Source organism: Amblyomma maculatum, chromosome 1 (assembly GCF_055883805.1).
Source record: "Amblyomma maculatum isolate TAMU_Amacu chromosome 1, ASM5588380v1, whole genome shotgun sequence".
NCBI classification, from domain to species: domain Eukaryota; kingdom Metazoa; phylum Arthropoda; class Arachnida; order Ixodida; family Ixodidae; genus Amblyomma; species Amblyomma maculatum.
The window spans coordinates 178,122,205-178,252,748 of record NC_139344.1 but is presented as its reverse complement, the minus strand read 5'-3'; the positions used below and the strand labels follow the sequence as shown (position 1 = coordinate 178,252,748).

The 130,544-nt window shown below is 48.1% G+C and overlaps 1 protein-coding gene across 2 annotated transcripts; it reads right to left on the bottom strand.

Annotated features, from left to right (window-relative positions):
* Positions 1–28,228: 28,228 nt before the first annotated feature.
* On the bottom strand, positions 28,229–74,866 carry LOC146204984 (uncharacterized). Of its 2 annotated transcripts, none has more exons than XM_084589658.1 (8): positions 74,563–74,866; positions 73,566–73,761; positions 73,280–73,470; positions 72,732–72,852; positions 54,122–54,270; positions 53,920–54,054; positions 45,931–46,125; positions 28,229–29,793 (listed from the first exon to the last, which is right to left on the bottom strand). In XM_084589658.1, exons 2-8 carry the CDS (start codon positions 73,741–73,743, stop codon positions 29,353–29,355), a joined length of 1,410 nt encoding a protein of 469 aa, XP_084445784.1. In that variant the 5' UTR covers positions 73,744–73,761; positions 74,563–74,866; the 3' UTR covers positions 28,229–29,352. The 2 variants fall into 2 exon arrangements, with proteins under 2 accessions (XP_084445784.1, XP_084445783.1); XM_084589657.1 differs by lacking the exon at positions 74,563–74,866 and adding an exon at positions 74,078–74,468.
* Positions 74,867–130,544: the final 55,678 nt, after the last annotated feature.

The following is a 130,544-nucleotide window of genomic DNA, read 5'->3' as shown; positions in this document are numbered from 1 at the left end:
GGGCATCTCCTTAGCGACCGGAACAGCTATCCCCACTCACTCTAAGGATGTCTGGGAGTGTGCGCCCGTTAATGGCGCATCGTTAATAATATCCTCTAATTATTAACGGGTGACAATTATTCTGGCGTCCGCGACAGAACGTTTGGTGCACTCAAGCTCAGAGGACGGAGAACGAGTTCGAAGAGTTTACGAAGAGGTCGTAAACTGTGTAGCAGCAGAGCGATAGCGAGAGGTTGTGCCGCGCGGAAGCGTTTAGGCGAGGTTCGCTCAGCAGACCTTAGGCTACACCCAAACGGTTCGCGCTTCAGATATGAATCTGAAAGAGCTGATTGAGGCTGGCACCCAGCTGGGGTTGTCCGGTGCCGAACTGCGCAAATGGGTTAGCCAGAGAGAAAAAGAGGAAAAAGAGAGGGAAAAAGAAGAAAGAGAGAGGGAAGAAAAAGAACGAGAGAGGGCTCGAAAGGAAGCCGAGGAGGAACGAGAGAGGGCTCGAAAGGAAGCTGAGAAAGAACGAGAGAGGGCTCGAAAGGAAACCGAAAAGGAAGAGATGACTCAGGAAATTAAGTCAGGCATGCATAGGCCGTCATTGATGCAGGTAGCCCAAGCGTTTTTCCTACTTATGGGGGCATTACTTGGAATATTCCACCTTCCGCGGAAGGAATACCGGCGCCTAGGAAAGAGCACTACTACAGTGATTCTTTTTGTTGGTCTGTGCCATAGCCTCCTTTATACACTCTGTGCCTGTCAATTCCGCGCTCCGCGGCCGTCGCCGCCGCTCCTCCTCCGTTGACAAGTTACGCCGCTGGCTGCCGAGAGATGGCGACAGCGACGTAGGGTCACCTTCGCCAGGCGAGTGCCGGGTGCGCCGTGTTGCAAAGCGGTCCGGATAGCCACGCGCTGCCGCTGTCTCGCTGTTTCGTGGACTTTTCTGCTGTGTGCAAGGTCATGCTTCTACTTTTCTTTGCCTTCGGATGCTGCAGGAATACAGCATTGCACCAACTGGTAAGTGCCAGCTTTGCTTTGTTCTTCCGGAGATCGCTGCGTAGTATTCAGCTGCTTTGAGGCTTGTAAAAAATAGTGACAGCACCAATGTGTTTATTAAGCGTCAATACTGCAATAGTAATATTAGATGCGCACCTGTGCTTTCTGGACTGCAATGCTAATTGCTTCCGTGCCTAGCTCGTCTGCGTAGTGTGTCAGATGCGCTCTTGCGAAGTTTTTTTTTTTGCAGTATACGCTAATTACGAACTTTTGTGATAAAATAGAAACACAAGATTTACCTATTGTGAAGATGACTACTCTAAAGTGAGTTAAACCAAATCTAGCAAAGCCTATATTAGTTTCCCTTCTCGCACTCAACCGCATTAAGGCCTGTGAGAAATAATGACAGCACCAGAAGTTTGTTTATTACGCTTAAGTAAGGTAATAATAATATTAAATGTGGACGTGTATTTTCTGGACTGCGATGCGAACTTCCTCCCTGGTTAGCTCGTCTGTCTGGTATGTTACATGTGCTCCAGCGCAGTATTTTTTGTTTCGCTAACTGCGCAATTCTGTGAAAAAATAAAAACACGAGCTTTGCCTATTGTGACGATTATTTTGGAGTGATCGAAACAGAAAGATGCAACGCGTATATTTGTATTTCCTTGTTTTTCTAGTTAAAAAAAAAACGTTTGTACGACGCACTGAATCATTGAAAGTAACAGCTGATACCAAAATTGTTCTCCTTAGAGATCTCATTGGCATACTGCGATGCAGTTGTTCCAATCATCAGTAAATCAAGCTGACTTCTGAAGTGATATCAGTGACAGCAGTCACAGTGAACTTTTTTCCCTACTTGTAGCAGCTATTCATCACACCACTTCTACATTGTACTCTTCAAGCACAATTGCTGCTGTGAAATGTGTAAATAAATGCTGGTGCGTTTCTTCTTAAATTTTGTTTTATTGCAGCGTAGATTAGCATCGTAATTTTTCTATTACCATTGGTGCTAGCGGAGCAGTCATGCAGTGTTTCGAGCCATGCGCAATTTCTTGAAACTGCCTGACATAAAATGTCATATAGCGTCGGTGTTATTGCCTAACAAGTATCATGACCACTTGTTATGCTTAGTGGATGTCGGCCTTACAAAAATATGCTCAATATGCACTACTCATGCTTAGGAACAGTTATCCTGCTAGCGAATAACAGCGCTCCCGCCCCGCGCCGACATTCGTACCCGTGCGACCCGAGCGCCTCGACCCCTACGTCAGCGGCGCCCTCATCGAGGAGACCACGCAACTTTACTCGACGGCGCTGCTCTATTGTTCGCGCGGCGCGTTGACAGGCACAGAGTATAAAGGAGGCTATGTCTGTGAGCGTTGGCACAGGTTCCCGTGTATACGTCGGTGCTGCTGGTTGTAGGGGCACTTATCGGCACACATTGGTTGTGTGATTTACAAGGGGACTATAAGCCATGTCTCAGGGAATTTTCAGTAGCCCGATCTGGGAACATTGAAGCACCTCAAATGCGAGAGCCTAGAGCGAAAGCAGAATCCCTGGCGGACAGAAGCGTGTCACGCACTGATCGCGGGTTGGAATTACGATCGGAAATTTAAGTTTGTGCTCTTCGCATTTGAAAAGCTGTGTTGTTGATTCTTATGTGTATCTGACGACAGTGTGGTGCTATGTTTGTGAACATCATGGCATTGATGTATGAATCTTGTAATGTGTTATTGCAGTTTGTGAAATTTGTGCAATGTGTGTGATGTGGACATTTGCCCCATATACTTGTGAGCGCATGCATGTGCGCGCGATGTTCGTGGTTGTTGTGAATATTGTGGGACAATATTCTTTAAGGGAGGGGCAGTGTCACGAAATCGGCGCACATTTTCATCAAGCCGGTACGGCGCGAGGCCCACGTGGGGTCGCGTGGAAAGCATGGAGAGAAAAGCCTCCTTCCCCGCGCGGGAGAGGGCGTAGCTTTGTACGCGTTGCCGTCACCCTATTTCCCATTGCCCGGGGAGGACGGTGGTTCATCGGCCTGGAATGTGCCAGACCTTTCGAGAACTTTCTATGGGACCTAACCAATGACGACACGCGGATCGATGGGAGGAGAAGAGAGCGCTATAACCAGCGAAGCTAAGTGTGTGTGGTGGTGGTGGTGGTGACTATGGTTTATTTTTGGGGAGGGGGTACTGGTCACGTCTTATGTTAGCCATCTTTGTGGCATCACTCTTGGTGACCAGGGGGAAGGGGAAGTTGGGATTAGGGGAAGGTTGGGGAGGGGAAGGTTGCTGGCGCCGCCTATGTCGCCGCCATTTCCGCACGAAGCACTATGGGCCCATGCAGGCCTACAGAACAGAGCTGAGGCCAGACTCCTCCAGAAAAATCAGGAGGAGCCGGTGAGCAGAAAGTTGGTTCCGAGCTGGGAAGAGCAATTGCCCTTCCGTATCAGCAGGGAGACCAAGATTCCGATAGCCATTCAGAAGTTTCTGGCGATGGCCAGCGGAGGCTGGACACACGAGGAGCAAGTGTCCCAGTGTGCCAGTATTGCCGCAAGAGGGACAGGCTGGGCTGGGAGCTCGGCCACAGGCATACATGCGGGACGGAGTCCACGTGCAGCCTATTCGAAGTCGTAGGAGGAGGGATTTGTCCTTCCGTGAAAGTTTGTCAGAGAGCCGTTGGAGATGCTCACCAGCGGCAATACGACGGTCAGGATGGAAAGACCTTATCGACCTTCTCAAGAGGGGTCTTGAAAAGTCAAAAGGTGTGACAGCCTCAGTGAATGGGGCGCCGTTGTCGTGCGCCGCTTTGGCCAAGGCATCCGCCTCTTCATTGCTCTGGACTCCAGTATGTCCTGGAACCCAATGTAGGGCCAGTTGATACCCCGAGTCCTGAAGGGCTAGGAGACGGGCTCGGAGAATGTTCACCGAGAGGTTGGTGCCGTGGTAGATAGTCAGGAGCTGCAGAGCAGATCTGGAGTCGCACAGAACATTCACAGGTCCAGGAGGGACACTGGAAGCGATGAACTGTGCGGCTAGGTGTAGACCGGCCAGCTCAGCAGCTGTTGAACTGGCAGGGAATGACAGGCGGCAGGACCTAGACTGGTCTAGCTGCGGTGCTGTCATGGCAGCAGCTGCTTGGAAGGTAGCGGGTCGAACCGAGCCATCCGTAAAGAGGAGTGTAGATTCTCTACACTCCTCAAGGAGGGCTGCAGTTGTCTGCTGGAAGGCAGCTACAGGGGTGTGACGCTTGGTGTGACCATCCGTATCCAAAAAGACAGGAATTGGGGGTCGATTGGGTGGAGGGGGTAGGACTGAGAAACCTGGGACAGGACCGATGATTTCTCTGTACACTGTATACAGCTTACCCATACGAGAATGGGATTTGCTGTGCAGCCGTGCTAGGAGTGAGGCACCATCTGGAGCATGGCTGAGACGATCAATGTGAGTCAGTCCCCTCTGGGCGAGGAGAATATCCAGAGGGTAGATACCAGCTTCCGCAAGGGTAGCGGGAATCTGTGAGGATTGAGGGACTCCGAGGAATCTTCTAATCCAACGCCTTCGAATCGTGTCGAGACGAATGACTCGAGTCGACCGCAGGGAGACGAAGGGAAGGGCATATAGGATGACCGAAGTCGCCGCTGCCTCGAAGAGCTTGATTGCCCAAGTGGAGGAGCAACCATTGCCATTTGCAAGGAGACGCTGGACTGCTCTTCCCACACGATCAAGATGGGGAATGAGGGCTTTGTCAGCTGGGATCCAGGTGAGACGGTCGTCAATTGTGAGACCTAGGTATTTCACCTGGCGTTTCCATGGAAGAGGGGTTCCTTCGATATGCAAAGTTGCAAGACGGCGGGAACTCCGTGCTCCTCTGGGATGGTAGACGAGGGCCTCAGACTTAGTAGCCGAGAGGGTCAATCCCTTAGATGATAGGAAGTACTGGACGCCGTCCAGTGCCTGTTGCATAGCCTTCCTAGCGGAGACAATACGTCTCTTTGGAGCTCGGATCCAGAGGGCTATGTCATCTGCATAGATGGAGCAGGAAACTTTGTGGATTCTGATCTGCTGAACGAACTTTGGCAGGCCAGCTAGGACGAGGTTGAACAGCCAAGGACTGAGGACTGATCCTTGGGGAACCCCAGATGTGACAGGACGAGGAGAGCTAAGTGTTTGCCCAACTCGAACTTGGAAGGTGCGATTGGAGAGGAATGCCGAGACAAAGCCACGCAGTTTCCCAGTCACTCCAAGGGCATCCAGAGCCTGCTCAGTGATGGTATGGGGCAGGTTGTCAAAAGCGGACTGGACATCCAGAAGGACCAGGAAGACAACATCGGCCGCATATTTGGCTTCCTCAAGGGTGGAGACCACATCTGCTATAGAGTCTGCAGTACAGCGGTGCTTCCGAAATCCTGTCTGCATCTCTGGAAGGAAGTTGGTTGCTCTGGCGATCCATGTGAGTCGTTCCAGGGCAATGAACTCCATGGTCTTGCAGGCAGCAGATGTGAGAGATACAGGACGGTAGGAGGATAGTTGTTTAGCCGGCTTACGGGGCTTAAGGATGGGAACAACGATGGCATTTCTCCAGTTGTCCGGTACTATGCTGCTGTCCCATGTGTCGTTGAAGACTGCGAGGAGGCGCTTCTTCTCCGGGGCATCCAGATTACGGAGCATCTGGAGTGTAAGTCCATCAGCGCCAGGAGCTGATTTCTTCTTCGAGCGGTTGAGGGCACGTTGAAGCTCATGAGGGGCAATGGGTTCATTGCAGAGGGCAGAGATGGTCTGTGCCAAAGCTGCTGGTGGTGAAGGGGTAGCCCGAAGGGGCGAAGGGGGATTCGCCACTGGAAGTCCAGCGGATGGGGGGGGGCGTGGCTGACTTGGAAAGGAAGTCGGCAAGTTGCTCTGCCAAGTCTTGAAAGGAAATGCCTCTTGCGATGGCTGCTCCCAGGACAGGTTGTCGATTGGAGGCAACCTGCAAAAGGGATTTGAGGATGCGCCAGGCAGCAGAGGACTGTCTGGCTGACTGTATGGACTGGCAAATGCTGGCCCAGCTTTCCCGGGAACGACGATTGGCCTGCCGACGGCAGCAAGCATCGATCCTGCGGAAGGCCTTCCAATGTTCGGGATGGTGGGTGCGCTCGGCCACTCGCTCAGCCCTTCGTATGGAGGCCCTAAGTCCGAGTAGACGTAGGTCCGGGACTGGTGCATGTAGTGGTACTGCGCAGGTGATTGTGGAGTTCTTGGCGCAGCGTCCAAGAAAATCCAGGAAGTCACCTGCAAGTGGGATGTCTTTCACTCGTTCTCTGAACTCGGCCCATTTGGTAATGGGGTAGAGCTTTTCCCTCCTCCTACCCCTCATAGAGGGGTTAAGGAAGATGGGAAAATGATCCGAGCCCAAAGAGTCAGGAGCTCTGGCCCACGAATAGTGGCAGGCATCAGAGATGAGAGCCAGGTCGATGAAAGAAGATCGTCCTGGCCGAATGAAGGTTGGGGAGGTAGGCTGTAGGAAACGAAGGCCAGCCGCGTTGATGGCGTCCAAGAGCTTTTTGCCTCGGGTGGTGCTGGACTGGTTGCCCCATGCCCTGTGGTGGGAGTTGAAATCCCCGCAGATAAGGACATCCTTACCTAGACGGGAATGAAGGGCAATGAGGCAGGAGGGGTCCCAAGGAACTCCTGGAGGGACATATACTGAAGCAACTGTAGTGTCCGTGTCACCCATACGGACGCGCACGGCACAGATCTCCAGTTGTCCTAGGTCAGGTTGGGCAACATCCATCAGTGTGTGGGGTATGTCACTCCTCACATAGATGGCTGTGCGGGGCCTGTGTTGTGGATGCGAAGGATCCAGGCAGGGGGCATCATTGCAGTCCTGGTTGGAGCAGCATGAGCGGCCAGAGTACCCGGTGAATCCTGGTAGTCGGAGGTTCTCCGCTGGGACTCGGGTCTCCTGTAAAGCAAAGACATCAAACTCCAGAGATTTCTGGAGGATTAGATCTTTGAGATCCGCGTGTCGTACTCGCAGGGAGTTGGTATTCCACTGCAAGACACGCGGTCTCCTGGGAACAGGGTTGCGTCTGTTCCTACGTCTGGCCATGATGGCGAGTGGTAGGGCTCCCAGTAATGAGAGCAGCAGCTTCTCCCAATCGGCGAGCGCCAGAGTTGGGTGGGAGCTGGGTCATGAGCGCTTGGACAGCAAGTCGTAGCGCTTCGGTTACCGAAGTGAATGTGGCTTGGATATCCACCGCCACAGGTTGCTGAGGGGGCTCCCTAGCTGGTACACTGGGGTGCTTGGGACTCCGTGACTGGAGGGCCTTTGAGTAGGATTCGAACTGGGTAGACCCAGACCCAGTGGGCTGAAGAGGGCGGAGCTCGTTGAGCACTTGCCGCCGATCTTCAGGTGTTGTTGTCTTGCGGAGAGCCGTGGTTAGCTGCTGTTGGTGTCGCCACTTGGGACACGAGGGATCAGCAGCCCGGTGCCGACCTCCGCAATGAAAACACTTGGGAGTGCTAGAAGTGCACTTCCGAGTGTGGTGTGATCCGCCGCAGATGGAGCAGCGATCAGGCCTGGTGCAAGCGGCGGAGACATGATTAAAGGCTCCGCAGCGGGTGCACTGGAGGGGACGAGCTTTCAGTGGTCGAACAGCAAACTTCATCCCATTGATGTAGACATGGTCAGGTGGAGGGGCAGCGAAGCGGACGGAGACAGGGTGGCCTCGACGACGGACGCCGAGTATCTCAACATCAGCCTCAATGCCCTCGGCAATGTCCTGTTCCCGGACCTCGCGATCGACGCCGAAGATATTGCCCACATGGAAGTCCATGCGGGAAGCCTCGAACGAGCGAACGGGAATATCGAGGAGGGACTTGAGGGTCAGGAGGTGATCGCGGGCTTCTTGCGATGACACATCAGCAGCCACGATGTTTCGTTTCCGGTTGAGCCGGACTAAGTGTGTGTTCGCGCTAGCTTTGACGCGTGCTAACAAACAGACGCGGCGCGCCCTATTTAAAGAGACCGCGCCGCTTGTTGAGTCAGTCAGCCAGTCAGTACGTCAGTGGTTGCGGCGTGTTCGCCAGCGGTTCGGCTGGACTCCCGGGGATCACCCGCTGCTGGCAAGCCCACGGACCTGCAAGGGAGCGGCGCTCGTCTCGTATGGCGGCCACATCGTGGCTCTTGAGGCGTCGGACTGCAACAGTGCCCGGTGAACAATTTGGTGTTTGTTTATGTAACTATCTCGTGTTTGATCTGTTGGCTCTGTGTTATTAATCATTCTGCAGTTGCATGCTTACCGTTTGTATTCTGTGAACATCTCGTCTGTGTATTCCGAGTGATCTTGTGTATTCGTTTTGTATCGTCTCTTGCTGTACATAAATTGTGTTTTGTTTGTTACTTCTGACTCCGATCCTTACTCTGGTTTGAACCGGCGACAGCTGGGCACCAAACGGCCACCCCCTTCTGTCACTACTAGGTAGCTGAATTCCGGCTGAGCTTGCCACGCAGGTCGAGGGCATCTCCTTAGCGACCGGAACAGCTATCCCCACTCACTCTAAGGGTGGCTGGGAGTGTGCGCCCGTTAAGGGTGCATCGTTAATAATATCCTCTAACTATTAACGGGTGACAACGGGCGCATTTGTGCCTTTGGGATAGTCGCTTTCTTTTTCGCGATAGCTTCAGCTTGCTCCATTCTTTCTCGCGCCTTCCTTTCCGCTTTTTTCTGCGGCAGCACTGGAATACTAGCCTTCTGCTTTCGTTTGGCGCCATCCCTGACAAGCTAGCGGTAACCGGAGCTAGTAGGGCATGGGTGTCGTCGAAGTGTGGCGCCGCGTATGCATCGCGGCCAGCAGCGCATGACTCACTTTCAGTCAAGTTCGAACAACCGCTCATGCCAGCCCCCAAGCCAGGCATTTCCTCTGGCGGCTCGCCATTCACGTTACCCGGGTCCTCAGATGAGCCGCATTGCTTAGCGCTAACTTGCGCACGATCAAGCTCCTTCGACCGCTGGGGCGCTTCGAATTGCGTGAGGGCCATGTGTGCCACGTCCGCGTTCGCACTGGGGTTGCTTTCGCGAATACAACCTAGCGTGGTATCGGGGCACGAACGATTCTGACTCTGCTCTGGTCGTTCGCTGTCGCATTCGCAAGTCTCGCTCTCTACAGCGTACGCGCACTCCTCGTCGGTCTGCCCTGGCTGATCACAACTCGCGGTCTGCGAAGTTTCCCTGATCGGCACTTCGTTTTTCTGCGTGCCCTGCTCTACGACACAACTAATTTCGCAAACCAAAATTTTCTCATCTCCTAGCTCTTTTCCATCTCCGTCGCGCTCTACACAAGCTTCTGCTTTTAACTCGAGAGGCGGTTCAGTTACTACCAGTTCCCCACACTCATTTGTGTGTGTTGCACCAGATGTTGCACCTCAGTCAGGCCTGGCTCGTTTCACCGACCACGGTCACGGCTTGGTCGTCCTCGTCCCTCCGCGGTTCACCAGTTGTTGGACAACGGTATCGCCTGGCTCGTCCCTCCGACCACGGTTACGGCTTGGTCGTCGTTGTTCCACCGTTGCCTACCAGTTATTACCCTTGAGGCTCGCGTGCTCACCCCACCGCTGACGCCAGTTGTTAGGTTTGGGTCGCGCGCCTGGGTATCGCACCGCTGTCAGCAGTTATTACATGCGGCTCGCGGCCCCTCGGTAGCGTTGGCCTGGCGGCTCGGCGGACGGCATCAACGGACCCAGCAAAGACGAGGCGTCTTCTAACGAAACAACCTTTACTACAACATCATGAAGAAACGGGCAGAGAAGCTGACCCGGAGAGAATACAGACACTCTCACACAGCTGGTGTCTAGCGTCGTGTCAACGGCGCGTCAAAGTAGTCACTGTCTCAGCGGAGTCTGCCGCTGCTTTCTATAGGCTTGCCAGTTCACAGGGAAAGGGAGAGCCCTCACGGGAAAGAGAGCCCAACAAGTTTGGACAAGACGGGATGACTCAGTCGCAGGTGGCCCGACCGCATCTCCTCCACCTCCTGCAGACGGGCGAGGGCGACGCACTCTCCCTCGAGCTCCGGGCTTGGCCGGCGTTTGCACACGCACGCACGCACACACATTTGGCGCGTCGCAAAATCACGTCGAGACTTGCCCGCGGGAGGAAGCGTTGGGCGGCCGATGGACGGGGCCGAAATGGCCGATCCGCTCGCTGTTCTGCCTGTTTCTATGCGGTGGCCGCGTCAGCTGACACACTTCTCGGTGGCGAAAAGTAACAATATGCCGATTATATTACTGTCTGGACTGAGGCAGCAGATTACGTAGACAAATATTCTATGCAGACTGAACTTCAGGCGGCCCTTCTTTGTCTTGAAGATACACTAACCAAAATTGGCCTCGAACTCGCTCCACATAAAACAGAATTGATTAGTATCGACGGAAAACATAAAACCAACCACAGTATGCAGATCCATCTTCACATCGGAGGCAACACCATCACCTCCTTAAATGGGCAAATCCGCAACCTTGGCCTGCCCATCTCAAGCTGCAACAGTCCCCAGAAATGGGTTCATCATCTACAACGCCTTTAGCCAGCACTGCTACACACTATTCGTCGCCTGTCCAACCGGCATGGCATGTGCGCGGCAACATGCCTGCCGTGCGATGGCCCGAGCAGCGGCGGTCGGAAAAATCCTCTATGGCACACCCGTCCTCCAACTGTCGAAGACTGACTTCGCTAAGGTCGAACGCCTTCATCGCGCAACACTACGCACTATTACCGGTCTACCTAAGCACACTCCTATAGCTGAACTTGAGCGTTTGGCCGCTCTTCCACCACTCGCTATCATCGTTTCCAAGTCACAGACGCGTCATCGAATACGTCTAGAGAACACTGTCCAAGGGCGTCGCCTGCTGGCCTGGGATTAACAGCGTAACGACAAAACACCAGCCCTATATGCATCTTTTCCCCCTTTGGAGATGCCAGTAGTCATACGCCTCCATCGCCGACCTATAAACCGCAATTTTCATTCCCCGTGAGCTCCTCGCTGCCCATCACCGACAAGAGCGAATCCCTGATACGACTGACATATACACCGACGCTTCGATTACAAGCGAATTTGCATCTATGGGCTGGGTATGCGATGACAACCCTTTCCTTTTAGGCGCTCATGCCTGCCACCTACCTCAAGGTACCCCTCTTCATGCTGAGCTCCTCGCGATTTGGGGAGCCTTTTCAGGAGTGCCTTGCACCGGAACTGGTTCCATACGTATTCTTACTGATTCCTATGAAGCTTACAAGGAAATCGCTACTCCGAGTTCACAAGATGCAACTGCTACGGCCATACAGCGCCTCTTTAAACGCCACGAACTCGCGACCAGAATTGTCGTTATTCAGTGGACCTCAGGTCACTCGAACGAATCAGGGGGCAATGCGGCGGCACACGCCGTGGCTGCCTTGGCAGGTGGGATGTCCACATTTACTTCCCCATCCCCCTTGCTTCATCCTTACTCGACCTTGGGTGGGCAACACACTCCTTCTCTTGCCCTCATGCACTATACTCGGACCAGTCTTTGTAGCCTCAGTCAGCATCGCATGCAGGTGTCCACGCCCTCATGCACTATACACGGACCAGTCTTCGTAGCCTCAGTCAGCATCGCATGCAGGTGTCCACACCGGATCCACCTTTTACGCGAAAAACCCACCTCACCCGAAGTTAGAAGTCTTTTTGAATAAGCTTATCGCCCATGCGGCTTACACGCCACGTATTATGGCCCGCTGGCATCAGTATACAGAGGAAATGATTACGTGCCCCCACTGTACGACTCTAACGCGCGGCGGCATATCTCATCTACTTTGGGATTGCCCTGGGTTTTATACTGGACGCTCCGAGATCAAACCCTACCGCCTGAACCACCGTTCCCTTCTAGAAACTGATGCTAACACATAGATGATATTTGCCAAATATGGCTCCCTTAGTGGTCTGGTTAGACCAATATGATTTGAGTGACGACCTAAACAATGAAGATTCTGTCTACTCCCCTTTACCCCCATCCGTGGCCAGCCTTCCCATTCAATAAAGGACATTCAATCAATCAACCTCTACTCGCCTGTTCTGCGCGTCTAGCTTCTTCTGCAGATCGTCGCGTGCAAGATTCCTCCTTCCTATATATCCTGTCCATCTCCGCCTCGTTTTCAGAGAGAGGCGATGACTGATGTTAGGTATCTATAAGGCCGCAGTGGGTCATTGTCTAATATTTCGGCGCACGCGCCGCAGAAAGCGGCGATGGAAATTTATACAAGCTTCGAGAACGCGATGCGACCGAATACGCAATCTCGGGCACCGCGCTGCGCCTCCTCGCCCTCGTTGTCTTGGGCTGAGTCACGCGTGCATTCCCCCGCACGGGCCCGGCCCTCCTCCTCACTTCGTGCGGGAGGGCCGCGCGTGCTGACCATGTTCGAGTAAATTCGAGACCTCTCCAGAGGGCCGAGGGGGGGAGGGGGGAACATAGCTGTGGCAGCGCTAAGCTGTTTTCCGCTCCTCCTCCGTGCCTAGAAGCTTCTGCGCTGGCTGTTTAAGAGCGCGCCGCGCAGCCATCGAGGGTTCTGGTTCTTATGCCGGGCTAGTCGCAGCGTAGCAGGCAGGCCCCGACTGTGAAGTCGTAAAAAGAGCGACGCGCTCAGTTTGCAGTTAGTCTTTCGCCCAGTCACTTTTGTAAAGTGTGTCGTCTCACTGCCTCGTGTAAATTAGTTTTCTGTATCTTGTGCTTGTGTCATATAAAGTTACTTTTCGTTTTGTTACTGCAAGTTCGTCGTCCTACGTCTCATTGAGCACATGTGTGTGATCTGCACGTCGCCTGACGAATCGAGGAGCACCTTGGAGAGGTACGGAAGATTTGAAGAACGTAAAAAACCTGACGTTTACTGGCGCAGTCGACAGTACGATTCGGCAACTGCAGCACTCCGCAAGCCCAACCCGTTACTCGTATTCCGAGTGATCTTGTGTATTCGTTTTGTATCGTCTCTTGCTGTACATAAATTGTGTTTTGTTTGTTACTTCTGACTCCGATCCTTACTCTGGTTTGAACCGGCGACAGCTGGGCACCAAACGGCCACCCCCTTCTGTCACTACTAGGTAGCTGAATTCCGGCTGAGCTTGCCACGCAGGTCGAGGGCATCTCCTTAGCGACCGGAACAGCTATCCCCACTCACTCTAAGGGTGGCTGGGAGTGTGCGCCCGTTAAGGGTGCATCGTTAATAATATCCTCTAACTATTAACGGGTGACAACGGGCGCATTTGTGCCTTTGGGATAGTCGCTTTCTTTTTCGCGATAGCTTCAGCTTGCTCCATTCTTTCTCGCGCCTTCCTTTCCGCTTTTTTCTGCGGCAGCACTGGAATACTAGCCTTCTGCTTTCGTTTGGCGCCATCCCTGACAAGCTAGCGGTAACCGGAGCTAGTAGGGCATGGGTGTCGTCGAAGTGTGGCGCCGCGTATGCATCGCGGCCAGCAGCGCATGACTCACTTTCAGTCAAGTTCGAACAACCGCTCATGCCAGCCCCCAAGCCAGGCATTTCCTCTGGCGGCTCGCCATTCACGTTACCCGGGTCCTCAGATGAGCCGCATTGCTTAGCGCTAACTTGCGCACGATCAAGCTCCTTCGACCGCTGGGGCGCTTCGAATTGCGTGAGGGCCATGTGTGCCACGTCCGCGTTCGCACTGGGGTTGCTTTCGCGAATACAACCTAGCGTGGTATCGGGGCACGAACGATTCTGACTCTGCTCTGGTCGTTCGCTGTCGCATTCGCAAGTCTCGCTCTCTACAGCGTACGCGCACTCCTCGTCGGTCTGCCCTGGCTGATCACAACTCGCGGTCTGCGAAGTTTCCCTGATCGGCACTTCGTTTTTCTGCGTGCCCTGCTCTACGACACAACTAATTTCGCAAACCAAAATTTTCTCATCTCCTAGCTCTTTTCCATCTCCGTCGCGCTCTACACAAGCTTCTGCTTTTAACTCGAGAGGCGGTTCAGTTACTACCAGTTCCCCACACTCATTTGTGTGTGTTGCACCAGATGTTGCACCTCAGTCAGGCCTGGCTCGTTTCACCGACCACGGTCACGGCTTGGTCGTCCTCGTCCCTCCGCGGTTCACCAGTTGTTGGACAACGGTATCGCCTGGCTCGTCCCTCCGACCACGGTTACGGCTTGGTCGTCGTTGTTCCACCGTTGCCTACCAGTTATTACCCTTGAGGCTCGCGTGCTCACCCCACCGCTGACGCCAGTTGTTAGGTTTGGGTCGCGCGCCTGGGTATCGCACCGCTGTCAGCAGTTATTACATGCGGCTCGCGGCCCCTCGGTAGCGTTGGCCTGGCGGCTCGGCGGACGGCATCAACGGACCCAGCAAAGACGAGGCGTCTTCTAACGAAACAACCTTTACTACAACATCATGAAGAAACGGGCAGAGAAGCTGACCCGGAGAGAATACAGACACTCTCACACAGCTGGTGTCTAGCGTCGTGTCAACGGCGCGTCAAAGTAGTCACTGTCTCAGCGGAGTCTGCCGCTGCTTTTTATAGGCTTGCCAGTTCACAGGGAAAGGGAGAGCCCTCACGGGAAAGAGAGCCCAACAAGTTTGGACAAGACGGGATGACTCAGTCGCAGGTGGCCCGACCGCATCTCCTCCACCTCCTGCAGACGGGCGAGGGCGACGCACTCTCCCTCGAGCTCCGGGCTTGGCCGGCGTTTGCACACGCACGCACGCACACACATTTGGCGCGTCGCAAAATCACGTCGAGACTTGCCCGCGGGAGGAAGCGTTGGGCGGCCGATGGACGGGGCCGAAATGGCCGATCCGCTCGCTGTTCTGCCTGTTTCTATGCGGTGGCCGCGTCAGCTGACACACTTCTCGGTGGCGAAAAGTAACAATATGCCGATTATATTACTGTCTTGACTGAGGCAGCAGATTACGTAGACAAATATTCTATGCAGACTGAACTTCAGGCGGCCCTTCTTTGTCTTGAAGATACACTAACCAAAATTGGCCTCGAACTCGCTCCACATAAAACAGAATTGATTAGTATCGACGGAAAACATAAAACCAACCACAGTATGCAGATCCATCTTCACATCGGAGGCAACACCATCACCTCCTTAAATGGGCAAATCCGCAACCTTGGCCTGCCCATCTCAAGCTGCAACAGTCCCCAGAAATGGGTTCATCATCTACAACGCCTTTAGCCAGCACTGCTACACACTATTCGTCGCCTGTCCAACCGGCATGGCATGTGCGCGGCAACATGCCTGCCGTGCGATGGCCCGAGCAGCGGCGGTCGGAAAAATCCTCTATGGCACACCCGTCCTCCAACTGTCGAAGACTGACTTCGCTAAGGTCGAACGCCTTCATCGCGCAACACTACGCACTATTACCGGTCTACCTAAGCACACTCCTATAGCTGAACTTGAGCGTTTGGCCGCTCTTCCACCACTCGCTATCATCGTTTCCAAGTCACAGACGCGTCATCGAATACGTCTAGAGAACACTGTCCAAGGGCGTCGCCTGCTGGCCTGGGATTAACAGCGTAACGACAAAACACCAGCCCTATATGCATCTTTTCCCCCTTTGGAGATGCCAGTAGTCATACGCCTCCATCGCCGACCTATAAACCGCAATTTTCATTCCCCGTGAGCTCCTCGCTGCCCATCACCGACAAGAGCGAATCCCTGATACGACTGACATATACACCGACGCTTCGATTACAAGCGAATTTGCATCTATGGGCTGGGTATGCGATGACAACCCTTTCCTTTTAGGCGCTCATGCCTGCCACCTACCTCAAGGTACCCCTCTTCATGCTGAGCTCCTCGCGATTTGGGGAGCCTTTTCAGGAGTGCCTTGCACCGGAACTGGTTCCATACGTATTCTTACTGATTCCTATGAAGCTTACAAGGAAATCGCTACTCCGAGTTCACAAGATGCAACTGCTACGGCCATACAGCGCCTCTTTAAACGCCACGAACTCGCGACCAGAATTGTTATTCAGTGGACCTCAGGTCACTCGAACGAATCAGGGGGCAATGCGGCGGCACACGCCGTGGCTGCCTTGGCAGGTGGGATGTCCACATTTACTTCCCCATCCCCCTTGCTTCATCCTTACTCGACCTTGGGCGGGCAACACACTCCTTCTCTTGCCCTCATGCACTATACTCGGACCAGTCTTTGTAGCCTCAGTCAGCATCGCATGCAGGTGTCCACGCCCTCATGCACTATACACGGACCAGTCTTCGTAGCCTCAGTCAGCATCGCATGCAGGTGTCCACACCGGATCCACCTTCTACGCGAAAAACCCACCTCACCCGAAGTTAGAAGTCTTTTTGAATAAGCTTATCGCCCATGCGGCTTACACGCCACGTATTATGGCCCGCTGGCATCAGTATACAGAGGAAATGATTACGTGCCCCCACTGTACGACTCTAACGCGCGGCGGCATATCTCTTCTACTTTGGGATTGCCCTGGGTTTTATACTGGACGCTCCGAGATCAAACCCTACCGCCTGAACCACCGTTCCCTTCTAGAAACTGATGCTAACACATAGATGATATTTGCCAAATATGGCTCCCTTAGTGGTCTGGTTAGACCAATATGATTTGAGTGACGACCTAAACAATGAAGATTCTGTCTACTCCCCTTTACCCCCATCCGTGGCCAGCCTTCCCATTCAATAAAGGACATTCAATCAATCAACCTCTACTCGCCTGTTCTGCGCGTCTAGCTTCTTCTGCAGATCGTCGCGTGCAAGATTCCTCCTTCCTATATATCCTGTCCATCTCCGCCTCGTTTTCAGAGAGAGGCGATGACTGATGTTAGGTATCTATAAGGCCGCAGTGGGCCATTGTCTAATATTTCGGCGCACGCGCCGCAGAAAGCGGCGATGGAAATTTCTACAAGCTTCGAGAACGCGATGCGACCGAATACGCAATCTCGGGCACCGCGCTGCGCCTCCTCGCCCTCGTTGTCTTGGGCTGAGTCACGCGTGCATTCCCCCGCACGGGCCCGGCCCTCCTCCTCACTTCGTGCGGGAGGGCCGCGCGTGCTGACCATGTTCGAGTAAATTCGAGACCTCTCCAGAGGGCCGAGGGGGGGAGGGGGGAACATAGCTGTGGCAGCGCTAAGCTGTTTTCCGCTCCTCCTCCGTGCCTAGAAGCTTCTGCGCTGGCTGTTTAAGAGCGCGCCGCGCAGCCATCGAGGGTTCTGGTTCTTATGCCGGGCTAGTCGCAGCGTAGCAGGCAGGCCCCGACTGTGAAGTCGTAAAAAAAGCGATGCGCTCAGTTTGCAGTTAGTCTTTCGCCCAGTCACTTTTGTAAAGTGTGTCGTCTCACTGCCTCGTGTAAATTAGTTTTCTGTATCTTGTGTTTGTGTCATATAAAGTTAATTTTCGTTTTGTTACTGCAAGTTCGTCGTCCTACGTCTCATTGAGCACATGTGTGTGATCTGCACGTCGCCTGACGAATCGAGGAGCACCTTGGAGAGGTACGGAAGATTTGAAGAACGTAAAAAACCTGACGTTTACTGGCGCAGTCGACAGTACGATTCGGCAACTGCAGCACTCCGCAAGCCCAACCCGTTACTCGAGCCGTCGCAAAGTCATCGGCGCTCACCGAAGTCTGCCGGACGCTCAAGGTGGAAGAGGATCGCCACGTGCAAGGACCTAGGGACCCCAAGAGGTGACGGGCAGAGGCAGCGGCGAGAGGAAGTGCCCACCGGCGAGGAGCGACGCGGCAAAGAAGGAGCAACCGTTGCTGAGGTGCTGAGATCTCCCGGTCGTTAGGGGTAGGAACTTCATCGACGCGTGCAAGGACCCGGGGACTCCCAGCGGTGACGCTCACAGGCAGCGACGATCGGAAGTGCCCCACAGTGAGGAGCGAAGCGGCGAGGAAGGCGCAACCGTTGCTCAGGTGAGCGGGATTACTTGCGTCCGTTGGTGTGCATGGCTCGGGCATTAGGAGCGGGAGGTGCGCGGTGTCGACGTGTAGTTAGTTCGTTTAGTAAACATGAACACCAGAAAGTCAGTGTTTTCCGGATGGACCAGTGTGTCCGTTAGAGTCGCCGTTGCCTCACTGAGACGGAAGGATTGCGTAGCAAAGACGAAACGTAAGGACCTAGTGAAGCGTCGAGAGACAGAGGCGAAAAGAGAGACTGAATTAGAAATAAGAAGAATGGAGCTAGAAGCGAAGTAGGAAATTAGAAAGATCGAGGTAGAATTGAGAAAGCACGAACTAGAAACTCAAAAAGCGATAGCTGAAGCTCGAAAGGTACAAGCAGAGGTCCAGTTATTAGAAATAAGACAAATACCCCTCGGACGCCAAATCGAAACAGGTATTCAAGCAGAAGAAACTAAAAAGAATCCTTCGAAAGAGCGGCTCCGAACAGCGCTTGCAGAGCTTGCAGACGGTATGTCAGGTAACGCTGCAGCTACAGCGTCGGACACTACCGCGAGTATAGATCCGGCGGAGACGACCTTCGGCGAGGAGAACAATTCAGTCGGCATGAACGGCACGTCGCCGGCTAAGGAAGTAAACAACGCCAAAACAACTGCGGAAGCCGTAGCGATAGAAGTGCCCGCATGCGCTCAGATTACCGAAGGCGTCAGCGTTCAGCCAGGTGCACGGGAAGACGCGCGGCAGCAGGAGACCGAACTCAAACTCGCTGTAGACGAGGTATTCGAAGAGCATAAAGCTGCTACGTGTTTACAAACTGACCCTGACGCGTCAAATGCAGCAAATGCGGGTGAAACAGCGACACTGGGCGCGAGCGCTTACCAAGAACAGGGCGCCACAGTTGATTCAGCGACAGCGGTCGCGAGCGATGCGATCGGCGAGATCAGCGATCATGCGTTGACCGCAACAGATGCTGCTTGTAGGACAGAAGTCTCAGCAGCTGTTGCGAATACTAAAGTCAGCACCACAATAAGCACGGAATTAGCCACCGCTCACAACTGTGAACCAAAGACACTCCACGACGCAGCGAACGCCCTGCGCGAGGTTGAGCTTGCAGGGGGTAGCATAAGCAAAACTCCAAGAGAGTCACAGGATACGTCCCACTCCCCAGGTTCTAGAGAGAAGGGCGAAAAGAAACCGCCACCCAATTCTGAGCCATATTGCGCCGGCGGGCGTGAGCGGTCCCGCTTGCCTCTGTAAAGTTTGTGTGCTTGCGCGCTGAATGCGACGAGCGAAGTGGATCAAGAACACTTTCTGGACTCGACCGGTGACGCGTGCAGAACTTCAGGTAGTGAGACCTGCTGCGAAAGTGTTGCACGCTTTGCAGTGACTGTATACAAGAAAAGTGCTTGTGAACTTTGTGTATCAAGAACTGCGACCTATCGCGAATGTCATTCGTGCCACCCAAGAACTGTGAGCGGAAGGTGTGCATGTAGACTGTGTTATAGCGGAAGGAAAGTCGCGGCCTTTTGTATATGTTCGGTTTGGCTGGGCAAAAAAGCCCAGCAATCCTCTTATGGTGGGGCGTGTAAGGCCGCAGTGGCCCATTCTCTAATATTTCGGCGCGCGCGCTGCAGGAAGCGGTGATGGAAATTTCTACAAGCTTCGAGAACGCGACGCGACCGATTACGCAATCTCGGGCACCGCGCTGCGCCTCCTCGCCCTCGTTGTCTTGGGCTGAGTCACGCGTGCATTCCCCCGCACGGACGCGGCCCTCCTCCTCACTTCGCGCGTGCTGACCATGTTCGAGTAAATTCGAGACCTCTCCAGAGGGCCGAGGGGGGGGGGGGGGGGGCATAGCTTTGGCAGCGCTAAGCTGTTTTCCGCTTCTCCTCCGTGCCTAGAAGCTTCTGCGCTGGCTATTTAAGAGCGCGCCGCGCAGCCATCTACGGTTCTGGTTCTTGTGCCGGGCTAGTCGTCGACGAAGACATCGTAGCAGGCAGGCCCCGACTGTGAAGTCGTAAAAAGAGCGATGCGCTCAGTGTGCAGTTAAGGCTGGTTCACACTGGCGACTCGCGGAGGTCGCGGGGCTCGATTCGTCACGGAGGGGGCGACCAGCAACACGCGCTGATCGACAAGGAGTGTTCACACCGGCGTGCGACTCGCTTCACGACAACCCTGCCTCCGAACGAGATTTGAACGAAGAGCCGATTTTCGCGCCTTTACGGCCTCTGCTACCGCGCTCGGAGTAGATCGATTCGGACTCATTTCATGTATGATTATATGAAATTATCAGCGAGGAAGAAGATCTTATTGTTATGCCCATGTTTATGGCTGTTGCGACAGCCAGAGCGCTATAGTTCTACGAAGTCGGAAGCGGCGGTGGTGTGTGCGATGTTGTTTGCGGTCCCGCGAAATAGCAAGTCACGAAATCGCCTAATGCCTGAGCGTCGAGCACATGACCAAGGACACGAATACAAACGTGAATTAGTACGCTTCACGCTCGCAGTGCTCCTAACTGCGGGCGCAGTAAGTCAATCGCGCACACGCGCGCATGCACTCTTGAATTTTCCCGCTTTGGAAGGAGGCAGAAGCGCTGCGGATTGGCTCAATAGTTTTGCGACTTCAAGTCGCGTCGCAAGAAATTGGTCAGTGAGCGACTCCCTCAAACTGCCTCAAACGGGTCGCTGGCGACTCATTCGGGTCGCCCCCTCCGTAACTAATCGTCCCCTCCGTGACGAATCGTGTCGCACGACCTCCGCGAGTCGCCAGTGTGAACCAGCCTTTAGTCTTTCGCCCAGTCTCTTTTGTAAAGTGTGTCGTCTCACTGCCTCGTGTAAACAAGTTTTCTGTATCTTGTGTTTGTGTCATATAAAGTTAATTTTCGTTTTGTTGCTGCAAGTTCGTCGTCCTACGTCTCACTGAGCGTGTGTGTGTGATCTGCACGTCGCCTGCCGAATCGAGGAGCACTATGGAGAGGTGCGGAAGATTCGAAGAAAACAAGAAGAACCTGATCTTTACTGTATCGTTCGCTCCTCAATTTTCCCTGAGCTTGCTGGTTAATTTTCCTGAATTTTGATACGAGGCGCCATGCTTTTTCTGTGATTTATCATACCTCCGTTTTGAAGCCGCATTTCGCAGTTGAATTCATACTGCCGGCTGGCGCTTCAGGCGTCACTGCACGTCAAAATACTTGGGTTATCCGACTGGAGTTTACTCGCGGATGTAGCCCCCCCCCCCCCCCTTCCCCCATTTTTGGCCCGCTTCTCTCCTCTACGTTAGTGATATTATATTCACTGGGTGCCCGCTTATACGGGTCACCCAGGCAACGAAGCAGCTCACTCTTTTGCTCGAGGATACGTCATCCGCACAGGGACTGCCACCACCTGGGGAGACGCTCGCAAGCGCATGGTATCGTATCACGAAATCTCTCTCCATTACCATGATCAACGAGCGATCTACCCTTCTCCTCATAAATCTCTGACAACAGGTGACGTGGCGCCAGTTTTAGTCCCGTACATTCACATCCCCTGCTTTCTTAGCTTTGATCCATCTGTTCTCGCCACAGTGCACCCTATGTGGGGCACCTAAAGCTGATTTTGAACATATTGCCACCTGGTATTTCCGAGATTCTTAGGTGACCTGGGATAAAAAGACGCTGAAGTCGGCTCGCGCGCTCTGTGCGGAACTCTGGCTGCTGGTACAGCTTCGCCCTGTTTTTTAGGCACGTCTAGCCCTATTGTCCGTGACAATATTATGATTAAATGCTCGGAATTCCACCCTCCAGCCATTTGGCAACTCTCCGGAGGCTGAGGTGTCCAGCTCTGACCCGGCCATTCAAAAGCGGCTGGCGGATTGGGCTTTGGGAGTCGCTGGGAAGCACCAGCTTCCGGCCACACGTAGCCAAGAGCCGACCCGTCATTAGGATGTAATCACTTAAGGCTCCCAACATTGCATACATTTTTTCACCACCATATCATCTTCATTCAGAAACGTGTGAAGTTATTCTTAATGCATGCTGATAAGTATATTTATTCCATCTGCTTCGACTCGCCCAATTAGTAAAATCAAATTTTTTATGCAGGTTTATTCACTGGTCAAAAGAAAACAGACTAAAAGTTGATGCTAACAAAACAAAAGCTATTCATTTTCTGAGCTAGAGGCACGCGACTTCCCACAAATTTTGTCTTAACCTTTAACTGTACTCATATTGGAATCAACAGCTTTCAAGTCTTGGGAGTTTATATTTCCAAAAAGCTTCAGTAGGATGATCCTGTGTATTTTATTCTTTAAGAAGTTAGCCATACTGTGGGATCGTTAATCGAAATGTTGTTTCCATCCTCAGTAAAATCATTACTTTATAAAGCATTGCTCGATTCCCGCATCAAGTACTGTTATTAAGTGTGGGACACAACAATCAAGTCGATACTCAACAAGATATTATTATGGCAGAAGGCCATGCGTGTTATTGAAAATACATGATACACAAAGCATACCGAAGCGGTGGCCTTGTAGAAGAGCATCCGTCTCGCATTCGGGAGGTATCGGTTCGATCCGCGGTGTCGCCGGGTGCCCACCGGTTTCCAATGAGTACAAGATTTCCCCTAGCCTGGAGCTCGGCTTTTCTGGATTGAAATGCGAGGGAAAAGTAGTCATGTACTAAAAACGCTGTTAAAAAAAAAGGGGGGCCGCGTAACCAGCTTCTGTCGCACGAGGCGGACCTTCTCGTTCCGCCATCATAGAGGAGGGCTCCGCAAACATCAAGTGTACCACTGCCAAAGCTACAGCTCTTGTTTGCGCTCTCTGCATCCGCGATGAAAAATAATGCCTGCTCTTGACGAGAGGAAATAATAGTTACTTTGTCTGCAAGCTTAATACATCTTACATTTGCCATCAACTTCATAAAGAGCACCTGTTTTTTAGAATTCGGTGAATTTGTATGTTTCTTATGTCGTTTTTCGTTCATGTCGCGTTTTCGCTGCCCCGCAACCTTGCCAGCTGTGCCACTAGATGGCGCTGGCTGTGCCCTCCGCACTTCGCAACTGTTTTTGAGAAAATGGTTCTTCGGTGCGCATTTTTTCTATAAGATCCGCACTGCGAAGATGTCTAGGCATGCGAAGCAAGTTATTGCAAACGTGTATGCTCGGAATAGAGCCCGTTTCCGTAGGAACCACTCGGCCACAAAATGAGCGCGTAGTGATACGCCTCCTTTTTTTTTTCTTGCGGACTACTTGCGTAGCTTTCGCTGTGTTGCACCTGACGTATGAAACGGAGCATAGAGTTCTTTAAAGTTCACTGACATCGCATAGCACATGGACACCTTGCTTTTCGCCTCCATCGAAAAGCGGCCGCCGCGGCCGGGATTTGATCCCGCATTCAAAGACGAAGAGGTAAGATATGGTCCCTGCGTCCAAGCACTTTAAGACGCAGGGTTGTTCGGCGAGAGATCCACTCCTGCCAGCCGCCGAATTCTTGTCCGCTTCCACGCTGGACAAGCCCACAAGTGCACGGTGAATATATGCCTCAGTATTCTGGGAGCTGCAGACAGACACTCTGGGCGTGCATATGAGTATCGAAAACGAGGCACGTTCGAGTGATAGCGGGAGTGAGGGCAATGCCGCGCCTTGTGTTGACCCGGATCCTCCAAAGCGCAATCTACGCGGGTAAGACCGCGTGGGAGGGTTTTTTTTTTCTTTCTTTTTTTTTGTCGATATTTATTGCCTCAGGGCATCAGTAGGATATGAGATGAAGGATGAATGAATGATTAAATGAATGGAAAAAGGTTGGCTGATTTTATGAAGTCCAGAAGTGAGCGATGATGAGGTCCCTGCGTCCAGGTGACGTATGAGGCAGGATTGGTTGCTGAAAGGCCAGCTATGCTCAGGTGCCGAATCCGTGTTGGTTTGAGTGCTGGGCAGTCCCACAGCAAGTGGTGGATGTCGGCCTCAACATCTTCGTTTTTACAGATCGGGCATCCTTGGCGAGGATATAAGTGTTGAAAGTGTGACCACGTCCTAGTGACAGCTGGTGTAAGGGCAACACCGACCCGGATCCTCCTAAGCGCAACCTCCTCTGCACGGATGAGACCGCGGGGAAGGGATATCGCACACATGAAGGGACGTACCACGTGTGGGGCGCCGCAGGTGTTCCTTGCTTGTGAGGAGGGTGGCATCGGTAGCATTATCCGTACTGAAGAACCGTACGTGCCATTGATGCGGGCAAAGTCGGAAGGCGCACAGGTAGCACGGAGGCATAAGTAATGTTACATTTTCGTTTCAGCCGAACATTATTTTTATGTGATGTCCTCTCTTGCTACAGTTTCAGCAATGTTACATAAAAATGTTAATGTTTCTAGACAACCTAATTCTAATACGAATGCAACATAAATGTAGCATTCTCGAAAATTATAAAGCAACCTTGCACAAGCATGCAGGCCCACCCCTTGTAATGGTACACAGCTTGCACGTTTTGCAAAGACCACAAAAGAGCACTTCTACACTCACCTCTAAACAAATAGCATTAAGTCAAGCTTTTACACCCATCGCCATGGAATGTCCCATGAGTGACAGTGGCGACTGAATAATAAGCAAAGCTTCCTAAGTAAATAATAAGGCTATACAAGTACTTTGTGGCAGGCATCAACTGAAATATTTAATTGGAAAAAAAGTGTTATTTAAAAAACATGTTTCATGGAAGAAACGTTTAAAAAGTGCTGTGACTCAGTGCTTGAAATATATTTGGTACGTTGTTTTATAGTTGTGGATGAAACATTACTTTAGCGTGTAGAAGATATTCAAACATTTCTTTGCAACATTAAAACAATGTTCTAAATACAACTTCGACATTATATAACATTACAGTAACCATTAATTAGTAATGAAAAATTGAACTTTACACTATAGCACCATTATATATATTGTTGGATAGCTTATATCGAGTACGAGTCATACTCAATATAAGCTATCCGATATATGATGGTGCTATAGCATAAAATTCAATTTTCATTACTAATTAATGGTAATAAGACCTGTAATCATTTCATTGCAATTATACTTGACAAGCTATCCAGTGATGACATGGTGCTGTTGCTTAAAGCTAAATTTAATCACTAATAATGGTAATTATTTGAATCCTAAAATTAATGAACGATAGTAAAGAGCATATAACTTGCGGAGCAAGGTTACAACAGGCTAACAAGGGGTCTCCATTTTTCCTTTACGACTGCACTACACTAATTGCAAGTCTTAGTTAATAACCATTAATAATTGTGATTAACAACTGAACTGAACAATATATGATTTGACATAGATTAAATCTATGTCAAATCATATATCGTTGAAAAGGACTCGACGAGTAAATCCGAAATCAAACACTATACCACGCAATGTAGATCCATGTAAATGTTAGTCTAATTCAGTTTAGCGAACACAACAGAAGTGAAACAGCAATGTTTAATGCTTATGCATCTACAGCATATAAGGGGAGTTCAGTGCTCCTGGTAATTTTTGTGCCTAGCACGACTAGCCGCAGTCACAGATTTTGCTCATGTCTGTCCGAAGCCGCTCACTCTCTCTTTTTGTGAACTTGAAGTGGAGAAGGTGGCGACGCGCACGTCGCGCGGCTCTGCATCGAGGAGGCGGAGCGGTCACAAAGCTGCAGCAGAAGCCGCTCTCTCCCTCTCTCCGTGAACTTGAAGAGGAGGAAGGGAAAGTGGCGACACCTGCATCATGCGACTTAACACTGAGAGGGTGGTGCGGCCGCATAGATGCACCCAGTGAGAGAGTAAGACTGTGAGAGAGGGGCGTGTCTGTTGCGGGCGTAGCGGCCGTCACTGGGCAGCGTTGCACAAATGTGCGTTACTCCAGAGTAAGCAGTGGTGTGTCGCTCGCGCGTCAACTTCGACATCTCTCTCCTCGCATCAGTCACTCCTCAGCCTTCACGGACAGCAGACGCGCGGTGCTCCTTGGATCTCGGCACCAAGCCGCTTGCCGTGCTGTGAAGCAGCTTCTGCTCACCTCCGCGCCTTAACTGGCGCTCGCCTTCAAGCGCGTTTCCCCCTCTTGTCTCTTTCTCTCCCCCTATGATCCCACCCCAGACCTTTCGGCAGCAGAGCAGTGCATTGCAAAAGGGTACATTGTTCCTGTTTTCGTTCATTTCTAAAAATGGTGTAAGGAAAGCTGAGGACGCAGCTGCGCCGCGCGTTTGCTCCGCGTCGCAGTGGATAAAGCCGGACCATCTGGCACTGCGGCGCAGGTTTGCCATGCTGAAGTACAACAGTTACAAAGGCAGCGGGATCGTGAGTCTACTGATTCTGATATTGCAGCTAAACGGTGCATCTAGCACAAAGTATCAGGAAACGTGCAGAGCGTGCTCATCTGCTCAAGACACTGAGCGTCATCGTGAAACAGATGGCAAAGCAGAGGAACAAACGTGCGGTAGAAACTCTAGGACAACGGGCTGCGCGACTGCAAGCGATGTGAAGGTACAGCAGGCATAAGCAGTGCCACGCACCTACTTCACATTTGATTAACTATGCAAATCAGTCGTAATTTTTTCCCCCTTTTATATACAGTCCCTACTAGTGCTATTTTTAATTCTAGAATTATTTTAATCTATCATTCCATATAATACCTTAAAGACTATGCTTTTTAACATTGAGATCACTGTATTGGATCTTGTCAAAACGTTGTGGGTTGAATCCTCTTATTCTATGCATGATGTTCCATAGCTCTGATCCTTGGTGCCATGCAGTAGTCAGCTGTTTTGGCTTTAGTAGCGGCACCGTCCAGGCTGAAGGAGTTCCATTTGCTCCAGCTCCATGCGGCGAGCCTCGCCATGGGAAACAAGTGTTCGAAATGTCCCACCGGTGCATTCTTAAACTCGGAAAGATGTTTCCGTAAACCTCCACTTAGTCCAGCCTGTCAAGAGCAAGCGGCCGATGTCATCCGTGCCGTCGTCGCCGCCGCAACTCAGGTGACCTAGCCCCTGAATTTGGAGAGCACAGCACTCCCAGGGCATTAGAAGAGCCCCATTCTACATTGCAGACGTATGGAAATATCTGCCTATGACTCCTGAATCTTCGTCAATTAGAGTAAATGAATGCTTAGAATGCAAAGCAGAGCAACCTTCATGTCAAATGAACTTTGTGAATTGTGTCACTATAGGCAGCGCCATGTCTATCCAAGAAGCACAGAACACACGGCGAAATGACTGTAGTAATCTACTGAATGCCATTACATTTGAATAGCCATTTTACATACCTAGGATACTAAACTCAAACCCAGGAAAACTGCGTGCTCATTGTTAAAAGGATCGAGAAATATATACATGTTCACCCAGCACATGAAAGAAATATATAGTGCGTGTCTTGTGCCAATAGCTGTTTAGAACTGCTTGCACTGTTTTGCACGGTGACAATTTTATATCGTCATTTGTGCTGCGACCCAAAATCTGGGCTTGATTTTGACATCAAAAACTGTCCATCTGGATAAACTTCACTGTAGTTTGCACTTTGTCAGCCTCCCTTGAAGGCATTCTTGAAGGAAAGAAAAAATGCTATTTTGAAAGTTTAATTACATAATGCCACGTAGGACGAATTCGAGAAAAGTGCAGTGGATCTATTGATGGATGCTGCTCAGCATTGTCAATGGCATCGTTTTTAGCAGCCTTATTGAAAAGCAGCTGCTTAAACAAGGTCTTCAGGTGGACAATAACCCATCGATAGAAAAGGATTTTACATGGTCATATGAAACACTTTGTCAGCCTCCCTTGAAGGCATTCTTAAAGGAAAGAAAAGATGCTATTTTGAAAGTTTAATTACATAATGCCACGTAGGACGAATTCGAGAAAAGTGCAGTGGATCTCATTGATGGATGCTGCTCACCATTGTCAATGGCGTCGTTTTTAGCAGCCTTATTGAAAAGCAGCTGCCTAAACAAGGTCTTCAGGTGGACAATAACCCATCGATAGAAAAGGATTTTACATGGTCATATGAAACAACGTAAAGGGGGACTCTACACACAAAAATAAAATAAGGAAAGGGGTTCAGACAGCACATTTTCAAAGATTTGTGGGCTGTTAGAAATGAAAAGCAGGCCATCTGTCCCACATTCTGCCAGGTGCCACATTGCTACTTCTAATTTTGCCCATCTTCTGTCTCCCTCCATTGTTTCATCTGAGGGGTACTCCTAGTAGCTTGATTTAAAGAGCTACTGTAGAGAAATGTCGAGTTTTAGGTGCCCTTGAAACAGTTCCTCGAAAATCAGGAGTATTCAAGGTTTTCAAGAATAAGTGCGAACCCTGATCCCAGCTGCAGGAATAAGATAAGTGAATTAGCATGGAGACTCACGTTATATTGTAAAAATGACAGCGAAGTGCAAAAACTTTATTTAATGAAAAATTGGCATGTACATTACAAACTCCAAGAGGCATGGACTGAGGAGCGTGGCTCTGTCTACATACAGTACGTTGATGACTTCCATGGCTCAAAAATGCTCTTTCCAAAACCGAATGTGCGATGATTTGTGCGCTGAGAATTTCATTCCACAGTAAATAATTCATTCATTTCCAGTCCTAATGGCTCTGCCATTTGCAGGCTAAAAGAACTCTCATGAGATCATCATGAAGCACATGAGTAGAAATTTCAACAAAATATTGCGTGTAAACCAAGCACAGATTAGGCTTCCAAGTGTCCTGTCTTCTGACAGCATGTCTGAAGATGCAAGAGAAAAATTTCCGAGAAGGCAGCACTGAATTAGCAATAATAATTTTAGTAGCTAGCCTAATTACATCGGTCTACCAGAACATGCTAAAGTGATGCTTCACTGCAGAAATAGTGAAGTGTCTTTTTACATGCATAGCTCATCTGGTGGGAGAGAATAGTACCGAAATATGCACCTCCCTTCCACCTTTTTTTAAGGTTCAATAACAATTGTGTAATACTACAAAACACCGCAATGTGAAATCAAATTCTTACATCACAAAGAGCAAAAAGCTCAGCATAAGGATCAGAACATCAAATTTTGTTCAAAAGAATAAGCTCATTCCCAATTTTCTAAACACCCCAGAGATGGTGCATGTAGTGCTTTTTTAGTCGAAGCTGCATTCTAGAAAAACAAAGTGTGCGCTTGTTAAAGAAACAATAGAGAAAGGTGAGGCACTTATGCAGGAACGCTGCTGATAGAAGTCAAAATTTCCACAAAAATTGGCAGTGGAAGGCAACTTGTAGAGATTGATTGCTTAGGCAAACAAAGCAGATTATTAAGATAGTTTACTTTTTCTGTTGGAATTGGGATACCTCGGCCAGAATTTTGCTTTTCAGTCAATATCAACTGCTAGTTCAGTGCTGTCTCACCCAACTTTCTCTAGCATCAGTATTTTAAGCAGTACCATTAGAAGAAGGAACATTAACAAGTCTAACTGACCCGTATTACATCTGCAGGCAATGAAAGCTATAAATGGCTTGTAAATCAAGATGAACATTCTTCCACGGCTTCCTGGTCATCCTTACTGTCGGATGTTACAGTAGGCAACTGATACTGAAGATCTGTGCAAGCAACTACAGTGCTCCCATGTTGTGCAGTGGACATAAGGTCCTGGGACACGTCACTAGTGTCCGCTAGAGTCAGGACGAGGTTTTGGCTGCTAACTGCTTGTTGAACACTTCGGCCAGGCTGAGGCTGAACAAACGCTTGCTGGCCAGAAATCACCAGTGGCATCCCTGGTCCAAGTTTCTGCAGCAGGTTCTTCACAGGAGAACATACAACTGGTGGGCTGTTGTTTGCAGCCAGGGACAAAGGAATTCCAAGAGTACCATTGCTATTGAGGACCATGGTTACCAACTGGTTGTTTTCTTGCTGCAGCACTGCTGTGTTACTGCCTTCCACTGTTGTCAAAATTGTGGTGCCATTCTAAAAGAGAAAAGAGAACATATTTAAATAATTTAGCTATCAAGCAAACATGTTTACTCATGTATGAAATCACTGTCAAGAGGCAATTATGTGGCGCGTCCGATTGGCATTAAATCGAGTACAAACCACCTTTTATAACGCACAAACAGTAATTCTGCCACATTCAATATGATGAAAACTGTTGGTCACTCTTTCGTGCAAGCGCAAGCCACTCAAAGTACAAGCAATCTTCAAGCAAGTACTGTATTTACTCGCATAATGATCGCACCCCTGAATTTTGGGGTCAAAATTCCATTTTTTAAGTTCCCCGCGTAATGATCGCGCCCTGAACTTGCCTCCATTGCCAATTTTGTTTTCATGTCCCGTACTGTTATGTCAGCAGCCGCCTGTTGCTTGATCTGCAGTCATCCTGCAGCGAATGCATTCCGAATTCCCATGATTCCTTGATTAATGGAACACTGCAGCACTTTTTGCAAAAACTGGGCTTTCAGCAGAAAGCCATAGTATTTCATGCTGCGAACTCGAATTTCAGATTAAAATTAGGCAAAAGAAAGCAGAAATAGCCTTTTTTCAGCAGAAATACGCAGCCCGCACGACGGGGCTCACTGCGGGTCGCGCCGCCGCACGTGATTGGCCAAGACGTCGCGTGACGACATTCTGAGGACCGGGGAAGCTGCCGATGCGGCTCCTTCGCTGCGCTGTGTTGATCGCAGCTTTCTGCGGCTTTGTGAATGTCATTATGGCGTGCCATTTCCACACGAATGACCATCGGGATTTTTACCGCATGTATCCGTACCAGATACGCCCACAAACGATGCAGCACTTCCTTTGTGGGAAGCCTAGATTTGGCATGAAAACTTGCTTTGGTTACAGTGAGGCATTTTGAAAAGTAGTCTGTCATTATTAGCAGGAACTACACGGCCCTCAGCGAAACCTTGGCCCGCATATTCCTGGAAAGGAAGGGCAGCGAACAATGCTCTAGCCGACTACCTCCGTCTCAGGCCTCTGGGTCTCGGGCCCCGCCGGAAAGGTAATTGTTGTGAAAAATGAACCCAAAGCTTGGTGTATCAAATCCTGCTTTAAATGCCAGTTGTGGTACCTTGGGGAAACGAAGAATTTTAAAGAAAGGGTGAAGCAGGACACAGCTGCCACCAGACAAATGAACAATAGCGAATCACGGTTGCGGAGCTCTGCAATGCATACAAGGCATTGACGGGGCCATTGTACTGGAGACCAAGTCATATGCGCGCAGAATGCGGCTTGAGTCATACGACATTTAGCAGATGCTGAAAGCCTTTCCTTTTTATCGTACTGCCAATATACCTGTTTAGTGAATTGACGGCCGACGTATGTTGAAAGCCAAGCAACAGTTCCCCCGTACCCATACCTTCATGAGAAAACAGTGTTCCCAAATGTGTTTTCTTACAAGGGCTTCGTCGTTTTCATTTCCAACTTAATGTGCATCCCTAAACAAGACAGGACTATGTAAAATGACGAGGCAGCAACGGGTGCAAAATCGCAAGGCTATGTATGAACAACTTTGGTGATTGATTGCTTGGACACACCGAAGGAAACCTCGCTCTTTGCGCTCCTTACCTGAATGTGCCTATACCCAGCTGAGCGGTACGCTCCTTATCTTCTAATAAACTCCCCTAAGGGTTCCCCGAACATATCAGGCACTTGCCGTGCTGGAAAGATCTCGAAGTCTTCACAACCTAGCTTCGACACAGCAGTGGGCTCTTCTTAATCATCTGCTAGTTCACAAAAATCATCAGCGCGTGCTACTGATGAGTTGTCCATGTTTAGCACAGAAGCCGTTGCGCGAAGCTTTTGCGTAAAAAAAACAACAAAAAACCGAGACACGCGGATACAACCATGCGCCGATGCTGTCTGACCGTCTCATCATGAAATTTCAGTCCTTGAACGGATCGCAGATGACTGTCCCGACTGTTTTGTACAAGGAAACAGAAGGAACTGCGTCATGGTTCAGCCATGCCTTTTTTTCAAGGCCCTATAGAAATCGCATTAGGAACAAACTGCATGTAGTCACAGTTACGAAAATGCTTCGAGTAGAATGTTTTCTTTGGTCGGCTTGAATTTATCTCTCTTCTCAGCAACGACGCATTGCGGCGCGAGCTTTTAATACAATGAAAGATTACATCGTTTCGTCCACAACTGTTCGTGCATCCGAACACATGCAGAGCTCAGGTGCGCAACACTAAGTTGACGTGCTTTGTACGTTCGCAACGCACGCAAAACGAGAACAGCGCATGCCGAAAACCCCCTCCGTTGGCTCTGAATGCCTCCGGCTCCTTGCGGTGATGCCACGACGGACGGAGAAGCGAGGTTTCTCCCTCCGCTTTCCTCCTCTGTAGCATTCGCGCGGGGCGCGGGAAATTTGAATTGAGCGCTTTCAGTCGACGATTGCGCAAGTGTTTTATGCATAATCGAAAAAATAACTTTCCAGGCATGATCAACAAATAATCTACTTCAAAAGCCTATAGTATTGGTACATTTGAAAACCGCTGCAGTGTCCCTTTAAAACACGCTTTGCGGCGTTTGCCATTTTGCAATTTGGCAGCGTGCTTTGTGATTTTGTGTGAGTTTACGCCATTTCACCATGGGGCGGTATGCCAGTTACACCGCCGCGTTCAAGCTCAAGGTTGTTGACTATGCACTGGAGCATGGCAACCGCGCTGCTGGCAGGCATTTCGGCGTCAACGAAATTAGGATACGCTATTGGAAGAAGCAGTGCGAGAAGCTGATGGCTACGAACAAGACACGGCAGGCTTCCAGCGGACCCAAAACGGGAAAGTTCCCTCGTGTTGAAGAGGTGGTCCTAGGATACGTGAGGGACCTGCGCAAGGATGGTTGTGCAGTGTCATTAGAAATGATACATACGCCGGCATGCACAACTGCCAGGAAGCTGGAAATCGTCGCAAAGGATTTCCGCACTAGCTCCGGTTGGACTACTCGCTTTATGCGATGGAATGGACTTTCCCTGAGGCAGTGGACGTCGTTGTGCCAGCGGCTCCCATCCGCGTATGAAAGCAAAGTGATAGACTTCCATCACTTTGTCACTAGGCGTCATGAAAAAAGCGGTTACCTCATGTTGCAAATTGGAAACACCGATCAGACTCTATTGACATCCGACATGCCTCGAAATACAACTGTGAACGAGAAGGGTGCTTGGAGCAGCCTTGTGAAGACATCTGGCACAGAAAAACAGCGATACACAGTCATGCTTGCTGTGACGGCCGATGGCCGGAAGCTGCCACCATACGTCATCCTCAAACGGAAGACTATTCCAAAGGGAAACTTTCCCCGTGGCATCCATATACGTGCACAAATGAAAGGATGGATGACTGCAGACCTGATGGTCGACTAGCTTGACTGTTTGGGGACGAAGACCAGGAGCACTTCTGCTTCTCTCGCTTCTGGTTTTGGACAGTTTCAGGGGTCACCTTGTGGACAGCATGCGTGCTAAGCTTAAAGAGCTGTGCACGGACATTGCAGTGATTCCTGGGGGTCTGACTTTGCTGCTGCAGCTTCTTGATGTGTCGCTGAACAAACCGTTCAAGGACAATGTTCGAAAACTTTATGCAGAGTGGATGGCGACGGGACAGCATGATTTGACACCAAGCGGAAAGATTAGAAAGCTATCCGTGGAGATGCTTTGCTCGTGGATTGCAGAAGTGTGGAGCAGTATCCCCGACGAGGTAGTGGCCAAGAGCTTCAAGAAGACAGGCATATCGAACACGTCGGATGGAACAGAAGATGACTTTCTGTGGGATTGTGAAGATGCTCCCAGCGACGACACTGCCGTTTCCAATGATGAGTTGTGCAGCAATGAAAGCGAGGATGGCGAGGATTCAGACTCGGATTAGAATACTGAACGAGAAAAAATAAATGGGCATCGTGCAGTTCATGTGATGCTTTTACAATGTGCGTGTTTATCGGAAAGGTAAGCCTTACTCAACTTTTATTTTTGGCTGTAATCGAGATATCTGTCCCAAGACGTCTGACCAGCAACTTGTTTGCGTTTTCGGTGCTCAAAAATGTTTTGCAAAACTTTACCCCACATAATGATCGCACCCAGAAATTTGCGTTTTTTTTTTAAAGTGCGATCATTATGCGAGTAAATACGGTATATATTAAGTTGCCTAATGGCATGACTTCACTTCCACACGGTTGAGGCTAATGTTTAGGCCCACCACGGCGGGGCTTGCGGTCTGCCGAATTTGATATGCGCGAGCATGAGAGTTTTATGTTGTTGTAAACACTACAGTTTGGGTGGCATTCCACAATCAAAGCTTTGACTTCAGCTGTTTCCATGGGGCATGGAAAGGATGGTCCCGCTAGCATTGCTCCACAAGTTCCTGCTTTTCCGTTTGTTTCAAGAGCAGTTTTGTTGCACTTTGCCAGTGCCTTGCCGATAATAAGCCGCTGACATCACTCGTCCAGTAAGAAAATACAGTAAAACCTCATTGATATGTTCTTAAAAAATGTGGAAAAAAAAAACGCATTATTCCGGAATACATATGATCCGAACTGCCTAATTCTGAAAAATTTAACTGCTCAATGAGGTATAAACGCATTTAGAATTGAGACTGTCCCTGCATAAAAGTGTACATTACCATTTATAGACATCCAGTATGCACAGCTCCTTTCTGATTTCTTACAGAATTCAGTCCGCATTTGCGTTGTCTTAAACACAGAAGAGATTTAATAACCAATCTGGTTCGTAGGAGGCAAAAACGAGCTGGGATAGCTTCCTTGGTTATTTCTAAATGCTTCGCCCCATTACACCAGCAATATGTGGAGAAGCCGTCACGATGGCTTACAGCCGGCGCGTTTTTGCTCATGCTGCATCCCTCCGACCCTGCCCCCTCGTATACAAGTGGACAGTTGTAGTTATCAAATGGTTCATTTCAATGCCCCTTAGGTACTGCAAAAGAAGCCACCGCATTTCTCCTTGTGAATTTATGTTTTCGTGGAAATGTGTGCCTTGCATGTTAACTTTCTTTCGTGCTTTGCCACTTCGCATTTGGGCACTGCAAGAAAGCAACTGGGGCTAGTGAGCGCTGCTGATCTGTTTTTCATGTCATAAGCGCTTGCGAGCATTAGCACGTGCCCAGTTGATCGCAAAAAGTATTGTACAACAATGTGCTGAAATTTCGAAAGTAGTAACTGGAAAATCGTATTATCCGGAAACGTATAAACCGAGAGAAAAATATTGTATCTATATGGGAGATGTTTTACTGCCTGCGAATTTAAGCGTATGAAACAGGAAATCATTTGAACCGAGAATTTATCAATGAGTTTCTACTGTAGGTACAACACAATGCTTCATGGCATCATTCAGCAAACTCTCTTTTCCATGTTATCAGTAAATAAAACTGTGTTATCAGATATTTTTAACTGTGATCATTATCAAATAATTGCAACAAGGTATTACAGTAAAATCTTGTTAATTTGACCACCGTTAATTCAGAAGTTTGGATAAATAATATAATGAGCACAGTCCCGACCGACTTGCATGTGAGCACAAGCGTCGAATGCTCATTAATTCGGACGGAAGATCGCATCAAGGTACAACTCGTGGAGTCAACAATCACAGAAATAAACCTCCAAGAACCAGGATTGCATGAAACTGGCACCTGCATGTTCCACGCATGCTATGGCAGGTACAATGACAGCTGGAAGTTTGCCATTTTCAAAATAAAACTCAATTTCATAGTTTTGGTTTCGCTATCTTCAGCTTCATGCCACCCTGCAGCTGCTATCAGGTGCGTGCTTCAGCCAACCACACCATTTTAAAAATTGGCAGGCGCATCCCTGTTCTTTATTTTTATTCTGGGATGACATCTCACCAGTCTATCGCCTAAGCATATATCCCACATGTGCATCCACATGCTGCTTCCAGCATGCACTGCACTGCACAGTTTATGGCAATGTTTTCTCTTAGGCGTGCGGTGAGGCATCCTCAAAAAGTTACGGTGTTTTGTGAAAAAGCACCACTGCAACATTTCTGCACTGCGAAAGGGGTAGAGGAGGGGTTTATGATTTTTGAACAATTCTTCAACATTCCTCAAAATGAGCGTAAAGCAAAGTACTTGACGAAACCGGGAAAAATCACCTGATCCTTGGTTTCATCTCAGATGCAGGCAATCTTCATGCATGTATTCATCAGATAAGGTAACTGCAATGCAAACGCTTTCTAGCATTTTTTTCAGGCACGTTCGATAATTCGACCTTTCGGTCAATTCAAAAATTTGTTCTGGTCCCTTGAAGGCTGAATTAATGAGAGTTTACAGTACTGCCTTTCCCTGCTCTTGTATTTATTGCCTAGTAGGTCTTACAGGTATAACAAATTAAGTTGATGATAGGTGAAAGGATTTCTTTTCGCAATATGTCCATTTCTTGCAATATCTCCATTTCCTTTCATAGCCATACCTGCTAACCTGGTGAAATTACAAACTGAGATTTTTTATTTGTGAAAAGAAGGGGGGGGGGGGGGGTTATGCTACATTCAAGGTTTCAATATTCCGAAGGATGGATAGGGCTAGTTTAAAAAAACTGTTGTCATGGTTTTGCTCAAAGCATGGTCCAGACTGACTGCTTTTTATGAGCAGAAGATGAAGGGTTGCGTCATCCATTGATGAGTGGAATTCAGTTATAGTTTCAGTTGCACGTCATGTTTGCCGCCGCGATACACGCTGACATCACATTCACACGCTGTGCAAAATGCAAAACATTAGTCTTTTTTCGATGTTATGAAGAAGGGAAATTCAGAAGTACAAAAATTGCAATCACTTCTGCAAACATCTGTTCTTGGACGCTGAGACCTCCATGCTTCAAGCACACAAAGGATTCTAACTTGCACTGCAAACAGGTGACCTGGTTAACCTTAAACATACCCACAAAAAGCTGCAACAGCAAACATGAAATGCAACCAGCCGCAGCTACTTTGACTTTGATCTCCTTAACATTTTCCTGCCCGCGCCTATTTCCATTGATAGGCCACTATCGATGGTTTCACGATTCGAATTTTCCTGGTTTCTTTCTTTCTTTTTTTATTTCTCTTCCAAAAAATGAAAGAAGGAACTGCGACAAAAGGCAGTTAGGCCTGACGGGGGTCACAGTTCCCCATACAGTTCACAGCAGCGCTTAACACGGAAAACAAACGATAACAGAGCATTACAGCAAACGTGGTAATTAAACATACTGGAGTAAAACCGAAAAAAAGAAACAGTGTACACTATACACTCAAAAAGAAACAGCAGCATATGGCACACAAAACACGGAAAAAAAAAACTTGTACAGTAACATAACATAAAAATTTGCATTTGCCAAATACAAAACCAGACTAAAACAATTATTCCACTTCGGAGAGTATCAACTGCTTTTTTATGTCTCTTTTAAATCTGCGTTTAGAGAGATGGAACGTTGAACATAGGGATGGGTTTTTTGAGAATAGTTGGAATCTGGTAATTAAGCTTCTGTTTACCGTAATTTGTCCTTGTTTTTGGGACGAGGTTTCTGTGTAGCCTGAGAGGGTATTTAGTAGGAAATCGGTTAGGAGAGACGGAGAAAAGCCTATTGCTATGAATGTAACAAGCGGTATGTGTAGATTCGGTTAGCTTGACGTAGATTACGTTTTTGGTATAGAGGTGATGTTGGTAAGTGTTCCGGTCTACCATGATAGCCCTCAATAGCCCGGAGTGCCTTTTTTTGCAGAATCAAAAGCTTCTGATAATTGCTATTTGTTGTGGTGCCCCACACCAGTGCACAATAAGATAACTTAGAAAAAATAGAGCATAATACATAGATACTTTTAATGAAACAGGTAAAAGGTCACTGGTCCTGTAGGGACAGCCAACAGTTCAGCTACAAATATGTGTTGCAAGTTTAGAAATATGTGTATTCCAGGATAAGTGTTCATTGACCAGACACCAAGAAACCTCCGAGTGGTTACCTGCTGTATCTGTTTGTTAGCATACCTTATATCAAGTGAGTAATGGATTGGGGCGTTGATAGGTCTGAAAATAATATAACTGGTCTTAGACAAGTTTAAACTAAATTGATTTGCCTGCATCCAAGCGTGCAATTTTACCATGTAGTCATTTACAATAGTTTCTAAATCTCGCAGAGTTCGGGCTGTGAAAAATATATTTGTATCATCAGCACACATGACCAAATCAAATGAATCAGGTATGTTACAAACATCATTTATGTAAACTAAAAATAAAAGTGGGCCTAAAATAGATCCCTGCGGCACACCTTCAGTAACACACAAGAAATCTGAAACAAAATTATTGCATTTAACATATTGAGGTCAGTTGCTCAAGTAACTTCTAAGCAGGCTCAAGGGAGTGCCTCGTATTCCATACCCAGTTAGTTTGCTTAAAAGAATTTCGTGCTGCACGAAATCAAAAGCCTTTCGGAGGTCCAAAAACAAACCAAGTGTATATGCTCGAGACTCAATGTTACCAATAACTTTCTCTTTAACAGCGAGTAAGGCTTGTTCGGTCGATCTATTTTTTAAGAAACCATACTGGGACGGGTTAATTTTATTATGAGCACTGAAGAACTTTTCCATTCTGCTATGAATGGCTCCTTCGAATACCTTAGAAAATACAGATAATACAGAAATTGGTCGATAATTTGTAACATCATTTCTATTTCCTCCTTTATATACTGGGCACACCCAGGCTATTTTTAGTTCATCTGGAAACACACCGCTGGTGAAAGTTAGATTTATAAGATAAGCTAGAATGTCGCAAACTGATGCCGATACATACTTTAACGGTATAGCTTTGGTGCCGTCATGGCCGGCGGAAACATCAATTTTTATTTTACCATATAAAGAGCTACTTCTTGTGGAACCACAGGCAACAGCACAATAGAATTAGATAAAGGTTCAATGAAGTCACGCATGGAGGGGTTTGATAAAGATTGATCAAAAGTGGGTTTACCAGCTTCAATGAAAAAGTGGTTTATGGTGTTTACTATATCAGTTCCACTGGTCTTGGAATGAGATATAAGAATTTCTGCATTATCTCTGCACTTGTGCTTGTTTAGTAATTCGTTTATCTCATGCCAAACTTTCTTGCGGTCGTTATATATTCTCGAGAAGCGTTCTATATAGTAGGCCGCTTTTGCTGCCTTGAGGTCTTTGTTTAATTTATTTCGGAATTTCTTGAACTCAGTAAAAAGGTTTGCATCATGAGTGCATATAAAGTTAATAGTACATTTTATTTTTAACCTGTATTCGTTTATATAACTGCTTATTGACCCATGGCTTTCTGGACTTTCGGAAGCTCTGCTTAACTTGAATTAAAGGAAATGCAGCATTATAACATTCAGTGAACTTTGCAAGAAATGTAGTATATGACAAGTTGACATCAGATATGTAATATATATTGTTCCAACTGGTGTTTTAAATAAGAGTTCGAAATTTAAAAAGGTTTGTCTCACAAATATCCCTAGTTACCTTCTCGGTGCTTTTGGGTACTATTTTATTGTGGTTCATAGGAAGAAAACAAAAAATCGGGATGTGGTCCCTAATTTCAGAAGATAACAGGCCAGCCTCCGTTTGAGGAGATATCATATTTGTGACACAAACATCCAAATGAGAAGCTGTATCAATGGTAACTCTAGTTGGTATAGATATAGCATTTATACAACCATAAGATGCTATAATATTATTGAGTTCATGTTTGTTACAATCATCATGGATTAGATTAATATTAACATCGCCCATTATTACAAAAGGCAACCGGAAATTGGCAAGATAGAGCAGTAAACTTTCAAGAAACTTTAAAAAAATGCAGTTTTTTCCCAGCAGAAAGTCTGTGTATCACAACCACAATGATATCGGACAATGATACAGCTAAACCAGGGGTTCTCAAACTGGGTTCCGCGGGCTGTCTTCTTGTGTTCCGCGAGAACCCTCACCGGCCGATCCCCGTTTCAGGTTAATTTTTAGTGTATGCGTGCGAACCAAACAGCGCTTGGTTCTTTAAAGCTAATTTTTACTCTTCATAGCCTCAAAAAAACAATCTTGCGTGTCACGCCCACGTTACCAGGCGTCGACAGCGGACGTCTTTTTGCATACGATCGAATTCACGCGCCTACCCGTTTTCTGTGGCCTCCGAGATCACGTCTGCGTGCGTTTTTGAAACACGCGTGCGGACGTAATCTCGGAGGCCATTAGTTTTTATAAGCACTTCTGTTTGTCGTCGTCAGATGGCACTACCCATGCTGCCGTCGCGAAGCCAAGCCAAGCCTAGACAAGCAAAAAGAAGCTCGTATGTCGCCGAGGCAGCCGGTGGCTCTCAACACGCAGTACTTTCGCCCTAGCATCATGAGCCAGAAAGCAAAAGGGAGATTGTACGATAGCAGCTATCTTGCATATGGCTTTACGCAAAGTGGAGGAAATCCGCAATGTGTGATATGCTGCGAGGTTTTGGCTAACAGCTCGATGAATCCGGCCAAGCTGTCGCGTCACCTGGCTACAAAGCACCCGGCCTTCAAGGACAGGCCAGTCGAGTATTTCGAAAGAAAAAAGCTACTTCTCGATGCGCAAAAACTGGACTCTCACCACCAGGTAAAAAAATTTGTTAACTACGATAGAGAAGTTGCGTTTCTGACATTAGCGTATCTTGTTGCAGAAATCGGCACCATCTCTCGGCAAAACAAAGGCGTCGTACCTCCTCAGCTACAGGATCGCCAAGCAACTGAAACCGCACACTATCGGCGAAGACCTCATCATGCCTTGTATTCAGGATGTGGTGAAGACTGTGCTTGGAGAACAATCGAAAAAAGTAGCGCAAATTCCATGCTCAAACGACACCGTTGGCCGGAGGATCCGCGAAATGGCATTGGATGTGGAAGAGCAAGTAATTAATAGTGTCAAAAGCTCTTCAAAATTTGCTATCGCCGTGGACGAGAGTTGAGACGTTTCTGGGCACCCGCAGCTTGTGGCATTTTCAAGGTTTATTTCCAATGACGCCATTGTGCAGGAGTTTCTGTGTTGCCTTGAATTGAAGACAACTACCACAGGAAAGGACTTATTTGACGCGCTAAAGAAATTTTTTGGTAAAACGGGGCTCCTATGGGGCAAATGCATAGCCGTGTGCACGGATGATGCGAAGTCGATGACGGGGCACGTGAAAGGGCTAATAGCTTTAATTAAGCAAGTAAATGCCAACACTGTTTTCACACACTGTATGATTCACAGAGAAGCCCTTGTCTCGAAGGAACTGAGCCCCGATCTCATGGCTGTCATGAGCCATGTTGTGAAAACTGTGAACTGCATCAAAGCAAAGCCGAAAGCCATTCGTCTTTTCAAGGCACTTTGTAATGAAATGGGCGCAGTTCATGAACACCTGCTACTACACACAGAAGTGCGTTGGCTGTCGCGTGGCAATGTGTTGAGCCGAGTGTTCGACCTGCGAGGTGAGCTGGCCACATTTCTCTCAGAAAATGCACTAGTTGAGCCGTTCATGCAGAGCTCTTTTATGGCAAGGTTGGCCCATCTTGCAGACATGTTCGAGCATCTCAACACATTGAACCAGAGCTTGCAAGGCCAACAAACCACCTTAGTTAGTGCTTCTGAGCAAATCAAAGGATTTTGCAGCAAACTGCAGGGCTGGATGAGCCGCGTGAGCAAAGGTGACTTTAGTCCGTTCAAAAGGCTTAGTGGCTGTGAAGTCTCATCTGCTGATATGTCTGTGTTCACAGCACACTTGAGCACTCTCAGGACTCACCTAGCTGGGTACTTCCCAGAAGTTGAAACAGTCCAATGGCTGGTATCTCCTTTTCATGTTGATGTGACAATTTTCAATACTGACAGTGTTGAAATTGAGAATGAGTTTCTAGAGCTCAGGGCAAGCACTGCTCTCAAAGAGAAATTTAATGGTGAAGGTTTAGTGACATTTTGGATGGGGACTGCTCCACTGTTTCCATGCCTCTTTGAAAGGGCAGTGGACATTTTGCTTCCCTTTGCCACTACATATGCATGTGAACAGGCATTTTCAGCCCTCATTTATCTGAAAAACAAGCACAGGAGCCGTCTTGACCCGGCTGATATGAGACTGGCTCTGAGTGCTACTGAGCCACGCTTTAACTTGCTGTTAAAAGGGAAGCAGTACCACCCATCACATTAGTATTTTCATTAATCTGTGCAATAAACATCCTTTGCGACTCTCTCTTTGCAAAAATGCACTCGACAACATTGCTGGTAAGTGAAAACGAGAGGGGGGGGTTCCCTGAAACTTATTGAAGGCTTTTGGGGTTCCTCCAAGCAAAAAAGTTTGAGAACCCCTGAGCTAAACACTCGACATTGGGATCTATCATCGAAATGTCTTCTAGTACAGATTGTGGATAACAGTTTTTCGCGTATATTGCAATACCACCACCTCTTATGTTCGGGCAAATGAACACATGATGCCGGTAGTTCTTGAATGACAAATGATCATCTTGAGATTTTAACCAAGTTTCGGTAAAGAAAAGCACATCAAACTGCAGATTTAATGACCCAAAAAACTCATCAAGACTGTCACGTTTATTCTTCATACTACGAACGTTAATATGTATGCCAGAGAATCTTCCCATGGAAGTGGCAAACTTGTCTTTAAAGCATCGTGTATCACAATGAATGCAATGGAACGGGCTGTCCATGTCAATGAGATATCAATCCAGCTATCAGATAAGTCAACACCTAATTAGCCATTTTAGCCAGATCAGGTCCTGCAGAGATTTTGATTGTCAGATGATTCATCTCTGCGTGCGAAAATTTCGCAGCCATTCATCCACACAAATTTCCAGCCGAGTTCCTTTTTTCGAGCAATGGTCACTCCTAGCAGTTTTTTGTTGTCATAGGTTAAGTGTTCATTGACGTAGATACGCCCGCTGTCTGTGTCCGTGAAGCCAAGTTCCTTATTAGACAGCTCATGCTTTCTGGCCTTGGAAAGAAATGCATGGCGCTTATCTCGGTGCACAAAGCGGACTATGATGTTGGTTTCATCTTTGCGGCTAGTGGGGATTCTATGACATGTGTTAATGTCAATGGCAGAAACTTCTTCATTAATGACCTAGCCGATTTTCTCTACCACTTCGATGGGTTCAACATCTGACTTTACACCCTTGATTTCTAGGTTGTTTAGGCGACCATACTGCTCAAGTTCTTCAACCCTTAGAGCCGAACGTTTGTTTTCGGCTCTCAAATTGTCATTGCAGCTTACCAGCTCACTAAACTCTTTTCTTAGTGCCTTTATTTCAGAGCTGATAACTTTCGTCTCGTCACAAGTGTCGCTGTAGAACTTTAGGCTATCCTTGACAAAACGCAGCTCAGCTCTCATTTCACGTTTGAAATCGTTGAATGCTTTCGCTATTTCTTTATCTTTCGACATGGCACAAGAGTGACAAAAACCACTACACTAAAATTCAAGTTTGGCAGCAGTGCGCAACGAAACTATGGGCTAAGCAATAAAAAGTTCAATCGCTCACCTGCAAAAAGCAGAATGGATAAGAGGCTTGCTTTTTGTTCGCGCACCGTTGCCAAACTACTGCAGTCCCAGGAATGCTGTCTGTTTTAAAGGCAGCAGAAGACAGTTGTCACACGGCGATTAGACGCAGATTATGCACCGGAATCGCCGATGATCTGCTGTGACCAGGCAGACAGGGTTAGCCGCCGCAGTCCAAGGCAACTCCAGCACGTGTTGTGAAGTATAGGCGTTTGACACTGCAAAAAGCAGAATGGATAAGAGGCTTGCTTTTCATTCGTGCACCGCTGCCAAACTACTGTAGTCCCAGGAATGCTGTCCGTTTTAAAGGCAGCAGAAGACAGTTGTCACACGGCGATTGGACGCAGATTATGCACCGGAATCGCCGATGATCTGCAGTGATCAGGCAGACAGGGTTAGCCACCGCAGTCCAAGGCAGCTCCAGCGCGTGTTGTGCAGTATAGGCGTTTGACACTGCAAAAAGCAGAATGGATAAGAGGCTTGCTTTTCGTTCGCGCACCGCTGCCAAACTACTCGAAGCGCTCCTTGACAAGTGGCATCATCCAATAGGAAATAGAGGAACCCTTCTTTCAGTTTTGCTTTTGATTAAATTTTTCCGCCGTACCGCACCCATCTAGATGGTCTCCGGAGTCAGGTGATCGGTGCTCCTTGTTTACATCATGGCGACAAGTCGCACGCTCCTGCTGCGCGGCCTGTTTTTGAATGCGAACAGCAGCAGTGATGACTCTGAAGACAAATTCAGCTCTTCAGACTTTAGCACTGACAGTGAAACTACGTCAAACTGACCCGGAACGTCGACAGCCATGCCTCGATAAGTTTCGCATTCGCTCCCCAAAAATTTCCTGCACGCTGATCAGAACAGATCACTGTTCTCAAGCTCACAACTGTTATCTACAGGGTCACAATGTCTTTTGGGTAGTATTATTTGCCGCCGGCAGCCCTCGTAACTCGAAGTTATAAAATCTGGAAAAAATTTCGAGATAAGCAGAGTTTCGAGTTAAAGCAAAATGCCGAAACTTTCTGGCGACAACCCCTGGCGATCCGTCGCGCAACACCGCTGCCAACGCCTGTCGTTGCCGCTGGTGCACACCGCACGGAGCTACAGGACCCTGCGACGGAGGCACATTTTCAGCGTTGCTTTGTTACTACCCTGTCGTCATTCAGTCACAGGGAGTACAGTTACGCTATATCCCGTTTCTAACACTACACAGCTCGAAATACAATACCACTGATAAAATTTTTTACTGATCGCATTTAAAAAAAAAAAAAATGTTGCAGCACAATGGTGTGCTGCTACACAGTGATGCATACTTGCATTGCAAGCAGTGGCTTTCTCCAGCTCCTTTTGAAAATTAACAATACCTAGCCACATTAGCCTTTACTACCTTACCAAACTTCTACTGAATCATCTTGATGCGCCCATATATGCATGAATCAGACGAAGTGAGCGTCTGTAGGTTCTTCGCTCAAACCGGACTAAAAAAACAAACTTTGCTAGGGAAAAAAAAAAAAAAAACAACGGCCGAAAATTGAGTAGCCCAAAGCCTTCTGCGATTGGCTGCCTCGCGAGCTGCTACTGGGCGACGCAAAATTTTCTAAAAACCCAGAACCTGAGTGCTGCAGCAACGAGCGAAAATGCTTTGGCGGCCCTCAGCCCGTCGCACCCGTTGACGCTCCACTGCACAAGGGAAGCTTTTGAAATAAACGCAAAAGTATTCTCAGAAAAACCGAATTTTATAATTTTGGAAGGCAGCACTGAATAATGCTTGCTTGCTTTGCCTTGGCATTCGGCCTGATAAAAGCATCCTCGAGCTGCTGAACGCATTGCAAAAGCCGTTGGTCACCGCCTCGGGATTCAACTTTGTTGCGGACACCACATACATAACAAAAATCAATCAATGCTTCATGCACATAGCGCGACGAAACAGAACCACACAATCGCTAAACTGCTCTTGCCACTATGCACATGCGAAGGGCAGCTGACCGAACCACGCTGAACTGGCTGAACCAACTGCCCAATAAGACCCATCAGCCCCCACGCGCGAGCAGCGCTCACGTGACTGCTCCCAAGGCAAAAAACAGCTGCGTCCGCGGGAATTTTGTGTTCGCTCTTTGAATGTGACCGCGTTCGGCACCTAGTATACGAACAAAGCGCTTGCTCGGAGCCCCTATCACCATTTGGTAATGACATTTGCCTTCGGTCCTTCCGGTAAAAATTTCGAGATATCCGCATTACACCCGAAAAATGCTTCGAAATAAACAGGAGGTAATACACAGCACCTATGGGAGGTGAAGGCGCGGCATGGAAAATTTTCGACTTAACTGATTTTTCGAGATATGCAAGTTCGTGTTAACGCGGGTTTACTGTACTAGAATCCTTCCGCTGGTGGTTGCATTAGTGGCCAAAATAGTACACTGTCCTCCTTTATTAACAAAATAAATCTAATCTAGCGCTTGAAATTTCATGACCACCTCGTAAAAATAACACTCTGCATTGAATTTTTCTTTCGAACTCAGCTATCAAAGAAAAACCTGCAATGTGGATGTTCAATTTTATGTCAATTCTATGTGAAAAAGAAAACAGGAATGTGAACAGGACACTTGCCTGAAGTTCAGTTAGAGCACTCTGAAAGGCCTCATTACGTGCTTGAGTTATTTGTTGCATGAGCAGCTCAGCATGTTGTTTCTGCATGGCTTTGAGCAATTTCTGGAGAGAGCTGTTCAGTTGTGGTGTCTTGCTTGAAAGCACCTCTTCCTGTTGCTTCTTCAACTGTTCAAGTTCAGCATTCTTCCTTTCAAGCTAGCAAAAATAAAACAGCATTTAAGATTAGCACTTTTCGCACAATAAATATAAGGAAAAGGGAGAAGTAGACTTTACCTTCTGTATTTACACAAACCAAAAAAAGGCTTTAAGCTTCATACTGTGACAAGAGACTAAAACAATGTGAAATAAAGAAGTAAAATTACCTTACTAAAGATAGCTTAAAGAGCTAGCAGCTTCTTTGCAAATAAAAAGATATTGCAGTCATATACCTAATATCTTAAGAGCTGATGTATTAAAAAAAAAAACATGGATCAATTGTATGCACATGAAAATGAACACTAGCACAAAACTAAAACTGCAGTATTCCCTAAATTACAGAGCAGATGCCCAGAAGTAGATAGAGTGAAGCTATTTGTGTGCAATAAAGTGCAGTACAGTCGATGACCAATTTTTCGGACATGCTTGATTATTTGGACTTTTTCTCAGCTCCAGGACATACCTCATAAAGTCAATATATTATGCGGCTCAAAATTTCAGACACTCTAGGGAGGACAACTCGCTCGTTCGGACATTCTAAGTGTCAGCTGGACCAACTGCCACATATTATGAGCAGCGTCGCCACTACCTTGCTTGTTTACTTTTTCCTTCGATAGCCTCGAAACCGATGCCGGCCTTCCGTGCCGCTCCTCAGCTAAACTGAAGCTGGATCGAGGCTATATTATTTGCCTAGCAGCTTCCGCTTTCGGAACATCGCTGCTCGCTACTGAAGTGCTTTTTTTTTTTTTCGTTTAGCTTGATCACTTCGATTGCCTGTTCCTTTATGTGTTTGCCATGCGTTTCACGTGCACTGCCGAGCAGTGAGTAAGCCTAGCCATGGTCGTGTTTATGCGAGAACTACATTCTGTCGCTACTGTGGCTCGCATTTAATTGAATCGGCTTCACTTCTTCAAGAAGCTGTTTCTGGAGCTTATAAGGAGCTTTTTTTTTTATTCTTTTTTTTTTTTTTTTTTTCCGTGCAACTTGGCAGCGAGAAGGCACTCAACGGAGTCGGTGTTGTGATCCAGTGGTTGGTGGTGGTGGTGCGCCTCGACAGAGGGAAAACCTACTCTGTCAATTTGTTTGGAGCACTTAGTATGCTTGCCGATGCGTGAAGTCAGTGGCACCCACAAAACTGCACAATTGCTTCCGCTATGTGGGATTTGTGCTGAATGACGAGTTGGCTGCCTTGGACGAGGAGAGCGTCGTCGAGCATCTGTCAGGCAGTGAGCAGCTCATTGACGACCTTCGTACTGCAAGTGTCAAAATTCCATCGCCCGTCTTGTTTTCAAAGTTCAGAGACGTGGACCACGAGTTGGAACTGCATGCTGGGTTCGCAGATGCAGAACTTATTTGCCAACTGCTTGGGGAGTCTGAGAGCCATGACGACGATGACTCACCTGCAGCAGCGCAGCCGACGCAAGCTGAGCTAATGCAAGCGGTCGCAACCCTTTTGTCGGCTTACAGTGACACTACGACTGTCGCCGAAATTCAGGCGGACCTGTTAGCACAGAAGCGCAGTGTGGTGCAGAAAGGCATTCATGACTTTTTCCGGCCTCAAAGTCAATAATAGACAATAAATTGAGCTTTTTTGGTGCACATTTGTTTTTTCAGATTGCCCGATTTTTCGAACATTTTCGCGGTCCGTTGAGAGTCCGAAAAATCGGTCGTTGACTTTATATAAGACATTGCAAGCACAAAACATTTTTCAGCAAAACGGTTGTGCAAACAATCTGGGCATGCCTCTATTCTTCAAGGCATACCACCTGAAGGTGGGACCCTTACACTGTGGGACAGCTATCACTGCACTACGTCCACAGCAGATGTTGGTGCAATGATACTACTAGAAGCCTGCATGTCCAGAAATTCTGCAGCTACCGGGACTCTGCAGTCATGTCAGACTCTGTGTAACCGATGGTCGCTTAGGGTAACAAACTGGATTCCAAGGGAAGGAAAGCGTAGCAGGGGGCGGCAGAAAGTTAGGTGGGCGGATGAGGTTAAGAAGTTCACAGGGGTCAAGTGGATGCAGCTAGCACAGAACCGGATTAAGTGGAGAAATATGGTAGAGGCCTTCGCCCTGCAGTGGGTATAGTCAGGCTGATGATGATGATGATGAACTTTGATGACAACTAGCAGCACCTTCCATAATGCCCGTTTTCGACAATGAAGGGGAAAAAAAAACAACCAAAATTTCCACAACACAGTGAAGTTTAGCCACCTGCTGGCAATAAATACAAGTAATTTCTAATAAATATGCCTGGAGCACCGCCTAAGTACACCCTTACAGATCACAGCAAACAGCTGCCCGGTCCACCCATCCAATAGATGGCTTTTGGCAATACAGTGCAGTCCACTTATAACGATACCAGATATAACGATATATAGCTTATAGCGATCAAATTCTTGTGATTTATCATTTTTTCCATAGCGCCTATGTAAAAAATAGACCAGATATAACGATCGATTATCGGTGATACATCGGATACAACGATAGATTTATCGCCGCCTGGTAGGTGTTTATCATAAAAATTTGACTGAATATTCAATAAAAGATAAAATATTTAGAAGAAAGTGACATGAGAACTCAACATATGCGGCAAACGGTGATATGCGACGAAAAGGGAATAAAATGAGCACTATTATCATCGCAATCGCAGCCACTCAAAGGGTGCTGCTGCGGCCGTATCGTCATCGCCGTCACCGATTCCGCGTCCATGGAAGATGGTGACGACCACGTAGACGGACGGAGCGACAGCTCACAAGATGAAACGGCAGATTCATCGGGAGTTTTGCCAGGGTTTCAAGATTGGAAGCCTCGTGAAAAAATATGGACATTTGCACTTTACGATTTTAACGATCATCTAGAGTGGGGATGTCCTTTAGTTCATCCAGCCGCTAATTGATTTCGTGCAAGCAAAAAAGACTGCCGCCAGCGTAAACGCTACTGGAAGCAATGCTCACAGCGACTGTCAAGCTTCAGCTGCTGCTCAAGCGAGCGTGAATTTCTGACTTAAGTATGCTTAAGTTACTTTATGGCTACTGATGTATACTGTAATAAAGTGTTTAGTGCTCTTTATGATGATTAGCACTGTTCAACCTGATTACTCATCGCTAGTAAGTAGGCAAGCGTACAGCATGGGAAAATATGTGGGAGTGCCTTTTTTTTTCTCATTTTTCTTTTTTTTTTTTTCGCCGGTCCAGATATAACGATAATCGGTTATATAACGATCGGATTTTCAGGTTTTCTCAACATCGTTATAAGTGGACTGCACATATGGCCACCACACTTCATAGATTCGGCGGCTTTGGTAGCAAATAGGTTAAAGTAGGATCCTTCTCTTTGAACATAACTGTTTCTGGCGAAAGCAACGGGAACACCATGCAGCTTCCTAACCATGTGCCAGCATTAATACAGGGACCAGGTGCAATAGTATCGAATGCCAGCGCTGCATTTATATAGTGACACCACCTGGAAACATCAGAGGTGTAAAAAGAAAAAGTAGTACCCTCAAGTAGGTGGCTGGCACCTATGCATCTTAACTTCTGTGACACTTGGCACTTCAGCTTACTCTGCCTTAGTGTATGAGCAAATATTTGAGGCATGGATGACTAGCATTAAAATGCTGATTTATTGTCTTAGAACTGCTACCGTACTTAACATATTCTCCACTTTTCTGCGGGCTAGCAAACTGATTGGTAATGAATTCTGAAAAAATTTTCCACGTCAATGACACTCTTGTAATACGAAAGATCAGCACCTGCTTATGCACTTCGTGCCTTAGCAATTGTTGCCTTAACTTTGAATGCTGCTGTCACACGAGTGTGATGATACTGTTTTTGTTTCAGCAGGGTTATCAGTGCTTTACAATGTCAAAAATCTGTCTGCACAAACTTAAGAAACTTATGCAGTGCATTTGTCGCCAGTGTCCCGAGAGTATTTGTCCTATATTTGTGGTTTTTGCCTCCCACCTACATATCATGTTCAGAACACAACGGTCCACCTCAGCTACACTCATTGATCAGTCATACACTCTCTGTTGGCTGGCGAATTTGAAAGACCTGTCGGGGAGATTAATGCATCGGAGCTGCTACACTGGACTTAGTTTGAATTACCTGCTCGAGGACACCTGGTTGTGACCGCACGAAACAGCCTAGCCAAACAGAGCGACGGCACAAACAAGATCGGACAAGATTCTTGGTTGGTGGCGGTGAGCATATCAGTGCCTTCACACTAAAATTTAGTTCATACTCCCGTCAACACTAGCATCGTTCTGCATGTCCTTGCATTCCCTTACCAAATAGAATGTTACACATATTTCACTTCCACTACATTCAACACAAAGCTTGAACCATAATGAAGCACCGCATTGACAAGTCAGAAAGACTGAACCAGTACCAGGATAAATTCATAAAAAGACTTATATTGTGCCAAATGAGTATGTTTTTTTCCAGACGATAGTAGAGGACCCCTGCTAATGCCAACCTGCACTCACACAGCTCACACCAATAACCAGTGTTAATGACTAGAGTGTCTTGCATTCGCAACTAACAACACAACTAATACATTGACTACAAATTCACTGCTCAAACATCACATCACTTGGGTCCTGGGGCACTCGGGGTTAAAAGGTAATGAGGTCGCGGACAGGCTAGCTCGAGGTCACACAAACCGAGCGGCCACCATCCCCGACCTCACAACTGGCAATCTTGTGCCCGCGGCTTACGGCGCGAGACTAAGTACCTACGTGAACAACGTCGGATTTACCCCCCTCCACACAAGGGGCTAAATGAATAGGAAACACGGGAATGGAAACAGCTCCAAACCAACAATTTCTCCAACCTACATCAATACAGCATCATTTTCCCAGAACACTACACAGACATGTACCCTTGGTGCAACGACCAGCCCACCGCCTACTACATCACATGGGGGTGCACGGGCCCCAAACCTGCAGACATTAATACACACCATTCGGAGGCGCAGTGGGAGGCCACTCTGCTATGCTCTGACCTAGTGACCCAGCGTAGGCTCAGGCAAAAGCGGCAGCCCAGGCCACTGGGGTCTTGAAATGAAGACTTCACTCACTGCCCCCCCCCCCCCCCCCCCATTTTCTTTCTTTTTCTTTTTGAAATAAAGTTTTCTCTCTTGCATTCGCAGTTAAGATTTCATCAACAGTGGCCATGGCAACTTTGTACAGCCTGTTAACGCTCAGAGCACTGTAAATGCTTCAAAATATTTTTTTGATGCAACAGTATTAGAAGTTTCACCGTGAAAAACATTTTTCATCGGTCATAAACATCAGAGTGGATGGGGAGACATGATACCGCCAGACTGAATAATTCCCATTGGCTAGAGAGAACTGACCCCACCAGATGGGAAGTGATGCCACCAAACCGGAAGTGTTAACTATGCATTTCAATTTATCTTCACAGCGTCTGTGTGCCACCTAGACACCTTCGGAGAAGCATCTAGCCACAGCCAGATGATCAGAAGAAATGAGTGGTTGTATGCACACAGACATGTAATGGTCCCAAAAAGGTAACCATGAAAGAGTGACACAAACTCAATGAAAAGGCATAACAAGTAAAGGCATCAACAGCTTCTAAAGCTATTGCAGTGCCCATGTTCTGTTTTGCGATCTCATTTTTGCAATGCCCTTCTATGCTGAAAATTGAGAATCGACAAACCCGGTTTTTGTCCTTAAATGATTCAACTGAATTGGACCACCACAATAAAATGAGCTAAACATCATCATCATCACACTTAAGCAGCTATGATGAGCCATTTTTTCTTTAGAACAGCACGGGTGCGAGAGGGCATCGAGAAGAAATAGATTGCAGCCAATGCTAAGGTTGACATATGAGCCAGCGCAAAGAATTCTGCACATAGTACAACATCTTACTGCAATCTAACTAGCTCTGCCAACACAATAAGATATATAACTAAAACAGGCTAGACTTTGATGAGCATTGAGCAAATGCACCAGCAAAGCCCTTCAGATAACCACCAACAGTCCTTGACTTGTGCCATTAGTTTAGATGTTAATAGGGAACATACGCTCAAAAGGCAAGAACCTACTAACGTGTATTTTATCAGGTGGGCACTGATCCCAAAGGGGAAACCATAGCAATCACTGACAAAGATTCAATTTACATAACAATGTAAATTGTAGGACCTAGTTTTCACCAACTCAACTAGCAACGACCATGAAAATGAGCTCCCTGTAAAGATTAAGTTGTTTAAAGTATTTCTCTCTTGCCAAATATTCGATCAAAATGCAGCAAACTATTTCTTTTTATTATATCAATAAAAAAAGATGCCTTAAAATTATTGGTGCATGCCTGCATTACTTGTTTTGCATGCATTTCCATTCTGTCAAAGACATAAATATGATCGCTCATGTTGCCTGAAATGTTTTTAAAAAGAAGATTTTTACGTCAAAGCATCTGAGGAATGCAGCCTAAAAGGTAACACACACCATGAGGGGAAACAGTAATTTTGTTCTGGTAATTGTGCATTGCATTGAACGGTTTAAGTAGCAATTTTTGCTCCACTACAGAATGTAACCTAAAAGGCAGCACATCTCGTGGAAAAACGAAAAATGGCTGGTTTGATGCAAACACTCAAAACAAATACAGTATAACTCCTTTATAGTAAAGTCACCCGGACCGGCAAAAATCTTTACTATATCAGTTGTTGGTGATGACATGGCCCTGAAGATGTTGTCTAGTAATTAAATGGCTACTTACTAAACACATCTTGTTCAGTAAGTTTAGTACCTCTAGTGAAAGTATCCCTTTAGCATGAATGCAACGTGGCTGCGAATACAAGAGTTTGATTTCATGTGAAAACCGAAGCCTTGCATGAACACGGCGTCACCTTATGCTGTTTGTCATTTAAGAGGTAACAGATGAGAAATGCCCGCGACCGTCAAGCGCGACAAAACCGCACATGCCACGCCTCACTTCCTTCCACCGCTGCCTCGTGCTGTACCGTGCTGCGAATGTTCGGCCATTTGTTCCCTTCTCTACTCTACTTGCTTCACTTTTACTCTCTTTTATTTCTGAACAGACTGTGTCACCTTCTTTCCATATTCGTAGCCAGCTTTACTTCTTTTCCTAGGTGCTGCATGCTTTCCCTCACGGCTTCAAGGCCTACTTAAACTTGGCTTCTCCTCAGAGCTGGGGTGCCTGGTGGTAAAACCAATTTTTAAAAAATAACACTCGATGTTTTTGTCCTTCAAAAAAAAAAGAAAAGTGTGGCCAGACGCACTTTACTATAACTGATTTTTATCAAAAATGTCTTTACTATAAAGGGGGAAAAAATGTACAGCCATCTATGGAACCTGAATTGGGACTTCAGTTTCACTTTACTATATAAGTGTTTATTATAGCAGGGTTCTACTGTAAATGAGTTAAAGTGCTGAGTGAAAATTGGTTTTGAACTGCCGTCCTCTGCATTCAAAATCAGAGTGCTACTGTATTGCACAACAGAAGCAACAGGGCTGACCATTACTGATTCTGCTCTTCAACATTTTCAGAAATATTCAATTTTTCTATGGTTGGTAACTTTTGTTGTTGTTGTTATTGCACGCGTGATAAAGTGCCTGAGACGATCAATGCAAGCCTGCAAGCCTTATTTTGCTGAACTGCAGTGCAGTCTGAGGAATTTAGAAGCAGACCAGGCACAACATTGTCAACTTGCTGTAAAAGTGGCATTGAAAATTCAACCATTAATTGCACTTCAGTCAATACTACAAGAAGTACAGAAATAAAACAAAAATGAATTGTTACCTGGCGGCGTAAGGAGATAATTTCTTGCTGCAATGTACTCTGAGAGTGTTTGTGTTTTGCTTTCAGAGTGTCCATTTGCCCCTTAAAGTCATCTAGCAGCTTTTCAAGAAAGATGTTTTTCTCTGCAAGGTCTTCCTGAAAGGGTAACACATCTTTAGTACAAGCAAAGTAGACAGGACAGATGCAATAAGTACTGGCTTACTTCACGGGTCTTCAGCATGAGGCCTGGATCAGATGCCAGTGACCTTGTGTCATCCTCCTGGATAATCATGACCGTAGTTGGCGTTCCAGAGGTGCTTGGGGAGACTGGATTTTCAGCAGACGATTCTTCAATCATGTCAATAGTTACAGCTGAAAATGAGAGCAGAAATATATGCAATGTAAAGTAAGAAGAATTACTTCGCAGAAATGACAACCCATAATGCACTGGGACAAACAAATAAAAAGCAGGTCCTTACTGAAGAGTGAGAATGCGCATCACTGAATGTGCAAGTGCAACTTGGCCGTCAATAAGAGGAAACAGGAACAGCCAAGTCCCTAGGCAAGAAATTCAGTGTAGTGAAGGTGCTGTAGCTACCCCCAGCTGAGTAGTGAAAGCAGAAGTTTATGTTAATTGCCTTCTCCAAGTATACCACTATCACATAAGCATTTTAACCCAATCGAGTCAAGTGCTTTTGAATACGATATAGATTTAAAGTACCCTTACAGCCAACTTCAACTGTGGCTGATTCCAATCCTGCTGAAACATAACTGAATTTTTCTGCACGGGTTGAGGAGTCATCGCTGCTACCCGATATTGAAAAAAAAACATAGAATAGCAGCAAATTAGTGCCCTAACAGTTTGCGTGAGCACGGTATAAGTATACTATTTAAATGTTCTTTTTGTGTCCATTTACTTGACAACAAGCTCATTCATTTCTTACAAATTTCACAAGCTCACTCTGTCACTGTAACATGAGTAGTCACTCTCCGTCAGAAAAAAATTAGAAACGGTGAGCCTAAGAAAAAATTGCCGACGATTACATTACTTCCTAATGCGAAATTTGAGCGCAGCTCATCAGCTGTTTCACCTTTTCGATAGATTGAGGTAAAGACTTCGAGCAAGACATGTATGTACAATTACAGACAACCTTTTTAATTTTTCACACGTATTCCTTCAAGAAACACTCCACTAACAGCTTTTGGCTGTCATAAAAGAAGCTTTGTGGTTGGAGATATGAAGAGAGCAATTAAGTTATTGGGAGGTTGCGGGAGGCAGCGCGTAGGCCCATAAAAAAGTTGCGCCACGAACATATAGCAAGGACGCTGACACCGCTAGCGTGTGAAAAAAACGTGACTGTGTTTCGGCTTGGGATGCACGCACCGCTCATAGTGAGCTGGCGTTTCGGCAACCGGAGGGCACCCTCGCCGCCACGCAGGAAGATAGGGGGAAGGGGGGGGGGTGCGCTCAAGTAGCAATCCGATAACATGCGCGGTCCCCGCCTCGGAGGAAGCGGGAGGGGGGTTGGGGAGGGAGCGCACGCTGCCCCAGCTGCGGAGCTGGTTACAGGGACAATGCTGCCAACGCGAAACGAGCGCCAAAGAGCTGCGCTCTAAAATTGCAGCAGAAGAATCAAGCAGAAGAATGCGCATCGAGAAGCCACAGAAAATGCAGAACAGAATGTACAGCGACAAATGCTTCTAGTTTGCACCTGAGCTCCAGGTTGTGAGAGAAGTTTAGGCGCTGACATTATGCAACAGTAACCAGACCACCAACAGCAAGAGTGCAGCAGTAACAATGAAAAGGCTCCTTCTGCTTTCCTGCCTTCAGCACTACAATCAGTGCTCAAGTAAAATATGCCGCACCTAACCAACAGATAGCTTACTTTCATCGTTCTCCAAGTATTATTATTTCCTACAATGGTTAACAAGGTTTGGCCAGTCAACTTGAAAGGCACTTGCAGTGTGAAAATAATTTATTCATCTTTGCGATAACTAGACATCACTACAGGAAAGCACCATGTGCTATGATTCAAGTCTGCTGGCTTGAGTACACTCTCCTTTGATGGGGACCATCATGCAGCAGCTTGAGAGTCCCAAGCACCAACAAACGTGTACCCTGACCTTAGCAGCTTCTGTCATGCCGTCTAGCCCCTTGATACTTGTGCGACCCTAGTTATGGTTGGCACAAACTGAACAAAAGCAATCTTGTTCCTCCAAATGCCGCCTTTCAAAAATGCATTTTGCTCCTGCACATAACTTGACTGACAATATCAACTTCAGCAAACTGGTCACAGGTTATGTTCAATTTTGATGCAAAGTTTTGTAAGTTGTGGGGTTGAACTCTGGAACTGAAATACCGTACAGCAGCCCCCATCCTAAATCTATACCTGCTTGTGTCTGAACTTTTGTGCCCTTCACATTTTCTTAACTCTTTCGTTACCACGAGAAAATGGCCGTTTTTCATTGGTCTCGGAAGATAATTTTTGCCAGTACAAATAATACAATAATACTGCAGCACACATTGCAGCATACAAAATTGCACAAAATGGAATGTTCTTTCCAAGAACATGTTACAAAGCAAAAAAAAATTATTAGGGAAAACGCAAAAAATTGGGAAATTGCCATTCTTATGAAGAGTTAATAAAAATAAGATAGAATAGGCACGATATATAAAGACGCATCATTAACAATAAAAATTTAGAATATACATTCTTAAGATCAATAACCCAGGAACACTGTGTAAAAATATTATCTGTACAATGCCGTTCTTCAGCTATATAAAAAGTAACTACAGGTAGAAACATTCTGATTTCTCATACTATGCGGTGAAGCGGTTGATGGTTTTTGCAAGGCACAAAACCCTAAATGCTGCAAACTGGCTGTAATGGCCGGGTATACATGCTGGACATGCGGCTGACCTTCAGGAATGCGTTTGCATGGAATAAAAATCATTCAGGCTCAGAGTCAAAGCTCACTAATGAATAGCTCGCGCTATTTTCGGGTAATTATCACCACTCAACACCGTCCGATAACAAAGCCGACAATATAATTCGATATTTGACTTGCTGGAACTCTTTCAATTAAAAAAGTTCGATGTTAATGCTGGATTACCACAAGTGGCAGATTTTTTCTTTTTCAAGCGCGGCCACCATGCTGCAACAACACATGCACATTAGTTCTCAGAAAGGTCCATCAAAAATCAGAACATCGCCACAGCGAGAAAATTTAAACTGGTTCTACAAGTGCAGTGGCTTGGCAAGGCAAGGTGCACGAGAAACGATTCTCGATTCCAACACGTCGAAATCAACGATTTAAAGCATCGATCACCGGTGATCGATTTGAATATGCATGGTAACAAAAGTGTTAACAAGTAACAGAGTCAATATTATCTGCTAACATTGCACACGAACCAGAATTTTTCAAAGCAGTAGGATAACAACTTGTGTTCACACTGTCATTTTCAGTGACCAACATAGGATAATGCTTTTGTTGCTCCCCTCCCAAGCCGGCAATGGCATCACTGTATGCATGGGCACAAGAAAGAGGAGTATTATTAGGATATGCACGCAAGAGATGCCACTGCGTATCCATAAGCTGGAGATTAGAAGTTTATGATACTGGCAAGGAGCACATACACTCAGTGCAATTTCCCAAAGCCCCACAAGTTTTTTCTCACTTGTCCATTGTGCAATATACTATGCAAGATGACCAATCTGTAACCATGTCCCTTGCAAACATACATGCCGTACCGTCTTTACTCGCGTAATGCTCACTACCCCCGCATTGGGCGCCAAAAATTGAATTTTTTTTCCCTCGCATAATCATCACACCATCAGTATTACCACCATGAGAGTCGTCTGCTAGTAGTAGCAAGCGCCATCATTGGAGCGCTACTGAACCTAGCTGGCCTCGTTGTGTGCGCGCGCTACCAGGCGTCGATAGCATGCTCGGGTAGATCATCATCATCATCACTGGTTACGCGCTTCTATTTTTTTTTTTTACCTCCATGATGCTCATAGTCGTCGGCATTTTAAAAGGTGTCTCCGTGTCTCGTTGTCATTGTTCCTTCGTTCTGTCCGTGTTACTTGCTTTGTTCAACCATCTACCATGTTCTTGGTGTCGCATCGCGATGGGGCAGTATGCAAGCTATACTGCTGCTTGTAAGCTGAAAACTTTCGAGTACGTGCATAGCAACCGCGCTGCCAGCAGGCACTTTGGCATCGAGTTCAACGTATGTTACTGGAGACAGCAATTGCAGTGTCGACACGGACTCGGATCAAGTCTCTGATCAAGAGTGGAACTGTATGGTCTGCTGTGAACATTATACCATGAAACGCTAGGAGTGATGATGAGGCTACGTGTGGCAAATAAAATGCTTTAGCAATTTGTGCTTTTGGTCTTTTTGGACAGTCTTTTTCAAAAAATATACGGCCCACAAGTTTTGCTTCTACGCCCCGTAACTGGGCTCGTTGTATATTTGCAGCATTCGAAATCTCATAGATGACAAATCTTGTTCTCACCCTTCCCTAGCATACCTACTATAGTCCTTTATTGCTTCCAGGAGCCTCGCTACAGGCCTTAGAAGCGAACCCCTTGAGCCATATAGTTTTGACAATAATTGTACTTTTATAACAAAGGTAAGTTCTGCTTGAAAGTAATGTTTTGGTTATATTACAATAGCTGGCCTAAGACTCCCGATTCACACTTAAATTTGCTTTTAGTGCTCCAAAACATTTGCTCGAAAGTTTTCCCGCATAATTATCGCACCCCCCAACTTTACATCAATTTTCCGCGAAAAAAAAAGTGCAAGCATTATGCAAGTAAACACAGTAATTGACCTTGGTTTTTAGCTGAACCTGCCTCATAACTTTCTTCAATCACCATTTCAAAGTTTAGTCCAATATTTATCAAGCAGATATCATTTGGCTTCAATCAGACTGTGCGTGCATAAAAACTGGGGAGACAAGCTCTGCCTTTAAGGGTATTACTACACCATACCATTAGTGGCTCTTGCCTGCACCCTTTTGCAGATGCTCAAAGCAATCAATTAACCAATCAATCATTGTTTTTATTTCTTCTGCAAAACAATGAAGGGGAGGGTTCAAGAAAAATGGAAGTGTCCACCTTAACAAGCTTCGAACCCCCTCGAAATGTGCATATGCACTTTGTTACTCGCTAAACCACTCCCCCTTAATTTGCGACAGTCATATCACACATTTTCATAAGTAAGCAGCTGTAAGGAACCCACTTATGAAGCACGGATGTGCCTCTGTGGCTTAGGAGCAGCAGCGTGTCGTACTCATCACCTAAGACTAAGAGTACTGAAAGCTTTGATTCTCATCTCACCCTCCCATCTCAACCAAAGTTGGCAGCGCCTGCCATGTTGAGTGGTGTTGTGACATCACAGAACCTGCTGACCAATCAGCACCCAAACATGTTACTTGCCAACTACAATCTGCCAGAGCAATGCTCGTGATTTTTCACTCACAACGCCGACAAAGTCAGATTTTCTGCAGAACAGTGCCTTAAAGGCCCACTGTCCACCCTCCGGTCGAAAATATTTTCTTCCCCGGTGACTGAGACATCGCCCCCAGAACGCAAGGCCACAAAACGTTTTTGAAAAGAGTAATAACGAAGTTACAGCCACCCAATCACCTGATTCTATCGTGTTTCTCTCCTCCCATTCGCTCGCAAAGCCTTTTCCCTCTCTTGCCCATGTCATCTAGCCTCCGCAAGACAAATTCCCCTTCCTCCTCTGCGTTTGGCAGGAAATGCAACGTGGCACTCTGCGTGCGCAAAAAAAAAAAAAAAAAAAAAAAAAACGAGCGAGGGAGCGCGCGCCGCTGGATTCAGTTCGGCAGTGGAGAGGGAGAAACGCGCAGTGAGCGGTAGACACCCATACTTCACCCTCAGACAGCGAGACGAACCAATGGACGTCGTTTTCAACTAAGACGTCATAGTTGCGGCTCGACGGGCCAACGCAGGGAACGGGGAAGCTGACTTCCTGAAGGAGAACATGAGAGAGCTTTGATTTGTATTTTCGTTGCTTTGCGGCGCGCATGTCACTATAGCATTTTGCGCAGACTATCTCCGGTACATGATCCAAACACTGGGCTCCATTGCTTAAAAGGTCCTTCCCTGGACAGTGGCCCTTTAAACACTATCACATTAATATGAACTCAAGAAAACACAAAAAAGGTATATACCCACAGAACCTAAACAGACTCTGGTAAGAACAAAAGGTTTACCCCTTTTGGACATTATGTGCATTGCACCTGTACACACATCCTGAATACTGTCAAATTCCCATAAGTAAAAAAACACAGTGACCAGAAACGCTAGTACTAAAGTAAATTGCTGCAGTGTACAAAATCATCTGTGTAACCATTTCAAGCCACGAACATGAAAAAATTCTAGAGCTAAGGCCGCCAGTTTAGTGCACTAATCAGCAAAAGCTGACCGGCATTGGCTGATTGGTTTTTCACGTTATACGGTAGCAACCCATCAGGTTGCCCATATAGTAATCATCCTCAGGCTACGCATTACTTCAATTGCGTCAGAACTGCCTCCATTCACGGTTGCAACCCTCTGGATTCTTCCTACAGCTACCACCTTCTTTCTGGCCTCTATCCCTTACCTGCCAACCACATCAAGTGGTTTATATTCTAATGCAATTTCAATTCAATTTGATTCAAATTATTCAATTTAATTCATTCTGTAATTAATCTCTTACAATTGATGCTGTAATTTCAGGCTAGAACTCAAAATGGCTAGCCAAATCATACAGCTTTTACTGCACAATCTTTTTGAGATGCATGCTACTTGTTTCATAGTAGCTTTAGAACATTTTCAGTCAGTGCAATTTTCTTTTTGGTTTTCCAAGGATGAATGCTTAAGGTGCTCAAAATATAGTGATTTGTTCATATAAATTCCTTTGACGGGTATAAGTTGACTGTACAACTGAGACCCCAAAACCAGAGTTTTATAACAGTATGGAGATGAGAGGTCTCGATAGTAACTACATGTTGAGGAATCTGGAAGGGTGAAAATTTTTCTAAGCAATCTTGGCATTATCATCCCCATCATCAGCCGAACTACTGTACCCACTGCAGCGTGAAGGCCTCTCCCATATTACTCCAATTAACCCAGTCTTGTGCTAGCTTCACCCACTTGACCCCTGCGAACCTCTTAACCTCATCCACCCAGCTAACTTTCTGCCACCCCCTGCTACACTTTCCTTCCCTTGGGATCCAATTTGTTACCCTTAGCGATCATCAGTTATCCTCTCTTTGCACTGCATTCCCTGCCCATGCCCATTTCTTTTCCTTGGCTTCCATTAGAACGTAATTAACTTGAGTTATTTCTCTGATCCAATCTGTATGCTTCCTATCTCAACATTACACCTACTATTTAGCATTCCATAGCTCTCTGCGTTGTCCTGAATTTCAGCTCCATAGGCAAGTAGAGGTAAGGTGCAGCTGTTATATAGTTTCCTCTTGAGTGATACCAGTAAGCGGCTAGTCATAATCTGCAAGTACTTTCCATAAGCGCTCCATCCCAGTCTTATTCTTCTAGTTATTTCCCTTTCATGGTCCAGATCTGCAGTTACTACCTGTCCTAAGTAGACATATTCACCTATTTCCAGTGCTTCAATACCTATTGTAAATTGGTGTTCCTTCCCGGGGCTGTTGAACATTACCTTAGTCTTTTGCATAATAATTTTAAGCCTACTGCATATTAATTTTAAGCCTACCTTACTGCCTTTCCAGTCAAGGTCGTCAATCATTCTTTGCAATTCATCCCCTCTTGGCACACTTCTAATGAAATCTGAAAATTCTAATGGCTTTTCCCAATCTGGATAATAATCTGTGCGTAGAGGATATGAATCGTGCTTATCTTTAAGAACAACAAACTGTTCTAAAGAGGAAGAAGAGTGCAGGTGATGCACGTACACATGCACACCGAAAGAGGAAGAAATTGAGAACACCTTGCCGCTGCGATATGTATGGATGTTGCTTCTTGCATTCTGCGTACCGCACTGCGATCTAACATTTTGGCACCAAGGATATCTGTTTAAAGAAACTTGAAATAGCCTTGTTATGTCCTTACCTAATATCGTGCTCAGCAAAATAACATACGTTATCATTTTCATCAAAAGAGCTTCCATGCACCAAAACATTCGGGAATGTTGACATTGGATTAAGGAACGGGTATTCCTCCTAGGCGTATATATGACACTGATTGATTTGATTGACTGATTTTTTCTTTGTCATCATGCGGTACATATAAACACCTCAATACAATTCCACCCAAGGAGGTCCCAAGGTAATAACTGTCAGGAGGAGCTCCTATGAGTGAACGTATCAGTTAAAGTTCGAAAGGTAGCAAAACAAATGAGGTATAAGTGCGCAGAAAGGACTTCATCGTACAAAATAAAAATTGCAAGACCAAGCAATCATCCCAGTCAATTCTTTTGTGCACTTTTTTTTTTCGCAGCCTAAACTCGTTTCTTGGTAGCATGATGTTAGTAGTTCACCACATATACACGCCAAAGTATTTTATAATATTTTTCCCAGTGCCAGCTCTCAAAACTCCATTTCCAGGGTTTCATGTTTAGTACCATTAGTATTAATTAATACTAGTAGTGAACAGCCAGAGGGTGGTAACCACGGAAACTACTCGGAGGATGTTTACTGTGGGAGGAGGAGGGTATAATGCAGAGGAATGTGCAACTAGAAGGTGGTTACTATGGGAACTATACGAAGGGTGGCTACTCTGGAAGGAGGAAAGTATGATAAAAAGGGGAATGCACAGTCAAAGGCCAAATACCACGGGAACCGTACATAGAGTGATTAGCGTGGAAGGAAGAGAAGAGTATGGTGAGCAAAAGAATGCGCAACTGAAAAGCGGTTCCCACAGGAACTAAAAGGATGGAGGTTACAATTAAAGGAAGGAGGTACAGAGACAACAAAGGAATGTGCAAGTGGATGGCCATAGAGTGGTTATCGTGGAAGCAGACGGGTACAGTGAGAGCGTATCAATGCGCAACTGGAGGATGTCTGCCACGGCAACCATCTGAAGAGTTACCCTGAAAGGAGGAGGAAGAATATGGATAAAATGGAGGAATGTACCAAGGTCCATCTAAGGTGGCTGCTGCGAAATGTGCTGCCTAAGGAGAAGATCAGCGGCAATGGCGCCTCATGCCTGGAATGGTAGACTGAATAGGAGCGCTAGTTGAAGAATGAGCATGCTTAGAAGACTAACAACAGCCCACTTGATAACTATACTCATATGCACGGCGCTTTGAAATTCTTTACCTCAATGTATTGTGAATTAAAAATATTGTTACTTAGCTGTATTCGCTGTTCGTGATGAGGATGAAGAAGTGCAACAGACTCCGAGAAGACGACGACGCTGAGTGTTGTGAAATCGGTGCCCTCATCAACGTTAGTTGTGCGGACAGCTTTGGGACTGTAAATCTTCCACGTAACATCTCTTGGTGGAGGTGAATCTATTCGATCCCCTGCCACAAGCTGGATCTCCGCAGCGGCCGCCACATCGGAACCACCACGATGACTACCGACGCCTCTACCTCTACAGCCGCCGCCCCTGCTGTTGTAATGGCCCACCCCCGTGACCCCGGAACCTTCTGCGGGACCGACGACGTCGACGTAGACGACTGGCTAGCCCTATACGAGCGCGTGAGCAAGCACAACAGGTGGGATGCCACACTCATGCTTGCGAATGTAATATTTTACTTGGCTCAGACCGTGCGGGTGTGGTTTGAAACCCACGAAGACGAGCTAACATCTTGGGATATTTGCAAACAGAAGCTGCACGACCTATTCGGAAAGCCTATTGGCCGCCACATTGCCGCCAAAAAAGCGCTCGCCTCTCGGGCCCAAACGTCTACGAAGTCTTATCTCACTTACATCCAAGACGTCCTGTCTCTATGCCGCAAAGTCGACCAAGGCATGCCTGAGGAGGATAAAGTCGGCAATATAGTAAAAGGCATTGCCGACGATGCCTTCAACCTCCTGTTGTGCAGGGATTGCTCCACCGTGGACTCTGTGCTACAGGTGTGCCGACGTTTCGAGCAGGCGAAACAGAGGCGCATATATCACCGTTTCGACCGGCTGCCGAACACGGCTGCTAGCTCCTCCTGTATCGATATCCCGACTCCTCGACCGCCTGCGAACGACAGCACTTTGACACGCATTGTCCGCCAAGAGCTTGAGGCAATGACTCCCGCGGCCTCGCTGTCGCATACACCCGACAACACCCTGGCTACCATATCACTTATTAAGGCTGTTGTTCGCCAAGAGCTTGCGAATATGGGCCTCCCTTCTACCAGCACCACCGACACCACGGATTCAGGACCTGCCCCTCCAGTAATTGCTGCCACCTCAACCAACGCCGGTTTCTCGCCCCGATATCGTTACCGCAACCCAAATGAATGGCGTACCCACGACAATCGCCCCATCTGTTTTACTTGTTCTCGCGTTGGCCACATTTCCCGCCACTGCCGTAGTCGCTGGTACACGCCATCTCGTCAGTACACCTACGTTGACCGCCGCGAAGACTATGCCCCTCGCTATTCCCCACCTCGCCCCGACCAGACCCTTGCTGACCCCGGTTCCACTGTCCGTGCTGCCAACCGTTCACCATCCCCGCAAGCACGACGTTCGCGTTCTCCTCTTCCTCACCGTCATATTCTGGCCACGTACCGGAAAACTAGCCAATGCAGCTCCCGGAGGTGACGCTGCATTTATGACCCGGACTGAAAAACCTCTGTTGAACCCTGCCCTACAAAATAACCGTATCGATGTCCTTGTGGATGGAGTTTCCGTTTCTGCTCTAATTGATACAGGCGCCCAACTGTCCGTTCTCAGCTCCTCCTTTCGCTGTCGCCTCAAGAAAGTCCTTACGCCAGCCGTCTTGTCCACAGTTCGCGTCGCCAATGGCAGCCCTGCTGCCGTGGTTGGCATGTGTACGGCGCGAGTTACAATTGCTGACCGTCATGCCCCAGTGTTGCTCACCGTCCTACATGAATGCCCCCACGACGTTATCCTTGGCATTGATTTCTTAACAGCCCACTCTGCCCTTATTGACTGCTCTAGCGGCCTACTTTGCTTGGACCTTCCGCTCTGCTCTGAAGACCCCTCCTGTTCACCCCGACTTCGATCAGCACAGTTTAGCCGCCTTCCTCCTGAAACTGCCGTTTACATCCCTATGTCGCCAATTCCACCCGTCCCTGATGGCGACTATCTCGCTTGTCCCATTACTGATGTCATGCTGCAGCGGCACGTCACCCTTCCGCATCTAATTGTGCACATCTCCCAGAACCGCACCACTCTCCCAGTCCTTAACTTCAGCTTTTCAACTCAAGTTCTGCCCGAGAAAATTTCATTAGCTTCGCTGTCACCGATGACTGATTGTGCCATTTCAGCTCTGTCTACAAATCATACAACTGCTGTCCCTGCCAACACCCCCTCATCGTCCACATCGCGCCCTGATCCGCTTAACAGCATGATATCAGTTGATCTGCAACCTGAATTCGCCGCTGATTTACACAAGCTTTTGTTTACCTACAGTGACTTTTTTTACTTCGGCACCCGCCCATTGGGTCAAACGACAGTTGTAACCCACCGCATTGACACCGGGGACGCCAGTCCTATCTACAGGCGGCCCTATCGTGTTTCGCTTGCCGAGCGACGCGTCATTCAAACGGAGGTCGAAAAGATGTTAACGAACGACATAATCGAGTCTTCCAGCAGCCCCTGGGCATCCCCTGTCGTGTTGGTCAAGAAGAAGGATAACAGTTGGAGATTCTGCGTTGACTACCGTCATTTGAATAAGATAACCAAAAAAGATGTATATCCTCTTCCGCGCATCGACGACGCGCTTGATAGTTTGCACAGAGCCAGCTACTTTTCATCCATCGACCTTCGTTCCAGCTACTGGCAGATTTCTGTCGACGAGAGAGACCGTGAAAAGACAGCGTTCATCACCCCTGACGGCCTCTATCAATTTAAAGTCATGCCTTTTGGCCTATGTAACGCCCCTGCAACTTTCGAACGGATGATGGACTCATTGCTGCGCGGCTTCAAGTGGACGACTTGTCTTTGTTACTTAGACGACGTCATTGTTTTCTCGTCTACTTTTGACAGCCACCTCTCTCGCCTTTCTACCATTCTCGAGCTATTCCGCCGCGCCGGCCTTCAACTCAACTCAAAGAAATGCAGTTTCGGCCATCGGGAAATCAAAGTGCTTGGTCACTTGGTTAATGCTTCCGGTGTTAGCCTGACCCTGACAAGATACGTGCCGTCAGAGATTTTCCCACTCAGCGTTCATCCAGCGATGTCCGAAGCTTTATTGGCCTATGTTCCTATTTCCGACGATTCGTTCCGAACTTCACAGTCCTTGATCGTCCGCTCACCCAACTCCTCAAGAAAGACGTTTCATTCTATTGGGGGCCTGAACAAGTTGCAGCTTTCTCAGAGCTTATTGCTGCTCTTACTACTCCACCAGTCTTGGCCCACTTCAACCCTTCCGCCAATACTGAACTCCGTACCGACGCAAGTGGCCATGGAATAGGAGCTATTCTCGCTCAGCAACAACACGGCCGTACAAGGGTGATTGCGTATGCCAGCCGCCTCCTCTCAACACCCAAACAAAATTATTCTATTACAGAGTGGAGCCTGGCGCTTGTCTGGGCTATTACGAAATTCCGCCCTTATTTGTTTGCCCGCCATTTTACTGTGATAACAGACCATCATGCCTTGTGCTGGCTTTCCTCTCTCAAAGATCCTACTGACCGTTTGGGGCGCTGGGCGCTACGATTACAAGAATACACCTTTTCCGTCGTCTACAAGTCCGGCCGGCTTCACCAAGATGCAGATTGTTTGTCACGTCATCCCGTCGACTCCCCTAGTCCTACAGACTCTGACGATGATGCATATGTCTTATCTGTCTCCGCCTTTGCCAACATTGCCAAGGAACAGCACCTAGATCCTTCTCTGCATTCCATTATCCTCCGTCTTACCTCCGACCGCCCTGACCCATCTCTCGCCGTATTTGTGCTCCACGAGAACACCCTATACCGACGTAATATGCGACCAGATGGCACAGACCTTTTGCTCGTCGTTCCACAACACCTGCGTTCCACCATCCTTGAACGGTTCCATGATGCTCCCACGGCTGGCCACTTGGGTGTCTCTCGCACATACGACAGCCTGCGCCGACATTTCTACTGGCCGGGGCTCTACCGCTCTGTCCAGCAGTACATTGCCGCGTGTGAACTCTGTCAGCGTCGAAGAAGCCCACAATTTTGCCTTCAGGTCATATGCAGCCGATACCCATACCAACTGACCCATTTTCCCGTATAGGCGTTGACCTCCTTGGCCCCTTTCCAGTTTCCACCTCGGGGAACAAATGGATCGCCGTCGCCACCGATTACACAACTCGGTACGCTATCACCCGAGCCATCCCGACCAGCTGCGCCACAGACGTCGCTGACTTCCTTCTAGAAAACGTAATTCTTCATCATGGTGCTCCTCGCGAACTACTAACTGACCATGGCCGCTGTTTCCTGTCGCGAGTGGTTGACGAAATTCTCCGTTCGTGCTCCGTCCGCCACAAATTCACCACCGCATATCACCCCCAGACCAACGGCCTCACGGAACGTCTAAACCGTACCCTCACAGACATGCTGGCCATGTATGTGTCTGATGGCCATCGAGATTGGGACGTTCATCTCCCCTTTGTCACATTCGCCTACAATTCATCTGTCCATTCTACCGCTGGATACTCCCCATTTTATTTATTATTTGGCCGACACCCGTTACTACCCTTCGACACCTCTCTACGCTCGGCAGACGCCACCAGTACTTACACCAGTGATGCCGTCACCCGCGCTCATGATGCCCGCCGGATAGCTCACGCCAGGCTCTCTGCATCCCAAGACTCTCAAAAGATCCGGTACGACAGCCGCCACCGAGATGTCCACTACACTCCGGGATCTCTCGTTTTGCTGTGGCTCCCGTGCCGTCGAGTGGGCTTGTGTGAAAAACTTTTGCCCCGTTACACTGGCCCTTACCGTGTTTTGCGCCCCGTGACCGACGTCACCTACGAAGTTGAATCTGTAATTCCGAAGTCCACGTCCACAGCTCCAACCTCCGAAATAGTGCATGTGTCCCGTCTGAAGCCCTATCATCAACGTTCTATTTCGCTAACATAGACCGCACCGGGACGACGACGCTGAGTGTTGTGAAATCGGTGCCCTCATCAACGTTAGTTGTGCGGACAGCTTTGGGACTGTAAATCTTCCACATAACAATATCTTTACTGGCGTCTCTGAGCCTCGCATTAGACAGTGGTAACCGTCCTGTGAATTTTATTAGCGTTGATCTTATCCTTCAAGGAATACAAAGGAGGTCATCCGATAATACAGTGAAATATGTAACCTTCACTAAGACCATACTAAGCTTAACGTGCCAGCAGGCCATTAATAATAGACAGCTAGGCAAAACCATGGTAACAGTTTGTCACCACAGCTGCTGGTGCTGCTGAGATAACATGCGGACTTGGAGAAGGTTTGGAGCAGCACAAACAATGGTTTTGAGCAATTTGTGAAACCTTATAAGCCTTAATGAATTTTTTTTTATGATAGGGTTTAACGTCCTAAACAACTTGAGCTATGAAGCAGAAACCTCCATTGCAGAGTAGCAGACGGCTCCAGAAATTTCAACTACCTGAACTCCTTTAATGTGCACTGATATCTATCGCTTGGTACACAAGTTCCTACTTTTTACTTCAATCAAAAAACAACTGCTGCGGCCGGGATTCGATCCCGCATCCTTGGGTTCAGCAGTTGAGCGCACTAACCACTGAACCATTGTGGGAGGGCTTCTTGAATCTATTAACTACCCCTGATATACCATAATGCCTACAGTGGATAAATAACAGGCCTAGAGAAAAATTACCTTGGCAGTCGTAAACCACCTCTCAAGCGGTATTCACACAGGAGAGCTTTTTGGGGAGGGGGGAGGGGGTGCGGGGGCACTGCCGGCCGGCAGAACCCCCCCCTCCATTTGCTCTCTCATTCGCACAGGCAGCGGAGTACAAAAGAGGTGTCTTTGTTGTCAGACGCCAGTGGCTCGGTGCACGCCGAGGAGACGGCGCGCGTCTGCGCTGCCTGCCTTGCTCCTTCGCCGAAGCTGGGTTCAATGTGTATTGGAGCTTTGAAATTGGATAGTGTGGACGGGGCAGAGAAGGGATGAGGAAGCCCGAGACAGGTTTACGATGAAGTAGCGGGGATATTTTATATAAAATATCGCATCAGTTTAAGGTCAAAATAAGAGCATAGAGACAAAGTAGGCATCAGAGCCAAGACTAGAACCGACTAGAACGCAGACCCTCGCTCTTTTTTTTTTCATGATTACTAGCCACTAGGTCCCTAGATGAGGACTCCAGTTACTTCAGAAATGAAATGAAATCAAAGTATTTTAGTTATCTCGCTCAATATTACAAACAACGACAAAGAGCAAAAAGATGCCAGCCTCAGTTTGATAAAAATCTCTGTGCTCATTCTTTATGTTGCGACTGGCCTTGAGCATTCGCGGGGTAATATATGGGATTTATGAGTATAGAAAACTGGGCGAGTTGGATTGGATTCATCTAAAAGCAGCGCGAAACACAGGACAAAGAACAGGAGACGACACAAGCGCTCGTCTCCTGTTCTTTGTCCTGTGTTTCGCGCTGTTTTAAGATATGAGATTTGTAGTGTGTACACAAGCAGCAATATATTAGAACACAATAATTACATACCGCATATGTCAAGAGCATTTTATGAATCATGCACGCACTGAACTTGGTAGGAAAAAAAATGATACATGACACTTGCTGCAAAAACAAAAGCTGAGTGCGAAACAAAGACACCAGAACATCAAGAAAAACGTTATGTCAGAGAGGTGAGGTATCACAGCTAATTATGTTGCATGTTTTCTATCGTCATACTACGTTTCGCAAATATGTTCAGTTGCTTCACAAAGTAGAAGCACAACGACTGCGTATGATTAGCGGTGCGGCAAAGAGGAAAGGAGCAAAAATTGTGGTTTTGCACTGGATAAGCAGGAATGTATCGAATTAAATGGAGCATTTTAAGCATACGATCAATGCTACCAAAATAGCATTTTTATGCATGCATAAAAGTGTCAACACGTGTAAAGTCGCTGACATGACGATGGTAAGTTATTAAAGTATGCATCAGCATGCACATGCGACGGCATGTTAGCAATCATTTGCACAATCAGTTTTTGTGCCACAGGTATTCTGACTGTTCTATTTGGTTATCGCATTCCAGACATGAAGGCTGTACGTGATAAATGGCATAAATGGCGAAGGAAAACACTGTAGACTGGAATTTTCATTGCTGTTGAAAGGCTGCTTGCGGTGATATTGGATGCCAGTTGTTTTAATCTACTACGAACATTCTATACTCATGGGTCCCACAAGCAGAAAGAGTGGCGTACGACCACCCACTTCCACTTCGCTGTGATCTTCCAAATAAACATACTCGAGATTGTTTTATTGTACTCCGCACGACCGACATACCGAAGTAGTGGTACTCTTTAGCCAGTGAAAATGGAAAATGAGGTTTCTATCATAGGCCAAAATAAGCTTTGTCACAGCAAAGAAGCACCGCACCACATCACAACCAGCTACAACAACCCGCTTCCCGCAGAGCGCGACACGCTAAGTTGACAGGAGAGCGAAGAAAAGGCCGTGGACACCCCTCCTCCTGGGGGAGCTTTTGTGCCAGCCGACAAAAAGTCCCTCACCCCCAAGGGGCCCCCCCGGCTCGTTTTCACAACATCCCGGTCGAGGGGTGGGCTTCTTCCCCGTGTGAATACCCCTTTAACAGCTAAGGTGTCAGAAGTGACATGTCATCGCTCATGTTTAACATGGGCATTTTTATAGAAGTAGGCATTAACGGCTGACTTCTCTATATTTTTCCTGTTGGAAAGCCAAGGAAGTCAACAGCCTTTGCACTTCCTGCAAATTAGAAGTTCATCATCATCATCAGCCTGACTATTCCCACTGCAGGGCGAAGGCCTCTCCCATATTTCTCCAATTAACCCGGTTCTGTGCTTGCTGCATCCACTTGACCCCTGCAAACTTCTTGACCTCATCCGCCCACCTAACTTTCTGCTGCCCCCTGCTACACTTTCCTTCCCTTGGAATGCAGTTTGTTACCCTAAGCGACCATCGGTTATCCACTCTTTGCACTACATGTCCTGTCCATGCCCATTTCTTCATTTTGATTTCCACTAGAATGTCAGTAAATTGAGTTATTTCTCTGACCCACTCTGCACGCTTCCTATCTCAATGTTACCCCTACCATTTTTCATTCCATAGCCCTCTGCATTGTCCTCAACTTAAGTAGAACTCTCTTGGTTAGCCTCCACATTTCAGCCCCATAGGTGAGTACAGGTAAGATGCAACTGTTGCATACTTTCCTCTTGAGCGATACCGGTAAGCTGCTAGTTACAAGTTCACAAAAGCCAAAGTCCCGCACTTACAAAAGCTTATGAGGCTTAGAACTTCTGCCACATTTAGTGACCAAAATGGGTTTTCCAACATGTCCAGTAAATGCCTGCGACTCTAACCCTACCTTAAGGATAAGTAACTATTACATAACTCCACGAAGACCATGACTGATATAGCTTAGCTTAGTCTATAAGGTTTAATGTCACAAAGTGATTCAGGTTATGAGAGACGTTATACTGAAGGGCTCCGGAAGTTTCGACCGCCTTACTGGGTATAGCAATCGAGGAGTGCCCTAACCACTGCGCCACTGTAGTGGGTCTCTGCCAACACAGCAAACAGGAGCCACCTACACATTCCTCCTCCCCTTCTTAAGGCTATGTACACAGATTTTGTGCTCAAACCGCTGCCACTTGTTTCAAAACATACCAGTTTTTTGCACAATGAATCAGCGTTAGTTTAGATAGAATATTAATTTTCAAAGCCAATAAATTCACTGCAGTTTAAAACATCACCTAGCACCTCCAATTCACTCAAAACTGAATGTTCCAAATGTAAACACACCAAAGCTATGACTATTCTTCGTTGTAAATGCAGACAACTTATATTGCCTTGTGGGACATTTCATAAACCCGCCATTCTCCACACCCTTTGAAACTTTCATGTGATGCCTGCTTCTGAATATCTCAAAAAGCTGCAAAGCTCAAGTTGGCTACTGCCAGGTTGGGGCACATGTTCATGCCTTGATGACAGTCAAATTGTGCGGTGACGCAGCTAACCTTTGCTTTTCTTTTTTCTCAACTGCTGTTACTAGCAACAGAATATAAAGTCCGGCCACTTGTTCACTCCAAATCTGGTATGCAGCAACAAAACATTTTATTTACCGCCTACTATCTCAGTGCAGCGACCATATCACCACGCCAATGTGCGAAAGGAATGCAAGCATAATAAAAATACTGCTGACAGGTCATAACACTGCCTCTTGAAGCTAGAGACCTGCATATTCTTTTGGCCATAGTGCTATCAACTCCAGATGCCCTTTTATCACAACCATGTTACAATAATCATATTCTGAGAGGAACATTTCTATATCTGGGTTCAATGCCCCTTGCTTGTGGTGACTCAGCCTAATTTCTTAACTGCATCTGTCTAGTGACTCGCTTGCATTACCACAACCTGCACAGTCTGAAGAACGTTTGCAGTAGCATAAGTTCCCCATGGTTACTGCTGCCACAGATTGAGTGAAAAGTGACTGGGAATAGATAAGAACAAAGGTAACTCACCAACAGGTGTGTTTGAGTCCATATCTGTACTTATGTCAGATGCCGATGACATATGGCATTCCGAATGTTCAACTGCGCTGCTGTCTAAACGTGACTGAAGCCCCATCCCTTCATTAACATCCTGAAAAATAATGTTAGGAAATAAGCTGCAGCATGAACTTGTCCATATCAGAGTGCACAAAAGGCATAGATATGACTTTGCAACAAGGGAATTGTTTATATATCTCACAAGCGATAAAACACAAAAAGTTAAGGTGTAATAGCACAATTCTACTACAATGAAGTAAGATGGAAAGCTAGGCAAGTCGCTCCATATTCATTGCATACAAAAGTGCTGAACAATACAACGGACAAAGAAGCATAGAGGCAAGCACTCTCAACAATTTTGTTTTTTAATTTATACTAGAAAACGGTAAAATTATCTACTCCTTTAGAATAGATTTGTATTTGCCACTCGTCTGCTTGCTTTCTCGATCCGCGCTGTTTTGTACGCCACATCATTTAGTAGATTACGATAAAAATAATCTACACAAAAATTTGCCACATACCTGCACTATATTGATCTGAAATGTTGTCTGTGGCATCTTAAAATGCGTCTCAAAATGTTTCATTGCTTCGTCACGCCTGCAGAATCCGTTCTTGCATTTGTAGCAGTGCCAGTGGGGTCCTCTAAACTTTTTTTCTCCTTTAATGCTTCCCGATATCCTGCACGTTGCAGAGCACCTAAGCATTTTCAAACCTGGAAGAAGAAATATCCGAAGGTTACGTTTTTGGCGTCTTGTCTGCAGTCAGTAGCTAAACGCGATAACTAAAAAAAAAAAAACGTTTTCTCACCAGCGAAATATAGTCCTTTGTCGACATGTTTGACCCTGTAGTGCGCTTTCACAATTCGTGGGTCCTTGAAAACGGCGTTCTTGGTACAGAATGGGCAGTGCAAGTGGGGATACGGCTCCGCCGAGCACTTTACGTTTGTGCACTCGATAGGTTCGAAAGCGTGTTCTGAACCTCTCATCCGAACGCTCGGATGGGCCTGAAAGAATGGGACAGCACTGTGTTTAGCACGACGCAACGTTTGCTCAAACCAGCAACAATTTTGTTAACCAACATGTCCAGCAAAACTGCTCTCAAAGCGTTCTTCATGCTATATGCTGGCGTATAGACGAATGTCAAAACTATATTTCGCGGTTACACGTTGTAGTACACAGGCGAAGATGAAAGGTACACAGCTATTTCGAACAGCATTCCTAGAAGAGCAGCACGTATGGCCGAACAGTGGTTCCTGGCCTCATTAAGCCTTCGTCGAGAAATCGGCACTGACGCTACACTACAAATTGCTTGCAACTCACGATTAGCTTGCCGGCATCCATCGTTTGTTTTGACCGAGTTCTTTCGCACGTTTCTAGTACGCTGCTGTTGACACCAAAGACTGCAAACGTAATTACGACTCGATGCACACAGTGTCGTGACGACTTCAAACCCGCCCTGAGTACGTCTTCTTTCTTTGCGCCCAAGAACGGCGTCTAGGGAAATTCGATTGGACGAAAAACATTGGTGCGACGACTAGAGCAATAAGCTCGGTTTGCTACGCAATATATTTGATACTTTTCCACTCTCTAAGCTCTAAGCGCTGTTCTGGGCAGGGAAAATACTGAGAAAATGTTCGAGTAAGAAAGAATATACAAGTGTTATAATAATAAGCCTTAATAAGTCCTGTTTTGACTGAGCCTTCACTTCAGAAGTCCACTTCAGAAGTGCACTTCAGACTGGCGGACCGACTGGACCGACGTCTCAAAAAAAAAAAAAAAAAAAGAAAAAAAAAAGGTGCACGTACTGTGTATTCACTAGCAGTGAAGTTACGGGCTGCCTTCCTGCAAGCTCTCCAAATCGACGTTTCAAATGTGTCCAAGCAAACTCATTTAGGCAGTGACTACATGTGACTATATTACAACGCACGGAAGCACAACCGGCCTTGCACGGAAATAATCTCATAAACAGAGCTTTTGGACCAGAAGTGACCAATTGGTCGTCAGTTAAATGGCGTGTTGCTGAAATTTTTCGTACTGTCGAAATATTAATAATAATTGGTTCACAGGAAGGCAAAGGCACAGCATCTGTCACACTTGTTTCTGCGGGCACTGAACCGCAGTGTAAGGGAAGAAAAGAAGGTGGGAGCGAAAGTGGAAAGAGAGAAATTGGAGGTGGTAGTGGAGGGCTACTGAGTAATTCGACCATCTGGGGATCGTTAGCGTGCGCTGACATCGCACAGCACACGGACGCCTCTTCGTTTCACCTCCATAGAGAACTCCATGTAAAGAGCGGACACAAGGCGGACACTCGAGCCGTCTCGCGGCCGAGCGAGCAAGGGCCTAACCACCCGCGAGGTGGCGTAGCGACGTTGGCTTCCACTTCACCTCAAAGGTAGAAAGCTTATCATACATACACCGGATGGCATCTAAGCTTCCCCTTTCCTTACCCTTTCTTATTTCCAATGCTGCGCCGGTCATGCGCCTCCGGGTACGCCCACCTTACCGCGCTTTTCAATGCGTCGCCTCGTTTTACCGGTAACTTGTTTCCTTTTGCCTGCAGAATTGTTTTGCTGCTTCTTGAGCAAAGAATGCTTTAAGTAAGTTGCGCTGCGTGAGCGTATTTTCCGCATGTAACATAGAATATCAGCCATGACGCCCTTTGAGTGTGTTACTGTTTGTTTTTGGATTATGTTTTTCTGAAGAACATGTGCTTCCTTCCATTGCGTAGTTTTCTAAAGTAACCCGTAACACCTACGGTTTAAAACACAAAATTTATCGGTGGCTCACATGTATCATAGCAGAAACTTTTATTTGGCACTACAAGAACACTGTATTGCGCATTTGAAATCGTCTTGTGAATGATTTGTTTACTTCGCTCTATTTGCACAATGCATGCGCTTTTGCTAGTTCGTAAGCACCATTTTTACATGCAGAGTTCCTTGCCATGGCTAAAGCATTATCGTTGTACTCTGAAAAGCGCTGCTGCCTATTCGTGGCCTGCATTTTTGAGAACGTCTACTGCTAAATTAGTCGCGTACAGTGGGCTCCCTGTAATGCCTTTCTCATACGGGCAGAGGGCAGTTTTGATCGCGATCAGGAGTATAAGCATAGTATTGTAATACTATATGTATTCAGTGTGTTGAAATGTTTGAACAGCATATATTGGTCACCCTACAATTAACCTACTACTGCTTTTTCTGCCTCTCATCAGTGCCCCCCCCCCCTCACCTTCCCCCACTGCGCACAAAACAAGGTGAAAATCATTTCTCGCCTATTAGTGGAAATTTTAAACCGAAAAACCTGGCTGAACATCGCGATCACCCTTTCCAAGTGTGGTCCATAGATCCGCCCCCAGCTAGTTAATTTCCGAATGTTGGACCCCCCCATGGTAGCTCAATAGTTAGGGTGCTCAACTAATGATCCTGAGGTCGCGGGTTCGATCCGCGCGACCGCGTTTCTAAGGAGACGAAATGCAGGACACCGCGTACTGTGCGACGCCAGCTGCTTCAGGAACCAGCTGTGGTAAACTTTTACATCTCAATCCTGGCAGTGATTCCGGGTCGCACTTCGCATGCGACCTTCTGACAGCATTTAGCACGCATCACGACGACAGCATGTCGTCCTAATCGATTTATATATTCTCCAATGGCGCTTGGATGGCGTGAATTAGAGCACCTCAGTGCTCTGTTTCACACATTGCAAAATTACTTTTGAAAAGGAAATACACGGTTATACTTTGCTGAAAATCGCAGAATAGTAACTGGATTAAATTACTAATTACTGCTTCCAGAAAGTAAGGAAATTACATTACAATTGCTTCCACTGAGTAAATCAATTACTTTAAAATTACTTCTTAGTTTTCTTGCATGCAAAAACGTAGCAAGCTAGCAGACAAAGCAACGTCTTTCCAGGCGCAACACACACATCCTTTCGTCTTCCCGCCAAATGCCGTCTCTGACAAGAGCACGCGCGTGCCATTAAAAAAAATAATAATAATAAAAAATAAAGGCGAAAAACAACAAAAACAAAAAAAATGGTCGAACGCTCATAAAATGTGTGGTAAACCTAGCGTCTTGATGGCACCGATCTGTCTCCGCCGTTTGAAATCCCCGAAGAAGCCAAGAATCTACCTCGGCACATTGCACTCAGTAACACTGACTGAAGCTGCTAAAAGTTTATTGCGAATAAGGCTGCAGGGGATTGAGGGAAGTTGAGAGAAGTTAGCTAACGTGCCGCAGGACGTGGAGACCTTTGGCGACACCGGCCCACTCGACGGTCTCGGACTCGCTTGAAAATCTGCTTGTCTCCCCTGACCCCCCGCTCATGCCGCGTGGTGACGAGCGTAACCATAGCACCACTGTGCCCTTTATAACCGACGCAACGGGGAGTCCCACTGAGGGCTCCAAACTTGTTTTGAACTTCGGCCAACTTGCACCATCTGTCCATTCGGCGGCCCCTTGCGTCTTACATCCAGCTGCTCGGAGAATGATTGCAACTATACCGTGCGATATCCCTGGCTGCACAGGACACAGCTAGGAAGGAGGTATCAGGTGCAGAATTCTGCTCAATTCGTTCTTCTTATTTGCCGATCCGTTACGCTGACCCAGGCTTGCCGTACTTCGTTTCTGTTTTTGCGGCACTCTGCAGTGTTGACTATTGAAAGAGCAATGGTAATTCCGCGAGAAATTAACTACTTTTGCTGCGAAATTACTACAAAAAATAATTCATTACATTAAAAATTACCGGGAAAGTACAGGAATTTTATTACTCTAATTCAATTACTGCCATATCTGCTCTTCTTCACACTGACGCCTCGCCCCGCACGCTCAGAACGACGTGAATTTTGTTCCTGCTCATGGTGAAGCTCGAAACCGCTGCAATTAAGGCGAGCGCGTACAACCAAAATCACACACATAAAAAAAGAAACGAAGCTATACCGTGGCAGACGAAGCACGAGCTCTGTGGTTTCGTTTTTGGCATGTTATTTTTTCCTTGACCGCCGCCGCTTAAATGACGCAAGTTATGCATTCCACAGACACGCGTTAACCGCCACGAAAATAACTCAAACCGTAGCGCACGCCCGCTCAACGCGATCGACGGTGCCTCGGCGTTCGGGCACGACAGTGTGTTCAGGACGTCCTGCACATACAGAACAGTAACGGTGCCAAATACATCTCGGAAATGCATGTATATATGTATACTGCGCTTGTAGGAAAAAAAAAAAAAAGCGTGCACAATTACAAGCGGAAGTTCTTTTTTTTTTTTTTTTTCTTCACGTGCTACGCATTCGGTACATTACACTACGCGTTTGATGGCTGGCACGCTTCCTTTACTTTTCTTTTTTTTTGTCCCACGAAAAATATGACAGCGGGGTTCTATTAGTAGACAGAGATGTCGTTATCTCAGTCAGTTGAGAGCTAAGTTTGGTATGGGGGTGTGCATTTGTGCATCCATGCAGTCGCAAATTTGAGGTCAAATATAAGTTCCCTGCGCGTTTTTTGGAGCGGGACGTTCGAGGTGGCAGCATAAATATGCAGCACAAAAGTGTGTCGCGATGAAAAGCTCACATGCTTCTGATTTGTTATCCGCCTTTGTATTGTGAATAATACAACTGATACCTATGCGCCCGCTTCGCTCATTACCTTTTCCATTCTTATATAGTTTGATGGGCTTTGGAACATCACCTAATTATATGCGGTCTATATACGTTCTTTTATAAAACAAACATGGCAGCCATAGGTATTGTTACGGGGCGGAAAGCCGGTGAACACAGAACAGAGAAGATGACCGGTGACAGATGATTTAATGAATCGCGGCGGGCCTAGCGCAAGCGCTCATGTTGTTGTTGTTGTTCAAATAACATATGACACATACCCACAGAGGGGGATCGGCCAAGAATTGGGTAGCAAATAAATTTTTTGAAGTTTACTTTCATATAATGAAAAAAAAAAGAAAGAATATGATTGGAGGGTTAGAGGAAAGGAAACAAAAAGGGAAATAAATTAAATATAAAGTGAAAAGTGGCAACACACACGGGAGATTGACCCTGGAATTGTAGAACAAGTGATGCTGAAATATTTAGCAAAGCAAAGGATTTGATTCCAGTAAAAAAAAAAATATTGCATGGCGGTAAAAACAGACCTGTGACTGTGTACAAGGATGGTGGCGCCAAATAACAATATCGGGCTACTTAAACAGGCCAAGCTGTTGCAATGACCTTTCCATCAACTGTCTTCTCAACGTACTGAAGCGGCGGCAAAACAATAAAAAGGGATCTAATATGATTCCGGTTCCTCACAAAATGCGCAGGCTGGAGAAAGTGCCAAATCAGACCTGTGAATATGGAAATTTAAGGGTGGGATACGGCATCGCAACCTTGTTAGAGAAATCTCAAGTTGCCGTGAATGACATAATTTCCTATTTGAAGAATAATTTAGATGCAAATAGTCATCAGATCTTAAAAGATGTCCATTTTGCATATTTAATAGAACGTTTCTCCGAAACCACGCTGCGGTAATGTACGCTGTCGCCGGAAGCATAGATAATACGGGGCAATTGAGGGACTCTTTTGCCAAACTATCAGTATAAAAGTCACATTGCTGTGGCCTGGTACCCATACCACATGTACAAGTTTCAAATGTCGAAGGATCAGGGAGAGAAAGGCTTTTACAATTGCAGAATCCACTGTCGAAGAGAGGGATGAACACAAGGATATAGAGTCGGAAATTACAGTCACTTTAGAAAAAAAGGAGGGTAGTTTCCGTAAAGCGAGTACCACCGCCAGAAACTCCGCTTCAAAAATTGGGGTGAAGTCCGGAAGACGAACAGAAAAAGACCAGTCTAAATGCGGACAATATATACCCACACCCGCCTTTTCATTACACTGAGATGCGTCAGTTGCTATTGCTAAGTTAGCAGCAAGGCTTCTTAAATGATCTTCTAATAATCCGTTTATAATAACGAATAATAAGTCTTTAGCATTATTCGGGAATATGTCGTCAAAGACAATTTCAACACATGATCCGCTGGTTTGCATGGAAAGAATACAAGGGAAACATTTAAAGGGTCTAGCAAATTTTGGACCACAACTACCTGCGGGGTGTGAAATTTAGGCCAATGGGCACCGAAAAAAGAAGTCGGTTGATAGCAAAAAATAGACATAGATCGGTGAAACTCTGATTCACATATCCTTAGGTACATCTGAACAGTTAGAATCTACATATCAAAGGAGGAATCCGGGCTTCAAGCCCACGCCACCGCCCGCTTCTTCCCCGTCCGTAACATTACCCGTGGCCACCGAGCGATCGTCCCGGTCTTGGACGAGGAAGTTAGCCGATGAGATCCAGGGCATGACGATGGACGTGACTGGATGGAGGAGGAAGAAAAACTTCATATTTCCTTATCTTCCTGAGTGGAGCCTTCAGTCCAGGGCTCCATGTGCCGCCTCGATCGTGCTAGCCCGCCAGAGCAGCTGTCGCTGGTCTTGCGTGTTGGTGCTAGTAAAGCGGTCTCAGGAAGGAATAAATGCGTGGCTAGTGTTCTTTGTGTGCGGTAATATAGTGTAATGTGGTGTAAGACTGCAGAGCTGCGGTGGCGTCATCTGCGTCTACTTGCCCCTCCGCTTCAGTCGACAGCGCCCGCGGCTGCTCGGGCGAGCGCGTGCGCGCACTCGTTGCCGGGAAGGAAGGAGTCACCAGGGGTCCAAACCATTTTAACTATGGGAAATGTATCAGGGTGTATAGGTGAGAGTACGCGCGAAGCCTCCAAAGGTAAAAGAGGCAGTGAGGGGAACCAGAACAGCGCTAATGGGTGGGATGCTGGTCATGAGCTACGAGAAGTTTGGCTGCAAAACGAGGACACGGCTCGTGGAGCAGGGCATCAGACGGTGCATCACTTGGTTCAATGAGCTCTACTTGAGGACTGGCGCAGTCAATGATAGCATGATGCTGGGACAGGAAATTCTAGCCGAGAATGACGTCATGAGAACATTATGTCATTATGTGGGGAGAACGGCGAATTCGATGATGTACAAGGCTGCAGCAATAACGACGCGAGCAGTGCAGACAGTTGGCTGTATACTGTGAGCGGATGCAGTACGAAGCGATAGTCCCTCGAGAGGCGTAGTCACCTTTCGAAGAGGGGGACAGAGTTTTTGGCTGATAATTGATACAGTGGCACCGGTGTCGACGAGCGCAAGAGTATGAACACCTTCAACGATGACAGCAATAACATTCGCGGGATCAAGACGAGGACTTTGAAATTCTGTCGAATACGCAGTTAGTGCCTCGCGAACTGCGGCGGTTAGTTTTCCGGCTGGGTAGCGGGTCGTCGGCGCATTGGCGAAATGGAGCGGCGACGTGGTGATGGCGAACGACGAGGGAGGAAGTCCGGAGGATCAGGGGGTGCTGTTGGAGGACCCGATGGGACTGGGAACTGGGGGGCCAAATAAGGTGGCGCAGGCCGTGCAGCAAAGGCCATATTTAAGCGGCACTGCAGTAGCGTGTAGTGTGCCCAGGGATGCCGCAGTGGTAGCAAATAGGCCTCTTGTCTGAAGTGCGCCATTGAGATGGTGTCTGAAGCAAGGGGGAGCAAAAGCTGTTGATGCCGAACGCATAGGGGGCGAAGGATAGACATATGCTGGCGCAGGAGGTGGACTTGGAGTGACGTCGGTTACGTGCGATGCAATACCTGAGGAGGAGCCGGCGCGAATGCTGGAGTGTAGCTCAGTGGCGCAACGCCGGACGATGAAATTGTGGGCGCGAAGATTGGCATTGAGGGTGCGACCGGAGCTGATTGAGAAGCAGGATAAGGGACAACTTCAGAGACATGTCACTGGATTGCACGGCGAAGCTCCGGAACAAGGCCAGTTGGTGACGACTCCTGCAGGGACAGCTGTAGCGCGACCTCCTCACGTACAAAAGCCTTGATGTCTTCGGAGAATCTAGACTCCCTCTCCGCGGCTAGTCCAGCGAGCGAAGCGTGAGGCTGGCGAATCAAAACACGCTCCTTGCGGAGCTTGTCATAGCTTTGGCAGAGGTCGTAGGTTTCCTTGACCGTAGTGGGGTCTTTGGCGATGAGCATATTGAAGGCGCCGTCATCAATTCCTGTGAGGACATGACTTATCTTAACGGCCTCGGTCATGGCCGGGTCAACGCGTCGACACAAATCAACAATGTCCTCAATGTAACGGGAACGTTTCACCGGTCAGCTGCACTCTCGACCGAAGACGCTGTTCCGCGCGGAGTTTTCGGACGGCGGGGCGGCCAAAGACATCAGAAAATTTTGTCTTGAAATTAGCCCAGGTGGTAAAGTCAGACTCGTGGTTGCGAAACCACAAATTAGCTACGTCGCTCAAGTAAAAGATGACATTGTTGAGCTTACGATTGTCGTCCCAGTTATTGTGACGGCTGACCCGTTCGTAAGCGGACAACCAATCGTCGACGTCCGGTCATCGCTGCTTCCACTGAAGGTAGCGGGGTCCCGTTGACGAAGGGCACCTGTGCAGGTGACGGGCGGAGCTAGGTGCAATGAAGTCGGCTCCGTCATTGGGGTAGTCAACGTTCTGCTGCGAAGTTCCAGGGCGAGATGGGTACAGCTAGGGAACCTCAGATTGACCTCCACCAAGTGAAATGTGGATTTAATAGTTTGGTCGAACGTCTAGCGCTGCCAGTAGTTCGGGCACAGCAGGATCGAATTGCCAGCCGCAGGGCACAGCTTAAGCGCGAGAGATGGGCGCCAGAGACAAGCGATGGTTTTTGTTGTTGTTTTTCTCCTCTAATTTGATGGCACATACCCACACAGGGGTATCGGCCAAGAATTGGGGTGCAGAGATATTAGATTTTGAGATGTATAACTACATCGCAAAAATAAATAGAAATAAATGCTAGGAAATAGAGAAGGAAATGTAAATATGAAAAACCAAAATAAAAAAGAGTAAATACTAACCCACGCAGTAGGAGAATACTAAGATTTATATGTACAGATTAAAAATTCAAAGCATATTAGCAAGGCAGACGTTTTGTTTCTATTAAGAAGTTTTGAATGGCGTTAAAAACAGACCTGTGGCTGTACCCAAGCATGGTGGCACCGAACGATTATAAAATCTGGCTGCTCAAATTAAGACCCGGCTGTTGTAATGGCTTCTCTAAGTACCGTTTTTTCATCATAGTAAAACGGCGGCAAAATATCAAGAAATGATCTATTGTTTCCGGTTCCCTGCAGAATGCGCAGACGGGAGAAAGCACCAAACCAGATCTGTGCATATAGAAATTTAGAGAGGAATACGACAGCGTAGCCTGGTTAGAGAGACCTCAGTCTGCCTTGATTGACATGATTTCCTATTCCAGGAATACTTGAGATGCAGGTAGTCGTCCGATGATAAAATAGATCCAGACTGCGTGCTTGATAAGGAACGCCTACGCAATCTTGTTGCTGTTATGTACGCTGTTGCCGGGAGGATGGGCAACACATGGGCCATTCAGAGATTCTTTAGCTAGTCTATCAGCAACCTCATTGGCACATTACTGTGGCCTGGTACCCACACTATATGTATGAGGCTAAAATGGGAGGAAAGAAAGGTGTTTAATATTGGCGAATCCATATTCGAAGAAAGCGACAAGCACAAGGAATAAGAGTCTGTAATTATACAGCCACTGTTGAGTATGGTATAGCCTAGTTTGCGCAGAGCAAGCACCACCGCCAGCAACTCCGCCTGGAAAATTAGGGTAAAATCCGGAAGACGGATTGAAAAAGCCCAGTCTAAAAGCGGACAGTATATTCCAACGCCGGCTCTTTCATGAAATTGAGAAGCATCAGTTGCTATCATTATGCTAACGAGAAGACTTTGTAAATGATCTTCTAATAATCCATTTAAAATGTGAGGTGATAAGTATTTTGCATTATTTGGGAAAATGTCAACATAGACAATTTGAACCGAAGATGCACTTACTTTTGTTGGAAGGATGTTAGAAAGGACTACGTGCAAAGGTTGTAAAAGATTTTGCGCTAGTCTACTATTACCTGCGGGGCATGAAACCGAGGTCATCTGACTCCAAAAAAGGAGTCTGGCTCGCAACAAAAAATTGATTGGGAGTGGTGGAATTGTGATTCATATAATTTTAGATACGTCTGGACAGTCAAGAATTGTAATCTAGCTAACAACGATGGATTCTGGCTGCAAGGTATAATACATTGTTAGCCACAAATTTGGAGAGCCCAAGGCATAATCTAAGCGCTTCCCGCTCTAAAAGAACAAGCGGACGAATTTTGTAAGCAGGTGAACCAGAAAACACATATCCAAATGCTATAATCGGGCGGACATACATAACATAAACATTAAAAGAGCGTCTCGCCGCATCTCAGACCTTGGGTTGCTTAACCTGCGCAACATACCTATAAGGCCGCGGTGGCCCTTTAATGTTTCGGCGCGCGCGCCGCAGAAAACGGAGATGTTCTACAAGCTGCGAGAACGCGACGCTACCGATTACGTAATCTCGGCCACCGCGCAGCGCCTCCTCGCCCTCGTCGTCATGGGTGGAGTCACGCGTTAGGGTGCCTAAAAGGGTGCCTCGATACCAGCGCCGCCGTACAGGGTGGTGACACCCTTTGGCATGCCTCGTGCCGCCGCGCTCGCCATCTTGGGGCAAGTCGCTTCGGGCCGTTGCTGCGGAGTGTCCGAAGCGGTTGCGCTGTGCGCTGGGTGCTGGGCGATTGAACTGTATTCAGTCGCAAAAACTAGCATGCCAGGCTGTTGTGTTCCGTTGTGTGCTGACTCAGCAAAAAAGAAAAAAAAAAGGAGCCAGATGTTTTCGTTCTTCATGGGATAAGAGACGGAGAAATGTATGGGACGCGAAAGTGAAGCGTGAAGACTGCGAAGTAAGCCACAATACCTGTGCTTCTTTTATGCATTCATAATTTTTTTTTTGAGCGAATAGGTACATTTCAATCGTGTAAAAAGGTCTAGCGCAGACACAGACCACTAAAAAGATGACAAACACACACAAGCGCTTGCGTATGTGCGCGTGTCGTCTTTCTTGCGGTCTTTATCTGTTTATACGAAATCGTTTTAAAAGATATTTTTGTACTCGCCCAGCGCAGTTACGCACTTCTGTTTGGAATGACATTTTCTCACGCCGCTTCACCCATCTGCTTATAATCACGAGCTTTGTGCGGTTTTTGGCTTCCCCATCTAGCATTGTGCGCAACAGATTTTGGTCTGCCTTCTTCAACGTTGAAGCAGGTCGAAGCATCGCATTGCCTGGCATCGCGAGTAGCGCGCTGTGTTTTTAAGTGTAAATTTTGAATTTTCAGCGTACGTGAGGGCTTATAAACTAAATATATGGACAATTGCGTCTGCTTATGTTGTAGTCACTCGGGGAAATTTAGTGTAACTTTCAGTGAGTGACACTCGACTTTAGTATCATACGCGTAGTGTCACACAATATCTGTTGTTGAGGATCTGCCTTTCTGTGTTCATAGCCGCACCAAGAACATGTGGAGAAGGTCGAGCCTGGTATTTGTCAAAGGAATGCACCATTGTGCCCTTTCGATCGCTCCCCTTTACACTCGATCTTGAAAGCTGGTGGCAACCGCCGAGGCTTCAGATTCACACAGATTACATTTCCTCTGTTCTTCTCGGGAAATAATACATTGGAGAGCGACGGATGGCATGTCATCTCACGACAGAGTAGGAAGTGAGACGCAGTTTGTAACAATTATTTTGGTCGAAAAAAAAACAAACAAAAAAACCCCGTGAGTTGGCCGCGCTGGAATTTGGCAAGTGGGCTTATCGTTAGTATATAATATTTCACGAAACCGAGATAACAGGTCCCCTGAAGCCTTTCTTTTTCAATTATAAACAGGAGCAGCTTTACGCGAGGTTTTTGAGATTCGCAATAATATAAAAAGTTGGGTTCTCACGAAAATTAGGTCGTTTTAAGCATATGATTGGCGACTCGACAAGTCTCAAAGAAACTGCTCTCGTGAGCTGGAAGGTGTAGCGGCATCATCTTGTGAAAGCGGTCGTGAGGAAGCAAGGTTCTTGCGCAGTACAACAGTTCATCCCGAATGCAGCTTTTCCTTCCCTGTATTATAATTACGCATCGCGAGGCGATATTCACACCCTGTTGTCACCGCAAGTACTCGTCGGAGGTTAAGCCAAGTTTAGGTGAAGCTAAATTTGACCGCCTGACACCCGAATTAGTGCAGTCGCTGGTTTGGCATCCATGGAAAAATTTTGCGATCGTACATGTAAATATCGCATTGCTTCCATAATGTTTTTATTATTTCATTCATTTGCGTGCACACTACAAAATACGCAAAATGACTGTTTCGTCGCCTATCTCATTTCAGCGCCAGTTCGAGGCCAAACATAGTGTATGGACGGTGGCTCCTCAAGTCAACAGCTGTCCCGACATTGTTTGATTGCGTGTAAAAAATTTTTGCGCGGGATACCCAAAGCTTATGAACAGACTGTTAGAGCGGTTTTGGACGATGCGCTTGCGCATTTACTTCAATTGGCTAAGTCAGCCAGAAAAATCGAATGATGGGTACGGCAGCAAAACTGTAGCTGGCGCCAACTTTTATTAAAAGACGTCTCCTAGGCGTGCATCTAAAATCAGCTTCAAAGTCTTAACGAGGATTGTTTTGGAATAAAATGCCGTGTGCATCAGCATGCGACACGTGTCAAAGGTTGATTTACGCATTGTTTTTTGCTATGTCTTTTCTACGGTTTACGATGAGCCATTGCGATACAAATTATTTTCGATATACGGCTCCCTGAAACGTACACATGGTTGTTGATCTATAGCAATAGACGCAATTGAATGTTATGCACCTCATAAACTCATTCATGTCCGGCAGTGCAAAATGCATTGTTTTATAAAACAGCCAGTCGTCAAAATAACCGCATTTGAACATCCGTGACGGCGAAAGAGTAAACGCTTAACATCTGCAATTTGATAATTTCCTCTTAGAACTACGCATGCTAGCAAGCAGTAGTTGCTTTCACATTTTTTTTTTTCCGAGCAAAAACGCGCCCAGGATTGCGAGTATGTGTGTAAAAACGGTACACAGTTGAGCCTGCTAGCGCAAGCGCGTGCTGAACAAGAAATCGGACCGACGCTCCATAGCCCGCCGTATCTGAGCTTGCCCCAACATGGCGCCGTCGAAGGCGGTGTCTCCACCCTGTACGGCGGCGCGCTGGTCACGCGTGCATTCCCAACGCCACCTAGAGGGCATTCTCCCGCATGGTTCCGGCCCCCCTCCTCGCTTCGCGTGGGAGGGCCGCGCGTGCTGACCATGTTCGAGTAAATTCGAGACCTCTCCAGAGGGCCCAGGGGGGGAGGCATAGCTTTGGCAGCGCTAAGTTGTTTTCCGCTCCTCCTCCGCGCCTAGGAGCTTCTGCGCTGGCTATTTAAGAGCGCGCCGCGCAGCCAGCGACGGTTCTGGTTCTTGTGCTGAGGCTGGTCGGCAATGAAGACAGCGTAGCAGTCAGGCCCCGACTGAGAAGTGGTAAAACGAGCGATGCGCTCAGTTTGCAGTTAGTCTTTTGCCCAGTCTCTTTCGTACAGTGCGTTCTCACTGCCTCGTGTAAATAAGTTTGCTGTATCTTGTGTTATTGTTATATAAAGTTAATTTTCGTTTTGTTACTGCAAGTTCGTCCTCCTACATTTCAGTGTGTTTGTGTGTGAACTACACGTCGCCTGCCGAATCGAGAAGCACCTTGCAGAGGTGCGGAATATTGAAGAAGACAAGAAGAACCTGACGTTTACTGGCGCAACCAACAAGATGAATCGAGGAGCACCTTGGAGAGGTGTGGAAGGTTCGAAGAAATAAGAACTTGACGTTTACTGGCGCAGTCGACAGTACGATTCGGCAACTGCAGCACTCCGCAAGCCCAGCCCGTTACTCGAGCCGTCGCAACTTAATCGGCGCTCACCGAAGTCTGCCGGCCATTCAAGGTGGAAGAGCTTCGCCGCGTGCAAGGACCTAGGGACCCCAAGAGGCAGCGGCGAGTAGGAGTGCCCACCGGCGAGGAGCGGCGCGGCAAGGAGGGAGAAACCGTTGCTGAGGTGCCAAGATCTCCCGGTCGTTCGGGGTAGGAGCTTCGTCGACGTGTGCAAGGACCCAGGGACCCCCGGCGGTGACGGTCAGAGGCAGCGACGATCGGAAGTGCCCCACAGCGAGGAGCGACGCGGCGAGAAAAGCGGAACCGTTGCTCAGGTGAGCGGGATTTCTTGCGTCCGTTGATGTGCGTGGCTCAGGCACGGAGCGGCAGGTGTACGGTGTCGACGTGTAGTTAGCTGTATAGTTAGTTCGATAAGTAAACATGAACACCAGAAAGTCAGTGTTTTCCTGATGGACCAGTGTGTCCGTTAGAGTCCCCGTAGCTGCACTGAGGCGGAAGAATTGCGTAACAAAAACGAACAGTAAGGACCTAGTGAAGCATCGAGAGACAGAGGCGAAAGGAGACTGAATTAGAAATCAGAAAGATGGAGATAAAAGCCGAGATGGAAATGAGAAAGTTAAAAGCCGAGTTGGAAATTAGAAATATCGAGGTAGAATTGAGAAAGCACGAACTAGAAACTCAAAAAGCGATAGCTGAAGCTCGAAAGGCACAAGCAGAGGTCCAGTTATTAAAAATGATGCAAATGCCCTTCGGCCGCCAAATCGAAACAGGTATTCAAGCAGAAGAAACTAAAAAGAACTTTTCGAAAGAGCGGCCCCGAAAAGCGCTTGCAGAGCTTACAGAGGGTGTGTCAGGTAACGCTGCAGCTTCAGCGTCAGACACTGCCGCGAGCATAGATCCGGTGGAGACGACCTTCGTCGAGGAGAGCAATTCAGTCGGCATGAACGGCTCGTCGCCGGCTGAGGAAGTAAACAACGCCAAAACAACTGCGGAAGCCGTAGCGATAGAAGTGCCCGCGTGCGCTCAGATTACCGAAGGCGTCAGCGTTCAGCCAGGTGCACGGGAAGACCCGCGGAAGCAGGAGACCGAACTCAAACCCGCTGTAGACGAGGTAATTGAAGAGCGTAAAGCTGCCGCATGTTTACAAACTAATCCTGACGCGTTAAATGCTGCTAATGCGAGTGAAACAGTGGGACCGGGCGTGAGCGCTTATCAAGAACAGGACGCCACAGTTGATTCAGGGACAGCGGAAGCGAGCGATGGGATCGGCGAGATCCGCGATCTTACGTTGACCGCTGCAGATGCTGTTTATAGGGCAGAAGTATCAGCAGTTGTCGCAAGCATCAAAGTCAGCACCACGATGGGCGCGGAATTAGCCACCACTCGCAACTGTGAACCAAAGACACTCCAGGATGTAGCGAGCACCCCGCGCGAGGATGAGCTTACAGGGGGTAGCATAAGCGAAAATCCAAGAGAGTCACAGGATACGTCCCATCCCTCTGGCTCGAAAGAACCGGGCATCATCGCTGGAGGTTTGTCGACAGCAACACCGCAAGTCGAGACCGCTGCGACAAACCACGACGCGCCGGCTACGAACACGTTGACCGAAGAAGATGCGGTATGTAGGAGAGCGATCTCATCAGCGGCCGTAAATATCAAGGTCAGTGCCATAACAGGCGCTGATTTGGCCACCGTTCGCGCTCGTGAACCCGAGACGCTCAGTAAAGCGACGAGTCTCCAATTCGAAGGCAAGCGTTTAGCATGCTGCATTTTTGCAGACCTACACGAGCCTCATATGATGCCGCGCCTCTCCGTAGGTCTAACGAGTGTCAAGACGAAACAAATTCTCGACTTGAGCCTGAGCCGCGTTGCACCGGCGGGCGAGAGCGGTCCTGCTCACCTGTGCTTGAAAGTGTATGCGCCCGCGAGCATGGAGTGGCAAGCGAAGCGTGCAAGGAACACTTGCCGGACTTGACCACATGTGATGTGTGCGGAACCCCAGGATCTGGGACTTGCCGTGAACGTTTTGCATGCCGTGCAGTGACTGTACACAAGAAACGTGCTTGTGAACTTTGCGTATCAAGAACTGCGACCTGTCGCGAATGTCATTCGTGCCACCCCGGGACTGTGAGCAGAAGTTGTGCATGTAGATTGTGTTATAGCGGAAGGAAAGTCGCGGCCTTTTGTATTTGTTCGGTTTGGGCTGGGAAAAAAGCCCAGCAACCATCTTATGGTGGGGTGTGTAAGGCCGCGGTGGCCCTTTTTTTAATGTTTCGGTGCGCACGCCGCAGAAAACGGCGATGGAATGTTCTACAAGCTGCAAGAACGCGACGTGACCGATTACGTAATCTCGGCCACCGCGCTGCGCCTCCTCGCCCTCGTCGTCATGGGCGGAGTCACGCGTGCATTCCCACGCACGGTCCCGGCCCTCCTACTTGCTTCGCGCGGGAGGGCTGCGCGTGCTGACCATGTTCGAGTAAATTCGAGCCTCTCCAGAGGGCCGCGGGGGGGAAGCATAGCTTTGGCAGCGCTAAGCTGTTTTCTGTTCCTCCTCCGCGCCTAGAAGCTTCTGCGCTGGCTATTTAAGAGCGCGCTGCGCAGCCATCGACAGTTCTGGTTCTGATTCTCATTCTGATTTTGGTTTGATTCTCGCTCGTAGCAGGCAGGCCCCGACTGAGAAGTCGTAAAAAGAGCGATGCGCTAAGTTTGCAGTTAGTCTTTCGCTCAGACTCGTTTGTAAAGAGTGTCGTCTCTCTGTCTCGTGTAAATAAGTTTTCTGTATCTTGTTTTTGTGTCATATAAAGGTGATTTTCGTTTTGTTACTGCAAGTTCGTCTTCCTACATCTCATTGTGTGCTTGTGTGAGAACTGCACGTCGCCTGCCGAATCGAGGAGCACGTTGGAGAGGTGCGGAAGATTTGAAGAACAAGAAGAACCTGACGTTTACTATACCCATAGCACGAGCCCGGCCCTTTCGCTGAAACATGTTCAGTGTGATCTCTCCATGCCAGATGTTCATCGTAAATCACCCCTAGATACTTGAGACTTAACTTGAGGAATCATTTCCTGCTTAAATGTTAGAGAAAGGTTTACCGGATCCTGAATTCGGAAAACAAGGAAAGCGCACTTTTTAACGTTTAATGTAAATTTTACGTCACATAACCAATTTTGAAGGGAGCTTAGGTACGATTGCAGGCGCCTGTTGAGGGATTGAATGTCAGGTGCAGCCGTAAAGAACGCGATTTCATCCGCATAGACATACGTGCGAACGTCTTGATGAGTGGGATTTGAACTCATTAAAATGTTAAAGAGCACGGGCGAGAGAACTGCCCCTTGAGGAACACATCTGGTTTGTTGATATCTGTCAGAATGCACACCATTCAATGAACAGTAAAATTGTCTGTTTTGTAGGAATGTAGATATCCACTCAATATTGGGGAAAACGTAGAGTTTCTAATCTGTGCAATAAAATTCGGGCCTCTGCACTATCATAAGCCTTCTCTATATCGAGGGTCACCAATGCAGCATGCATTTTTTTTGCGCCGCGCAAGAATTCGACTCTCAAGGTCGGTATGCGCATTCCATATTGAACATTTTGCGCGAAGTACGATTTGACAGGAACTAAGAATATGTTTTTGTTCCACAAACTCGGTAACCCGTTGGAGTACGACCCTTTCAATTAATTTTACCAAGTTTGATGTTAAAGATATTGGTCTGATATTGTCCAAAGTATAGCCACCACCATTATGTTTCAATAAAGGAATCACTTGGGCTAGTGTCCAGTCACCAGGTATCCAAGAATGAATAATTGAGTAATTTACCAACTCTAACAAGGAATTTGGAGACACCTCAAAGAGGATCTTTAACATTTTTGACATTACTCCATCAGGGCCAGGCGCAGCAGCTGGCAATGTCATTACAATCGAAGAAAGCTGAGAAAACGTAGCTTTAGGGACATCCTTTACCGTATCTACTGGGCCTACAAACATAGAGGGTTTGGGAATTGTGTTGACAAAAACCATTTTTTAAACCTTTAGCGATGTTTTTTTCTGTTTTGAGAGCTTCTTTAGGAGTAGAAACACATGAGGCGATGGCGATGCCACAGCGTTGTCTGTTCTTGCTCTTTACAATGTATTCTTGGCGAAGGCGTGACACGAAGCTTGTGAATCTATGATTATAACATATGTCGGACTGATGTGATATTCGTCACGTGTGTCCTTGTGGCGTATGAAAGCGAGTGCTACCGCTATAGCGGTCGCCTCAGTCGTCGTGCTCGAGTTCCTGCCACGAACGGAGTCCGTAATCCTAATAGAGCCGTTCGCTTGTGGACTCTAGATCAAACAGAGTCGCCACCTAGCGGCATAGCGACGAAACCTACCCAGTGTGGCACGGCCGGTCTCGAGGGAGAGTTTGAGAGTGTTCACCAGCGCCACCCTGGTTCACCAGCGCCACACTCTCAAGATTCGTATACAGACAACATTAATACCCAAGAAAGTAGCAGGGGGGACAGCGGCCGATGTAGCTCAGTTGGAAGAGCACCGGTCGCGATATTCGGAGGTCGTGGGTTCGGTTCCCACCATCGTCACGTTGTTTTTCCTTCTACTTCGTGTATATTTATCTTTCCCCTAAACAGATTACATTATTTGTTTATGTGATTTCCGAACTGAAAATTAAACAAAAAGACACAAAGTACAATCTCCAATGCTTTCCTTGGCCTCGCCAACTATTGGCTTCTATCCTTCATGTATTATAACGAGCACCCTCATTTCCCCTTCATTTATCTGCTTGTACAATTCAGTGGTTGTATGTGACGTTCTCAGAGCACGCGTGCACGCCCAACCGCCGCAATGCACGGAAAATGCGGCGGTTGTACCCGCTGCATCTACTGTGCATTCACCAAATGCTTGCTCCAGCGTTGCAGACCGCCTTCAGTCGTCGCTACTTGCGGTGCGTTTGACTGCCTTATCGATGGTGCTACGGTGACGGCGCAGAGCGTGCATGATTTCTGCGTGCCCTCGTTGGGTCAAATTGATAAATAATTATTAGCATCCCGCGATTCTGGTCCTTGATTTATAACAGGTAGGTGAGAATTGTACGTCGAGCGTTTTGTTACTTTGGAGAAGGTGATCGCGCGACAGCACAGTTAAGTCTTCAATGCCACCACCGCAACGAATCATCACAATTGGTCTGTGCGGCATCCGAAACATTTGAAGCAAGTGGGCGACAGCGCGACGCGCGACGCACATTTCGCGCACTACGCCGTCTGCGCTGGCAGGCAGGCACGCGTCTATATATCATTTCTCTATGCGCAAGTCGCAGCCGCGAATTCGTGCGTTTAGTCCGAGCAGCGGCGTAACCGACGCGCACGCACTGCACACAAGCTGCGTTTCTCTTCTACAAAGAGCTAATACTAAGAGCATTCATTTACTTTACGCCTTCGTTGTTTTCCTATTATTATTACGTACAAACGCATGCTGTCACGATTCTGGACCGTGTTCGGGTACCAAGGCTCCGAGTCCACTAGAAGGGGGGAACGAAAGGTGAATTTATAGATTATTTACAGACATAGTACAAGGCACAACAACATCGGCACTGAGGCCGAAAGCTACTGGATACTCGCAATAAAAATGCCTAGAATATATTCTAGGCACTATATTGCAGCTGTCTTCGCACAGCAACGGCGAGGGAGACTTGAGGTTCTTTGGGGGGGGGGGGGGGGGGTTAGGGAGTGTGAAAAATTGGGGGGAGGGGCACAGTCCTATAACTGTCTTCTAGTAGGAGTTAAGGACCACAACAACGTGGCTGTGCAAGGGGAAGGGGAAGAAAAGATGAGTAGAGGGGGGTGTAGGGAGAAGTGGGCAAAGGGTAGATAAGGGGGGAGGAGTTGGCGCGACGCCGGAAGGACGCGCCCGCCGGGTTTAGAGGTCGGGGCGGAGGTGAGTTGCTTCCAGGAAAACGAGAAGTAACCTGAGGGCGGCAGTTTGTTTGGCTGGCGCACAGTTTGGGAACACATCTCCGAGGGCCGGAAAGCTATGAAGTCCCAGATATCGGAATCCCAGTTGAAGGGCGGCTCGATGCTGGTGTAGGGAGGGGCAGTCGCAGAGTAAATCTCCTCCACGTCCACTCCAGGCGAGCAGCACTGCACTCGAGGACGCTCACGAAGGTCTCCTCCGACAAACGGCAGCGCCTTCTTTTATAGGCCCGGAAGCCGTTGGCATTTGAACTGCCCAATCTGGAGGCACCTGCCGGCAGCGGCCCAAAAGGCCTAAAAGCGAGTGCGCTCGTCTCCCGCCGCGCAGTCAAGGGCATGCAGTATCGAAGATACATGTATCTTCGATGCTATCTTTAGATACATTTTGTGTATCGCTACTAGGTATCGTGGGCGGAAAATGAAGGTATCGGAGTATCGGTGTCGAAAATACATTTTTAAAGTATCGTGTATTTTGAAGATACTAAAACTTCAAATAATGAAATCGCTGTGAGGCTGGGTTGACGGCGCTCGTCCAGATGGTAGTAAAGCACCGGAGACAACTCAGCTTGGAGTACCGCCTGAGTTCCCTGCAAATTCCCCGGCCCCTCAGCGTCAACCACATTTCCAGATTCCCTTTCATTAAAACTGAAGGAGGCAATGGTAAGTAGGGTGTTTACCTTTAGTTTAGAGCACCGAGTGCGTACCACGAATCTGCTAAGCCTCTACCAGACACACAGATATGAACAAAGCAGAAACGCAAGGCGAACACGCAGTATGGTTCACTCACACTGTTGCACCCGCTCTTACCACCTTTTGCCATCCGCCCCCCGTCTCTGCGGCATTTTATTCTCGTCAAGCAGTGCCCTCAGTGTGCTGTCGGACGCAGTAACTTATGCATAACCCAAACCCCCTGGGCTCCGAGTGCCGGCTCTGCTTGGCGGCAAGAACACAAGCTTCTAAAGCTCTATTCACACTTGCGAGTCGCGAAGGGCGTGCGACCGGCTGTCGCATGCGACCAGAGAGCATCGCAGCGCGACCGATGTTCACACTTGCGAATGCGACCTGCGGGTTGCATTCCGCATCGTGTTACCTTGACTGTTCATCACATAGAGTAAAGCTAACTTACGTTCAAGTCAGCTGAGTCGCTAATTGGTTTTACGGTTTGCGACCAGCCGTCGCGCGGCTGGAAAATCGAGCAGTGCCCGAACGGCCCGCGACTGTTGCTTTTAGACCAAAACAGTCGCGCGACCTCCGCGAGTCGCAAGTGTGAACGGGCCTTAAGGCCTCAGTCCGCCATGATGCAGTAGGCTAACCACGTACTTGTAGCTACCGCTTTTGACTGAAAACCTTCCTTTGTAACGGCACAGGGAACAGGTTTCCACTAGATTTTTTTTTCTGAAAAAAAAAAATATATTACGTCCAACATTTTATGCAATGCACGACATCAAAGGTATGAATGCAATTTTCCAGCACAGTTTGAATAACAGATTATGCGTTGTCAAACAATTGCTTTGCGAAAAACACTTGAGCAAATCTTGATAAAACTTGTAAAGATATCACTATCCTAAAAAAAACTATTTTTTGAAATATGCGAATTCATTGACACCGTATTAACCACTTTCTGTTAAAAAAGATACTTCTATCTTTTATCTCCAACCAGCCGTACTTCTCCAGCGACGGTAGTGAACCTCGAGTTTCCTAACTACGCCCAGGATGCTTGAGTAGACGCGGCTATGGTTCACTCTTACACGCTGATAAAAGGTACCATCATCTAATACAACACTGCGGTGTGTTCATATACGTTATGTAGACAGGCTTTTCTCATTTGCGTCGCTTTTAGCACGCTGACGTCGTGCTCTTTCCGGGCTAAATAACGTTCAGCCATTTCATTTTCCTTGTTTTCCTTTTAGCTTTTAAAAATATTCAGAGCTTCAAAAGTTTGTTTTCGCACTAATGCAATATGGCTTCAATTTAGTGTGAAGTTCTCGCAAAGCCAGCTGCCCAATTGGATTGGTAAAACGTTTATTCGGGGCCTGCAGTAGAACGCGCGCTCGCGCGCGCGCGCTCCGGACGGGGCCTACGTCGTCCTCTGGGCACCGGCCGCGCGGCCTGGGTCCCCGCTCGCCGTGGCCGGCTCGTTGGTTCCCTGCCGGGCCAGCGCCTTGATGACCTGCTGGACGGCCCAGAGTTGCTCCTCTTGATTGTCGCTCCCTGCGGCTGCTTCCAGTCGCGGCGGGATCCTCCCAGACTTAGCTTCTTCCTGGTACTGGGTACAATTCCACAGCATGTGTGCGAAGCCGGCAGTCTCCGTTCGGCAGACTCTGCATTTGTCTGTCGGGTGCGTCTCGGGATACATTCTATGCATCAGCAACGGACTGGGGAGTGAGCCCGTCTGTAGCTGTCTGAATAAAACGGCTTGCTCTCGACTGAGCCCTGAACAAGGGGGTGGAAGAGTTCTGCGAGCTAGGCGGAACACCTTGGTTATTTCGTTGTAGTCCGTCATGCGGTCTTTGGTGCTGAACCACAGCGGCCAGTCGACCGAGGCGCGGTCCGTTAGCGCGCGCGCCTCGGCGTGTGCCGTCTCGTTGTGGTTGGCGTTGCAGTCTGACGCCTCGCCCGCGTGCGCCGGGAACCACTTGATTCTCACTTGTCTGCTGCCATTGTCGTTTTTGGTTGCCTGCAGTATGCGCACAGCTTCTTTCGTTATCCTGCCTTTGGCGTAATTTCTCACCGCCTGCCTCGAGTCGCATAGCACTGTGTGGCAGTCGCGGTCGGCGATGGCCAGGGCGATGGCCACCTCCTCCGCTTGCTCTGCCTTGGTGCGTCTCGTGCTGGCGGTCGTGCGAACGGTGCCGGTCGCGTCGACGACGACCGTCGTGAACCCGTGTATCTTGGTCAACGTAGCGTGCGTGTGTGTCGGCCGCGTGCTGGTCTATCAGCGCCTTGGCTCTCGCTGCTCTCCTCCCTTTGTTATACTCCGGGTGCATGTTCTTCGGTACCGAGTCCACTCTGATGTTGCGCCTGATCTCATCGGGGACGGAGAGCTGCGTCTGCTCCCTGCCTTGATATCCAATTCTCAGGTTGTCCAGGATTTTCCGGCCGGCCTTGGTCGTAGACAGTCTTTCGAGCTGTGCGGCACGTTGGGCCTCCGCTATCTCCTCCAGCGTGTTGTGCACCCCTAACTGCAGGAGGCGTTTAGTGCTCGTTGTTTCGAACAGTCCCAGTGCCGTCTTGTAGGCTCTGCGGATGAGTATATCTATCTTGTTTCTCTCGCTCTTGTTCCACTTGTGGTAGGCCGCCACGTACGCTACGTGACATATGACGAACGAGTGGATCATTCTGATCAGGTTCTCTTCCTTCATTCCACTTTTCTTGTTCGTGACTCGTTTGAGTAGTCTCGTGGCGTTCGCCGCTTTCGCAGTGAGCCGGGTGACGGTCTCGCCGTTTCTGCCGTGCGTCTCGATCGTCATCCCCAACACTCTGATCTTGTTGACTCTTGGGATCGCGTTTCCCTCTCTGGTCTTGACTTTGATTGCCTCGTACTCTCTCGGGCTGCTCTTAGGTTTGCGGTGCTTGACGGGCGGGTAGACGAGGAGCTTCGACTTGCTCGGCGAGCATCTGAGCCCCGTTCCGTCGAGTTGGTCTTCGATCGCATCAACGGCCGCCTGTAGGGTGGATTCGATGTGGGCATCGCGTCCCCCTTCCACCCACAGCGTTATGTCGTCCGCGTATATCGTATGTCGGACTTCCTTGATGTTCCTGAGCCTTTCGGCCACTCCTATCATCACGAGATTGAAAAGCACCGGCGAGATGACCGATCCCTGAGGTGTGCCTGTGCTTCCCAGCTTCTTCTCCTGTGATTGGAGGTCCCCCGCTCTGAGCTCGGCCGTTCTGTCCGTGAGGAAGTCTTTGATGTAATTGTATGATCTCTCTCCCATGTTGAGTTTCGAGACTTGGGATAGGATCGCTGAGTGCTTCACCTTGTCGAAGGCGCTCTGTAGGTCGAGTCCCAGTACTGCTTTGTTGTCGCCAGTTTTGCCGTCGATGATCTGGTGCTTGAGCTGTATCATGGCGTCTTGGGTACTTAGATGCTGCCTGAAGGCAATGATCGTTTCCGGGTAGAGATCTTCTTTCTCGAGGTATTCTTGCCACCTGTTGAGCAGGACGTGCTCCAACACCTTGCCCACGCAAGATGTAAGCGATATGGGTCGGAGGTTATCCGTGTCGGATGGCTTGCCCGGCTTGGGGATTAGGATGATCTTGGCCTTCTTCCACTGCGTCGGCAGCGTTCCCGTTTTCCAGCATTTGTTGTAATAGCTCGTGAGGCTTTCTATGGATTTGTCGTCGAGGTTCTTAAGCGCCTTGTTGGTGATGCGGTCCAGCCCGGCCGCCGAGCTGCCCAAGCAATAACTCCGTGCTGGCGTATTCGTTAGCCCGTTCAGAAAAACTACGCTATAGAAATGCTCTAAAAATTCCAGAATGCACGGTAAAATTTTCTTATGCCGCTAATCGTATTACCACCTTTATTATGTTAGGATTTCAGTGATGTATCGAAGTGTCGACGATACAGTGCCGAGTATCCGTATCGAAACTCAATTTCGCTCCTGTATCTTGTATTGGCATCGGAGATAGTCTTCCAGGGTATCGAGTATCGGTATCGAAGATACTTTTTTGAAGTATCTTGCCCAGCCCTGCCGCCGCGTATCTTCCACGTTGCGAGATTGAGAGGAGAGCGCTCCTCAACGGCATCGAGGAAGCTGGGGCCTGCGAGTACCGCGTTTCAGTGCCGCGCCAATCAAGCCACCCGCACACTCCAACAGCAGAGAGACTCTTCTTTTCCGCCCCGTCGGTAGGAAGGCCACTTTCCTCACCGGTGACGCAATCGCAGCGGAACTGTCTAAGCTCCCTTCTGTCAAGCTTAGTCCGCATCAACTTTCACCGCAATGTTGTTGCTGTCGATGTGCCGCAGTCAGCCGACATCGCGCCACTTCTCGCTGTCAGTTCTGTGTGTAGCATCTCCGTTCGTACCAAGGAGGCCTGCACAAACACCAGCACCGGCATCATCTTTGGAGTAGGCCCTTCTCTACCCATCGAGGACATTGCTGAAAACCGCGAAAGCAAGTCCCCCATTGTGTCGGATGTTCCCGAACTGGTGCAAACGTCCTCGTACGCTTTGCCAGTGCTGCCCCACCTGACGAAGTCGCCCTCTTCAAACTTCGTCCAGCCCAGTGCACCATCTGCGGCACCTTCGGCCACATCACTGCGGCCTGTAGAGCTTCGACCCGCTGCCTTCGCCGTGGCGGTCGCCACAACAGAACGGACTGTGATTGTCCCGCAACAGAGCGGATTCCGAAGCTTACGCTCCACGGCGGACTCCATCACCGATGTCGTCTTGACTTTGGAGCAAGCCCACCTCTCCCGTCATGCCAGATTTCTCATCCTGCTCGACGTGAAGAGTGCCTTCAATTCCCTCTCACACTGGGATATTTTAGACTCACTTAAGGCTATGGGGATAAGTGGACACCTTCACGACTATGTCCGTGGCTTACTGAGCGGCCGAACTATCCGTGTGCACGTTTGCTCTGAGCTCAGCTCTCCTCGTCGCCATGTGGTGTCCCTCAGGGCAGTGTTTTGAGCCCCTTTATTTTCAACTTGGTGCTCGCGGGTCCGGCAGACAGCATCGACTACCTAGTTCGAGATGTGCGTGTTGCCATCTACGCTGACGACGTAGCGCTCTTCGTCTCCTCTCCAACAACAAGATGTCGCCACACAGTTCACCTCGTGCAGTGTGCTCTAGACAGTGTCGTGGCCTTCCTGGCGAACATTGGCCTAACCGTCTCCAGTGACAAGACCAATGTACTCCTGGTACACCCCCGCGGCTACAGGGCGCGGTGGGGGCTCACCAAACTTCGTCTCGGTGGTCAACCTCCCCCGTGGAGCAAGCAGATCCGATATTTGGGTCTTCTCATCGATTGCTCACTTAAGTGGTCTTCCGCAGTCACGGCTCTCAGCAAAGAGACCAAGAGAGTCGCTGCACAAGCTCGTCGCTTCCTTGCGCGCGGCGAAGGTGCCACACCTGCACTATGCCAGCGACTTTATGATGCTATGGCTACGTCCAAGGTGCTGTACTCCCTTCCTCTAGTCATCTTCGCGCCATGCAAATGGCACTCACTCCCTCGGCACAGACCATCGGACAGCACTCCGGCTCTTTTACGGCCTGCCAAGTTTCTCAACAATCCCTGCCACATATGCGGAGACACGCTCTTCTCCCGTCTCCCTCAGAGCGCTCCAAACGCTCCTCAACCATGTCGAGCGCATGCACCGAGCACCTGAGTGCACCTCTATGCTCCGCTATCTGCGCAACAACAGTCGCTCACGAGTGGAAGGGGCTGTCCTACTCCTGAACGAGCTTCTGGGTTCACCTCCCAAGTGAACGCACCTCTCCAGGCCACCACATCTTACCAGACACCTCAAGTCGCCACAAACCTCCCGGGTATAACAACGAAACGTCTCACCCCGCTCTGTGCTCTCCAGCAAGAAGTGGCCGCTGTGCAGCATGAACTTTACGTCAACTTCGAGTTCAACTACACTGATGGATCCGTTTCCAACGAAGGAAAATCTGCAACAGCAGCTTGCGTTGCCCCTGCCTTGGGCTTGCAAAAACAGTGCAGGCTTCCCACGCCCACCTCCTCAACCGTCGCAGAGCTCGCCGCTATTGACCTTGCTCTCGACCTCGTGTTTGATATGCCGCATCCCATCAACGCTGCCATCATGACCGATTCCCGTTCGAAGTTGCAGTCTCTGCTCAACCACGAGAGAGGCCACAACCTCCCGCTCGCCATCGTTGCCAAGCTCGATGAGTTGGGGCTACGTGGATCTCAAGTCGTCTTCCAACGGACGCCCTCACATATTGGCGTCCATGGAAATGAGATCGCCGACCAGCTAGCCAAGCAGGCGCACCACCTCCCCGTGCCCCTTTCGACATCAGCTTCGCACTATGATGCAGCGAGGCTCATCATTGCTCGCTACGTTCGCCGCCACCACCCTGACAAGCGTGTGTCCGACAACCAGCGCATCGGCCTACCCGACGCGCGAGTCTCCAACCGTGGTGACTTTGTCTGCCTACTACGACTGCGCGTCGGTTGTGTCTGGACTGTCGAGAGAATATTCCACCTCCGTCGTGCTGCCAGTGCTGTGTGTGTCTTGTGTGGTGCCCCTCGAGAAACGCTCGAGCCTTTACTCTGTGTCTGCCCCTCCCTACAACAGCAGCGAGCCGCCTTTCAACTGGGATACCGACACCTGGGGCTTCCCTCGGCGGCTCTTGGTGATGCGTTGTACCCGAACTGTGCTCCAGGGAAACAAGCTGCCGCCCTCAGGCTCCTTCTAGTGTTTCTGGAGGACACCCACCTTCGCCCCCGCCTCTAAATACCGCAGGCGTGTCCTTCCGGCGTCGCTGCGCCATATCCTCCCCCTATCTGCCCTTTTTTCATCCCTCCCTCCATCCCCTCTACTTATCACTTATCTCTTCTTACCCTTCCCCTGCACAGCCCCGTTGCGGTGGTCTATAAATTCTACTATAGGAGACAGTTATAGGGCTGTGCCCCCCAATCTTCACATTCCTTTCCCCTCCCCCCCCCCAAATTAAGAACTTCAAGTTCCTTAACGGCGTCGGCGAGGGGGTTGAGGCTCCGAAGAGTCTGGCCAGCATGCCTAAATGTGCCGGCGCTGAATCTTCTTGCTGCGCAGCACCTTGGTTTGTAAACCGCGGCTGGAAGCCCGATCATAACAATGCTAATCACCCACATCTTTATACGATGACGTCATTTACGTCACTTTCTCTTTTACTTCGTGCGTTGAAATAGCCGCTACCATGAATATACCCATGCTTAGTTGCTGACGGAAGAATATTCCAGGTCCTGGGCGCGCTATCTCGTGACGCATGGGTGACGTAGCCTACACGTCACGTACGAGTCTAGTGGAGCTTTCTTTTTTTTTTTTTTTTTGTTCCATAAGAGAGAGGCGCGCTGCTGAGTCAAAAGACGTAATGCGCGGAAATATATAGTGAGCGCCGAATCTGTGCGTTCGCAGTCTTTAGAGCTCAGCTCTTTGGCGCCCGTTCCTGCATTTCACGGCTTCGCCGTCAGCGTCGCCGTTGTCCCTCATAACCCGCTCAATAAATAAGTAAATAAATAACAAACAGCAATGGAACCAATTTTTTGAACATATAAATGGCAGTTTAGGCATGATAGATACTTAGAATCTTCTGCGTCATTTCGTCGACCCGGAGAAAAAACAAGGAACGACTCAAAAATAAATTACCACGAACCTAAACATATACCCGGATATGTATCAGGAGATCAGTAACGTACTGCGGCAGAAATACTTCTGTACACCCTGAGACATTAAGTCCCCACCAGAATATGTTGGAAAATTTAGCCCCGTCTTGGACGCGGATATAAAGATGGCGGAAATAAGAGCAGTCCTCTATAAGATCTGCACGATATCTGCCCCAGGAGAGGCTGGAATTAACAACGAGAAGCTAAGAAATCTAGATGCTTCTATCGCAGCCCTAGCAGAATTTGCAAACGAGTATTGGAGAAAGGAAAAACTTCCGACCTCTTGGAAACACATCATAGTTGAATTTATCCCGAAACCAGGCAAAAAGCTAGTGCTTGAAATCCATGATAGAAGACAGGCTACAACAAGCAGCAGATATCTAGTTGCAGAGGAGGCGAAAGTTGCAGGACTTTTGGGTTCGCCCCAAAATTCGGAAATATTTGTACTACACCCAAAGCATCAAAGAATAAAGCCTGCAAAATCCAAATCTCCGCAGAAGGAACAGGCATCCCGCATGTGGAAACACTGAGAGTCCTAGGAATGATCATACAATCGAATCAAAGAAATAACACAAATTCAGGAGCGCAGCAGACAAAATCTTCCTTCCCATCAGGTGCATCGCAAATAGGCGAGGAGGAGTTAAAGAAGCTAACACCATGAGGCTTATGATATAGGCCTTCGTTTTTAGAAGAGTTATCTACTCTACACCACACCTCACCCTCACAGTGAAAGAAAATGATGAACTGGATGCACTAATTAGACAGCCCTACATAACGGCACTCAACCTGCTCCGTCATACGTCAAATAATAAACTGTTACAATTAGGAATTCATAACACCTTAAAGGAAATCATCCAAGTAGAACGAGAGGAAGAAGATGATTACACGGTATGAAAGAGCACTGAACAAGGGTAGAGGGGGGAAGCCTCAGTTCGCAGGTCGAGCCAACGTTTCGACAAGTGGACTTGTCTTCGTCTGGGCAAAGCAATCTTAACTGGCAGGGGTTTAAATACGCTTTTGCTTCCGAAGAAGAAAAGCTGCGGAGGGGGAAGGTGGGTTCTCCTCTCCAACCCTGCCCTACACTACTACTTGACCTACTTTCTTCTCACCCACCTTTTCCCTCCCCAGCTTGTTCAGTTCTCTTTCATATAAGAAATGATGGAGCACACCACACTGCTCAATATGAAATACTATCAGGCACTGAAACAGGCCGTTTCATCCTAACAAAGCAGGCATAAAATACGAAGTAATCCGTTCACCCACATTGCTTATTCCATGACATATGCATGAACAGTTCCTCCTCCGCCAAAAAGCATGCATCCAGACAACGATAAAGGCAGAACAATGGCCAAGGTAGTAAAAATGCATGACTGATTTTCAGTTCAAAAATACATTATGCACGTGGACACAGCAGAATATGCTGACAGAGAAGCATTCTCCTTAGCACGAGAGTCATGGCCGTCCCAACGATCGATAAAACGAAATTTCCGGAGGAGTTCGAGGAAGCTGCCATAGCTTTGACCATAATATTTACCACGGCCAAATGCATAATCAACGACTCTAAAGCCGTAATTCTAAATTTTACAAAAGGAAGGGCCCACACTGCGGTCATCAAAATCTCTCCTGCACCCGCCAGGTCACATTGGCCTGGGCCTCCGCCCATTCGGACCATCCTGGAAATATCGAGGCTGTGCCCCAATTTGCCCAAGGTTTCGTCGTTACCGGGGAAGTGTGCTATCCCGAGCTCAGGTCGGCCAAAGAGCGAGTGGCATCCTATAAAGAAATCGCAACCCAATTCAAGAAAGACCGACAAATCTTTCCAAGCCCCATAGATCTCTGAGTAAAGCACAACAAATCAGCTGGCAGCACTCCAAAGGGACACTTTATTTAATCCATACGTGTTCCCAGGTGAGTACAGCCCGTTTGCTCTTTATGCGGGCATCGAAGGGCGGACATAACCCACATGAGACAAGGGACTGGAGAGTCCGCAGCTCTCTACCCCATCGCAGTGGGAGGCCATGCTGCTCACCTCAGATCAAGAGGTTCAACCCCGAGTGACAGAGCGGGCCGAAGAGGTCGCCGAACGACATCGCCAATAAAGTTTTCCTCCTCCTCCTTCTTTAATTCATGCGCGTCAACAGAATGTTAAAAGTGTAGTTGTATGAGCAACGAAAGTTTACGCGGATCACTTCTTAAAAATTCTGTGACGCTCGTGTTTCATGAATCGGCGTAAATTGTATATCTAAATCCTTGCGGTATGCACCTACATGTATGCACCTACAATAGTTTTTCTTTTTAAAATTTTTCACCGGCACATAAAAACAAATATTACAGATATTTGGCACCTTTCTGTCTTCCCGCACAGTCAATTGGAAAAGCTGAGCTGTAGCGGAAAATTTAAAAATTCAAAATGTCACATTATGCCCCAAACGCTGGGGCTAAATGTGTCAGGGCGGGGGGCCAAATTAGACACCCTTAAAGAAACTAAAAAATGACCACTTATTTGTTAAAGGCCTTCGCATTTCTTGATTTTTGTCACTGTTCTGTGAAGTGCGTCTTTTGGAACGCCAAAATGCTTTGCGGCACCGCGGATATATCTCTGCTCCTTGACGCTCTCCAGCGCCTTCCTTCCTCAAAACCTAACTTAAACGGAGAGGCAGCCCGGTGTTGTGCGATGTCAGCGCACGTTAAAGACCCCCCGGTGGCCGATGTTACTCCGTAGCCCTCCACTACGGGACCTCTTTTACTCTTTCCACTTTCACTCCCACCTCCCTCCCTTCCCTCACGGCGCGGTTCAGGTGTCCGCGAGAAGTCTGACAGATACAGTGCCTTTCCTTGTAAACCAACCTACAATTTACAAAAAAAAAAAAAGAAATGCGAAGACTGGACCTTGACCTCGTTAGATGGAAGTTTTCACTATATCGTGGTGTCTACCAAAAAGTATAAGGCACATTTCTTTCCCGAAAAACTAATTAAAAAAAATTATTTGAAAACGCTAATTGAAAAGGCGGTGTTATATGGGCTATCGCTGCAACACTCGCAGCTTTCGCTCAATCACTAGGTTGAAGTCACGCTTAAACCCACCACAATTTTTTCAGCGCAGGCAATGGAGCGGCGGCGCCTTGCAGGCGCCGTGAAAGTCACACCCCTTTACCGAGACGAGCTCACCGAGTGCTTAACCAGAGTCTGAGCCAATGCGCGTTTGGAGAAGCAAGATCGATGCTGTGTATCTGAAATTAAACTAGCTCTTCTTGCCAAGAACGTATGTCATGTCAGCTCCAGTCGTAGAAGCTGAAGTTTAGCGCGGCCGTATACATGATCTAGAAATGCCGCAAATGCCTTGAGCCTTCATCAATGCATAAACTGTTGTTTGAATAATAACTTAAAATAATAATTATGGTTTAGCTTGGCTTTGTTTATGGGGTTTAACTTCCCAAAGCGACTCAGGCTATGAAATACGCCGTAGTAGAGAAATTCCGACCACCTGGGCTCTTTAACGTGCACTGACATCGCGCAGCACAAGGGCGCATGAATTTTCACCTCCACCAAAAAGTGGCCGCCGAGGCCGGGATTCGATTCCGCATCCTTGGACACAGCAGTCGAGCTCCCTAACCACTGCGCCACCCGGCGGGGTGAATAATTACTATATGTATGTGCTGCACCTCTATATATTATATCAATTTGTCTAGTTTAACTTGATAACTCATTTCAAGATCTATATAAGCTCTTAATCCTCAACTTATTTTCGACTGCACCGTCGCTTCAAACGCAATTACGCCAGGTCGAACCTGGCCGGGCTCAGGCCTTAAATTTGAGCATATAGGGCTGGGCTGGGCCGTGCTCGGATTCAAAATTTCCTCCAAAGTGCCTCCAAATTGTGTACCTCCAATTGTGTCGAAATACTGTCAGGGGAATATCTTGTTCGGAGCGTCTGCAGCGGGTACAGAATACGCGTTGCGTAATCGCTGTTCTTGTTTCGAGAGCGGTGGTCACCTAAGAAGCTTGCATCGATGCCGACGCCCGGTTCCAGATGAAAGTTCTCATTCACTTTGCGTAAGCTGTGGGAACCCCAGGAAGGACAAGTGTTCCGTCTAAATAGCAGCTTGCGCGACGGCCGTATTCACAATTTCGGTTCATTTTACCGGCAATTTCTTTCCTGCAAAATTTAAACCTGCAAATGCCGAGTTTCCTGCTTCGAATCTGTGTTTTTTTTTTTTTTTTTTTTTTTTGCAGGGATGAATTTGTGAGATCCTCTGTCAAAAGTGCTGACGCACGAGTGGCACCAGGGCATATAAACTTGAGGCATGAAGGAGGGCCTCTTCCTCTTCATGCATTGTCTTTACAGTTTAGTGAAACCTGTTTACCTCCGGAAAGCGCCTTAAAGGAGACATCCTGAATTTAACTGAGGTTAAAAAGAAACGCTGCCCTAGTGCACTGTTCCAGTGTATGCCTCGAGCTGTGTCAGTGCATACGGTGGCTTCGACGTTGTCAGAACGGTTGACCCCACAGATAAAGGAGTCCTAACGTGGTTCTAATTCTCCGCATCAGTGTTTGGCGGGCCGCAAACTTTGCTTCTTAGTTCATCTTGCAACTGTAAAGTCTAAATGTCTAAAGCCTAAAAGGGTCTAAAATCTTAAAACTCCTTTCCCACCCGCAATGTGTGCATACACTCACGGAAAAAATATATAGCGCTCCCTAAAATTAGGGGGACACTTAAGCTGAGCCGTTAAGGGCAATGGCGCTATAGCAAAGAGCATGCATGCATACGCTACCGTGCCGGCCTATAGCGCCTCCTCTCTGGTTTGTCTAGCGCTGCAAGGCGGGAAGAGAGAACTATTCACCAGGGAGCTCCTCCTCCTCCTCCTCCTCCTCCTCCTCCTCCTCCTCCTCCTCCTCCTCCTCCAGAGTCTCCGCGTGGTTTCCTTACTTGACTCTAGGCTCTAAGTGCAGTGCTAGGACATAAAAAAAGTTGGAGTGGAAACGGCGTGGTGGAAGTGAAGCCAGACGGCGCCATCTTATGGCGGGCAAAGCAATTTGCCAACGATTAAGTTACTTTCTAATGCAAAATTTGAGCGTAGCGCTTCAGCTGTTTCACCTTTTCGATAGATTAAGCCAAGTATTTCGAGCAAGACATGTATGTACAATTACAGACAATTTTTATTTTTCACACATATTCTTTCAAGAAACACTCCACTAATAGTTCTTGACTGTCATGAAGGAAGCTTTGTGGTTGGAGAAATGAAGATAACAATTAAGTTATCGGGAGGTTGCGGGAGGCAGCACGTGGGCCCATAGGAACGTTGCGCGGCGAAGAGATAGCAGCGACAGACTCATGCCGCCGACGCCGCTAGCGAGTCAAGTCAATATGGCTCTGCGTTTCGGCTTCGGATGCACTCACGGCACGCACCGTGATCCACTGATGCCGAGCCGGCGCTCCGGGAACCGGAGAACACTGTCGCCGCCATGCAGGAAAATAGAAGGGGATGCACGCTGCGGCGAGTGGTGGCGGCAGGAGTGCGCGCAGTAGTCGGAGAACACGGTTGGTCGCAGCCATGGAGGAAGAGGGAAGGAGGTATGAGGTTACACGCAGCGGCGAACGGTGGCGGTTAAGCTGGTTAAGAGGGACAACGGCGACGACGACGCGAAACGCAGGAACTGGCGCCAAAGAGCTGCGCTCTAAAAACATAATACTCAGCGATTTCCAAAAGGCCTGTCGAGCATCTCACCTGGGAAGGGTATGCAAACAGGCTCACCAAATAACGAATCAGGAAAGTAAGATTGGCAACCTGAAACACAATTCTGTGGATACCGGCATACGACGGAATCGATGGCAACGAGGCAACCAGCTGCCCCAAAGCCGTCAACCCGTCTTACATATGGGGAACTAATAGAATGCTTCAAATCAGGAAGCAAAAGATACGTAGAACTACACAAAAACCTCAGTAGACAGGAGGCAGTATATGTCCTGGAGGAACGCACATACTAGGACTATCCCAAACCTAGCAAAGTACTCCCAAATCTGGCCAGAAAAAACAAACAAAAACACTTGAACCGCATGCGGAGAAGCCTCAGATCATTCACATGATATGGAATTGCGAACAACAATTAGAGAAATATAAAACTCGAGCACTTAGCCACACGGAGTAGGAGGAGTAGCTGGCCCACCACCCAAAGGGGTCTCTGAGCAGCCCAAACTGGCCCGGGAAGCAGCTCAAGCCATTGCAATACTGAACTAAGGATACCAGCCACGTAATTCCGTCAACTCTCTCTCCGTTTTAAGCGGTCGCTTATACACCTCGTTCAGTGGAAAAGCCGTCGACGTAGTAGTACTAGTAGTATTAGTATTAGTAGTAGTGCTGCACCGCGTGTAGGAAATAATGCGGGGCTGCGTAAAAGAACCGTATCATGGAAATTGATAGTTCGTGACTGATGATTGACAGGTGTGTGAAAGGCGATGAGGAGTTAATGAAATCGTTATTAACTGATAAATGAAAAAAAAGGGAAAAAAGGGAGTTCAAATATGTAAAATGCTCAAAATGAAAATGCAATGTTTGATCATAATCAAATAATTATAAAAATGAGAAGTTAAAGAAGGGTTCAGATGTGTCAAAATGCTCAGAACGAAAAGCCAGCGCTTGAAGATGCTAGTTAGCAAAATTTAGTTTGTAATTGATCAAATAATCAATAGAAATAATTGAAAATTTGTAAGAAAAGGCTGGTCATTTTCGAAAACCAGTAAAATGACAATCTGGTGAGTGCAACTGTCGCGAAATATGAATAGGCGAAAAGATCATAATCAAACGCACCATATTTCCTCAAAAACTTCAAATAAATTTTGAAAATTAGAGGGACGCTGAAGCTCCGCCATTGAGGGCATGACGCGATAGCATATCATGCACACGGACGATGTTTTTCACTTTTGAAATTTTGTAATTTTTTATTTTTATTCTAAATATTATACACCAACAATTAGCATTAGCAAACATCGGCTCTCTATTTTAAGCAGTTTGAGGAGTTTGAACGCATATTTATTTTCAATTAGTGCACTTCGTCGTTCAATTAGGCCCTTTAATTTTTTAAGTAGCATAATCAAGCTTTGGTTTTTCATTCTGACCATTCTGCAACCTTTAGACCCCCTGCAAGCAATTTTTAATTTTAAATTAATTCGTTGATCAATTATGCACTTTCAGTTTTCTAAATGAGCGTCATCAAGCACAGGCTTTTCATTTTGAGCATTTTTATGCCTTTGAACCCCGTTTTCTCAATTATTACAATTATTGAATTAAACACTAAATTTTCCTAATTAGCATTATCAAACATTTTCTTTTGATTATAAGCCCTTTGACACCTTTGTATCCTTTTTCCTATTAAGCTATTAAGGATTTAAGCTCTCCTCGTTGTCACCGGGAGCCTGTCTGCAGAGGGTGTCACGCTTTTGAGAACGAGAGTTAAAAATAAAATAATAAACCCTGCCTCTACTGGGATTCGAACCTCCATCCCTTGGATCCCCAGCCGAGCGCTTTACCACTGCGCCACGCACCGGATTTTTTTTTTTCTGACATGGTATTTATTACACGTGGTTATGTACAGAAAGGGTTATGTACACAAACTATTTACCAAGCACTCAGCCGTTGCTGATCTGCACAACAGAAAACCCACCTAAAATGCAGGCAAAGATAAACACCGTGTCACCAGTGGCAACCAGTCAGATTGAAAGTCATTTTCTTCATAAATGTCCTTCAGTTGCAGCATCATTCTGCTAAAATGGAGTCTAGGGGGAACAACAGGTTCAGTGTTGCGATACAACATACGTGTCTTCCACAAGCTATGAAGTCCAATAAGGAAAAACATGTCATATGGTTCGTAATCAGATTGCGTAACAGCAAGATACCGCACACTGTACGAATTTAGAACAAAGTCTTTCTTTAGAGTTCTTTGCAGCACGTCCCAAAAGAAAATTGCGTCTTTGAAATTAAGGAAACAGTGCTCAATTGTTTCAGGCACACGCACCGGATCATGAAACGCTCTTCACAATTCCCCTTGTCTACCGTGAGGAAAGACTGATTGGTTTCCGATTGAGAAAGGAGTGAGAAGGCTGCATACTGTCGCCCTGCCTATTTAACCTATATGCTGAGTGCATCATGAGGAAGGCCGGTCTGGACGAGTCTTCAGCTGGAGTTAAGATTGCTGGGAAACGTATCAAGAACCTTAGATATGCGGATGATACCACTTTAATGGCAGAAAGTGAAGTGGAACTCAGGAGACTTCTGATGCGCGTACAAGAAGAGAGTGAGAAGTGTGGGCTCAAACTGAACATTAAAAAGACAAAGATTATGGCGTCTTGCCTTATCAAGTCCTGGAGCATCAAGGGACAAGAAGTGGAAGCTGTGACAGATTTTCTCTTCTTGGGCTCCAAGATTATCCCGGAAGGAGACTGAAGCCATGAAATTAGGAGACGCCTGCTTCTGGGAAAGAGAGCCATGGCTAGCCTTGACCGCCTAGTAAAGAGTAGATACATTACACTGCCAACCAAGATCTGTATAACTCGGGCTATGGTATTTCCAGTCGTGATGTATGGATGCGAGATTTGGACTGTGAAGAAGGCTGACCGCCGAAAAATTGACGCGTTTGAATTGTGGTGCTGGCGGAGAATCTTGAGAGTTCCTTCGACGGCCAGAAGATCAAACCAATCGATGTTGTCGACCATAAACCCTGACTGCTCATAGGAGGGTCAAATTCTAAAGTTAAAGCTCAGCTACTTTGGCCATCTGATGAGAAGAGAAGAGTCGCTGGAGAAAGATTTGATGTTGGGAAAGGTTGAGGGTCACCGGAGAAGGGGTAGGCAGCGAACGCGATGGTTAGATGGCATCCTCGAGGCGCTGCAGATGAAGTTATGTGATGTTAAGAAGATAGTGAGAGACCGGAAAGTGTGGCGTGATATGGTCCATATATAGGGTCACGAAGAGTCGGACGCGACTGAACGACTGAACTGAACTGACCGTGAGGATGATAGCGGGATTCCGCGAGTGACAGATACTGCACTTTCCTTTCCTGTAAACGAATTACAGAACGCCGGGGAACTTGATTCGTTAAATGAAATGCTGGTTGAGTTCGACAAGGGGCGCGCGATGTACCGTCACGACATGTCATGACGTCACCAGGCGATTCATGCATATGCGAAGCGGACCTAGCCGAGCGTCCGATCGAGGCGTCCGTGCGGCGCCTTTCATTTGCCGCTTCCTCGAACCACACAGCAAACAGAAGCGGGCCCATATGTCTAGGGGCGTTAGTACAGGAAGCATCAGCGGCGTTTGAAATTGATTTACAGGATAGAAAAGGCGCAGTATCTGTCAGATGTCTCCGCGGACACATGTACCACGCCGTAAATGAAGGGAGGAAGATGGGAGTGAAAGAAGAGAGGGAGATAGAGTGAGGACTACGATCCACCGCTTAATAATGGCTTTCGCATCATCGCACTTTAGTGGTCCAAATTGCGCTCTAGAATTTTATTTTTTATTTCCGTCTTTTCTTTACATCAACAATTAATTCAATTAATTGCAATGAATTTTTAACTTCTCATCGCCCATCACACACCAATGATCGATCACTAAAAGCACAAATCTCCATGATGCAATTTTTTACGCAGCCCCAATTATTTCCGATACGTGGGGCTGACAAATATACTGCTCCTACTGCTACTACTACTGCTGCTACGAGCTGTATAGGCTACAGTTTAATACTTATTTTCTATGTGGTTTTATATGTCATTACATCAGCTGCGGTACCATGGTGCTGTGTCACCCACTTTTTGCCCACCAAAAGATGGCCACCACCGGGTTTACGTCGGCCCATTCGTAAGTATAGAAGTTTTCCACTCTAGTAGATTTTTATATACCTCTAGGTGCAGCGGCTCTCTCGGCGTGACTAAGATTTAAACTATAGGGATTATCAATAATACCGTATTTATGCACGGCGACGCTGCTATCGAAGCACCCTATAGGGCCGACATCTGGCGCGCATCGCTTGCCTCAGGCTGATGTAAACGAGGCTATAGGGAGTATTCACGTGGCGTCAAAGCTAAGTGCTCAGCTGACTCCATCTTTGTGTCCTGTTATTGACTAGTGCGGTCAGCGGCTCAGCTGTTCTATGTACGTTTATTTTCTCTGTCACACTACATTATGCCACCTCTGGTGTAATGAAAACTAAAATGGCATCATGAGCAACAGTTCTAACTGTCTGGAATGTCTTCGATGCGGACAGAGACCGGTACATTAAAAAAAAATGGAACTCTATGGCACTGATCCGTTCGCAGTCGATGTGCGCGACTTTACGGTGAGCGTCGACCTGTGGCTGCGCTTAAATATGTGCGTCATTCATGAATTCCTCGTGCGGCGCGCTGGCTTCGTCACAAGCTTGCAGTTCACTCGAAGGAAACAACTCATTACAAGCGGAGGGTTTAATGATCCGTGGTTCAAGGAGACGAACCTGCACGTTGCGCAATCATATGCGTGCCGTAGAATGCTTCTCCCAGCTAAACCGCTGAATCCTTGTAGCTGAAAATTTCCACGTAAATGACATTTGGACTTTTTGTTCTTTTGATACCAAACTTGTTTGGGGCACTTTCGTCATTCGATCAGAAGTCAGATGTTTGCATCGTCTTTGACGGCAAGGAAGCAAAAGAAGCCCTTGCCAAAGCGATCGCACCGGTGGCGCCACCTCATTGCATTGGGAGCTCGAACTGATTGCTTTTGCGGCGCACAAAAAACTTCTCCACATTTAGCGTAGTTTTGGCCAAACTAAGCTTCGCTTATTATTATTGATAACTAAGTTTAAAAAGCTCTTCAAACCCCCCGCAAAACAACTCTACCCGCCTACGTTCCTTCGCCGAATTTGTATGTCCTTGTTCCTGGAAACAGCATGAGGTGGCGCCACAGGTGTCAGAGCACAGACAGTTTCTTCGCTTCGCAGTCAACACGGACGATGCGACCATCGGACTTCTGATCGTATGAGGAAGTACCCCAAAGAAATTTGGTGTGAAAAAGTACAGACAAGATGTCATTTCTGCGCGAAAATCGAGCTACAAAGATTTAGGGGTTTAGCTGAGAGAAGCGTTCTCGTCAATCACCCTCGAAGTTTGAAGAACTTTCCTTTGAAGGCCATGGATTGCCGCAAAACACGACAGGGAGGAGTTGACGGCGCACTGCATGTGCATATCTAGAAATGATGAATCGTGTTGTCACGCTGTTGCGTGTAGAAGAAGGAAGACACACCAGCCGATGTTAGCCGTTCTTTACTGAGATCCCAACATGGCGCTCACACTGCTCCTCGAGCCCCATGCACTCGAGCTTCCTCTTCCTTTTCGTCCTTCTCAACCGTCAGGCTCAAATCTTCAATACACTCCCAGCTATGAGGTGACAACGTCAACTAGGCCTAACTATATATCTTAGTCTTCGGAAACAACCGACAACAACATGATTCTAGACTTGTTAACGTGTGGACCAGGTTGGCAGAATCCAATGTAACGTTAAACAAATCCAAGTGTGTCTTCGTTGTTAAATAAACTCACTTTTTTGGGTCATCGTTTTGGTCATGCCCAAAACACTTCGCAATTCCGCTACATTACTCGGTGGCTTCATTTCTTTCACAGCATTTACCTTAACTGGATCGATTTGTGCGTCGCCCGCCTAAGTGAGGAAGGCGTACAAACCGATCCAGCTAAGGTAAATGCTGTGAAACAAATGAAGCTACCGAGTAATGCAGCGGAATTGCGTGGCGTTTTGGGCATGGCCAACCATTTGACGCACTTCTTGCCGCCCCTGGCTCACACTATCGCTCCTTTACGCGAGTTTTTGCGTAAAGATGGGGCCTGGATATGAGGCCCAGTGCAGAACGCTGCGTTTGAAAGTGTGAAATCTCTTATCTGCTCCGCGAAGTGCATGACTCTGTACGACCCTCGCTTCGGTTTTAGGCCAGGGCGCAGCCCTTTCCCAAACGCAACGTAAAGGTGAGCGACGCCCGGTAGCGTTTGCCTCGCGTTTCCTCACGAAAACTGAGGAGCGCTATGAGCAGAGAAGACGAGGCGTTAGCTCTGACTTGTGCTGTCGAAAGATTCGATGAATACCTCAGAGGTCTGGACGTACTCTTCGAAACGGACCATAAGCCTCTTGTTTCATTACTAGGAAAAATGCCCGTTGATATGGTCCCGCCAAGAGTTCAGATTGCGGCTCATGCGCTATCATTTTGGGGTAGTCTATGTACCGGGAAAACACTTAGTTACTGCGAGCTCCAATCACTGGATACAAGCGAATAGCCGAAAAATTTTCTCCGTCTGAAGTTTCTTCTCATGAAAAAATCGTGCAGTGACGGGAGATAATTTTTTGAAAAGAGTGCGAAAGGCTCAAGAAACCGATGCAGTTTGCAAAGTCCTCCGAATGTCGTGTCGCCAAGGCTGGCAAGAAAACCCAAGGAATCCTTCCCATCTCTCCACTTATTGGCAAGAGCGCGCCTTTATAGTTGAAGGACCCCTCCGGGGTGGCGCAGTGGTTACGGCGCTCGACTACTGTTCCCAAGGACGCGGGATCGAGTCCCGACCTTGGCGGCCGCTTTTCGATGCAGACGAAAAGCAAGGCGCCCGTGTTCTGTGCGATGTCAGTGCACGTTAAAGAAGCCCAGGCGGTCCAAATTTCCGGAGTCCTCCACTACGGCGTCTCTCATAGCCTGAGTCGCTTTGGGACGTTAAACCTCACAAAACCAACAAAACCAACCATAGTTGAAGGCAACGGGTTGCTTTTAAAAGGAACCAGATTCGTAGTGGCTCAGTCCCTCAGAAAAAAAGTGCTAAAAAAGTTGCGCGATGGACATCAAGTCATTTCTTGAAGCCGAGCATTGGCTAGAGTTGGTGTGGTAGCCATGCCTTAGCGAGCAACTTGCGCAGCAGGTGAAAGACTGACGCGCGATGTGCTGCTCAGAATGCAGAGCCGTTGATGACCTGTGCTACTCAAAATTTTGAATGGGATAGAGTTGGTGTTGACTTGTTTGTTATCAACGATCGCCACTATTTGGTGCTGGCCGATTATCTGTCCAGCTACAATGAAAATGCGCTTCTCTCATCAACTACAGCGGAAACCGTTATGAAAAGGATGAAGACCATTTTTGCTCGTCATGGCATTCCGGAGACGGTAGTTACAGATAATAGACCGCAATTTTCATGCTCTGAGATTGAAAGTTTTCCTGTTGAATATGGTTTGAGTCACGTGACTGTAAGCCCAAGGCACCCGCAAAGCTAATGAGGAAGGGGAGACGATGGTTCAAACAATCACGCGACTTGTACTTAAATCTAAAGACCCCTACCTCGCACTTCTTGCATACAGGGCGACACCAGGAGTGCTGGGCTACAGTCCTATCGAAATCCTGATGGGTCGACGACTTAGGACACGCGTTTCAATGGCACTTCAGCTGCGAGGCCCAGCTCAGAGAAGAATGACTGATGGTACAGCTGAGGATAATTCGAATCGAAAATTGCAAGCGCGTTACTACAACAAACGTCATCGTGCTAGGAATCTCGTTCGGTTGGAGGTCAGTGATCCTGCCTGGGTTAAAGACTTGAAAACCAAGGCCACTGTAGTTAGTGCTGCAGCTATCCGCGGTCCTTCGTAGTACGCACAGAACAAGGTGCTCTGCTGCGCCGTAATTGACGAATGTTAAACCGCATGCCAATTTTTCAGAAAGCAAGAGGAAGTTACGAGTTCCCCAATGAACATGGTCAGGAGGAACCAGGTGAGTCAGTCAGGGACGCGCCTGCCAGTGTAAAGAGCTGTCCGGCTGAGGCAAATGCCGAACACCAGGTGCCTCCAGCTCCAGTCACGGTGACCAGGTCGGGAAGAGAAGATCACCCTCCCGTTCGCTGGGGATACTGTCCCGTGTCAGCCTCGAAGCCCGCAAGCAGCCTGGCACTGACGACGAAGAAGCCGCTTGCTCTCGCTCGAGCTGTGTGCTTGGCTGAAGTGTCGACACCGCCTCAGTTACTGCCCTGTCTTGGATTCGAGGAACTGCTGTCGACGCCCTTGACCCTCAAGGTGTTTGTGAGGTCGTGACATCTGGTGGAGGTGCTGGGCGCGACCCATGCACCATACGCCCTCGGACCACCGTGAGCGCACCCTTCGCTTTACCGGTTCGGCGGACATCACGCCAGTGTCCCCGGCTCCTTGGCCTTGATCCTGAGTTCGGCCAGCTACCGGACAACGCTTCAAGCCTATCAGACACGCTGACAATGCAGGCCGCCCCATCAGCAATTCAGGTTGTGCTGCACCAACCACGGGAGCCTCCTAACTTTCATCGCTTTCCGATGAAGATCCAGAAGACTGGATAGAGAGCTATAAATGAGTCGCGGTTCTGAACAAATGGGATGACCGTGACAAGGTCCGCTAGGTATACTTCGCCATGGAGGACGCTGCGCAGAAATGGCACGAAAACAGGAAAACGTCGCTAACCACCTGGAACATGTTCAAGGTCGAACTACTCAACAGCATCACGACCATTGTATGCAAGGAGAGGGCCGAGATGCTGCTTCAAACCCGCCAGTAGCATCCTAATGAAAGCGTCGCCGTCTTCGTGGAGGAAATGAAGTGACTGTTCCGACGCGCTGATTCATTCATGCCCGAAGACAAGAAGGTGTGCTTATTGATGAGAGGTGTCAAGGAAGAACTTTTCGCCGGCCTTGGGCGCAACAGTCCGACCACTGTCATCTTGTTCGTTACCGAAGCTACTACCATCGAAAAAAATGTTGCACATACGTTTGAGGTAGTTTAATCGTCCATGCCGAGTAGCAACTGTGGCCTGTGTCAATGCGGCTGGTTTCAACAACGATACACTTCGCGAAACGATACGAGCCGTTGTCCGCGAAGAACTGTGCAAGTTGTTTCCACGCTTGCCGCAGTTCTAACCTCCTGCTGTCACCGACATTATCAAGGAGGAGGTCCAGCAGGGATTGGAAACCACGGATTCTGCCCTGCAGCCGCCACTGCCGCACCGCGCCGCCGCAGATAGTGAGAGATACGCCGCCGCCGCACTTCGTCGCCCGGCACAGTCCTCGGGGCCCCTTCATGAGGATTTCATGCCGCCGCCTCACACTCAGCGCCAACCATGCCCGTTACGTCCCAGTGGGATCTTCTGCTTCCCGAACGTCAGACATATGGCGAACACAGGATCGGCGCCCCTTGTGCTACCACTGTGGCGAAGCTGGCCATGTCCATCAATATTGTCCGTACCGACTCATTGGACTGAGTAGTTTCGAGCTCGACGCCCCACAACCGCTATCAGGTCAACGTCTTCGAGACATTGCGTTGCAAGTCAGCGCTCGTGTGTCCTATGTGTCTTCATTTTGTCCTCGTCCTTCTCTGCGCTGTATTTTTCCTTCATCGACAATTATCTCACCGACACTGAGCTACGACATTATCTTAGTCGCCGTCTGCTCACCGCTTCTCATCCCCTTACCGTGCACGCGCTTCCGCAAATCGGGGCCGGTCCCCGGGTCCTCGTCAGGGAAACTAGAGTGTGCATCTTCGGGGGGTGAAGTTGCCGACCGGCGAGCTTCACAAGATCCCCCACTGACGCTTCGACGACCGTTGAAAGGTTCACAGTGTTGCGAAAGCGACGACGACGGCGACGACCACGATTGCGACGACCGTACGGTGCGCAATGGAGAATGTAGACAGTGATGACTGCCGCCCGGGACTCTAGATGAATACGGTACGACTGAACGACGACATCGTGCTTTAAGGCGGTCGTGCCTTGATGATGAGTGATGCGGATTTTTTTTTTCAACAGAACAATTCTGTCTGTGACCTTATTGTAAAGTTTGTAAATTTTCCTGTGAAGTGGTTACTGCATCAAATGTGTGATAACGGAATTTATGACGTTACTCAAGAGGGGGATGTGCTGACATCCGTCTGTATTCGAGTCACGTGACAACCGTGGCGTCATCGTGCCTGTATATATATATATATGACTGCAATAAACAGACAGGCGTATTTCGTTCTGTGCTTGCACACTGACCCCGCTACGTGTCGATGCGTCTCCGCTCCGTTGGAACGCTCAAGCTGATAGCGGCCGGACGCCGCTACGACACTGGCTATGGTTCAAAATAGCTTGCATGAGCCGCGCCGTAAATGTAGTTCTCCTGCCAGCGATGAGCACCTCAAGAGTGCCGTGCCGCAGGGCTATGCGTTCGACGAAAAACTTTGTAACTTCTGCTGCCGCACAATTGGGGAAGCGCTTTTGCTTCCGCGTAACGGGTCATATAATCCGTCGCCATGACGATCCACTTGCTACTCGTTGAAGATGTTGGGAAAGGGCCGATGAGGACCATCCCTATTTGTTGAGAGGGCTTAGTTGGGGGTGGTATGGGACCCATGACACAGGGGGCGTCTTGCCCCGCTGACGCTGACGGCATGTTTTGACGTAATGGGTGGTGCCGACAGCTAACTGTTGCCAATAATACTTTTCCTGAATTCAGTGGAACGTGTGCGCCATCCCGAGATGCCCTCCTCTTGGCTCATCGTGGAAAGACTGCAAAATTACATTTCGAAGTTTCTTAGGCACGGCAAGGAAACATTTGGTCCTGTTGGGTGCGAAGTTCTTCACGAAGAACTCGTTGTGCAACGCGAAGGACAACTGACACCTGAACACAGTAGGAAGGAAACCAGTGTTGCCTTCTAGGTAATCCGCTATGTTATTCAACTCCAGGTACGAGCGCTGCTGCTGTGCAAAACTGCTGGCGCTCGCCCGTCCCAAGAAGGCGTCATCGTCTTCTTTCGAGGGCGTTTCAACAGGGTCCCGCGAGAAGCAGTCAGCGTCGGAATTCTTGGAGACGCAAGCTCCATCGAGCAAGGCAGCCGGAGGGGTCTTTCAAGTTGACGAGCCAGCAGCGCGCATGGTGATCGCTTGCTACATGGACTGATTGACCGTACAGGTACGGCCGGAACATCGGCGTGACCCAGATGATCGCGAGGCACTCGTTATTGGTCGTTGAGTAATTTATATCTGCTTTCCAAAGGGACCAGCTAGCGTAACGACAACTTTTTGTTTCCCTCTAACATTCCTCTGAACGAGGACGGTGCCTAGACCGATGTTGCTTGCTTCGATATGAACTTCGGTCTCAGCGTTTTCATCAAAGTGCCCGAGGACAGGTGGGGACCGTAGGCGGCGCTTAAGTTCCTCAAAGACTTCCGCTTGCGGTGCTTTCCACTGAAATGGTACGTCTGCCTTTGTAAACTGTGTCAAAGGTACGGTTAGCAACGAAAAGTTATTGACGAATCGTCGGTAATGCGCCCACAGCCAAAGGAATCGGCTCACAGCTTTCTGGTCGGTAGACCGCAGAAAATGTGAGATCGTAGCTGTCTTCTTTGGTTTGGCCGAACGCCATCCTTGCTAATTATGTGTCCTAGGAGCAGCTGCTGCTCGTAGGCGAAGTGGCACGCCTCTGGTTTCAGCGTTAGCCCTGATGACTTGATTGCTTCGAATACTGTTCGAAGCCTTTTGAGGTGGTCTTCAAAGCTTGATGTGAAGACAACAACGTCGTCCAAATATACCACACAAACATGCCACTTCAAGCCCTGAATCACAGTGTCCGTCACACGTTGAAACATCGCTGGTGCGGTGCACAAGCGGAATGTCATCACCTTGAACTCTAATAGGCCGTCCGGTGTGACGAATGCGGTCTACTCGCGATCTCTTTCATCGACCTCAGTTTGCCAATCGCCGCTCTTCAGGTCCATCGATGTGAAGTATTTAGCATTGCACAACCGGCACAATGCATAGCGATGCTAGGGGGGGGGGGGGGGGGCGTAGGCGTTTTTCTTCGTTATGCTGTTCAAGCGGCGGTAATCGGCGCAGAAGCGAAGCGTGCCGCCTTTCTTCTTCCCGAGAACTACTGGTGCTGCCCGGGGACTCTTTGATAGCTGGATCACGCCATTGCGAAGCATTTCTTAAACTTTATCGCGGATGTCTGGGGTTCTCGCGGTGATACACGGTAGGGACTTTGCCGCAAAGGTCGGGCGTGTTCGCACGTGACGATACGGTGCTTGGCCAACGGAGTATGTCGCTCTTTCGAAGCAGACGAAAAGCATTCGCTGTACATACCTTTTAGGAATGGTCCGTATCTGATTTTGGCTGCTTCGGGGTAGAGATAAGGCGGAAGTCTGTAGCGCTCTCAATATAAAACCAGTCTCAAACCGCTCAACATGCCCCGCTCCTATTGGTCGGTAGACATATTGAATTTTTCCGTCACCAACAACTCATCGGTGCCTGCTGTTTACGACACGAACAAGGGTAAAGTGGTGATGTTGCAGACCTCATTACGCTCTCTGAATTGTGACTGAAAGTGTGAGCAAAGCAGGTAACCCCTAAACCGGTCAACTTGAGCGAAAATGGCGACTGTGTACTTTGCGATGCGCAGGCTGTGAGACCGTTGTGTCGGCGCGATCACTGGAGCAAGAAGACGCATTTGATTTGTTGGATGAGTTGTTCCGACTCTGTTCAACTGGGGAACCAGCAGACAGTGGAGTGGCTGTGCGACGATTGCCGACGAACTCGCCGATGAACGGATGCTTGCGGGCGAGTGCGTCGTCATTGCGGCGGCACGCGCACCGTGTTTTTTTTTTTTTTTGCTACCGGAGGCACCAATTAACGTTGGGAATGTATCATTCTCATCGCATAGGCGTCGGTCAGCTGTCAGCAGGTCCGAGTGTCCGAGTGCCGGTACCGAAGCCATCGGGCTGATTGCCGTCGAGGCGCCTTGGGGAGATACTGAAAAAAGGCACTAGGCAATGGGTGCTATACGTTGTGAGCATCACAATAGTGAGTAGATTTTGTTTTTGACTGTGTGTTTGGCCACAAGTTTGGAAGGTCATAGTGAACTTGTATTGGGCCTATTTTACCTCAGATCTGTGACGCGAACATGAGCATTCGTGACCCTCTCTGGTGCGGACCAACGCCTCCTCTACGACACGTTCGTCTAGCGATACTACTTTGCGCCGAAAGGTGAACGAAGACCTGCTGAACGCCTGCGACTTTTTCCTGGGTAAGCTCTAAAAAACCTGTGTCGGTCATCCAAGATCTTGATTATATCCATTTATCTGTGCAATAGACGAATTCCTCTAAGTCTTCTCCAATCCAAGGCTTGCTATCGAACCAAAATGCCTCGTTCCCATACGCCATTCTCGCATTATTTGAAGAAACAAAAAGAGGCAAGCTCCTTTTTCTTTCCAGCAGTTGTCTTCAAGATGGCTCAACGAAAGCTGTTAGAAAATGTACAATGGCTGCATACCTCCATTTTATATGTGAATTAGAGGATGAAGAGGCTAGAGATTGTCCAGCGCCTTGCTCCTCGAGCATGACTGGTTTCGGCCCATTCGTCGCGCTCCCTCCGCGCGGCACGTTCGCGACTCGAAAGTGTGAATGAGCCGTAAAAAAGCGCGTGCTTCTTTTCGTTTCAGCGAAGAGTGCAAGAGCGTTGTCTGATAAACGAGACCTTTTAGTTGGAAAACATGCCTTGAAGAGAAGCTGACTTATGTTTCGGTAAGTTATTCATGCTCTGGTTACGTTGAAGCTACATGAAGGAGAAGGGCTGATTATGTCAGTGAATAGAGGTTGCATTACAATTTTGGTGTCATTATTGCAGCAGCAACAGGAGACAAATATCCAGTGTTTAAATCTATTTCCAGTCTAATAAACCGTGGTGCTTGTGTTATCCAGGTAATAATAGCACATTATTTGTATGAATATAAAGCTACAAGGCTGTCCTTACAATGATGATCGCTTAAACAGCCCTCTCACACGTAGCCAGCATTCCTGTGAATGTTTAACAGCCTTGGTGTGGGCTACTTGGTATGGATCTTCAATTGTATACTAGAACATGCAAAAGGCGGGCCTAAGTGGATGTCATTTTTTGGTTATGCAGGAGACGTTAACTATGGTCATGGCTGCTAATACCAGTGCCAAGCAGTCCCAGACCCCAACTCGCTGTCCCTTCTCTGCTACCACCTTGCAGCCTGGTACAGTTGGTCGTGGTCACTAGCTGTGTGGTAAACATACTCAAAGAGGGGGGCGCTGCGGTCGCCGCACGATACGGACGCGTCCATATCGAGCTTCGCTTCTTCACCCCATATCAACCGGATCTCTTCAACTCACGCTTCCACTAGCATCACCATCGCCTGGCGCAAGTTACAGTAATCACCCCAGCGCAAAACTGGCAAGATTCGCACCAAATTTCACCCGCAAATTGCAGTTTATTCCGCGACATCGAGAACTCCGAGTGAGACGCCGAAAAGCCACCACCGCAGCGTCGCTGGGCCGCAGGCGCGCAGCTCCTCGGCTGCGAGCGTCGCTCCCAGCACCTCCTCGCCCGTGCTGCTCAGTTTCACCCGCCGCCTCGCCCCGCGCCCGCTGAGGGAAACAGACCAGACGCCTACAGGTGCCCTCTGACCCCACTGAAGCTCAAGCCATGACAGCAGAGAATTCCGCTTGCCCGCCCTCTGCCCCGCTGTGGAATGGAAGACCGTTCCGCCACGTCACCCTCCCCAGAAGGAAATGGCTACAGTTATCATAAGACCCAAGGGAGGCTTCTCTGTCCGTACCATCCCGGGCCACCTTCACACGCTCGTAGCCCCGGCCAGGGCACTCGCACCGAAGGAAGTCCACCAAACTATTTTCAAGTTACGACCAACGCAGAACCTAATAGCGGCAGATGTGTGTACCTGTTCCGCCAAAACCAAGCTGTTAAAGCTTACTGAAATCAAGCTACCGGACAACAGCGCTGTCCCCGTCAACACCTACGCTGCCTCGTGATACAATACCTGCCACGGCGTAATTCACGGGATCAGCGAAGCCACCCGACCTCAACTGCAAGCAATGCTGCAAGTGGATGGGCATATCATACTCGATGCCCACCAGATGGGCCGAACGAACAGTATAAAAATCACCTTTCATGGTAAAGTGGTCCCACGCCATATACTGGTCAATAGGTGCCCTTACAGATGCTACCCCTTTCAGCCAAAGAGCCAGCTGTGCACGCACTGCTACCAAATCGGACACCGACTGGACGTTTGTCCCAATATAAACCTAGCACCGATCTGCGCCGTCTGCAGCCGGCCAGTGGATGAAGGCCATAGCCAAAGCCTTTGTGAACCGCACTGCCACCACTGCGGAGACGACCACCCTCCCACAGACCTCCGCTGCCCTCAAAGGGAAGCCGCCACTGAAGCAAGAAAGAAAACTTACATAGAACGCCACGGCGGCATTCAAGACCAAGACTCTTCCAAGTCCGCATCCGATGCACAAGATGATCCTCCCAACTCATCACACCTCTCACGCACCGCCATCCGCACTAGCAACCGTTTTGCTGTCTTGAGCGACAAAGCCCGCAGCAACTCTGCAAACAACTCTCCTGGCCCTGCCTCCCGCACTTCATCCTCATCACCGCGCCGCAGAAGGGGCCAGAAGTCGCCGTCGTCGTCACCATCCCGGCAACCACTCAAGCCGGCCCTTAAACCTGTGCAGTCTGCTGCTCCCAAACGCCGCGTGTCATACGCAAAGCACAGCACGACCAATCAGGTGAGCGAGCCACTTAATCAGTCGCCGTCTCCCAAAACGTTATCCAAGCCCCACTACCCCCCTGCCTCACTCACAGTCACTCAGACACTCCCCCCTCCTCCCCCCGTCACTACAAACATGGAGGTCGAGTCGAGCCCTTCTACGCTAGCCACCGTCCTCGCTGCTATCGAGCAGCTCACCACTCGTGTCAGCACCGTCGAAACAAGGATGGAACAAACCATCCAAAAACTGAATGCTACAAAAGAGCAGCCGAACATATGCATGGAGCAGATTAACTCTGCTCTCGAACACATAACTACTGTGCAAACTCAGCTTCAAGCACAGCTAAATGTAATCATGCAGCGATTGCCCATTGAGTCTCCCCCAAGTCAACCTATAACACCCGCCGCACACGCTACTACACCTTAGATCATGGCTTCCCCTTACATGCTACAATGTAATTGCCGGGGACTTCGCAAGAAGGCCGCTGCCTTTCGCCTGTACTTAGGATCCCTCAACGATCTCCCTGCAATCATTATCTTGCAAGAAGCGCATGGCCGTTGCAATATTCCAGGACATACCTCATATATCCAACCAAGCATACGTACCAAACGGCAAGAACATTCCCCTGTCTACACCGTCACTTATGTTCTCAAAAGCCTGCCAACCGTTCAAATCGACACCAGTCCCTACAAAACGTCAGATACAGAATATGTATGCACTTTAACCCAGCTTCCTCACATACCTGAGCCAATTTTAACACTCAATACCTATTGGACACCATCCGCAAAGCCTTCTCTCAAATGGCTCACTCCTTTTCGTCAGCAGTATCCTCTATGTCCAGTCGTATGGGCTGGTGATTTCAACGCTCCCCATCCCGACTGGCTCTACACGCGTACTACTCACTCGGGCCGCATCCTACGCACGGTGACACAAACTCTCGGTTTTAGCCTTTGTAACGACCTCACATCACCAACACGCCAGGGCAACAGCGTCCAGCGCGACACGGTTCCTGACCTCACATGGTCCCTGAGAACACCAGGCGGTGTATGGGAAACTACTGATCTCACCTTTGGCAGCGATCACGTTATTATCACTTACCACCCTCCTCTATGTTCCAAACGTACCAAAAGCGCCCGCAGAGCTCACTTGACGGACTGGGCCCTTTTCAGAAGGCGCCTTGAATCGATTTCCTCTCAAAATTACTCCGAATGGCAAGAAAATGTCACACAGACCGCGCACGAAACGACTAAACGTATTAAAATAACTGACAAAGTCCCTGCCATTGACTCGCACTTGCTCCATCTGTGGGACCAACGCCATGCGCTGCAAAAGAAGTGGAGGCGAAATAAGCAGAACCGTCTGCTCAGATCTAAGCTAGAGGCCATTACAGCAGAGGCCCTGGACTACGCACGCCAGCTGGAGACCAGCAACTGGCTCCAGTTCTGCGACTCGCTTGGCGGCCAGCTGCACACGGCCAGAGTATGGCACATACTCAAAGCAATGATTGGGCAGGCACGTGTTCACACGCACATTCCGCAGTTACAGATATCTACCGGACTCTCTAATTCCACGCTTTCTTCCGAACTCCACACTAAGTTTTTTCCGCCCCATCCTGCAGCTCCTGTACCAGACCCACCTAAAAGCAATCCCACTGACCTTCCCATCGATGTGGATTTCAGCATGGCTGAACTCCGCACGGCTCTTTCTCAGTCTCGACAACGAACGACCCTTGGCCCCGACGGCATAACATATGGCCATCTTCGCAATCTCCCTGACACTGCATTAGAAGCCCTGCTCGGTCACATAAACGAAGTATGGCGTACAGGGATCCTCCCCGAGGAGTGGAAAACTTCTCATATAGTTCCCATTCTGAAGCCCGGCAAAAGAGCAACCCTAGACACCCTTCGACCGATTTCTCTCACGTCGTGTGTGGGCAAGCTTATGGAGAAGATGGTTCTCGCTCGCCTCACTTGGCTCACAGATAATCCCGACTCCCTTCATTGGACCATGACTGGATTTCGAGCTCATGTCTGCACGCAAGACACGATGCTCCGTATTCAGCAAGAGGTCTATCAGTACACTAGCAGTCATCAGCTCCGCTGCGTTGTAGGTCTCGACTTCCAAAAGGCTTTCGACTCGATCTACCATTCTGCCATTCTTGAACAACTTAAACGTCTAACCTGCAGCTCCCGCCTGTACAATTATATTCACAACTTTCTCACGACCCCGTCGCCACGCTATAAAGCTGCCTAACTACCTTCAACCCTACTGGACACCCACTCGCGGGGTTCCCCAAGGCTCTGTTTCTCACCCTTCCTCTTCAGTCTTGCTCTTCGCCCTCTACCCCTCCTCCTCGAAAGGGTGCCGTCACTTTCCTTTGGGCTTTACGCGGACGACGTAACTCTCTGGACGTCCACAGGCAACCCCGGCACTATTTCATCTACCCTTCAACAAGGCATTGATATAGTTGTCAACTTCTCTCATCAGGTAGGGCTAGCCCTCTCTCCTACTAAATCTGAATATGTGGTGGTCACTAATCACCCTCACCGAGCTCGAGCGCAAGCCGATCGCGATCTTATCCACCTCACCCTACGCGACACACCCCTTCCCCGTCAGCGAAAAATCAAAGTACTCGGTTTCGACCTCACGGAGGATGGCAGAGCCACCGAATGGCTTAACAGATGCCAACGAACGCTCACTCATTATTCACACAATCGGACGCATGACACGTAGACGCCAGGGCCTCAAGGAGCATGACATACGCCGCCTCACAGAGGCCCTCCTCTACACTAGAGTCATGTATGTCCTCCCATACATACGACTTACCCCTCCCAACAACAAAAACTTAACAGACTCCTGCGCCCCGCCACACGCCTGGCACTCGGGGTGCCCCGCTACACCAAGCTTTCAAAACTCGAAGAAACCGCCCTCCACACACCTCTCGACGCGAGAATCAACATGCACCTCCTAGCACAGCAATCGCGCCTCCGCCTGACGCATCATGGCTGAAAGATTCTCAGCTCTCTTCACTACAACGTCAACGACCTTCCCCCGATTCCACCAAAACCACCTCCTTGGACAGTTTTGCCTCGTATACATATACCACCCTTGCCCCGCAACATGCACCCAGTAAACCATGCCGGCCGCAGGAAGGCTCGCATCTGCACACTACGCCACCGCTACCCCGACCAGAAAAATATTACCTATACAGACAGTTCATACCATGCCGAGACTCAGCAAGGCACAGTGACTGTTATAGCCCTATTGCCTATTGTCACCCACTTTTCACATGTTCCCACCTCCTTATCCCTTGAGATCCAGGCCTTAAGCTCAGCCATACTCTGCCACACCACTCCTAGCCAACACACCATACTTACTGACAGCCAAGACGCGCTTCGTGCCTTTCTTGAGCACTCGCTTCCCCCTCACATCCTCCACCAACTCTCAGTTCACTTAACCCAATACCAGGATACAACCTATACACTAGACTGGGTTCCAGGCCACGATGGAGTGCCGGGCAACGAGTTGGCTGATCGACCCTCCCGTGCAGCAGCTCCTCCGGGGGCTCAGCTGGCCCACAAACTATCACCCCCCGACCATAGCCCGCCAAGAACGAGCTAGGCGCCACAAGATCCTCCAGGAGCTCCTTGAAGGCTCCTGCCTTCTGCCATCTCCTTCCAAGTTCCTTTCCCGTCGAGACTCCTGTCTTGTCCGACAAGCACAGACACATAGTCTTCCCACCCCTCACATCCTCCATTATATAGCCGGATGCCCCTCCCGCCTTAAATGATCTTACTGCTCGGGATACCCTGACACCACGCACGTGCTGTGGGACTGCCCGCACAGCCTCCAATCCCGCCAACAGTACATAAACTCTCTCCCACCCAATTATCGACATAGTTCACTTCGGGAGTGGCTCGCTCCACCTGAAGGGGCAGACGCGGTGGCATGTTGGAGGGCCCTCGTGTGCCATATCAACAGGGTCCTTCCGGATGCTTAATTCTTTTTTTTTATCTTTTTTGTGTGGTTCTGGACTAAGGGCCCATTTACGTTAGCTTTGTTTTTGTCTTAATTGAATAAAGTTTATTCACTCACTCACTCACTCATACTCAAACCGAAAAGTGCAGCATTACAGCAATGCAGTAAACGTTAGTGATGCTAGTTGGAATTAGAAAATACTACGAAATATTTTTTTCCCTGCCACATATATTCAGTAGAAACACTTTTATTTCTTGGCCGCAACATTTTCCTCGATTGTTTTAATTACAAAAAAGGCAGCATACATAGATTCACACTTACCTTGATCATTGATATACGATAACCAACAATATTTACATGTGTACTGAGGAATAAATTATTCGATTCGAAGAAGCCGTTCCCTTTCGTATTGAAGCTACCTATACAAACAGATACTATATGCATGGTACAGAGTATAAAATGCTTATATTCAGAGATAACAATGCCAGCTGGATGGTATACTGCCCGAGAGCTTCCTCAGTGCTAAATGCTGTAGCAGCTGTTGGTAGAATGGTGCGCAATTACGAGGCTGCAGTGCCCAGAATAATTGCTGAAAGACTACAAAATTTTAGTGATAATAAAATAAATGTAAGCATAATGGACGCATTGTTGGAGCGATGTGTTAATAGAGGTTTTTCTACACTAATAAAATTAGCAACACTGTCAAGGGGAATGCTGAACAATTTGAAGACAGTAGAGGCAGCTACACTATAAGCATCCAAAAAATCATTGCATCATAACCATGTGTGACAAGTACACCACTACATAATTTTCAGCTACTTTTATCCTCTGCATTTAATTTCCAAGCCATTTTCTACAAAAAACCAGAAAAATCGTCTTCTGTGCAAACTGGCATTTCCATTGTAAAGGCTTGTACATAATGCCCACAAAGGTAAGAAAATGAGGAATGTGCATAGAATGAATATATTGTGACAGGTAGAGAACGATGCGGCGATGCGGACGAAGTGGCGCGGTCGTGCGTGGAAAGTGAAGAGAAAGAAGTGCGTCGAACGCTGGGCCCTCATTTCTTGGCTCCTTGGCTGTCTCTCACTGTATACATCTTGAATCCTCTTTTGTAAATATTTTTCTTCCAGTTACATTATTGGTGGAGGTGCGGAATAAACAATCAGCGTCCTGGTGCAGACGACCGGATTTGTAGGTGGCGTTGAAAGAGTGTTCTTGTAGGTGCAACGCCTAACGACCGAGACGGACGGTCCAACGGCTCCTTGAGGGAAGTAAGCCAGCATAGCGCGTGGTGGTCTGTCACGACCGAGAGTGACGGTCGAACAAGTAAGGACGGAATTTATCAACTGCCCAGACAAGAGCCAGGCACTCGCGTTCAGCGATGTAATAATTGTGTTCTGCGGCACAAGGAAGGCGGCTGGCGCATTCCAGTTCGGTCATGTTCATGCTGAATTTGAGCAAGCAGAGCAGCAATAGTGTGCCCGCTGGCGTCAGTACGCAGTTCAGTAGGGGAGGACGGATTAACGTGAGCTAGAACAGGTGGCTTGATCAGCATTGCGATGACCGATGAAAGGGTGGTGGTGTAAACTTTATTGGCCATTAAAATGCAGGTGGGGGCAGAGCCCCCCTCATGGCCTATGGGAGAGGCCCGCGCAACAGGTCCCCCCTTACAAACGCTTCCACTTGGGCAGATCCACAGGAGAAAGAATCGTCTTGAGCAGGTCAGTGAGTGGACGAGCGATGTCGGCGAATCTTGAATGAAACTGCGGAGGTAGGAACTAGCCGACAAAAATGCGTACATACTCCATGGATTGCCGAACAAGGAATTCTTTGACGGCACGAGTTTCGCTGGGGTCAGGGCGTGTTCGAGACGCGTCGTCGAGATGACCAAGGATTGTGAGCTGGAGGTGACCAAATTGACACATCGCTGAGTAGAGCTGGAGACCGGCATTATGGAACACACCGAGGATAGTTGACAGTCTTGTGATATGTGTAGCAAAAGTGGACAAGAAGACCACAACATCGTCTAAATAGCAGAGACAAGTTGTCCACTTGAATCCACACAGGAGGGAGTCCATCATCCGTTCAGAAGTTGTGGGCGCATTACATAGGCCGAACTGCATCACTTTAAACTGAAAAAGGCCATCCGGGGTGAAGAACGCGGTCTTTTCGCGGTTGATGTCGTCCACGGCTATCTGTCAATTACCTGAACGCAGATCAATAAATGAAAAATATTGGGCTCCATGAAGACAATCCAGCGCATCGTTAACGCGGGGCAGCGGATAGACATCTTTTTTAGTGTTCAGGTAACGATAATCGATGCAAAACCACCAGGAACCGTGTTTATTTTAGCCAACACCACCGATGATGCCCAGGAACTAGATGACGACTCAGCAATGTCCTTGCTGAGAATCTTGTCTACTTCCTGTTGAATGACCGTCCGTTTCATTTTGGCTTGTACGGCCATCGGCGAAGAGGAGCAGGGTCAACGGTGTCAAGGCCCAAAGGCCAGTCATCAAGGTCAAAGATATTTCGAAAAGAGTGCAGCAGACTTCGCAGATCATGAGCTTAGGCTGGAAGCAAATATGGGTCTATCATAGTTGAGTAGTCTTCTATGAGGGAAGCCATACAAGAAGACACAAAGCTAGAGGACCACGCGTCGTGTGGTGCGAGAGATGAGATGTGAATTCGCTAAAGGGCCAATGGTAGCCAGCGACATTCCCCGGGTAACAGCTCAATATAAGCGGCGAAGTTCAAAACAGGAAGGGACCTTCGGTTGTCTGAAATACTGAAAACGGTATGCGGCATTGCAAGATTTTTAGTGGAAAGAATTTCAACGATCAGAGAAACAGTGTGCTCACCGTCGGGAATTAGCGGAAGACACGAAAAGGATGCGAAGGTTGTGGCTTGAGGTTTCTGTGGACAACTGGATCTCGTGGCTCCGATGGGAGAGGCGAGCTGAACGATGCTTGTGGCACAATCGATGAACGCGGAATGGTCG

Excerpts from the sequence above, each read along its gene's own strand:
- LOC146204984 (XM_084589657.1), bottom strand. The coding sequence starts at position 74,098 with ATGGATGCCGGCAAGCTAATC. Across the intron at positions 73,471-73,565 it reads CAAAGGACTATATTTCGCTG|GTTTGAAAATGCTTAGGTGC; the intron begins GTGAGAAAACGT and ends TTCTTCTTCCAG. Across the intron at positions 29,794-45,930 it reads GTGCTCTAACTGAACTTCAG|AATGGCACCACAATTTTGAC; the intron begins GCAAGTGTCCTG and ends TTTCTCTTTTAG.